This window comes from Hevea brasiliensis, chromosome 12 (assembly GCF_030052815.1).
Source record: "Hevea brasiliensis isolate MT/VB/25A 57/8 chromosome 12, ASM3005281v1, whole genome shotgun sequence".
NCBI lineage: Eukaryota > Viridiplantae > Streptophyta > Magnoliopsida > Malpighiales > Euphorbiaceae > Hevea > Hevea brasiliensis.
In genome coordinates, this window is record NC_079504.1 from 10,114,775 (window position 1) to 10,255,587 (window position 140,813).

Genomic DNA, 140,813 nt, shown 5'->3' on the forward strand with positions numbered 1-140,813 from the left:
TACCCAAGTATAATGACATAGACATTGCACCGAAATCAATCATACAGCTGCTTATTTGGTATCACTTCATAGCTGTCATACAAAAGACCAAATTTCCAACAAATGATTGATTAATTGATAGATCTTGACTCAATTTCCACAAAGTAATTCATATGACTGAAAAACGAAAAAAAAAAAAAAAAGCGATTTCTGGTTGCAACAGTACAAAAACGTTGTACCATTGTCATAGTTTACAAATCCGACCTAATTAACTAAAGAAAGATTTAAGATTAGAAAATGAGGACAAAAGATGAGAAAATTTGTATAAGTGATACCAGATCTCATTTTAAAAATGGACTTGTATATATAACATGAATAATTTGATTAAACTAAGTAAGTGTAGAACAAAAGACCAAAGAGGAAGTTCATAAAATGTCCTCTGTTGCGCACATGTTACAACATGACAGTTCATGTTGCTTCCAGTTGATGGTGCTGAAGGAATCTTCTACATAAAAGTTTCCTTCTGACCAGTCCTTTGAAGAAGTCAAAACTGTAGTCACATGAGAAACAAGACTGTGATTACTTCCAGTAAGACAACAATCAGTACAGGATATGTAGAACCAGAACTTCAAATGTAAAATCGTAGGGAAATAATTGCCGATTGATACAAGTGCATTACTATTATTATTAAGAAAACCTAAGAACGGAAGGATACAAACATGTAAAAGCACGTTTTCATAGTTGTTTAGTTGATGACCAGATAAATTCAGAAAGCTGTAAGGAAGTCGCTAATGACCTTCCTAAGCTTCATATGATAATAATGTTCACCAGGTGGCAGGACTTGAGACATCTAGGTTGAATGAAATTATTTTACTCATTGATGCACAAAGGCCCACTACACATTCTTAAAAAGAGAGAAAATAAGAGAGATCAATGCATGTTTTTCCACGTATGGCTGCACTGAGAGACAGCAGACTCTATGTTAATTACCCCAAATGATTCAGAAGATAGGAGAAAGCCAAATCTTATTAGAGGAGAAATTTTAGACTGAACACTGGATATAAGCACACATACAAACATCCATCTATATCTGTCTATATGCACACATTCACTTGGGTAATACTAATAAGTATTAGATATTGCAAAATCAAACTTGATAACCTGAGCTAGAAAGCAAACTTTGAAATATTAACCATGGACAAGTACACATTCTAAAAATGCAGCTTTGAAGAAATTGATAGTTTGATACAACCAGGGGCAGAAAGTTTAGAACCCCTACCTTCATATAATAATAATAATAATAATAATAATAACAACAACAACTTTCAGAGAAAAGAAGGGAAAAACTGAAAATGCAAATCCAGAAAACTTATTTGCAGTGTTTCTCAAGAAAAGGAATGATCAGAAACAATTTAAAAGTACAGCCTCCAAGCACATATCCTGTAATGTTGTCAACAAAGACCATAACATCATAACATTTAACAAAACCAGGTGAGCCTTTCAGCCAATATTATTGATCCCAACCATTCATGGAGAGACGAGGGCAAAAAAATACAACTCAAATGCTCATCAGCAATGAGAAAGCAAGCAATAAAATTTTCAAAGATAATAAGAGTTTGCAAAGATCTTAGATGGTATTCTTTAATGGCAATTGATAAAAATACAAGGTTTATGTTCAGAAATGTTAGCCTTAGTTTTTTCTCTTATACAATCAATGGACGATCAACTATAGTTGTAATTCCAACTAAAAATTCTTCCAAATTTTAACGGTCCATTTATTGAGCTACATTGATGAGATCAATGGTGGCTGCAACTGCAAGTTAATTGCAATTGCAAGGATAATAAAACTATACAAAGCAAAACAAATACCAGAAATTCCAACCTCAGTCATAGCAACCACTTCTTGTAGTGCTACTTGCTGAGCAATACAGACCTTTGAGAAGTTCCTAATGGTACAAGTAAAATTATTTTTTCCAAGAACCAAAAGTCATTTCAGTTCCTATGGCTTACTTACTAAGCACTAATAGATACAAAAGCCCCCGACTCTGATAGCGGGAAAAGGGAAAGTATTAAGTAATAGAATCTAGCCATAGCCCCATAGTGCATCTTGCATTGTGTACTTCAAGAATTGAATAGGTATTAGTTGTGCTCAAATAAAATTTTCCAGATTGTGTACCTATTACATATTCTGAGCCTCTACGGAAAGGGCTAGAATCACTTTTGTTTGGCAGCAATTAATTTTAGATAATGAGAGCATTTGCCACTAACTTGATGGTCCTAGTTGTTCCGGCACAATCCAAGAATGAGGAATCCATATGAACCTTTTTCTCACCAAGGGAAAAAAGGAATTGGCATGTCATCAAACCTGGACTTGTTTGTTCATCACATTGTCTCTCAAAATTTAGTGTTCATTGAAAAAACATCTAACCATGACCTATGTGCCAGACTTTTTATTTGGTAAATACTCTCCAGCATAGCTCAGCAGTGCAAAAACCTGAGTACCTTCATATGCAATTGGAAACTATTATAAGATATTAAATGCAATCTTCAAAGAGAAAATAAACTCTACATATTGCCATCAGGATGAAGCTTGCACATGCGATTGTTGTCACCAATAGCTAATAAATACCCTGGGGATGTCAAGCCCTGCAAACATAAGAGTGAACTAAATACAAAAGAATGCATTATTTCAAGTCTATGCACCAGTACCCCTTGTGAAATGTAATGCATCTGAATTAATGCTAAATATGAACCGACCATTTATATTATATTTTTTTCCCCAAATTAAAGACATGGTTCTTGATTATTCCCATTCCACTAAGGATTTCCATGCATAAAAAAGATGGTATATAGCCACTGTTCAAAATAAAAGGGAAAAAAGGTTATAGTAACATAATTGGAATCCTAAACAAATTTTTATTTTGGTACAATCGATTAGGACTCAAACTTGAGATCTCACATTCCTGAAGACAACTCCAATATTATTAGTTTTGACAAATCTTCTACAGTTTTATTAGTTTTGGCAGAAAACTACAAGTTATTCTGCATATAAACCTTTCTAAAAATAAAAACAAGAACAAGGCAGCTACAGATGGTCAAGCAAGAAGCTAATTGCAAGGCTAACTTGTTCTCCTCTATGCTTAAAAGCCTAAGAAACACAAAACCCTTCATCTCCAGTCTACATTGGAACAAAGTGCGTAGACAATTTAATACTGGAACAAGCATATAGACAATTTAGTATTTATGTACATGCATTTTTGGCCATAACCAAGTGAAACGAAGGAAAATGATTCATACAATTAGTTATGGATAAAGCTTAGTTGAGTTGTGTATGGCATGTGTATTCAAATTTGCACAATAGCCACAGATCTAGAAACTCTTTCAATCAACAATACCTGAACAGTGACCACATTCTCCACTGCTTGATCCCTGTTTTTTTCTTGTATGATAACTCTCTGCCCACGACATGCACATATCGAAGGAAAACACACACACACACACACACACACACACACAACTATGCTTGCAAAAGAGGAAATGTATTGGACTTGTTAAGCCTTTATCTTGACAACAACATTCAAGAGCTCAATTGGGTAATGTGGAGAACATGTTTATATCTTCAAGAAAGGAAAAATGGATGATCTTCTCACAACAAAGCTTGCATATTTGGCAACGTCCTAGCCAAGACAGATTGAAGAAGAAAGAAAGATCATGTGATTATTCTGGAGATGACCATTTTACAGTATGTTTGTCCATGATCTGCGCAACTTAAAGGCATTAGTCCGCAACACTTATGGCATAGAAAGTGAGCATTGATCTAGCCTAATGCAAACAATTTAAGTATTTTGATTCTATCATCCAAAAGGATAGAGTGGCAGATAAGGATGTAACTCATAAGACCAAAATAGGATGGATAAAATGGAAGAGTGCAATGAGTGTGCCATGTGACCTTAAGATTCTTGACAAAGTGAAAGATAAATTCTATAAAATGTTGGTCAGGCCAGCTTTGTTGTATGAGGGTGAATGTTAGCATCTAAGATACAATATACCCACAAAATGAGTGTGGTAGAAATGCGAATGTTAAGATGGATGTCTAGTACTACAATAATGGATAAAATTATGAATGACCACATTCGCCAGAAAGTACATATAGCACATATTGGGGAAAAAATGAATGAGGGTCGATTGAGATGGTTTGGTCACATCTAATGTAGAGCATTGAATGCCCTAGTATGAAAGTGTGATAAGTTAGTAGTTTAAGGAGTGAGAAGGGAATAGAGGGAGATCTAAAATAACGTGAAAGGAAGTAGCAGAAAAAAGATTTATAATTATCTGGAATTAATTTCTAATAAAGCTGAATGTTGAAAAAGGATCCATATAGTCAACCCCAACTAGTTTGAGATTAATGCCCAGTTGTTGTTAAGAGGTTACAAGTATAAAGACAAATAAACAACAATAAGGACTTTAAACATCTGTGAGAAGATTGAATTACCAGTAACTAAAGACATGGAAAAAATAATTGGTTCAATAGACAAAGAAAACCAACCACTTACAATTAATGATGAATAACATGCTTTTAGCTAAAGCCCATTTGAAGGACATAAGAAAGGCATACTAGAGAAAATAGAGATTCATGCTTATTAGAAATTAAATAATGACCTATGATTTGAACAAAACAAATGACTTTCACTACAAGCAAAGTGTGCAAAAGTTTTTTTTTTTCTTTTCTTTTTTTGAAGTTATTTTATTTTCAGTGGTTGTCCACAAGGTTTTCTAGGTTCAATCAAGCTGTTTATATTTTAGTTCAGCAACATGCTGTGTGAAGGGTTTAAAAACCAAAATGTAAAGTTTGAGAGGGGGGCTTCAATACATTTAATTGCTACAGAATTATCAGACACGATGGTCATCTACAAAACTAACTCCGCCTAAATAGTTTGTACTTAGCTAGTTCTAAGCTCGGATAAAGAAAGAGGGTTGCGGTAAGTGATAACCAGCGTAAAAATTTCGTTACATCTCATGATATAGATTCTTATGATATAAACGTTGGGGCGTCCTCTACTTATGACGCGCTACATCGGAGCCCGGGTGAAGTGAGAAATATGCAAGGGTGTAGGGCGTTCACCGAAAGCGGCGAGCCATGCTGGCGCCTGGGTGTTGTGTTAAATGAACAAGGGTTCATACATCATGGATGGGTGTGGGTAAAGAAGTTGGTCCATAGGATAGATAGTAGGTCAGATAGTGGAACAGAACACAAGATAGGTATAGAGAATAATAGAAAATATCATAGAAGGAGATCAATTAGGAAGGAACAAGATAGGAGGAGAATCAGGGTTCGTACTTGGAATGTTAGATCATTTATAGGAAAATTATTAGAGCTTGTGGATAACTTGGAAATGAGAAGGGTGAAAATTGCCTGCATTCAGGAGACTAAATGGGTAGGAGAGAAAAGCAAGGAAGTGGGTAATTCAAGATAAAAACTGTAGTTTACTGGAAATGAGAGGAACAAGAACGGAGTGGGCATAATTATAGACAGGACATTGAAAGATGTCGTAATAGCTGTGAAAAGAGTAGGAGATAGAATTATACTAGTAAAGCTAGCACTAGAAGGAGAAATAATAAATATAGTTAGTACTTATGCCCCACAAATAGGACTAGATAGTGAGAGTAAACAAAAGTTTTGGAAAGATATGGATAATCTAATATAAAACATACCGAATGAAGAGAATGTTTTCATCGGTGGAGATTTGAATGGACATGTAGGAAGTGATAGGCAAGGTTATGAGAATGTTTATGGAGGTTTTGATTTTGGTAGCTGAAATGAGAGGGGGAAAAGTATCCTGAATTTTGCTATGGCGTATGACTTAATACTAGCAAATACCTACTTTATAAAAAGGGAGTCACATTTAGTGAATTTCAAAAGTGGGCAACATAGAAGCCAAATTGACTTCCTCTTAACCAGGACGACAAATAGAGCTCTATACAAGGATTGCAAGGTTATTCTGGGAGAGGTTTTAACAAGTTAACATCAGTTAGTGGTATTGGATGTCAAGTTTAGGAACAATTCAAGTAAGACTAGAAGAAATATTATAGCTCGAACAAAGTGGTGGGAGTTCAAAGGAGTAAAACAAGTGAAGTTTAAAAATGAGCTTCTTGAGTCCGAGGCATGGAAGCTGGATGTGGAGGCCAATGGTATGTAGATACAGATGGCATCAAATATTAGAGAAGTAACTAAAAAAGTACTTGGAGAGTCTAGAGAACATAAACCACTCCTAAGAGAGAGATGATGGTAGAATGAGAAAGTACAAAAGGCAGTGAAGAGAAAGAGGGAATGGTATAAGAAATTACCTAAGTGTGATAATAATGAGGCGTATGAACAGTACAAGATAGCAAAGAAAGAGGTAAAAAAGGCAGTTAGTCAAGCAAGAGCGTAGGCCTTTGAAAAGTTATATGAGAAACTTGGAACTAAAGAAGAGGAGAAAGATATTTACAGATTAGCAAGGAGGAGAGAAAAGAAATGTCAAGATCTCAATCAAGTTAGGTGCATTAAGGATAAAGAAGGAAAAATGTTGGTGAAAGATGAAGATATTAAAGAAAGATGGAGAAATTATTTTGATAATCTCTTTAATAATAGTCAAAGTAGTAATAGCGTGAATATAGATTACAGAGCAATAGTAAAGAATGTGAATTATACTAGAAGGATTAGATCTTTAGAAGTAAAGGAAGCACTTAAGAGAATGAAAGTGAGTAAAGCCTGTGGACCCGATGGAATACCAATTGAAGTGTGAAAATGTTTGGGCGATATGAGAGTGGCATGGTTAACTAAATTGTTTAATAAGATTCTAAACTCAAAGAAAATGCCTGATGAATGGAGGATGAGTATTTTAGTACTTATTTTTAAAAGTAAGAGAGACATATAGAGTTACTCAAACTATAGGGGAATTAAACTCATAAGCAATACTATGAAGTTGTGGGAGAGAGTTGTGAAATATCGACTACGTCATGACACTTCTATCTCTCCCAATCAATTTGGCTTCATGCCCGGTCGTTCAACTATAGAAGCGATCTTTCTCATTAGAAGCTTAATGGAGAAATATAGAGATGTGAAGAAAGATCTACACATGATTTTTATCGATTTGAAGAAGGCTTATGATAGAGTTTCAAGAGATATCTTGTGGAGAGTATTAGAACAAAAGAGGGTATCTATTAGGTACATACAAGTGTTGAAAGATATGTATGAAGGAGCAACTATTATTGTGCGCACAGTGGAAGGGGACACAAGAGATTTTCCTATCTCAATTGGATTACACCAAGGTTCAGCTGTAAACCTTTACCTTTTTATATTAGTTCTAGATGAATTGACGAAACATATGCAAGAGAGTATCCCTTGGTGCATGATGTTTGCGGATGATATAGTTCTGATAGATGAGACGCGAGAAGGAGTCAATAGAAAGCTAGAGCTTTGGAGAAGTACTCTAGAGTCAAAGGGCTTTAAGTTAAGTAGAACAAAGACAGAATACATGCATTGCAAGTTCAATGAAGGCCGAACTGGTGATGGGGAATGAGTTAATTTGGATGAAGAGATATTGCCCCAAAGTAATCACTTTAAATATCTCAGCTCAATCCTTCAAGTAGATGGGGGATGTGAGGAGGATGTTAGTCATTGAATTAAAGCCGGATGATTGAAGTGGAAATGTGCCATGAGAGTTTTATGTGATTGCAAGATTCCCAATAAATTGAAAGGAAAATTTTATCATACAGCCATACGACTGACTATGTTATATGGTAGTGAGTGTTGAGCGATGAAGGAGTCATATCTGTCTAAGATAAGAGTTGCAGAGATGAGAATGTTAAGGTGGATGAGTGACCATACTAGACTAGATAAAATCCGTAATGAGAGTATTAGAGAAAAGGTAGGAGTGGTGTCAATTGAGAATAAGTTGAGAGAAGGGAGATTGAGATGGTTTAGTCATGTGAAGCGTAGACATACGGAGACTTCAGTTAGACAATTAGAGCACATTAGGTTAGAGGAAAGAAAGAAAAGAAGGGGTAGACCTAAACTTATTTGGAGGAGAGTAGTACAACATGACCTAAAAAAATTATACATTTCCAAGGATTTAATCCAAAATCGTTTGGAGTGGAGAAAGAGAATCCATATAGTCGACTCCAATAAATTTTTGGGATATAAGCTTAGTTGAATTGAATTGAGTTGAGTTGATAGTCATCCACAAAACTCCCTTCCTTCCAATTTCTCTGCTTCATGGCATGCAAGGACATGACATTTGAGGAGACAATGATGATATGAGAAACCCCCTAATGTCCTTTTGATGGACATAGAAGCACATCTCACATGTGTAGCCAAGTTCTATAGTACAGCTCCTGAAGAGATTGGAATCCTGAATTTTATGCAATAAATTTTGGCAATCAATAAAACTTGGCATTGGAATACTTCATACTATTCAGTGAAGCAATTTGCTGTTTTTAAAGCTTTTTCTCATTTTGCCAGGGGAAACACCTTTTGCTAGTTATTTTCAACTAACTTTTAGATATTCTCAAGCAGGGGCCGTGCATGAAGAGTAATTTGCTGTATCATGTTTGATAGGTTGAGTCATAATTAATATAGGATTAAAGAGGTTTTCAATTTGAGATTTTATTTTATGGGATATGAATACTTTTATAACAGAGGAAGAATTGTAATTTCTTTGAGGGCAAAAAAGGGTTATCATGAAAAGCAAGTATTCAAGCTTCTGCAGAGAAGTTCAATCCCTACAATAATTTGACTAAAGAAACAGATAAATTCAGGCTAGCTTTTCCTTAACATCTGACAATATATGTCAATGGAATTCCTACAAATTTTAAATTTTATTTGCCATTACCTTATTTCTCATCATTTCATGCGGTTCAGAAGATGGCAGAAAAATAATGTATTTGTTAGATTCCACGAATGGATCCGGAAATCCTAGGAACAAATCAGGATATTTTCTAGGAATCCATCTCTGATTTTTAGGTGTATATATTGTTTCCTATTATTGCATATATGTTTTTAATTTTTAAGTGTAAAGCTATTATGCCCTCCAAAATACAACAAACATGGTTTTAAATCGTGGATGCGGCTGCATTTGCAGTCGCGATCACGATCAGGAGATAAAAATAGGCCTGTAATGGCCATAACATAAAGTAATGTAACGGTAACACTGCAAAGTAGTCTACAAAGAATTACACTGCAAAGCATCAATGGTCCAAATAACCAAAAGCAAAAAATATAATGTTCCCATTGGCAGTAAGATAATCTGAAATAAGTTATGCCTTCAGCTTGGTCCCAACTGATGTCTTAAAAGTATATATTCAAAGAGAATCTGATTAGAGGCTAAGTTACTAAAGATTACGAAAAAAAAAATTTTCACATAGCTTTTAGTACGTTAATTATGGAATAAAATACTATGGAATAGTCCATTTTTGTAATACAACATCACTCTTTTAACTCTTTGCCTTTCATTCATACAATCACTCTAAAGAGTTCATTCATTTTCGTAACTTCAATCTCTAGGACCGCATACTCCAAGACAACGTGACCAAATCCATTTTCCCACTTACACAAGCATCACTAAAGAGACACTAAAATCACCATAAAAGGTCCCAACTCAGATAAATTCATTATTGGAAACAACCTACTTTTCTGTGACAAACATCTTTTATTGCCTCTGTAACAGCAAGAGACACCACGTCTTGCGACAAAGGCACAACTCGCCCATCCTCCATTTGAACAGTAAATGAAAACAACAGGCAACCTAATGGAGATTCCCACGCATTCTTTGACCGACCTATCAAACCATTACGAACTACAAAAGCATGTAAAAACCGCCAATTTACAAACACAGCAACACAAACCTCGCCCTTATATTGAACATCAGCAACACAAGCTGCGCGCCAATTGGAAACTCACAGAAATTTTTGCCAAAAACCAAAATATAACAAAAGCATTCAAATATGCACACAATACAAGTAAAGGGAAGATTTCTATTGGGTGATACTTGGTGCTCACTGCGAAACGACATCGTGAGTCGAAGTTAATCGCAGAGACCAAATGAGCAACCTACCGAATCGATTAGTGGAAAGAGAATTGAAGAACGGCTCCACATTGAAAGGCTCTTCTTTGTCCAGTTTAGGAATCTCCGATTCCAAGAGTATGGAAACTTCCGTATTACTAGGGAGTTTAATAGCACTATTTTTCTTCAGAGATTGAACGATTTCCTTCACTGCAGATGATTTTCCAGATAATACAAGACTTCAGGTCGTACTGCCGCCGCCGCTATCCATGGCGGCCACTGATCGGCAGAGTTTAGTTCTTCGGTTTTTTTTGAGAGGGAAGTTTTTCTCTTTACCGGGAGTGAGGAACCGATGCAAGTTATAGGCACAGCGATGCTTTATTTATTTATTTTTTTTTTCTCACAGGCGGTTTTATAGCCGTAGATTTTAAGTATGGGACCCATCATACGCATCGTTCGATTGAGATGGCTTAACTTGTACAATTTTTTGTTACTTTATAGCAGTGAGCATTTTGAACTTTCCGGAGGCAGGAGCAGAGAGCGCGCCGCTTGCTCGAGTGGCCATGGAGGAGTTGCAGAGCGCTCTTCAAGATTGGGGTTTAGCTGTTTCAAATGTTCCAGAGAAAGGACGGTGTCTTGTCACCATAAAGGATCTCTACCCAGGTGATTCTTGCTAATTTATGATTCAAATAACTCTTTTTGAAGTGAAATTACTTCAGTTGGGAGAGTTCATTTCCTTTTTTATATTGCAGGAGAAGTAATTATAAGCCAAGAACCTTACATCTGTGTACCAAACAACTCAGCAACTGAGTCGCGGTGCGATGGATGTTTCGCTTCAGGAAACCTCAAGAAGTGCTCAGCTTGTCAAGTTGTGTGGTACTGTGGGAGCACATGCCAGGTGTGTGTGTGTGCGCTTTTCCAGAATTTTCTTTTTCTTTGTTATTTTCCTCCTTTTTCCCTTGTGTTTGTGTGTGTATGTGTTAAACCTATTGCATTTCATTTCATTTCATGTTTGTCTTAAAGTTTAAGCTTTTCATTCCTAGATAATGATTGCTTTTGATGATGCTTGGATCCTTCGTTTTCGGGTTAATGATTTCATCTTTTCATTCCACCCCTTTCTTAAGAAGAAATAATGAGTTTGTGCATAATTTTCAGAAGTCTGAGTGGAAGTTGCATCGTCTTGAGTGTGATGCTCTCTCCAAGCTCGACAAGGACAGGCGGAAGTCTGTTACACCTTCTATACGTTTGATGGTGAAACTCTACCTTTGGAGAAAATTGCAAAGTGAGAAGGTAATTAGTTTATTATTCCTTAAGCTACCAATTGCCCTGTATTTTCCTTTGTGTCATTTATTTGTAATTTTTTGCATGTAATAAATATTTTTTTTATTCACTAGTATTTGATGCAATTTTCAGTATTCAAATTAATTCTTAATATTCTTGATTCAATTGAATGCAGACTATCTCGGCCACTGCTACAGACAATTATAATTTGGTGGAGGAGTTGGTGGCTCGTATCCTGTCTTACTTGCTTGTTTGGTTGATCTGCTTTATGTATTTCTTTTCAGTAGTAGAGCATTTCCGCAAATTGATTTGTTTCGTTTAACCTCCTATTTGGTAAAGACATGAAAGACATTGATGAGGAGCAACTGGTACTATATGCAAAGATGGCCAACCTTGTGAACTTGATTCTTCAGTGGCCTGATATCAACATAAAAGAGATTGCAGAGAACTTTTCCAAGGTCCCCAACTTATTTAAGTTTATATCTTAACCATTCATTGTAGTTAATCACTATATCCTAAAGCATCTTCAATGTTCCTGGCTTGCTCAAGTACCTATTTATGTTTTTGGTAGATATAAGATGCATATTGTAGCTAAAGTGTTTCACATGAGGCTGAACTATAGTAATTTGATGTTTCCTATTCCCTTCTGTTCAAGCTTCTCTTAAGCAAAAAAAGAGGGGTAGAGTGCATCTTTTATCTTGGAATCTTTATTAGTGCTTGAAGTATTTATTTAGAAATTAGAACTTAAAGGATGTCTAAGTTATGCTTATAACTTGTGGGGAACTTAATGCAATTTTATGGATTTGGGCAGGGGGGTGCATAGGTAGTAACACAGAATTATACTGTTGTGTAATTGCATATCCATTATCGATTAATTTTCAGTTCAAGGATAGTGATTCTGTGCGTTTCGCGAGGCAAGTCTCAATTAGTGAGACCTTTTCTAATGATTAGTTGCGACATCTGATTCTCAATAATCAAATGCAGCTTGCGTGCAATGCCCATACCATTTGTGATAGTGAACTGAGACCCCTGGGCACAGGACTGTATCCTGTCGTTTCCATTATTAACCACAGGTATCTTCCTTAATGGAATGCTGTATTCGGCTGTTTCCTCTTATTGTTTGCTTACTCTATGGTTGTGGTACTGCAGCTGCTTACCCAATGCTGTTTTGGTATTTGAGGGAAGGCTGGCTGTGGTACGTGCTGTACAACATATACCAAGAGGTGCTGAGGTGAGGCATACTTTTTCTTAGTCATTGTGTTCTGCAAATTAACTGAAGAAGTGTAGAGGTTGCAGTTCATTTGGCCTGGACCTGCTTATTTGACAATAATGGAAAGAGCTTGATCATCCTGAATATTTTGTCAGATTTGGTTGGTTGTCTTGTAAAAAGTTATTAGATGTATTCTTCACCATGGATCAATATCTCAAGAATTGGTTTTCTTTTTTTGCTCTTCTTTTTAGCATTTTCCAGGATTAAACCAACTTTGTTCTGAGTCTCTGTTATTTGAAAATATGATGTTGTTTGATAATATTGCTGTGTTCTAAAATTATATTGTAGTGTTCAATGCTATTTCAGTATTATCTTCTTCACATCAATTTTAGAATGAATTTTTTTGTTATGTTTTAGGTGATGATAAGTTACATAGAGACTGCTGGAAGTACAATGACACGGCAAAAATCTCTCAAACAACAGTATTTTTTTACTTGCACGTGTCCCTGCTGCATTAAAGTGGTAATTCGTAATTAAATTTAATAAGAGACTTTCTTTTGTTGATTTTTTGCATGTTTGTCTAACAGTGAAAATCCAGTGGACATGTTTTTATAGATTATACGTCTTGTAGTTTGGGTTTAAGCCCATTTTCACTCAACCATCTTGTGCTAAGGGACTCCTCTTGCTGGTTTTTCTTTCTGCTAAAGTTAACTAAAAGTGCAGATTTAAGCTCAAAAAATAACATTGTTTATTGTGTTCTGCAGAGGGACTGAATTAACTTGATTTTAACATACTTTATAGTAAGTCTACATGATTTCTTAAAGAAAATCCATTTATATACTTTGACTGTGAAAATTAGCCTAAGAAGAAGGTTCTCTATATATGCAATATATATGTAGCTACGTGCAAACATATATTAATTGTCAGTTAATAATGGTTATGTTATATTGAAGGGTCAGCAAGATGATATTCGAGAAAGTGCAATTCTGGAAGGTTACAGATGCAAATATGATAGATGCAATGGTTTCTTGCTTCGTGATTCTGGTATGTGATTAGGTTCTAGATTTTTGGTCTAGTCAAGAAGATGGTCTCTCCTGCCTTTTCAATTTCAGGTTTGAAAATGCAGATGACAAAGGCTTTGTGTGCCAACAGTGTGGCCTCCTTAGAAGCAAGGAAGAGGTGAAAAAGATAGCAGCTGAAATACGAGCAACTTCAGACAAGGCTTCCAAGTCTCTGTCCTCCGGCAGTATCCTTATCTATTGTTTTTGTTGAGAACAATTAATCTCTTTGGCCATTTGATCACACAAGTTTATTTCTTTCTTTTTTCCCCTTAATAATGTTCTTCTTATAAACCTAAATAATCTAGGAACAACTGCTATTTACATTTATAAAAATTAAACAAAAAGTTTGTTCCTTAGCTTAGCTCAGATCTGCAGGAAGCCATTTCTATGCATAAGATGATTGAGAAACTTCAACAGAAATTGTTCCATCCCTTTTCAATTAGCTTGATGCAAACTCGAGATAAGCTGCTAAAGGTAGCAGCACATTGAGTGCCTTTTTCTTTATTTATTGTCCTCCACTTGTCGTTAAATTTTAGAAATATAGAGCTCAATGTTCATAGTAATATACACATTTACATGTGATAACATGTAAATAATTGGCCTTTTCAGATGTTGATGGAACTGAAAGACTGGAGAGATGCTCTGTCGTATTGCAAATTGACCATTCCTGTGTATCAAAGTATGCCATACTTCAACTTTAATCTTGAATTGGATATAAATGAAACCCTGCTTTAATTATTATCACTCCTTCAATAACATAATGAGGTTATGGATAAATATTCATAAAGGCCTTCAAGAATCAAGCTTTACGAGAGAAAAATATCTATTTCATTCTTGAAATGCTAGTAAAAGCTCTCCTAGATAAGCATGCTAAGTGCATAAATTTATATAAACACTTGAATAGTTCTTCAAATCACTCTAAAGGTTGCATAAGTTCACAGGTGGGGTTCATCAAATTTATATCTTGCACTTTGCATTTATTTGAACTATTTAATGCGTTGCAAAGTTGAAATTCAAATTTCTGGTCACCTTCTGAATTCAGCTTTCTATTTTGTTGCAGGAGTATATCCAGAATTTCATCCTCTGCTTGGATTGCAATATTATACTAGTGGAAAACTCGAGTGGTTAGAGCTTTTCTTCCATTATAGATTTAGTTCTGTTGCCTGAACTCTTGGTGTTTTCCATTTTGTTCCCTTGGTTGTTACTCTTCAGTATGGATAGAGGCAATCCCTTCTTCTGAAGCAATTTGTTTAAGGCCTTGACCCTATTCTTTTTATTTTCTATTCTTCTTGCCATCTGACTTATTACCCATGTACAATGATCTATGAAATCTCTTGGCTTCTTTGATACAACACGTGAAAAACTCAGATTATATCTGCAACTATTATATTTTAGATATGGTGATGGTATCTTAATTTGTAATTACCCGGCCTGATGCTAATTAACCTGGACCAGATGCTTACAATACCCTAACCTTTTTTTTTTTGAGAACATCACCAACTCAACTCAACTTAACTCAACTAAGCTTTTATCCCAAAAATTTGCCTTTTTAATCCTATGACTAACATCTTCCTCACATCCCCGAACTTGCAAATATATATATTCTCTCTTCCTACTTTTTTAAAACCCTTTGACTCTAGAAGTACTTCTCAAAGTTCTAGTTTCCTATCAAAACATCATTCACCAAGGAATACTCTCTTGGTTCATATCATATCTCTCAATACTTGTATGTACCTAATAGATATTCTTTTTTTTTTTCTACATTCCATAAGACTCTCTCTGAACACTATCATAAAAGCCTCTCAAAAAAAAAAAAAAAAAATGATGTCTCTTTCTTTCTCTCTCTATTCTTCTCCATCAGCTTCTAATGAGAATCGCTTCCCATAGTTTGAACACCCGGCATGAAAAAAAAATTGATTGAAGAGAGATAGAAGTATCATGATGGTCGATGCTCCCACAACTCTCTCCCACAACTTCATAGTATGGCTCATGAGTTTAATTCCATTTTTAAAAATAGGTACTAAAATAGTTTGAGAACATCACCATTGTCACTATTTTGCAGTTAAACTAGCTATTATTATTGATGTTCAGGTTGCTTGGGAAAACGGAGGATGCAATCAAATCGCTGACTAAAGCAGTGCACATACTTCGAATAACTCATGGAACAAATACGCTCTTCGTGAAAGAGCTGATAATGAAGTTGGAGGAAGCGCGTGCTGAAGCTTCTTACAAACTTTCATCTAAAGATGATGAGTAGCGAGGTCTGTCATATTTGGTATTGTTAGTGCTAACATTAGTATCGCTGCAAGGCAATGGCCCTGAAAAAGGAGACCATTCTAGGGTTTGATATGCCTAGCTAGATGTCTCAGCAAACGTCAAGCTGGATTAAAAGGACATATTCTTAAGGCTGTTTCTGCTTAAGCCTTGGCAACCCATCCACATTTCTTTGATGACTATATATATATATATTGGCTGCAAAGTTGATGATTTGGTGTTTTGTTAAATCAGGATTTTATTGTACGCTAACAATTCATGAATGTCAGACTTTCAACACTAATGTGCTCCACATGATTTATCATTCAACCTCCTATCCCACAAATCTTGGATATTTCTACCTACGCATGAATAGATTCCATCGTATTACAATTAAATTAAATTTATTTTTTGTCAATTTTTAGGTGAACTTTAATTCTTTTTAATTTATAAAAATCATTTTACAAAAAATAAAAATCAAACAAGAAATAATATGATTATAATTATGGAAATTGAAATTTTTTTTTTTTCTTACAAATGATATTTTCCGAAAGAAACCAATATGTACAGCAGGAATAATTACCTGAACGTGTTTCCAACTGCTGTGAAAGTTCAAATTCATTGTCCAATAAGGAGATGCGTACATTTGGAGCAGGGGATAACTCCAATCCTATGCTTACGCAATAACTTACACAACAGGAATAAGTAACGTATTACAAACAAATGGAATAGGATTGAATACCATTTTTCATAGTTACCCTTAGGCAAAAACGCTCCTAAAATTGACACACCTGAACTCATTTGTACACCTGAATCTATTTATAGTCTCTCTCCAACTTTGACAGACATTCTTTCAGTTGAAAGCTAAGCTTAGATATTTCTGAGAGTAACTTACATTGTTGGTCTCGTGATGTTAATGACTGATATGTTACAGGAGTGACCGGATTCCTAAGCAGTTGTTGGAGATCATAACAAAGCTTAGAGGCTTCCTGATTACTAGCACAAGCTTCAGCAACAAGTTGAATCAGCATACAGCCTTGCTCTTCAGGTAAGGATTTTTGGGGAGGGACTGGGGGAACAAGAAAAGGATGTTGAAGTAGTTGAGGAATTCTCCATCTTTCATTCCGATCCCAGGCAAGACATTTTTTCATAAGATCAAGAAGCCAGGGATTAGAAACTGGACCATAAGCTATTTCATGTTTTGGGTCTGTTATAACTTTGAACTTAGACCAGAAAGTCTTGTACTCTGCAAAGGGGGTTCTCCCATATACCATTTGGTAGAGTATGCAGCCAAGAGACCAAATATCTGATGGCCGACCACACTTTATTGTGTTTCCATTTGCATCACTCTCGTTGCACATGAATGCCTCAGGAGACATGTAGCTTAGAGTACCCACCTGCAGTAGCAGAACATTGTATGAAGTCCCAGATTCCAGATCTAATGAACAACCTAAATTAGAATTCCAATTGTTTCTTTGACAAGTAAAAATAATGAAAATCAGGATAAGTATTTCATGATCATAAAAGCCAGACTTGGCCATTCAACAATCCAAAAAGATACATAAAATCCTCACACATTTATAAGCATAATCACTTTTTGCCAATATTCAATATCCAGTAACATCAATTAATAGAAATAACTGTACTAGGGAACCAACATCATGTCTACCATTTAATGGATCCAGATTCTCAATGAAATAATAATCCATGATGATGGAGCAAAATTCAAACCACCATTGAAAACAGCACATTTTACCTTAGAAATTTTCTGGATCAAAAAGTAAAACCAGAAAAACATGTACACACACATATGGAATACACACATATGGAATGCATTACTTTCTGCGGGCAGAAAGCATTAGGAATGTGCATTTGTATTCTGATATTGCACATTGGTAAACGGGAACAGCATAAAATATCAATGAAATACAAATATGCTTAGTAATCAGAGTATGTCTGCCTTTTGGCCATTCGAAAAAATGTGCAGTACTGGAGCTTCTTAATTATTATTGATCAACCGGGCTACCTCCAGAAAAATTTAATAATCGTAGAGACAGTATTCCCTAATAGCAAGATCTAGCAAGTCACCGGAGGGAACCATAAAGTGGAAGCAATATGCTTCATGGAGCAATCTACTTGTGATGTAACAATAATTTGAGAGAGAAGAATGACAAGAGTGAAAATTACCTGTGAATCCCTTTGGATGTTAGTCGTATCACTCATTATGGCTTTGGCAATTCCAAAATCAATCAACTTTAGAGCACCTTTGACAAGAAGAAAATTAGCTGGCTTCAAGTCAGAGTGCACTATGCGTTCCTCATGTATGGTGTTGACAGCTTGAAGTATTTGCTACAAAATGTTTTAACTAAATAATGTCAGTCTTTCATTTTTGTAAAATGAGAATGATCAGTATGCCTAAAGACTGAAAAGTTCATTGCGTTCCGAAGGTTATTCGGTGCACTTAAACTCTCAAGAAAAAAAATATTATGTCCCTTAACTTTTATTTTAATCTATTGAGCCCTTGAATTTTATTTTTGTATCTATTGGATCTGATTTGTTCACACATATGCATAGAAAGGTTAGCATGGCATTATCCAGCATGATGACTCATCAGTATATCAAAATTCAAAACTAAAATCTTCAAAATAAAACAAATTATATTTTGATACAACAAATTATATTTAAATACACATATTACTAGTCATTTTGGCCACATCTTGATATCTAATCTGATTCTACTGTTTCTCTTATGTCATCTTTATTCTTTTATGACCACATATTTAACACTAAAGAGTTTACTAGTGTCCCTAAAGAACAAAAAAAGTAACCACCTTTCAAGTTCAAAATAACTTCATTAAAATGGTAAGACCAACATAGATGTTTAACAATTAATAACTAAAATCACTGAATATTTGTACTGACTTGTCTTTAAACTATTTCCCTCCAAAATGCCTATAAAGCATTACTGTAAATATAATTAGCAACTATTACAGTGTAAAATGTAGTCAAGGACCTGCCAGTAAAATCTCAGCCAATTCTCATCTATGGACTGATTGGCGCTATCCAGTTCCTTCCATTTCTGTGAAAGCATGTGAGCCAAATCAATTTCCCCATATTCAAGGACCATGTATATATATCCATCATCCTTAACTCTGGCATCTTTATTACTCACAGATCCATTCATGACTTCACAGAGCAAATTTTTATCTGTTACCTAATACCAAAAGAAAATATTAGAGATAAACCCAATACAAAAATCTAGAATAAAATCTTTTAGATGCTAAGATTTTGAAATATGGGATGCTCATAAACAACACTATTTCCATATAACTAAGCAAGGAAGCAAGTCCCTAACACATGAGGTACTTCGCATCGCAAGTTAAAGAATATCTTGAAGCGCTAGTGTTACCACCATGACTGGAGTATGTGCATACATACATAAAGAAATAGACCAAGAGATATAAATGATTCATCCAGAGATATCACATCTTTAATTATTAATACCTATCTTAAGCTATCATTCTCTGGTAGAATAGCACAAAATGGCTTACTTTTGCAGCAGTTACCACATTCAATGACCTTTGCATTAAACAAGAGAAACTCTTTATATATATATATATATATATGCACATACGTGCACCTGTGTGATATACGCATAACAGTTCCAAATTTGGAAATACAAATATCATATGCAAGGAAATTTTACATCACTCCAAAGATGAATCAAATGTTATGTCATAAGCAAAATATTGGTATCTTGCCTAGCACTATATTAAAATATAAGGCATGTTCTTCCCAGAGCCCACCAAAGTTTCAGATCAACACATAATAGGAGATATGACATGAGAATATTCTATATGCAATCATGATTGGAATAAATTAAAATATGTATGCTAATTAATGCAGAAACTTTTAATTAGCAAGTGAATACCTCATAGTCTATTAACTGTATGATATTGTTCTTTCTCTTCAATTTCTTTAGATACTCAATTTCCTGACAAAAACCATATGCAGTTGCATAATCACGACCTTTGAGTTTGATTTTCTTGAGTGCATAGATTGTACAGTCTGAACAGATGACTTTATGGACCTCGCTACTTCCTCCGCTTCCTATCTTACCAAGCCTTTGATAGAGCTTCCCATTAACTTTAAAGAACAAGTCAGGGTCATAATTCCTTTTACGAGGCACTGAAACACCTTTACCACTTGTAACCTTTTCTTGCTTTTCTGATTTGGAAGGCTCCAACTTCACATCTGAGGATGGGTTTTTTGACGATGGATTCTGAGCTTGTACATCATGAACATCGTCCACTGATCCTCTCTCTTTAGTTGTGTTATCACCAACATAAGAAGGATTGTTTGAAATGTCAGTCTCCTTGGCCAGATTGCCCTGTTTCTCCCTGGGCAGATGGTGCTCATTTATTTGGGCATCAATAGTAGATGAAGAAGCTTGGGCTGCAATGGCTGTCTGGTTAATTAGCATACCATTTGTGTCCTTTAGTGAATTATAGGACAGGTGCTCCATATTTCTTTGACTCATATGCTGAGAACTCATATTAATATCTCCGAATGGTTCAACTGCCACATGAGTGCCATTCTCTGGATGTGAACAAGAGTAATAACTTGTTGAGTTTAGCTTAGGTGCTGAAGTAGAATGGACAGATGTAGTGGTGGCACAAGATGGACCAACAACTGAAGATTGATTAGCAGGTTGGCCTAAAAAGTTTCCAAATTGAAGTGCTTGGTCCTGGGCAAGTATCGTTCTTTTTGCCAACAATGATGCTGCACCATCAGTCCTCAAACTGATATCAGTTTCATTGTTCTGAAAATTCTGATGCTTTGATTCATCATTGATGACATTTGATGCCTCTATTTGATTGCTTGCATCCCATTCCATTTCTGTCAATGCAAGTGAATCCATATGAGAAGATAAGTTCTCCAATCCAGTGGCCATTTGATCATCGGCCCCTGCATGTTGGAAGAGAAGGGAAAAAATATATCCAGAACGTAGTGACAAATTCAAGAATGATTTCCCATCAACTAGAATTCAAAAACTTTTACCACACATCTTCAAGAATGTGAAACAGAAGAGCTCCAGCACAGCTAACTTTGGAACAAGAAACTCAAAATAATAGCATGAGGTATATTACCTGGGGAATTAGCATTTTTTTCCATTGAAAACTGGACCCTTCTCTTGCCATCAACAAGTAACGAGGACATTGGATTATTCTCTTTACAATCAATAATGGATGTGGATTGAACTTTCTGCAAAACAGACGGGTTGAAATTCTCATCAAAGGTCTTGGTGATGGTGCCTGAAATGGAAGGAGGAGTAATTGACTCTTCTTGAGTTTCCCTAATGACAGCAGCTGGATTTTTGGTTTGCATAATTGAATCTTTTACAGTTAGACTGACTGGAATAACATGCTCAGGCTTCTTCATGCCTGCCTTAGGATCTACATCAGAAACTGCAGTTTTAGATGCTTCACATTGTGGAACCAAAGTACGCCTAGGCTTTATACTATAGGTCGGCATGGTCTTTGTACCTAAAATAAACATACCAAGCATTCAGGAACTTGACAAGCCTTGTAATTAAATGGCAAGTGATATATGAAATGTTCCCTTTGTTAGATAAAGAAACTTCCTCGAACCATTAAATTTTATTTTCACAGAATCACTAATGCATATGGTCGTCCACATTCCCAAATGGAAAACAACAACTAAATCAAACATACAGAAGTTTTTATGGTACATAATTTAGCTAATCAAATTAATTCTGATTAACTAAAGGTACCGAACACTAGAGCATTTTTGCGGAACAAAGAAGCCCAAATCTGATTTGACAATTCTACAGATATTCCCTAAAAATGCACTAACTGAACACATTTACCAATATTTATTACTGCAAATGCCTACAAGAACATTCAGTTTCACCTTTATCAATTAACAATGCACACCAGTTACAAAAAATAAAACCCTAATTTTTCACAATTGTAAGGAACGACGAATCTATGGAAAGAAAACACGACACCAAAAACCATTTCATACACAGCTATACATAGCATACATGTATATACGTAGAGAAAAAGAAAGAGAATGAGGTACAGAGTGGGCGATGGCGCTTGAAGGCAGCTTGAACATGCTTGAGAAAGTCCGGCGGGGAAGAGGAAGAGAACGACGCTGACGAGGACGACGTCGTGTCAGGGTTGATGATCGGAAGGGCGAGATTCCTGGGGGGAGGAGCAGCCGAGACCGGAAGGTTAGCCTCCCCGTCCATGGCTGGATCTCAACGGCATCTCCGAATGGGATAGTGGCAATTTTGGAAAATAGAGAAGAAAATGAAGATGGAAAAACTGATTCAATTGGAAAATATTAGGGTTTAGGCCGTGTCCATGGAGAAGTGAGATTCCACATAGAGTTAACAGTGAAGGAACGAAACAGCACTCACTGGTTGGCGGTCAATAGGAAGGAGAAGAGACACCACACCAGTGATTTGAAATTGGCTTATTGGCGCAATAGCGCTCTCAAAATTTAGTGGGCCGCATTCGGGCTCATTTGGTGCCTTTTGCCTGTCCCGCTATTGGCTCCACGTGTTTCCGGAATTGGGCCTCTTCCATAAATGGGCTATTATAGAAAATTGAAGGCCCACCATATGCAACAACTTGGAATAGGGAAAATGAGTGACATTACAATACTTTGATTTGTGATTGAAGGAATAATTATTGGGATGAAGGTCCTACATGCATAGGCAAGGGCTTATCCTATTTGTGTTGTTCAAGTCTTGATTGGTTTTGTGCATGTTTAAGCTGATAATCGACTAATTGGGCTACACATACTAGGGGTGAACATTATTTGATTCAAATCGAATAAATCGAATCGAACCACCTTAATTCAGTAATTCGGTTCGATTTTAAATATAATTCAGTTTGATTCGATTTTATATTATAAAAATTTCGGTTATTTAGATTCGGTTCGATTTTAAAGAGAAAAAATCGATTAAATCGAATTAAACTAAATAAGTTTATTGATTTTTGAATTGATTTATTTTTATGATGAATTTATGAATTATATATAATTATATATATATAAATTGTTTAATTTTATTGATTAATGGTTATTAGGTTCAAACCAAGGTTAAAATCAAACAAAATAACTTAAAAATAAGTCTAAATTAAAAAATAATCAAAAATCAAAACCGATCAATTTGAATCGAACTTAACCAAAATAGAGCGATTCGGTTCGTTTTGGTTTTTCATCTATTTTGGTTCGGCTCGGTTTCTAAAATATGTAATTCAGTTTTCATTATTTGATTCGATTTGAATCGAATGCTCACCCCTGACATACTATTTTCAACTCTCTCCCAATATATTAATTGTCCGTTTGGATAAATATGAAATTCTAATGGATAGATCATCCTTTTCTCTTTTATTTGTCTTTTTCTTTTTGCCCAATGGTTTAACCTTGCTTTTGATACTCGTCAATCTTCTTCTATCCCTCTGGATAAGGGAAGGCCGCTTCTCTCCCTTATACCCAATGTGAATTCTTTACCCACCTTAAATTGGGATGTACATAATATTTTATCTTTTGGTAGAGTAGTCGGCTTATGTGATGGAGGACTCTTTCACATGCTGTTGTGTTACTTGAATTTTATGTTTTTCTCTATTTTAGTTTTGCACTATGTGTGTTTTTTGCAAGTGTTGTGCTGAATGGTGAAGGTCTTATTATTCCCTTGCATGTGCAATTGACTGTTTAAAGGCGCGAGACATATGAACTTTCACTTGTTGATTTAAGGATATAGTGCAAGTGAGATGCTTAACAATCTGAGTCATCGTCGCCCTCTATTATCTAATGGTGCCGACTTACTGCTTCTTTTGGTTCCCATGACCTCTATTTTCTTGGTTCCTTTAGCCTTTGATCTTTGAACTCAATGGTGTTCTTAATGTCCATAGATCCTTAACGGTTAGGACTTGTGCCTCTTTTGTCTGGCTGATGATGGTCGCTCTCTATCTTGTCTGGCCATGCTATGCAAACTTGTGGCCAGTGATGCTTGGTGGTTATTGCTACTTCAATTTTCTGGTTGAAGTTTTTTCAAATTGAAGATCTAATTTTTAGCTTACGGTTTTATTAGTTTGGGCTTTTGGGCCTTTCTGTTTATGGCCTAAATTTATAGGGTAAAGCCAAGAGCATTTCTTTTGTATATGGGTCATGGACCAAACTTTGTAGGGTTGATATTTCATAATAAATTTATAGCCTGGTTTGATCCAGTAACTAAAAGCATTCCATTCACCTAGCGGGTATCAAATTTGAGTCTACACTCCCTCAATCTCCTTATATAATAATAATAATAATAATAATAATAATAATAATAATAATAATAATAATAATAGGTGTTAAAATTTCCCCTATTGACGTAGGAAGGAGTTAGTTTGGATGGAGTGGTACTGCCCCAAAGTAATCACTTTAAATATCTCGGCTCAATTCTTCAAGTAGATGGGGGATGTGAGGAAGATATTAGTCATAGGATTAAAGCCGAATGGTTGAATTGGAGAAGTGCTACGAGAGTTTTATGTGATCACAAAATTTCCAATAAGTTAAAAGAAAAATTTTACCGCACAACCATAGATCGGCTATGTTATATGGTAGTGAGTGTTGGGCACTGAATGAGTCGTATGTGTCTAAGATAAGAGTTATGAAGATGAGAATGTTAAGATGGATGAGTGGTCATACTATATTAAATAAAGTATGTAATGAGAGTATTAGAGAAAAGGTAGGAGTGGTGCCAACTGAGGATAAGTTGAGAGAAGGGAGACTGAGGTGGTTTGGTCATATGAAGCGTAGACATACGGAGGCTCCAGTTAGACAAGTAGAACACATTAGGTTAGAAGATAGAAAGAAAAGAAGGGGTAGACCTAAACTGACTTGGAGGAGAGTAGTACAATATAACATAGAAGCATTGCACATTTCCAAGGATTTAACCCAAAATCGTTTAGAATAGAGAAAGAGAATCCATATAGCCAATCCTAAATTATTGGGATAAAAGCTTAGTTGAGTTAAGTTGACATGGGAAGTGAGTAAGTCCAAGTGGAAGCAGAATTAGTGTATAATATTAGTTAGGGCATATACATGTATTTCATTCTTGATATTTATTGAAAAAAGTTTGATAAGCATAAAAAAAAAAAAATTAAATTTGTGTCATTTTGAATTATAGTAAATTCACATCTCTTTCATTTTACTATTTTTTCCTCCAAGTTTCCTTTGAATTGCTATCATCTCGCCAATTCATCTCTGCTCATTGTGACCGTGAGCGTGAATCAAATCAAATATTGCATCATTATCACCAATTCAATCAAAAAAATCAGTAAGCAACCAAATCAATGACTTGAGGCAACACATCTCTAAGTTTGTTTGCTTTTAGGCATCACTTATCATTTACCTCTACCCCCCACAAAACAAGCTAATTTCAATCAAATATCCAACTACATCAATAGCTATAACCTCACCAGTCCACTCTACCCAAGATTCTGAACAACGTGTCTTCAATTTCATTGTCAATTTCACCACCTTCCTTGCCAAAATCCTCAACAAAGCCCAAGCGAAGCTCCGCAGCTAGCAAGCCCAATTTCGCCTCTTACTCGCCACAGCCGCCCTAGTGGATCTCTTGCTCCACTCTACAACTAGCAAGCCCAATCGCCATTTTTTCCCCTTTAATTTAAACTACTACCCATCAAAGTGTTTGTTCACACATTATAGTGATTTTTACATGTCGATGTTAGTAAATTGCACGTTATATTGCTTCTTTCAAATAAGTGACTAATTGTAATAAAACTATAAAACTTGAAGTATATACTGAAACGAAATAAAGATGAGAGTGTGATTAAACGTTTTTAAGAAAGATCAGAGTACATACAGCTTTAATTCAAAAACCTCGAAGAATGCTTCATAAATCTCTGTATTCTTCTTTTGTCAGCAACTAATGGTGAGTGTTCAGTCTCCACTGATTCTGCTTCCAAGTGGACCATATATATATATATAAAATTTGTGATTCTAATTCTAATTTTATTTTGAGCTTTTCAATGTCCTGGTTTTAATTTAATTGCATGGCATGATCATTCAAAATTCAAATAGGAGCTCTACTTGGTCCGTTTTTTTTTCCCTTCATCCACACAAGAAGGGTTACTAGAACCTTTTTTTTAACAGTTGAATGAGTATGGAATAATGGTTGGATTAAAGGGTAAAGGTGAAAAGCAAGAGTTGAGACAGAGACTGAAAGTGCATTAATTTTGATTAATTTGAGGTAATTATATCATTAAAGTAGAAAGCTTTATTCCAGAGCATATGGGGAGGTCTTATGATTTTGAGGCAAAAGGAATCATGCAGCTTTTTTCCCCATAAGATTTAAGAAGCACCATTATGGTGTAATTAGTGTGCTTCTTGTTGGTGATGGGTGTGGCTCTTTGACCAAAACAACCACCTTGGGATGTCAAGCACTTAAGCCTATGCCTATTACTTCATCAATGCATTTTCAACCCATTCCATCTCTGCTTTGAATAGTACGGATACTTGATTCAATTAAAGCTTATAATTACATTACTCAATATAAATAGTGCAAATACATGTCTGCAGTGAAGGCAATTTTAGAGCAATTTACAAACCAAGGAGGAGACAGTGGCAGTCCATATAATACAAGGGACCCACATTGATTTCTTCTGCAACTGATCCAAGTATCTCTCGTGTAATTGCGCGATCAGATTCTCATCATGAACAATATAATACAGTGCATGGCAATTAATCTACTATAAATCAAATTCGTCTATCAGTAGATCACCATAACTCCCTAATCCAGAGAAAAACTCCTACAAAACAAAGCTTCTCTGCCACCAGCTGTTTAGATCATGTGAGAAAAACCCCAGTTCTTTGTCACCGCAGAATGGCTAAACCTAAAACCCCAATAAAACCCATCAATAAAATCCACCAGAACCAAAACCAACAACCCCAAAGATCAGAAAAACCACCTTCATGGTTAGCTGTTAGAGGTCTTTTCACCTGCAAGGACCTACAAAGACAGCAGCAACAGGAACTAAAGCATCCAAAACAGGAAAAGCAAGAGCAGCAGCAGCAGCATAAGGAGGAAAAACATCATCAGCATCAAGAACAAGCTCTGGAGGAAACCAGCAAGAAATGCAAGAAAATTAAGTGTTCAAGCTCTCTATGCAACAACACAAAGGTCATGCACAGGCCTGAAACAGCTTCCCCTGAAGTCCGAAGAAAAAGGGCTTCAATGGGATTAACTAGTAACAATGGCTCCTCAGGCAGATCCATGAAGGATTCTTTGAATGAAATTAATGGGGTTCCTTCCTTTTATAAATCTTCATTGTCTGTGTCTTCTAATTCCTCCATTAACAATGCTGGTTCCTTTAAAGGACTGCCATTCAGGAGACTATATGGCTGCTATGAGTGTAGAATGGTGGTAGATCCTGTTCTTGGATTCACCAGAGACCCCTCTTTGAGAAGTAGCATTTGTTCATGCCCCGAATGTGGTGAGATCTTCGTGAAAGCTGAAAATCTGGAGCTTCATCGGTCTGTTAGACATGCAGGTAAGTTTCCATCAAAATTTCTCTCTTCTCCATCTTGTAAACGACCTTTTCTTCCCCTTCATCTCTTCTATTGTCTACTTCATTTTGCCAGATATTTTTACTGCATAAATTAGTTTTCTGAAGCAAATGTAGGATTCAATTTTTTGCTACTTTTAGCTACTTACTTCAAATCACCATTTATACCACTTTGGCTACACATGCTTCCATTAACTACTCAAACTGTTAACTCCTTCAATTTGGAGTCACTTTACAGTATCAGAGCTGGGTCTAGAAGACACAAGCAAAAACATAGTGGAAATTATATTCCAGTCAAGCTGGCTGAAGAAAGAAGTCCCCGTTTGCCAAATAGACAGGATTCTAAAAGTCCACAATACGCAAAGAACCATCTCCAAATTTGAAGAGTACAGAGACTCCATCAAAGCCAAAGCCACCAAGCTCCCAAAGAAGCACCCACGTTGCATAGCAGATGGAAATGAGCTCCTCAGGTTTTACTGCACCAGCTTTGCTTGCTCACTAGGCCTAAATGGGTCATCCAATCTGTGCAATTCAATTCCACACTGTAATGTATGCAGCATCATCAAAAATGGATTTAAAGAATCCACTATTGGAGGAGTCAACGGAAATCGAATTCTGACCACAGCAACAAGTGGTAAAGCACATGACAAAGCTGCAATATCGGAGGAGAGTAATGGCAATAGTGATAAGAGAGCAATGCTGGTCTGTAGGGTCATAGCAGGAAGAGTTAAGAAGAGTGTGGAGGGTAACATGGAGGAATATGACTCTGTAGCTGGAGCTGAGGGGGTTTACTCCAATTTGGAGGAGTTGTATGTGTTCAATGCAAGGGCAATTTTGCCTTGTTTTGTTGTTATCTACAGAGGGTTTTAGTAGGGTCTAAGTTATTACTTGTACTTTGTGACTCCAAGGGGGAAGGCTAATGCTGCCTATTTTGTCTGATTTCTTTGTAAGTTTGTCCAAGAAAATCTCAGATGTTTTGTTCATAATGAAATTTCTAAAGGATACTGCAATTTTGCAAGAACACACAGTTTCCTTTTGTGGTTTGTTCAAGAAAATCTCAGATTTTGTGTTTATAATGATTTTTGGATTTATGCGAGCATCTACCAACGAAAGGATGCTGCAATTTTGCAAGAACAGACAGTTGGGGATTGTGAAAACAAATTAACAAATTGGTGGGGTGCAGCTTGGCGCGGATCGCAAGCAAGGCATTATTGTCCATTGGGTGCATGTGCGGTGCGGTTCTGATTCAGAGTTTAAAGTAATTGGGATCGGACAGCAGGTTACTATCAGTTTTCGTCGTAATCCAATTTAATGTGATTCAGTTTTAATTAAATTCAATTATTGAAATTAAGTGTAGTCAATGTATTAAATCAAATTGGCATTGGTCTGAAATCGGCCATTTTGGTTCAAAGGAGCTGAAACCACAATGTCCTTTACGATTTTGGTTAAAATCCTATTTTGATTAAAATCAAACTGATTAGTTGTCATTTAATTCGAAGTCGATTTGATCTATTCAGTTTTGACCCATTTTGATTTTAAACTGACGTTTGATTGGATATAGTTGAAACTTATTTTTTCTTTTAAAGGAAAAAAAATTATTTTAATCCAATTTAAATTTTAGAACAAAAATGAACAATTAAATTTTATCAAAATTGAAAGATTCTACTGTCTAGTTCCGATTCTCTTTTTACATCTAAACTATGAATTTCTGACTCGAAATCGGCCCAGTCCGATCCTTCGGCCAGGTCTATCGACACCAACTTATTTCTAGATTTCTTTGTTTTGAAGCCTGTATTTGCGGTCGAGCATGGGTTCTTGATTTGAGTTGCGTATTTTTTTCCCATCCTAGATTTACCATATTTATTGATTATTGTTTTGTACTCATTGCCTCATCGTTTGGAATTTTCTTGATTTCCTAAGCCTCCAAGCATGGGCTTCATAAGCACTTACAATACTACTGGACTATAAGAAAATAGGCCTCTTCCTTCCAAAGTTTTTGAAAATGGAAATCAGCTTAAAAGAGATGGTCATAGAGGATTTTTTCCATGTCTCTTGGCAGTAGCTTTTCTTTTTTCTTTTGCAGTTCTTTTGGTTTTAGTCATTGAAAATATGAAAAGAGAGGATTCCAAAACTTTAAAGAAGAAAAAGAGGCACGATTCTCAATGTAGAAGCAGTAGAGATGCGGAGTCAGAGAGAGTGTAATCATTGAGGAAAGCAACGTAGCATGAGAAAACTGAGACAGCCAACCGCTACAGAAATGGAATGACGCCTTACAGAACAAGGGACCGAAGCTTTGCATCAACTATGACAAAATTGTGTAGTGGGGCTCCCTGGTCTGATCAGCTAGAATCAGAGATAATTATTACTCACAAAAATTATCATTTTCAAATTTAAATATTTGTAATAATTTAACCTGACCCAAATCTTACTAAAATCCATCCTAAACTACTTAAATTTATTATAAACTTGATTATATACTATCTGAATCAGATATCCAAACAAACCCGATTCGTTAACATTCCTAACCGGAACCCAGCAATGTTGCTGTTTGCTAAGGTATGTCAGGTCGTCGTCAAATGGCAGAACCAGGCTAAGGAGCAAGGACCATTCCATGCTTTCTCCTCTAGTAACTATTGCAAGTCCATGCTTGCTAAACCGAGAACTTTAGAAGGATTCTGATACAGGCAATGCTCCTTTACATCGGCTAACTGCCTAGCCAACGTGATATTAGGTCATACTAGGAATGAATAGACAAATGCCATCTGCTACCTACCATAATTGTTCATGCATGCACACAAGTGCGATTAATTATTGCCATTTTTCAAATGAGACTAGGGTCTTGTTTGATTTGCCAAATTTAGGTTTTCAGACCCTATAAGAATGCAAATCATAAAATGAGTACAGAAAAATCCCCTGTAAGTTTTCTTTTTCTCTTATGAAGAACAAAATTGTACCTAAAATCATGAAACTAAGTCAGAGAGACTAGGGAAAATCAATGGAGAGAACATTGATCCTAGCAAAAAAATAGTTGATTTTGATTGCAAAAGTTTGACTCAGATAGGTAGGGAGTAGCCTCCATTTTAAGACTGGCCACATTACCTCTCTTGAGGAGGTATTTGATGACTCAAGCCAATATTTGCTTGGGTCATTGTCACTCAGCCTAAGCTTGGATCAATTTCATTGGCTTGGGTTATCAAATTGCTCTGTTAAATTCGAGGGAATTCCTCTTCTTCCATCTATTTTGGCCAAACACTAAAAAAGAAAACTACATTTAAGAAAACTACAGTACTTGAAATGACTTGAAAGAACACTAGTTACAAGAAAAGAAGCAAGAAGAAAAAGCTTAAGGTATTAAGTTGTGGGATATATTTATACATGAAGCTCATAATGGTCATCATTCATAATTTCAATTCTTAGCCCTTTATCACACGTTTAATTGGTCAACAGAATAGTATAACAAAATTTTTATGCATCACATCAAATCAACCTACCATATGGTTGAAAAAAATAAAGAAGATCCAGAGATTGATATGAGACTGTCAAGAGTAGGTGGGTATCTGCAAATCCAAAGAACAGCAAGTGCGAGAACTTCTAGGGGGTTGATGCATATCCTAGTTTAACACATTTGTAAAATTTAAATTGACATACAGATAAATTTTACATATATGCTATGTATGTATATCACGCTTGCATCTCAGTTTGTTTGATTAAGCCTCTCTTTTTTCAAAACTGCAAATAGGAAAAATATGGAACAACAAAATAGTCATTATAATTTGAAACAGAGCTCAAATCTTTGGTGCATAAATGCTTCTAAGGTTTACTTGTTTCTTCACTTTAGTGCCTCTAATGTATTTTCCCTGTCTCCCACTCCTTCCCTGTAGAAAAAAATGCCATGGTTCTGAGACAAGTACTCGATAAGAGAGATCTGCAATTTGTAACTTGACCAAGATTCCTGCCCAACGCCCACTTAATGAAGACTTACCTTGCCAAATGCACTTCTCTAAAAATGGAACAAAAATGAAAATTTTGATATCATTTTTTTCCTTCTCCTGATCTTCCACATCACGGAAATCTTACAACTTGCTTCCATGCCATAATTGCTTCGGATATGTTGTTGCTCTTCCTTTTTTCTTTGTAAGAGTTGCTCTCACATAACTTGTCTTGAGAAATTTATCAGTATGCTGGAACAGCCAACCTGATGCACCTTTTATTTAGTAAAACATGTTAAAAGGAAGAACCATAGAAAACTTCGAAAAAACAAAAGAGAGAGATTATTATCTAACCAATATGAAAGATATGAGCCAAGAACATACAACTACTGTTGTTGTGCCATGCATCAAAGGATTCAAAGCATGCAACTCAGCATACCTGTAAACTGAATTTATAATGGTTCCAAGCTTTGCCGTCAAGGTTTTCCCTATGGAAACATTCTGATCGTCAATATACATGTTGTGTTTTTATGTCTCCACATCTCCAGGTTTAAGTTGCATGATCCAGTTGTTTACCCATAAGTAATTTACTCAAGTTTACGTCACAGGAAAGAGTGTCTAACCCTCAATTTGAACTTATAAAACTAGGTTGGACCAGGCGACACAATAAAGCATATATCTAACTAGAAATCTCAATCCAGCTCTTTCCAGCTTTCTTTATGCCCAATTTTTTAGCAGCTTTCCTCACTTTGCTAAGATTATCCCACATTCCCAACATTGCAAAAGCATTTGAAAGCATAACATATACTGAAGGATCATCGGGGGAGGTAGCAAGGAGGTTTTCTTCAATGGTACTAACCAGTTCAGTGTTCCCAAGAGTTCCACATGCCCCAAGCAAGGAGCTCCATATAGTTTTATCAGGCTTAAATGGCATCTCAGCAATTAATTTCATTGCCTCATTGAAACACCCAGCTTGGCCAAGAAGTTCAACCATGCAATAATAATGTTCTATATGAGGTTCAAGCCCATAATTAAATTTCATGGACTTAAATATGTTCCATGCCTCTTCAATCAAACCAGCATGTCTGCAGGCAGTAAGGACACCTAGAAAGGTGACTTCATTTGGCTTTAACCCTATTTGTACCATCTTTTTGTAAAATTCAACAGCTTCCTTAGATCTTCCATTCTGCCCACACCCCACAATGATTCCTGTCCAACATACAATATCCTTATCAAGAACAGAATCAAACAAAGTTATGCCATCCTCAATTTCACCACATTTTGAGTACATATCAATTAGAGCTGTAACAGTAACCCCTTCAGTTTCATATCCATTCTTAATACAAAAAGCATGAACCTGTTTACCACTTCCGAGAGATGCTAAACTTGAACAAATTTTCAGAACATAGGAAATAACATATTGATCAACTTCAAGGTCCAAATTAACCATATCTCTGAACAGTGAAAAACCCAACGAGTTTAATCCCATCTTGGCACACCCCACGATTAAAGCATACCAAGCCACAATATCTTTCTTTGGAAGCCTGTGAAACAGTCCAATAGCATCCTTAAGGTTTCCCAGTTTTGCATAGAGATATACGAGGACACTTCCAACAGCATAATCTAACTCGTACCCACTGATAATAACCAATCCATGCACTTGAATCCCTAGTCTTAAATTGAGCAAGTTGATGCAGACCTTCAAAGCACTACTGAAAGTATAAGAATCAATACAGGCACCAGAAAGATAGATTTTTGCAAGCATACTAAGAGCAACCATATTTTGTCCATTGACAACACATCCAGAAAGCATAGAATTCCAAAGTACCAAACTATCAGAAATTGAACCGTTGCCACCTGAGTACTGATCAAATAGCTTTATTGCTTCATTTAACTGAGAGCAATTTGAGTACATATCAACCAGTGCTGACATGCTGAAGCAGCTAGATGCAAAACCTGACTTTATAAGATGACAGTGAATCTGTCTCCCCATATCTAAGAAACAATCATAACTGCATGATTTAAGAGCGCAGGGAAACGTGAAATCATCAAGCTTAACCCCTTGGTGGTGCATCTTGCAGACAAACTCTAATGCAGCGAAACTCCTCTTATCCACAAATCCAGCAATAATGATATTCCAGGAAACAGCATTTGGCTCTGGCATTCGATTAAACAAATGCACCGCCTCCTTCATTAACCCTTCCTTACAGTACCCTGAAATGATCGTATTCCATGTAATCGAATTTGCACCCAGACAAATCCCATCAAAAACGTTCCTTGCTTCATCCAAACTGCCACATTTAACATACATATCCAAAAGGGCATTCATTAAGACAACGTCATTATCTAAATTCTCTCTAGAAATTCTCTTGTGAATCAGTTTACCCAGTTCAATATCGCCCACATGACCACAAGCTTTTAAAACAACTGAATACATGAATCCATTGGGCACCTCGGCTTTAGAATCTAACATCTGGATGTACAGTTTGATAGCTTCATGAGGTTTTCCGCTGATGGTATACGCAGAGACCATCGTGGTCCAAGTAACGATATTTTTATCAGGCATTTCATCGAACATTTTATGTGCGTCCTCCAGAAAGGAGCAATCAACATACATTGATATCAAATTGCTGGCCATATATACATTATGAGAATACCCAGTTTTAATCAGACGAGAGTGAAATGATTTTCCATGTTTCAGTATTTGAACTCGCCCACAATGGCGTATAGCTGCCGCGATATGCTTCAAGTCCATATGGGTACAGTTTCCATATATTGTCACTCCAATAATCTCTCGAAGAGGAGTTCTACCCTCAGAAGTCAAAAGTGTTGGAACACACAACTTTGAATCAAAGAAGTGCTTTCTCAGTTCTCACCATTCTAATGCCAAGTAGCATACCGAAAGAATGTTTGTTCATGTGCAGATGCGGCCATATTAATTTCCAGTTCTAATTGCGGTCGTTCCCTGTGGACTTTGTCGCTTTTTTTTTTTTTTTTTGAAAGAAGGGAAATGGACTGTATCGTTTAGGAGATTTGTTTTATCCTAACGACATGTAGTTTCACAAAACAAAATTACAATTTTTTTTTTTCTTGGAGATGAACTTTCACTCCACTGAATCAAGTGGGCGTAGAGCCTAGAACAAGCATATGTTGAAAAGCAAGGTTTAAACGAAAGAATACATCATGAAGAGCTTTTTGGTATAGAAAGTGTGCTGCTTTATTACAAGCACAATATATAAAAATAGAAGGAAATTACCTAAAAATTAGAAACCAATTCCCGTACGTCATGAACAATGTTGCAGATGATTGTGCGACATTAATGATTTAAAATAGCATTAATCAACACCTGAAAATCTCCTTCAAAGATGATTCTAGTGTTTCTTTTAGTAATTACTAGCTGAAGTGCATTCCTGCAAGCTAAACTCTTTAGGATAAGAGGAATGTCTATACTAGAGTAGTCCAATCCAAAGACCTTCCTGTGTGGTTCCTAATAATAACTGCACTGATTTCATTCTTTTAATTGATATCTACTGCAGCATCAAAGTTAGCTTTCAACAGATTAGATGGCGGAGGTATCCATTGTTAGGGATGCAAGTGCTGCTGCTCAATCCGAGTGCGCAAACCTGCTTTAGCTTGAAAGCCCAAAACAAAGTTGATGACCATGTGAATATCTAGGTGATGACCTTTTAAAAGCAGGGAATTTCTGCACTTCCAAATACTCCAACAAATAAGGGCCGGTAACGGCACAAGATCAATATCCGAAGGGAAGGGACACAAAAGCCGGGTAAGTGCTTCCCAACAATCCAGAACAAAGTGACCATCAAGCCAAGATGACCGTACTCTAAAGAGGTGAGTTGAACCAAGCAACCTCAGCCATAGGACAATTAAAAAAAAAGTGCTTAATTGTTTCCCTATTACCGCAAAAAAGACAATCAGGAGCAATATATGGCAACCTCTTATTGTCTAAATCACTAGATGGTAACCTTCCTTTGAGTAGACTCGTAGGAATATAAAGATTTTGCTTGGTAAAGGAATCTTCCAAATCTTTTTCCATATCATCTCATTCCATGCTGATTAAGGACCGACCCTGCTCTAAAACCAACAATCGCAACATGATGAATCATTCTAGCAATGATCGAATAGACCCCCATGCAACTTGCAGCTACTTTTAAGCCATTACCAACGTAAGAGACATTTAAATGGGTTAGGTTGAAAGAATTTTTGCTTCTTGAAGTTAGAACCCTTCTTCCTTTTGTCTTTTGCGGATAGAACTTATTTTTTATAAGAGAAATTGGCGATGTGTGTGTAGCTTTTTTTTTTCGGTTAAATTGCAACATCGGATTAACAAAGTCCAATGAGCAAACATACAAAAAGTCCAACAAAGATAATATAAACATGTCAAATACCCAAGCTCAACAAATACAAGAACCGAAACCCATAAACTAAAGCAAAAAACCACAAGTCAGAACCAAACTTGAAAAGCCAACCCGAGGGACCAGAGAAACTAGATCACCAGAGACCTAAACAAAGTAGCCAGTTCTTGTAATAGCAGGACTTAAAGCATTTTGAAGGGCCGACAAAAACAAAGCTTCGCAACACCATAGAAATCGCCTATTAATTAATAAGTCACCACCTTTGATATCAACCCAGTCAGACGCTAAACCTCAAAAATAACAAAATCATCATCATCGATTGTCATCAGGAGGGGAGGCGAGTAGAGCTCATAACCTCTCAGTCTGTTCGAGAAATTGGCAATGTATATGCAGATTCTGCACATCACGTCTCCATATGACATCATAGAAACAGGGCCAAGGGTTAATACATTTATGCATATATAATGCAAAAGCTTTCTACTGGAGACTAGGAAAAAAAAAAAAAACTTAAAATACGTCAATTCATTGCTCAACTCCTTTGGCTTCCAACAAACGAAAATAAATCTACACGCGCGGAAATCTTCTTGTAGAGTTGTAGTTCTGAATCTCTCTTTGCCATAGAAAGTTGGGAAATTATGAGTACACTGCAATGATGTAAATTTCAATCCCCATAATTCAAGAGAATTCTTTTTTTTTTTTTCTATGAATATCCGACACTATTTTTCAATTTTTAGTGCACCTAGTATGGTTTATAATTTATCTAGAAGGCACGTAACCCATTATGTAACCCATTATCGTCAAGTTTTTTTTTTTTTTCTCGTCAAGTAAAAATAGATGCACGGAGCCCTAAGCTGGAAAAATCATTAATTACGAAGCTGCAAAAATTTTTCACGAGGACGAAGCGAAGGTGCAGATCATCTTATTCCACAAACAGTGAAACTGGATAAATGCTTTAGAACAAGGGGAATGTGGCCTTTTTCATAATTATAAGAAAAAAAAAAATTTGATGATGCTTCATGTCAGCGTATAATTACATTAAGCATTAGAAAAGGGGGTCGCGTGTTGGGGGGTGGGGTGGTGGACAGAGAGAGAGAGAGAGAGAGAGAGAGAGAGAGAGAACGTAATCAGAGGTAGCAAGTCAAACTCCAACTCAACTCCTGAATGCTGAAAATGCATTGCAGCACACACCAAACAATTGCCCATTTGCAGCCAATTAACACTCTGAAAACATCTGACGAAGAATTCCTTAAATTATCAAAACTGGAATTCCTGAATTTCTCAACGGTAACTGCAGCAGCCATCTGCTTTTCTATGCAACATTTGATCAATGGGCCACAGGAAGAACAACAAATGAAGAGAATAATCCAAAAGCTACACAATGCTATAACTGCATGATTGATGTCTGTACAGGAGAAAAACTAATGGAGCAAGGAATCTGTTGGTTATCTAGTGGATTTGCGCATGCTTGTAGTGTGAGTTAGTTTAAGTGATGAGTTGTAAGATAGGAGACACCCACACTCTGGCAAAGGGTAAGTATAAATGGAAGTTTTTCTGTTAATTTTTCTAACTCTGGGTACCATCACTCCCTGGCGATCACTTTCTTTGAGCATCATTTCCATCTGATCCTTGAAAGCCTTCCAACTGCAAATCAAGAGTAGACATTGTGTCATCAATGACTTACACAATCTTGTTTCTATTGGCCCCTCACCAAAATCCTATAGTTCAACCCTGTACTTAGAAAAGGCGCTGACACAATTGCTACATATTTCTAAACTCAGCTTTTAACTTAACCTCAAGCACATCTTGCAAAACACACCATATTTAAAAATAAAAGAAAAGAAAACCTTCACTACACTAGAGTACAAATGTGATCTTCACCCACAAGCCATGTAACTAGAGAATTTCAACTAGCCCAATCCGCAGGACTTCTACTTTATGTAACAAACCGAAGGTTGTAAGTGCCACCCTACAAGTTACCAGCCATCATATACACACTATCTCCTATTGAATTAATGTCTGGCAAAAGTAATATCATATCAAGTGGTAGAAGATAGAATCAGTCTAAGTCCAAAATTTTGAAAGACTCTGACATGTATAAATTTCTTGAAACAGCAGTACTTTTTTAACAAGGAATAATGCATGAGAGGGTAAGATACCTTATTTCCATATCCTGCAGGAGAACAACAAGCTTGCGCTTATCAGGCCTAATGGTCTTTGCATGCCCATCAAAAAGGAATCTCCGTTGACCCATCAGGAAATGTGGGAAGTTTCCACCCTGAGTTGTCATGAAAACCTCACTAAACAAGCATACAGTGTAATCCAAAGCTGCCAACCTCGAAGAATAGCCCTAAGAAAAAGAAGGGAAAAAATATTAAGAAAATTAATAGAAAATGAAATGAATCAACAAATTAGAATAATTTAATTCTCTGTTCGCTCAGGTGAGTAATTCTGCGAGGAAAACAAATGCAACAGGCTAGCCAGTCCATGCATAGTCACTTGTTAAGTAGGTTAAATTAACCCCCAAAACTTGCAAAAAATCCAATTCAATTGATTGAAAACACAATACTTCTTATTTCAAAGAACCAATTCAAAATAAATAACACTGGGGACTACTTTCTAATGGTCAAATTGTCTAACAGATGCACTTTGATTTGATGCCGTGATCAGTTTTTATGGCACTAAGTTGAATGGATTGCTTACATGATACATTGCCTTCAAATAAATTTTAAAAGCACATCAACATGGCCAAAAACAGAATGGCTCTATAGGGGTAAAAGGCCATAATTGCACTTAGCCATCAAGCAACTTATGTTTCAGCCAAACACAGTATTCAGACATGGCATCTAGATGTTAACACAAGCCAATTTTCAAAACCAACAGCTTCAGAAGATCCCCTCAACTATATATTACAAGTAGTATTAGTAGTTACCTCAAAAGGAGCAAGCTCATCTGGGGTTGCAAGAGACTCCTTGGTGTAAAGAAGGGGAAACATCTGCAACAAAGGAGCTAAATGTCTCTCTGCCTTGTAAATTTTCCCTGAGGCTAAATAAATTGATGTGTTGTTATCAAATCCCATACCACGTAACACCATCCCAACCTATGCTGACAGTAAAAATATCAAGCCACAAAAAGAGTTATTTTTTGCCAAATTAGATCAGCATGAATTAAAATCAACAAGGTGTAATAAAAAAAGAATATAAAATAAACCAGATCACAACAGAATATCATTCATCCAAATGCAGCATAGCAGGCATGATATGTTGATAACATGGCATCAAAATCATTTCTCTTTCAATTTGTGCATCATAATATGATGTTAAAATATCTTCTTTCAGTTTTTATATGGTAAAGAATGATTTATCAAAAATCAAACAGTAGAATCCAAATGAAGTTGAGTTAATAAGCTATTAGCTTAGAAAGGCCCCCAAGTCACTATTTTTATGGCTACAATGATACTACACGTGTAAAGCATGGGTCAAAAAACCAAACTCTTAACATTTTGAAACAGTGAAACTGGAAAAGTATTCTAAGGAAAAAAGAAAAAGCCCACCCCAAGCAATAATCTGTAAAATCAAAACATAAAAGTAACTATTTGAGTTGGCCGCCAAGCCACAGGCCATTATATTCAGCATGTTGAAATAAATCACTAATGCTACAAGAAAAAGTTGAAGACCAGAGAAATTTCTGTTAAGGTTCTCAGCAAAGCACAATAACAACTGATTAAATGATAAGGGAAGTCCTAGACAAAGCTGTTACAAAATGAGCTCAAATCAAAATGCCAAAGGTCCAAAAAGCAGGAGAAGATGTGGATATATGGGTTACCTCCAAGGGGGTTAGAGGGCATTTTCCTTCAATACGATTGAGACCAGGTATAATGGCACGGTCCTTTCTTTTGAACTTTCTCTTCCACCCTATTTCTCTAATTGAATCCATTTTGTGCTTTTCAGCATCTCCTCCATCATACACACAACATGAGAAGGCCACCATGTCCTGAAGGTTAAGAGAGATACATACACATTATCTTAAGTTGATCCCAGATATTTAAGCATAAAATGCCAAAACAATAGAAACTTGTTAAAGAAAGATAACAAGATATAATATTAGTACCTCCTCAAAGCGGAGGTGGATAGAGACATATTTTCCACCAGTCCTTGAGCTCTTCTCAATCATTCGGTCTACTAGTTTGTGTGCGAGTGTTGATATTGGGGAAGAGAACCTGAGGGCTTTATAATTTGCCATACATCTCAGCAATTGGATATGAGGTGGGATGCTCATTGCCAATCTATTGGCAAAGGGAGCAATGCGGATAACCCTGCTTTCAGAAAGCCAAAATTAGAAACAACCAGGAAATTTATTTCTACAGTTTTTAGGTTAGATAATATGGTTACAGAAACTAATTAAGATATATGGAACAAAATAGCAAGTTGCATATTGGCAATCCTTTAAAGTATTTGGGTGCTTCTAGTTCAGTTTCCAGACAATTGATTTCTTTTATCATAAGACAAGCAAAATACTATTTCAAAAAAAAAAAAAATCCAACGTACCCTTTCTCCTGAAGGACAGGATAAACTTCTCCCAGGTAATAATTAGCAGGAGCCCAAGCTTGGACACGGATGTTTGGAATACTACTAATGTTGTAGTCATATCTTTCCATCACTTCATCAGGTAGCTGTTTAACCACTTTCACATGACCCTCAAGGGTGGCTATAAAATGATCCTCATCATATATGTCCTTAAACTCACTGCAAAACAGATGAATTTCAACTTTTCAAGTAAGCTGATTTGATGTGCAAATCCATAAGCTTTCACTTCAGAAAATGCACTTCTAGCAAGTTTTCAAATGCTTGGCTAGTTTGTTGGGTACCGAGAGTAGAACTGAGATTTTTTTCTGCCAGCAATATTGATAGTACACATAAATGCTAATGTATTTGGATCAGGCAATTAACAGTGTATGAATGGATTAAATTTGTAGCACTTAGCAATTTAGACAGCATTACATATTGATCGAATAACGGTATTCAGGCTGAAAGATTGTTATGGAATGTCTCTATCCTTTTATCCAAAATAATAATGTTAAGTTGTAACATGAGATTGATTATCTGCAATAAGGTAAGAGTATGCTTGGAAAGCAATTGTTAGTTTATCACTCTTTTAGATACAACCGTGAGAAAAACAGAAGCATTATCCCTAGCGAATTCATGGAATCCATAAACATGTCTCAATCCCAGCTACATTCAGGGAAGTCCCATGCACTTGCAATCTCCCTATATAAGAAGCAATCTGAATTGAGGGTTTAGGTATATGTGTGCTAGTGTGTGCACATGTACATGTGAGTGTTTCTTTTGATCAAATACATTTTATGGCATACAAAACCTTAAAATTCAAGTCACCAAGGTTTGTGATTGAAAAACATTAGAAACTTGGCCTCACCTTGGATCCCTCCAGACACTGTTGAATTCAAAGTGAGGGATGACTAGTATTGCATTCAAAAGTCCAGCTAATGCAACTGCATTGCAGATCTACAGCAAAACATAAAACATCAGGAACAAGAGAGTAGCAGATATTGAACATCCATGTGGGTATAACAGCATCATTATGCATATTTGTATTGACTTGAGACAGATAAGAACTGGCAGGTAATTGATATCAAAGCAATAACATACCGCAGAACGCTGCTGGTTGAGACCACCATTTGCCTCAATAATCAAGTAACCATTAGGACCAGATGACTCTGCAATTCAATTGATAATACAAGCTTTAATTTACATAGTACAGCTAATTTCCCCTAAGTATGGAGCAACAAGTCAAAAGTTATCCTCCCAGCTCACAAAGTTCATAGTAGGTTGAGGATAACAGATAAATTTAAGGCCCCCCGCTTATGATTTGCAGGACACAAAAGGAGATGCTTCTTTTTTTCTGTTTGTATTTATTTCATACAATCCATGGGTTTAGAACCCTGCTGCTTGCAACACCCAAAAGGATACGCATTAGCAAGTAGCTGTAACTCCCAGGTTAAAAGTTTTCCCACAAGAAAATTCAAACTCCACAACAGTAGTTGGATTTAGCTACCTTCATTTGCAGCAAAATGTTGCCTAGCAGTTGAATTTGGACAAGGTCTCTGCACCTTCAACCTCCTTTTGAATTTCCATAGAGATGACAACTGTAGCAAGAAATGGAAAGTTTGCCAATTATAATTTAATGGGAAAAGTAACAATACAAATAACATAATCAAATCCATCCCAAGTAAACCCTACCCTTGATAGAAATTGGTAATTCACCTTGCCCTCTCAAAGTAAAGCAGCACAACCTAATATCCTTTTAAAAAATATCAAGCGATCCAACCATTCATGATCAGAAATTACAAAGCCTAGTTAGCTCAACTTCAAGAAGCACAAGTGCAGCAAAAACAACAAGCATCTCCTCACAAATCACTATGAATAAAATAAAAGCAAAAAATAAAACAAATTAAAAGTTCAAATTAAATCATGATATTAAGGTGTCATTTTACAAAGTTCCATCAGAAATAATTATAGCTTTCAATTTTCTTTTTCTTTTTCTTTTTCTTTTTCCTACCGTCCCATGAAATAATTCAACAGCCAAAGGCTATATCCTTCTTCCTGTGCTTTCCTTTTTCCTCTTCTACGCCTCAACCAAACAGAAAACAAGACCCAAAAAAATAGTGAAAATTAACTAAAAATAAGAGATGAAAAAGGAAAACCTCGATTGCAGTAGAATTATCCGCTGCAATATCAGGCCAGAGCTTTGCAAACAACTCATGGCTCCGATACACCGAACCAGGAAGATTAGGTTGAAGCAAGCCAGAGAAGGGCCCCACACACATGATCAAACCAGAAATATACAGCAAAGGCAAGAGCAGCAAGTACCGGATGTTCCACCGGAGAAAGATCCCAGCAGTAAGGTTCTCCCGGCGAAAATGAGACTGAACTTTAGAGCGAAGCCGGCGGCGGCATTGGGATATTCCGGTCTGGAGGTGACGGCGGGGAGAAGGCGGCGGGCTGGGAGAGTTGCTGTCGCCGCTTCCCTCGCTAGCACAGCCAGTATTGCCGTTTCCGTTGTGTACCTTGGCTTTCATTGCAGTAGCAGTGTTTATGGCAATGCGAATAGAGAGACAGAGAGAGAGTAGTGTCTGTTTCTTGTGAGCAGAGAAAGCAAAAAAGATGGGTTTTGATTGCATACGATGCGGTGGCGTATGGCGTTTCCGCTTTTTGTAGTGCCGTTTTCAGGAGATTTTTTAGTGTGATCGCTGCTCACCGAACAGTGCAGAGAGGGAAGCTTTAATGATGGCGCGGGCGCGTGGCTGCAAGCCAATATTACGGAACGAAAGAACCGAACTCTGTTATTTTTTTTTAAATTCCCGCGGTAAATTTGTCCTGATTTCTTGCGATATTCTGCTTTTTTTTAAAAAAAAAAATTGGAAGAGATATTCTGCTTCTTGATTACGATATGAGCTTGGGATTTTGGATTTGCATGGCTCCATTAATTCCATAATAACCGTTTTAGTCAAATTATCATTTCGCATTTGTCAAAGCTTAAAAATTGAGATAAGTAATATTTTATTCTAAAACCTATTTATCTATATATATGAGGCTATCATTTTTTAATTAATGATTTAATTAATAAAAATTAATATACTAATGAATAATTTTTTTATTAAATAATAATTCTTTCTAAATAATTATTGTTGATTATTGCCTAGCAAAGCATTATTAATATCATTTTTATATTGATTTTTATTTTTTAATAATTTAATACATCCTACTATTACTATCATATATGAAAGTCTCATGAGAAATTCTTTTTAAAAAAAAATGCACGATAAAAGATCAAATCATGTTTAAATGTATTCTTATTTTTAATTCCTATTTTTATTTTTTAATAAAAATATTTTTTTTTATAATATTTTGAAATCTTGATTAAAAAGGTAATGAGATAAAAGTTTAGACTATATAAAAATTAATAAAAATAAAATATTGAATAATTAATAATAAATTTAAAATATTATTTTATTTCATATATTAATTTTTTAAATTATTTATATATTATAATTATTAATAATTACGTGTTTTAACAATTTCTTAATACATTTATATTTATCATTTATGTATAAAGCTGAAATGTATTCATATGATATTGTCACACGATACTTTATTTGAAAAATATATAAAACTTTTCAATACTATTAACACGTATCATTTTCTGAAAATAATGAGTGTTTGATTTTCTTTTATGCTAACTATATAATAATATTTTTATTTTTATCTTAAGCATTATTATTATCATTACAATATTAATTTTTATTATTTAAATTATTATTTTGTTAAATTGTTAAAATTAAAGGCCTTTTATGATTAAATTTGTTATTGAAAATTTTATTATACTTTTATTTATATAAAAATATAAGATATTGATCCTATTTTCAATTCGTGAAATATTTTTCTTTTTGATACAAATTTAATTATTGTAATTTATTTTATATTAATTAAATAATAAGTAAACACTTTATGTTATTATTATCATTTTAAACGTGACTTTGAGCCAATTTTACATCATTATTATAATTTATCTCATTAAATATTTTCTATATTATATTTATCCTTATATAATTAATGTACATAATATTATTTAAATGCACTCAAAAATATTATTTCATTGCTTATTGAATACTCAACATTTTTATAATCAACTTTAAATATTGCAAATATAAAATAATACAATATATTAATGGATAATATTATATTTAAAATACATTGATTTTAACTTTTTTAAATGAGAATAAGTTTTTTTTTTCCTTTTAATTATATTTTTTTATAATTATTTGGTGTAGTAATATAAATTTATGATAATAATTATTTCATTAACATTTTATATATTCTTAATTATTTTTACAGATATGTCTTTTAATAATTTATGTAATATTAATTTTATATTTATGTTATTATAATTTGTTAATATTAATTTAAATTTAAATATATTAATAATTTAAATATTAAAATTAAAAATTAATAAATTCTCCTACAAAACAAGCATTTAACTAGCATATAGTTGAAGATTCTAAATGGTTTTAATTATTATACTTTTTCAATAATTAATTAAAATCGCTGAATAAAATCATCTTAAGTAATAACTTTTCTTTTTGAATTGATTATCATTATTATTAAATCTAAATAAATAGAAAAAAAAAACAATTAAATTAATGGCTTTCCTTCTCGTCAAAGGCCACTTGTACCCATAACAAGCATATACTAGCTGTACAGCAAGTTTTTTAAGTAGATCGTTTAAGAACATTTTATTAATATAATTATTGCTCTAAGTAGGCCAACAATAATTAAAACAATAAAGACTTTTCTCTACTTTAAAAATGCATAAAATATGAAATTTTTAATTTACTAATTTTAAGATATATCACTTTATATATATATATATATATAAAGAAAATTATCCCTCATTATATAATCTACTAGTTATTATTTAATTTATAAATTTTTATTGAATAACTAAACTTCTCATTTATAGTATTTATTAATTTTTAATAATTAATTAATAAATATTAAAACATGAATAGTAGAATTTATGATATGATTAAATTATTTTTATAATTTTTTAATTTATAATAAATAATAATTAATATATTAAAATATTAATCTTTTTACAAATCCTATTTCGACAAATGCTTATATTGATAAAAATCCTAACCCATAAATAGTTTTATTAAAAGTAAATAATAATATGTAATATAAAGGTTTAATGGTGAAGAATTAATTTCCTTTTTCAATTTTTACAATAATAGTTATTTTTTTAAATAATTTTAGTATGTTATTAAAAGTTTTTTTAACCATTAGTCAAAATTATTTTTTTACATATCATAATTTTTATTATTAATTTATTTTAATTTTCATCACTCATTAAAAATAATAAATATTTAAAATTTTAATAAAATTTTCAAAAATTAAAGAATTTACTATAATTGCAAAAAATTAATAAAAATTTTAAAGTTTTCTATAAAAATTAATTTAAATTTCTAAAAATTATTAATAATTAAAAAAATTTGAGAACAAAAAATATTATGCATAAGGATTATATTTGTCCTTATAATCCTTAACAGCTGTCCAGCCTCCCTTAACAGCTGGAAGCATGGAAATCGAGCCAAGCCGATCACAATCACAGCTTTGACTAATACGAAATGATAATATAATTTGACTGGAAAACTGCGATCATGGAATTAATGAAGGTTTAAACGTCAGAAGCATTTACGGATTGCGAAATAACGGAATGGGCTGTCACCTGCCTACTTGCCAGAAACAGAAAAATTATAAAAAATTCTTTAAAATTATTAATTTTTTTTATTCATAATTTTTTAAATATAAAATATAAATACTTTATTTTAATTTATGAATAAAGGTATGATTATATAGAGTTCAAATTCATCACAGGATAAATTTAATTATATTAGTATTTTTTTAATTTTATATGAAAATAAAAGTAATAAAATTTCTCTAAATTACAGTCGGTCAGTAAATGTGTGGCCTCGGGCTCCGTTAATACCCCACCCCACCCCGTGGCCCGCGAGGCTTCCATTACTTTGTAATTCTCCGTTTGGACCGTTTTGCCCTCCACGAATTCCGGTTGACCACTGCTTTTTAGGGGCATCAAAATATTTTGGTACTCGCATCGCATCCCTACGTTTTTACACGTGATCCCTTTAAATTGGCAATCATCTTGATGTGATTTTATAATTTATTTATTTATTAAATCCAAAATAAATTTGATTTGATTTTAATATACCGATTGAAAAAGCAGTTGAATCGTTGGACCTGAATAAGCATCCGTTATCAAGCTATCAATTATGTAAGCTAATTCAAATAATTGTAACATTTTTTTTTCTGATAGAATTAGTTGTGACATTTAATAATATTTAAAATATTGACACTTTTTTTTTTAGTTTAATTACATTTTATTATAATATTTTTAAATATATAATATTATTATGAATAAATTATTATTATGAATAAATTATATATAAATTATTATTATTATATATATAATATATAATATTTTTAAATATAATACTCTCTCAAACATAAATTTTATATTTTTTATGTAAATAAGGAATGAGAATCATAACTTTATGTAAAAGAAATATATACTCTAAAAAAACATAATAATTTTTCGAATGAATTTAATATAATTTTATTTTGGTTGTCATTATTTTTCTGATTGATTAATTGAGAAAAAGAAAATCCATAATGAAAAAAAAATATATACTTCATTGTCTCTTGATTCATGATGAATGTGAAATTTGATATTCATTAATTATATTATAAAAGTGCACTAAAAAAGGGTAAGAATTTGCAAGTGCAAATATGATACCACAAGGATTAAAACAAGGCAATCAAATAGTCCAACCACAATAACCACATTTTAACACTTTAACTAAGACAATGATAAGGGGGTCCAATGGGATATATATATATATATATATATATATTTTTTTTTTTTTTTTTTTTTCCTTTTACCTTTTCCCACCTTCCATTTCACTTTCAACTTTCATTTCAAATAAATGTCGTTATTTTATATAGTACATTTCAAATAAATGTCGTTATTTTATATAGTACAATTTAAAATATAAAATTTAATTAAATTATAGTTCATATTTAATATAATTTCATAATTAAAATTTATATAATTTATTTTTTAAACAATTCTCAATAGTAAAATTAAAAAATATATCTATATAATTTTACTCTATAAAAAAACTTATACCTAATAATTTTCTAATTATTAATAAATATATAAATTAATTAATAATATGTTAATAAATATAAATAAATTTACATGTCTCATAGTATTAGAGAGGGTAACAGGTAGTATAACACTGCTTACCCGTCTACAGTGTAGCCGAGTAGTATATGCCACACAGTGTACTGAAACACCATATTTTATTTCAATTATTTTTATTCTTACTTAATTTATTTCTTCATGGTTATGAAGTGCAATTTGTTAAATTTACCTCATTTGAGTTATTTATTGAAATTATAAATTTATTTGAGATTTCAAAATTTTTATAGAAAATCCGGCAGAGTACCGACTAAAAATGGAGAAAACAGTTATTCGGAACCTGTGAAAAACAATTCCAATACGTTTTCATTGATTCCCAAACTCCATTATAGGTCTCTTAGGCAAATCCCACATCGGCAAAGTACGGAGATGGTCTTGTATTCAAAAAGTAATAATATATAAAATGAAGGAACTAATCATTAGAGGCGCATTTTGGTGGAATGGCCTGGAGAGTTTGAAGAACTTCATTGTCACACCTTATCCCTTCGTAATGCATAACATGATCCCGTAGAATACTTAATGAACTACCGAACTTCACCTACCGATAACCCATTAAGTACCCTACAAGGGATTTTAAAACGATTTTCTTACATTTTGGAAGTGGTGAGCATTTTAGTGAGAATTAAAAACTATTTATTCAAAGCTTAAATACTAGTAAAAATTTTTGTCCATTTTAATTTTGCCGCAAATTTTATAAAAATTTTGACAGAGTTCCCTCTGTATTTTGAGAAACCAGTTCTTCAAAGACCTGTAAAAAAAACACTTCCAAAAATATTTCACAACTCTCAACCTTCAATGACTCAATCATCTCAAAATATTTAATATTTCACAAAGCATAAAGCAGAAAATTCATATGAACAAATATTAAATTTACAGAAGAGAATCTAAAATAATATTGTTACAATTTATTTACAACTGCTCAACTTACATTGATATAAATAACATTTCTATATTTACATCAAGATTATCTACAAGGGTATAAAATAATACCCGTACAAAATGATCAGAGTAGTCCTCGATTTAATGACTCACTCTGCTTTCTCCTTGCTCTTATCTGCGACAGCAAAATAAGTTATCGCTGAGTATAAAAATACTCAGTGGTGCACAATAAAAATTTAAAATGCAATAAATATATCATTCATTGCCAAACACCATTTAAATGTTTCTCAATTACATTTCACAAATATTAAAATTCATAATAACATCATTTTGTCAAATAATCTATTAAACACAGTTTAGTCAAACAATTTCATAAACACAGTGTTGCCAAAGTTATACACAACTTAAGCAATGACACAAAATTTCCGATCAATGCCGCGTTGTACACCACGACAAAGCAATCTCAACCCCATTAATCGAAATCAATGAGGGAGGTGGCTAGCTAGCTAATGAGTACTCATCCGATCTACAACCTCAACTGGCAAGCCAGAGAGAGAGGAAAATAAACGATCTCAACCCCATAAATGAAGGAGGAAATGTGGTACTGTCATGCTAAGTGTGAATCGAAAATCCCTTTCAAACATTTCATTCAAATATTACATACAAAAATCAAATCAATTTCCAAAGTTACAATTTGATTACAAGGTGGCAACACAAAAGTTGATAAATTTATAATACGTACTAAATCAATTTTTCAAGGATAAAATGCTTAAATAGGATTTATTGTGCACAAACCTCAAGCGAGTCGTCCCTTAGCCTCGACTCGATTCCTCGGGTTCCTTCCCTATATTCTTTTCAACTGAAACACAAAATTTTACAATGTTTCAGTACTAGAACTTAACATAAATCCAAAAGTAAATTTCACTTCATTTTAACTAGCTCTATTGCGTTAAATTCGACGTTCTCGAAGTTTTTGTGTTTTGGGTTACTATTCACTGCACTATTCAAGTCAAATTGTTGACTTTTAAGGCTTAATAGGTATGGGAACTCCAACTTCACCCACATACCACATTTTGGTCACTAAACTTGTTGATTTTGGTCATTTACTCAAAGCTTAGGTCGTTTAGGCAAAATTGCCAATTTTCGGTTTTGGAGTTATAAGTTGCACTATTCCATTGGTCAATCTACTGTTGGAATTTGGCAAAACTTACTTCATAGAAAATGTTCCTTATTGTCTTAAGTGTATTCTCATTTTTAGAACACCCCAATTGGAGTTTTTTAGCTCAAGTTATGGCCAAAATAAGATTACTGTTCACGTGCACTGTTCATGCTGAGATTTTGGGTTCTGGTAGATTTTGATCCAAATTTGGTCAGTAATTTGATTAAGTTAAGTTCACAATTTAGTCTAACTTTCTTCATATGAAATGTTCTACTATGTCTTAGGTTTCCATCGGTTTAAGAATCGCCTAAATCGGAGTTTTGTAGAGAGAGTTATAACCCTTCAAACATTGCTGCTCAATGAAAATTCTGCAGAGTTGCAGGTTTGGTAACTTAACTTTGCTCAATAATTTGAATGGGTTAATGGCATAATTTGGGGTAGTGTTCCTCATGATAGTTTTAGATCTATGTCTTATCTAATTGCTGGTAAAATTTCAGGTCATTTTGACCATCCTAGCTCGAGTTATGACCAAATGAACAGTAACTGTTCATTTGGTCAGTTTGATGCAGTGGCAGCCTGCTCTCATTTCACTTTGGTCAATTGTTTCACCAAGTTTTAGTCAGTTTTTGGCCATGGTTCCTTAATGAAAATTGTGCTATTTTATGTCTATTTTCATCTCCAATTGGTGGCACATCAATTGGACTTGTAAAATTTGAGTTTTGGTCCTTTAAAAAGGGTTTGGTCATGCTGCCAGCAGCATGACCATTGGACCTACGAATTTGGTTTTCATTCCAACAATTCCCACACAACTTATTTGGTCATAATTGACCATTATTTCATTTCACAATAGGTCAAACATGTCATTTATGCATTTCTCCAAATTTTGGTTCATAAACCCTAGCATTGAAACCCTAATCTCATTAACTCTTGCATTTAACCATTTCAATGCCTTTAACTAACATCACTTAACTCATTAAGGTTCATATTCCTATCCAAGCCAATCAAGCCATGCAAATTACACTCTTCACAATGCTGGCCAAAAATTCAGTTTGTCCTTCCCCCATATTTTTATTTCATTTCCTTAATCTTAAGTTCATTTCAACCATTAATCATGCATTTAAGTGAAGAAATAAGAAGTTTAACATACTAACCTTAACTTAAATGCCAATTCTTCACTTTCTCTTTTCCTTTCCTCCTTCTTTCTTGTTCCTAGGTTGAGATTGCAAGGTCTAATGAAGTTTTTAGGGGAGTTATGTGGATTGGGTGAAGAAATTCAAGCTTAAAAGTAAGCTTAAATGGAAGAAGCTTTCATGGAGATGAGAGGAAGAAATGGAGCGGCAAAGAGAGAAGAAGAAGAAAGGAATTTTTTGTTTTGTTTTTTTGTTTTTTTTAATTTTCTTTCATCTTTATCCCTTTTAGAAGACCAAAAATTCCAATTTAATAATTCACTTAATTAATTTGTTTATGACATCATTCATGATGTCATCAACTTTGACTTTTCCATCTTTTTTTTTTCTATTTATTTTTTTATATTAGTTCTTTAATTTAATTCTCGATTCCAAAATTTTCTTTTCTCCGATTTTATTGGACAGTTAGGTCAGGAGTTAGCTCTTGGGGTCAATTGACCAAATTGCCCCTCACCGGTTCATCCCTGTTTGCAAATAATTCCATATTTCTTCCGGCTCCCTGACATAATTATTTGACTGGCTTAACAGTTTTTTTTTCGTGATTTTCTCTTTTCCACTGTGTTCATAAGGGTCCTAAGGACCGCAGCGTCACTTTTTACGGTTCGAAATTTGACTTTAAAATGATTTCGCAGTCGTTCCCGATGAAGTCACCCATCGCTGTGACTCTCGGCTCGTTTAACTTCTTATGTTCTGTTTTTCTTATTTATACTTAACTAATTGGAAATCACTAATTATTGGTGTTTATGGCTTCTCTAGTTGTCTTAAGTATAGTTCTAATCCCCTTAATTGTCCGGACCGACACCGATCACCGGAACAGTGAAATCTACCAGGCTATGCAACGGGGGTATTACATTCATGGTTAAGCGTACTCGCTTGAGATAAATTATAGGATGGGTGACCTCCTGGGAAGTTCTCCATTCTAGACAAAATCGTGAGGCTTATGGCCAAAGCGGACAATTCCTCTCAGGGTTGGAGTCCAATCATTACAGGTAGGATACCCATTTAATGCTTTTAAAATTTGAACCCATATCAAATTCGATTAAAATTTATCCTCAATTACCCAAACTTGTTTCAAACCTGATTATTATTACTCATAAAAATTCGAGCCCGCTTAATTTTATATATTTTAATTAATAATCTATATAAAAATTATTTTATTAATAATTTATATTTTAAATATTTAAAAATTTATAAAAATTTTCAATTCCATTTTATATAAAATAAAATATATAAAAAATTATAGATATTATATAAAATATATATTTTATATTTAATTAAATATAAATGGGTTTGGGGTAACAGATACTCAAACCGTAAAAACTCGAACTTGACTCAAACCCGTTACAGGTATTATTCTTCAAATCTGAACCTGTCCTAAACCCTATTATATTATATCAAAACCTATCCTACTAGGACTTTCTTGGATCATATACTTAAAAAAACCTGGTCAATTGTCATTCCTACATAACATAGGAGATTTATAGAACAATATAAATAGTATTATTATTAAGTGTATAGTAAACTTAGATATTAAAAAAACAATAGAAAAATATAAAATATCTTATATGTATATAATCTTTATTACTATATGTATTATACAATTTAACTTTTTTTTTTATTATTAAATAAGAGAAGAATTTAAGGAAGAAATGCCATGAATGGTTTCGTAATGACTAACTTAGGCAAATAATAATCTTTAAGGATGATTGAGAGAAAATATTTTAATATAGGAATTTTAGTAAAAAAAAAAAATTATTATGTTAGTTTTATGAATTTCATTTCAAAATTTAACAAATTTAATACGTTTTTATTTTTGTTATAATTAATTTTATGGGATGAATTATATTTTTTTTAAATTAAATAAATAAAATTAAAATTCATTTAAATTTAAAAAAATTTTGTAAAATTGAATTGAATCAATCATAGCCTTAAAAGAATTTCAAGTGTATGATTGTTTAATATTAGAAAAATGTATGTATTTTTATTGAAAGGGAAACTTATATTTTCAGTGCACAAAATAAACACAAGTTGGTAATTATTTTATGAAAGTTGATGATTGGATTTTGGAGTAAGCATATGGTGATGTAATCCTTAATTATTTATCCTTATTGTCTCATCTGTTGTCCCCAAATTAGCCAAATATAATAATAATAATAATAATAATATTATTGTGTTTCAATCTCCACCGAGGCATCGTGTCCTGGGAAGCAATACCAAATTTCCAAAGTCTAAGAATTTATTTAATATTAATATTTAATTTTAAAAAATAATATTTAAATTAAATGGAAAAAATACATTATTTTAATCATAAAAAGTTTAAAATTATTAAAAAAAAAATTAACCTCAACACTAAATAAGTTATAAAACAACAAATTGATGACATGCAAAAAAAATTATAAACAATAAAAAAAATTAGATAAAACCCTTACCAATTACTATATTTTAAAGTGGATAAAAATTATTTGAATTATATTTAATTAGTAAATTGAAGGACTTTTTTTTTGGCTTTTATTTTATCATTTGTTTTTGAGGGTTTTTAGGTAAGTTTGATTTTATTTTATTAATAATTATTTTTGTTTGAGAAAATTTTTATTTTATTAATTATGATAATTTGGAGACTGAAAGAGTATGAAAGGATAAAATAGTAAAAGTAAGCAAAGAAAGAAAGCAGGTGGTGACAAGATCACGTGAGTATAAAAAAAAAAAAAGCAAGAAAAATAAAGAAAGAAAGAAATACCGTTACACAAAAGACGCAAAGAATTGCCGAAATCTCTCCGAGATACACGCTAAATTCTTAAAGAGCATAACGAAACATTGACTTACGAAAATACCCTGGTATTATGGCATTTTTCTTTTACTTTAGGAGACTATTTATGTCAATTCGAGTTACATTTATTTGCCCTTTTTAGGTGCGAATAGCGTTGCTTTTCATATCTAATATTGTGTGTATCCATATCATCAGATCACTTATCAGGCCACTGTCATTGACTCCCCTCGTATCGTGCACTTCACCCTGCTCTAGTCTCCCAATATATCTCCAGGCCAGTGAGTTTGTTTTATTTATTTAATTAATAATAATAATTATAGTCCTTGATAAAATTATGACCTTTTCATTATATTTTAGTTTCTGAAACATAAAAAAGTCCCACAAGAAGGTCGCATTATTTCATTGAACGATTTTAACTTTCCCTCCTTAACAAGGGCAGGCAGGGGAAGGCGAAACGTGTCTCCGTATTAGGCACTAAAATGAAATGCCATGTATGTGGAAAAATCAGTAGGCCTCCATCCCTACTGTTGGCCTCATTAGGAAAGGACTGTTAGGGAGACATGAATACGACGCTGAAGGCGATGGTTCACTGCTTACACATTCAATATTCAATTTTGGACCCTAAATTAGATGTGATTCGTAAATGCTTTTGTCCTCATTCACCCTCTACCCACTTTAAATGAACCATAATTGCTATGACAATTGTCGTCATTGTTGCCGACTTGTTAGATTATGGCTTCTCTGGCTGCTTCCAGAGGGACATGTGAGCCAGAAGCATAACCTCGTCCGGGAAGAAAATTTGGAAAGAAATGTTCTCTATGCCAATTTCATTTGTTGGGTTGTGCCGACCTTACATAATGGGTTACGTGCCTTTGAGCCTAAAGAGATTATGCACTCCGGGATACCTATCATTTTCACCGCTCTTCGTCATTTCCCAGTGGAGGATTGGTGCAAATAAACTCAAGCTCCTTATGCACAATTTTGACACTTCAAGGAACGCACCAGGATTGGAATTATATATGATATATGACCAGGCACAGGGCTAAAGACTAGAAATGCTTTATAGACAGGGCATTCAATCAATGCCTGGATACTAGGTCCACGTGGTAGGCAAGCCATAAATGTTCTGAATGGGCCTTCAATTCAGTCTGGTGCTAATGGATTACGGCAACATCTCGCTATCGATGATCCACTTCAAATGATCTTAAAAGATCGTCAATAACAAGTCCTTGAATCTCTTGCTATCAGTTATCACACCAAGCACAGTTATCCAAAGACCATGAGGCCTCTCGCGTAGACATCATCACAGGCCAGTTGGGCCTAACCCGCAACTCTCAATTTGTTTCGTTTGACAAAAGTCTTATAAATCCAAACTAGCCCAACATCACATATACATCTCAAATAGAGTGAGTCATGAGAGTGAGATAGAGCAAGATGACAACAGGTGCTTCCATTATTAACTAAAACCCTAAAAGGCTACCAACTGTAGCTAGCTTCCATATGAATATCACAAATTTATGGTATCAGTTACAACAGTATAATGCCAAGAGGAACGAAACGAAACTCTCACCATCCACCCAGTTTTTACGAAAGTAAAGCAGAAAACAAATCTAGATCAACCAGAATAAAAGTCCTTCAGAATAAGTAAAGCAGAATACAAAAGTCATCCAGCCTGTTACTTTCTTTACTCAGTTGCTCCCACTCTATCACGGGGGATCAAGCGCAGTTCGGAACCATGTTTAAGGAAGACATTGCCTGAGCCAATCACAATCATGCCAAAATAAAAATCTATAAAATAGCATTTGATATAATGAACAGACAAATAATAAATTACAATAGATTTTTGTTAAATATTTTCCAATACTTTGGAGATACATATTAACATGGCTAAGGGACGCAGTGTCTTTAATTTTCTATCATATAGCATAGAGCCCAAAATTACAATAAACACATTGATGTACGAGTAAATGCATTTTGTACCACAATGATAATTTCCCTGAGAAATTAGATCTGGTCTAACCATGAGCAAACCCAAAATTCATAAGAGACATAAGCATTCCTAAGAACATGATATTGGTGTAGCAAAAGAGACAAAAATATCACAAGTAAAATGCTAATTTGACAATCTAAAGAGGCATCCATTTTCACATTGACGCCTGGCGCTATTTTCCCACTTCCAAAAATTTCCAATGAAACTACTACTATTAACTGTGATCCAGACTCAAGTTGCAGATTAATGAAACCGAAAAAATTGCAAAATTTGACTAGCTGCTCATATCATATAACTTATAGAGTCACCTCATTTCTGGGGTTGGATGATTAGATCTTACATACAGTAAACAAAACAGAGTGCTTCAACAAAACCCATTTAAGAATCAGAAAAAGCAAATCAAATGAAATGGCAAATTTTATTGCATAAAGAATGCATTAGCATACCTGCACTTTGTTGAGGATTGATTCCTACCCCATCTGGATGTAAACAAAACAGTTTGAAATAAGAAACAACAAATCAAAATAGGATAAATTAAAAATTTTGACAAGCCATGTTGTAGAATTTGACTAAAACTAGTCAATAGGCTAGTTAAAAAAGAGGAGATACGGGATATTTAAGCAAATAAAGCTAAAATCAAGAATGTATTGTGAGCGAAATTAGTAATAATTAATTCATTTGTGACACCAAAAAAGGAAATCAACCGACAAAAATGAGGATGAAGAATTTCGGGGGAAAAAAACACAAAATCAACAATAATCAATGTGAAACCCTAGACTAGCAAATACCATTGGTAATGATGGCGCTGGTTTGAGGAGGGACTTTAAATTCCTCGGCTGCAAATTTCAAAACAGCGGTGAACGGGGCAGCTTCTGGTACGCTAAACCTAAAATCAAAACAATAGAAACTACAATTAGCCATAAACGAAAAACAACTCTAATCGGAGAGGAGAAAACAAAGAACACGAAGACAAAGAAATAAAATAAAAAAAAGCTAAATTGAAATGATTATACGTACACCTTGAAAGGGAGCTTGGGATCGGAGGTAAGTGTCACCTTGAAGGAGACCTTCCCTCCTCCACCGGTACCAGCACCAGCGCTCGCCATGTCTTCCGCTACTCGCAGATTATCGTTTAGCTGTTGAAGTGTCTATATATACTATCGTGTACTTGAGGCGTACTTGCGACGCAACCCAGAGGCCGCGTAGGCGTACTTTTTTTTTTTTTTGGGCTACATACATTTTTAAGGTTTTGGGCAATTTTTTCTCTAGGGTCAGAAGCCCAATGGACTGGCCCAGTACCTCAATTTAGATATAATAAAAAATAAAATAAAATAATATAATATCATGTAATTAATGAAATTTATATTTATTATTTAATTAAAAAATGCATTAAATATCTTACTAATCTACTAATTAATCATATAAATTTAGAATAGAATATAGTTTAACATAAAATAAAATAAAGAGATTTTTTTATTATATTTAATTATATTTATTAAATTAGTCCTGAATTCTTTTAGTTATAATAAGTGCTAATTACCCTCGCGTTGCCGTAGGTTTACATATTATTTTTATCTTTTTAATTATTTTTTTTATGTTTTTTAATGATTAGTAATGAAATTATTATTATTTTTTTTATAATAAAAAATATAATTATATGTGTTGTGTTATTTATATAAAAATATTTTAATAAAATTATCGAAATTTAAGAAAATTATTTTGAATACCTCAAACAAACGCTTAAAAAACTAAATGATTCTTGGCGTTTAACAGAAGAAAAACAGTAGCAATTGATTCATGCTCTTGATTAGAATAAAAACAATCGAAATAGCAAATTTATATTTACAATTTCCCACTTAGAACATTTCTCACCAAAGAAAAGAACAAATTAATCTTTCCCCATATTGTAAAGGGCAAGCTTAATTATCAAAGAATAAAACCACTGGGGCTCTAGTTAATAATAATAATAATAATAATAATAAAAACAAAAGATTACTCATCTTAATTAATTAATTATTATACAATCCACCAACTAACCATTGATGGCAAAGCAAGCATGAGAGGCCACCATCTTTCAATCAATGATTTTAATCCTTGAGATCCACCACAGACAAGCTTGTTATTATGGTATGTACAAACCTGTTGCTTCCTGAAAATTTATCAACAATAATAATCAGATCCTGTCAAAATCAAATACCCATAATAATTAATTAAGATCCAAAAACATTAAAATATTTTCCCTTATTATTCATTACCTTAGGTTCGCTTACCTAGATGCACAAAAAGTAATGACATAATCTGTTCCAGAGCAAGTAAAAATGCTGGTGGGATCATCATATGCATAACTATAAGCAGTAGGGCAAGCTTCCTTGAACTTCTTGGAATAATATGTAGGTTGGCAAATTACAGGATTCCCATAAACTCCTCTGCAGCAATACTCATCAGAATTGAACACATCACAAGCACTTCGGCAGCCAATAACTTTCCCTTTCGATTTCAAGGCGAGCTCCGTCGGACAATTAGACCTTAAATCCATGTCACAACCGGCAATGCTGCAATTTCCTTGACCATTAATTGGTGTAACAACTAATGGCAAGTTAAATCCGTCCACTAGGCTAACATCATAGTAATCTGTTGCTGATAAGGTGAATTCAGCTAGTGAAGCAGGTGTTTGACCTGAAGCCTTACATGTCAGGGATGTGCCACAAGCACCGGTTTGGCATGATCCATTACCGTTTTTGTCGAAATTGCAACCTGTTCGACCCCATATTCGGCCAATCCACCCTACCGGAGCATTGAAAACAATGGATTGCCCTGGCTTCAATACAAATCCACCTCCGTTGAAGTTTTCACCTGGAGTGATGGCAGGCCATATTGTCTCTTCACAATGGTTGATTATAGTAAAAATCCTTGCACACTCCGTCATTTTTATCTCTTAGATTTAAACAGAAAAAGAAAATTACTTTTCATTAAAACAGAAAGAAGAAAAGAACACCAAAACATGTATGTGATGTTGGAAAAGAATACCAAAGTACCTGGGGAAATAATGAGCAGAAGAAACACAAGTGTTAAGGGCACATTAAGATTTGCCATTTCTTTCTTGGGTTTGTCTCTTCTTTCGAGTAGAAGATTGAAAATGGACGTAAAATATAAAGCAAAGGGGTGAAGAATACGTGTGGAGGGAGGGATGATAAAATCAGAATCTACCATTAATTAGTCCATTTTATAAGGAAGGCATTAGGGCAAAGGCAGATAATTCTTTCCCTAAACCTTTCATGCATGTTTATTCAGATTCCATTCTTCCCTTTTTTTGTTTCAACTTTCTGATTCCAAATATCACTGGTTCAGTGGATCAGCAGAATCTGGCCATGCAGCCCACATTCAATTGTATTAAGGGAAAAATTAATTAGCTTACAATTTTCAATTATATAATTTTGCCTACATATAAAAGGAATGCAAAATTTTTCAATTTACAAAAATATCTTATATTTGACCTTGAGATACAATTATGTGAATCCAAATGTATTTTTGTTTTTTATTTTAATAACATATTATTTGAGGAACCTAATACAACATTAATCAATGCTATTTAATATAGGGAAATTTATTATTTAGATTCTGGGTTTTGATTAATATTATAATTTGATTTTTGTATTTTGAAAATTAAATGATTTAGCTATTCAATTATGTTTCTGTTAAAATTAAATGTCTCTTTATTCAATATTATCGTTAGTTTAAGTATATAGATAAATATATTATTTGATCTCAGAGTTTAATAGATATTATGATTTAATCCTAATATTTAGAAATTGAACGATTTAATCCATCACTTATATTTTTTTTGAATTAAATTTAATTATTATAAAATAAATTAATTTTTTTATTAAATAAAAAAATTCAAAAAAATAATAAAAATAAAGTTAATAGAAAAAAAATTCTAATAAGTTTAGTAATTACAGGAACTAATTTAAAGCCTTATATCAAGCCCCCTTATCATCTCCCAAAAATACTTCTTGAATTTCATTGTCAGAGAAGAACTTTGGTGGTGGCCAAAATTTGATAACCTTTGAAAGGAAGCACCAAAATTAATTAATTCCTTGAAATTAATTTCATTGTCAGAAAAGAAAATTGAATTATGGGTGTCAATGATACATCATAATCATATGGGTCTCTCTATACTCATAGAAGCACTAATTTATAGATTTTCTTTTTGACCTGTAATGATGGGAAAAGTTTCCACAATATACAAATTATACTCTTTATCATCAATAACATTTCTATGATGTCATTTATGAACTCGGCATGACACATTTAAACCTTTCAACTCCTATACTAAATATTCAATTTATTTTCTTTTACATTTAAAGTTTATAAAATCGAAAGATTTCAAGTTCAATTTTCTCTATTGTACAGAATTTGTAATGTTGCTTCTCATAAAGAAGTTCATATCCTTGTCAAAGGAAACAAATCCAGATAATTTAAATATGGAATGGGAGCTTGAGAACTGAATTGATGTGTAAGTAGCAACAGTGGGGCATTTCATAACCTTTTTCATTTTGCATTCTGCTCCCATTCTTTTAATTTACACAGAAAACTCTATCCTACTCATATTTGCACATGTAAGGTGGGTCAGGAAATACCAAATTGGACATGTAACAATCTCTGTAATGGCCTACAAAAAATTATTGTAACCATATGATCATTCTCAATATGCTTGGCATTGTCTTGTAGCTATCAAGAATCCTAAGGATTAATTGCTATTCCAAAAGTTAAACAAGCTCAATCATGGCGTTAATTAGAATACACTATGTGTTGTGTTTTCATTGTACATAAAATAAGTAATCAATCCATGTTGATTGTGATTCAATTTTTGAATCTTTTTTGGTTAAAGGTAATCAGTTTTAGGAAACACCCATCATTTGCTAACTGTTTGATTACCTATTGCCAGAACAAACACTAAAGACTTCTCCATTGTTTAAATGAAAACTTGTGGAACTAGTATGAGTTTTACCGCCTATTTACAAAGAATTTCTCCAAATATCTTCATAGTTTATATTAAAAAAATTATATTTATTGCTAATCAACGGTAGATTAGTTGATCTTTTTGCAAAGAGTGGAGAGGTATCAAATTTGAATTTCTTCATCTACAGACAATTTACCTTCATGGTGAAGAAGAGACATGACTATTCCTGTGTGATAAGAAAGGGAGATGACTATCTCTCATTGTATAGCTAATTAGCTATTTCTCATTTCATTGGACCTCTATTGAATAAAAAAAAAATCATATTCATTATTGCTATAGTAAGCATGCAAATTTAAAATACACACGTAATCACGTAATTTTATAATCAAATAATATAGAAAAGAGAAGAAAAATAATACAAGATTTACATGATTCGATCGTAAGATCTACAACTACATAAGTAATACGAAAGAAAAAGTTTCAATGAAAAAGAACAAAATACAATAACTCAAAACTTTTAAATCCTAACCTACCCAATGTGTTTCTCGAATATCTCATAAATTTTACTAGGACAAAATATATAATATTTATACTAATTTATACCTCACTTTTTTATTTCAATTAACCCTCCATTACCACCACAGATCTTATTATTTATTTCAATTTGACATACTTTATTTTTTATTCTAATCAGATTATAAAACCAAAATCTCATATCAAGTCACAATTCAATTCCATAAAACAAAAAAAAAAAAAAATTAAAGTAAAAATTATAAATTTCTTTTGTATATTTTTGGCAAACTTACTTCTCAATGCTTTTTGGTTTCCACTTTCATTGTTTTAAAATTTCAAAAATATAGATATATAAAAATTTGTATAAATGAAGGTGGACAGATCAAATATCACAACTGACATGTCACCCAACTCAAAATTTGGGTACCCTCATGAGGCATTCATTCATTATCATGATTAGAATACCTAATCACTGGGCCAAAAGAGAGAAGACACTTGCATAACATAATGAAGTGCCTAATCAAATTTCCATTCCTCTTTTCTGTTTCTAGTCTCAAAAGCCAAAGAAAAGGAGAAAAAAAAAGGTGTGAAATCTTTTGGAAAACCAGTTGGCACACGTGTGGTGCTAATCATGTTTAGCACTAAACCCACCTCTAAGTAATCATTCACTCCATCTTATCTTAGACTAAACCATCTTAAATTCGAAATTAAGGGTGACATGAATATGTAGCCAGGTCCCCACTAAGCTGAAGATTCAATAATTTCTCCCAAAAATTTTTTTTATAAAGATGGGAGGAGGAGAAGCATAAGCTGTAGAAGGAGAAGGAAAGCAAAGCTTTCTTTATCTATTTATAGACTCTAAATTGGTCAATTGCTTCTCCCAGCATTTGCAAGCTAGCAATTCAACATGGCTTCTGAGAGGGTTGAGACTGTTATAGCTGGAAATTACAAAGAAATGGAGAGAGAAGAAGGAAATTCCAGGTCCACTAGGAGCAAAATATCAAATTTGTTTTGGCATGGTGGTTCAGTCTATGATGCTTGGTTTAGCTGTGCTTCTAACCAGGCAATATTATATACATATGTTCATGCTAATTAATTAGCCATAATTTGTCTATATTTATCATGAAAGATAATTATTTCCCCTTTTTTATGTAAATTTTGTAGGTTGCACAAGTGCTTCTCACATTGCCTTACTCATTTTCACAACTTGGAATGTTATCTGGAATTCTTTTTCAACTCTTCTATGGTTTGATGGGAAGCTGGACTGCTTACCTTATAAGTGTTTTATATGTTGAGTACAGAACTAGAAAGGAGAGGGAAAAGGTTGATTTTAGGAATCATGTAATTCAGGTAATTTATTAATATTTTTATATCCATTCATTTCTAAGATGTGTATATATATATGTATAACTTTTCAAATTTTCTTACTTGGATTGTCAATAATTTTCAGTGGTTTGAAGTCCTTGATGGGCTGCTGGGGAAACACTGGAGAAATGCAGGCTTAGTTTTCAACTGCACGTTTCTTCTGTTTGGATCTGTGATCCAGTTGATTGCTTGTGCAAGGTATGCTTACATTTCATAAGGCGCTGAATCTTAATAAATATAACATTGGTCTCACTTTGTTCCTAATTTCTTGATAAAATAATTAATTGCAGTAACATCTACTACATAAATGATAATCTGGACAAGAGAACATGGACCTACATCTTTGGAGCATGTTGTGCAACTACTGTCTTCATTCCTTCCTTCCATAATTACAGAATTTGGTCATTCTTAGGCCTTATGATGACTACTTATACTGCATGGTATCTCACAATTGCTTCCCTTATTCATGGACAGGTTAATATTGCTATATATTTAACTTTGAAGCCCAATTTTGGCATGATTTATTATTCCTTTGTGTATTCTTTAATTGATTAATTAATTCCTTTCCCTATTTTTTTCATTTTGTTTGATTTGCAGGTTGAAGGAGTGAAGCACTCTGGTCCAACCACAATGGTTCTCTACTTTACTGGGGCTACCAACATTCTTTATACATTTGGTGGGCATGCTGTTACAGTGTAAGGACTCTGTCATAGCAATATACTAGAATAAAAAATATGTAATTATTTATTGTATTTATGCACCTAATTACTGGAAAGAGTTTCCAACTAAGGGAACATCTTTTCCTGAGAAACTGGTAATCAACTTTCTGGAAACTTTATTCTCCCCTTGGATGCCAAGATGGCGAATAAGAAATGGAAAAGTTAAAATTGGCATCTCATAATCATATTTAGAATTGCAAGTTGAACAGCACATAACCAAAGCTATAATACATATATAAACATGCTAACATATTTGAGATTAAATTTTAAGGATTTTTATTGCAGGGAAATTATGCATGCAATGTGGAAGCCGCAGAAGTTCAAACTAATATATTTGGTGGCAACTTTATATGTGTTAACTCTAACTCTACCCTCAGCTTCTGCTGTTTATTGGGCATTTGGGGACCTGCTACTTACCCATTCTAATGCTCTCTCTTTACTCCCAAGGACTAGATATAGAGACACTGCAGTTATACTAATGCTAATCCATCAGGTTAACTACCATTCATTAACTATATACAAATTACTTCAAAATTGGATTGTTTTCCAAAATGGGTGACAAAATTTTCTTTCTTTTTGGTTGCAGTTCATAACATTTGGATTTGCTTGCACCCCTTTATACTTCGTGTGGGAAAAATTGATTAGAGTACATGAAACAAAGAGTGTGTTGAAGAGGGCTTCGGCTAGACTTCCTGTGGTGATACCAATATGGTTCCTGGCCATTATCTTCCCTTTCTTTGGTCCTATCAACTCTACTGTTGGATCTCTTCTTGTCAGCTTCACAGTCTACATAATTCCTGCATTAGCACACATGATTACTTTCTCATCTGCATCTGCCCGGGAGGTTAGCTAGCCATCTTATAGTTAATTCCTCATCAGTTATGATTGTAAGCTTAATTTTATGCAACTTAGCTTCAGAAATGGTTGGAGTCTAGTGTTGGATGCATACACTAATTGCTGATTGATTTGTTTTTGGTTGACAGAATGCAGTAGAGAGACCACCATCATTTCTAGGAGGTTGGATTGGGCAATTCTGCATGAATATATTTGTGGTAGTATGGGTTTTCATTGTGGGATTTGGGTTTGGAGGATGGGCAAGTATGCTTAACTTCATACATCAAATTGATACATTTGGCCTTTTCACCAAGTGCTACCAGTGCCCCCCTCACAAGGCTTGAGTAGAATTCCTACCTTCACAAGTCAGAACTTCAACAAATTAAGATACTTAAGGAGGTGTGTAAAGAGATTGGCATTTGTAACTCTTTTTCTTTTTCTTTTCCTCTTAATTTCCTTGTAAGAGCTATTATTGATGGTTCTTCAAAAAAGTGTGATGGCAACCATGGCCATCCACACCCGCCCCCCCCCCCCCCCCCCTCTCCCATACGGACCTATAGTTGTTACTTGAATGTGAGTAATCTTTCAAGAATTAATGCTACTCCCTTTGTTTTTGTGGTATTTTAAGTTCTCTCTGAACTCATGATATTATTTTCTCTTAATATATATCGGGATGAGATGTTTAAAGGTTTGGAGAGTTAAGAAAAGTCCACAAGGACCTAAGTGAAAGTGGGAAGGAAAGCAAGGAGTAAGGAGTGAGAACCTGACTTTGGGCTAACTTTTAACACGTATTGGTCAGGTTCATATCCTTTCACAAGTCCCTTTATTTTGATTGCCAAAAAGCTTCACATGCCATTGGAAGACAGTTGAATTGTCCATACTTCCCAATAGCTAACTCTGAATGAAAGAAAGTTGCTGCAGAAATTGACATCCAAAACATTGGCAGCAAACAGCTGCGGATGTGGTTATGGAATTTGATTGGTTTGCTTAATCTATCACTTAGGGTATTTGATGAGGTTCTTTTCACTTGGTTAGTGGTCTTAAGGTTGATAATGATAAAAATAAGAAGAAAAAGATCTGCATGGGTATAACAAAAATAAGAAGTAGCCGTGTGAGAGTGACAAAAGTGTATGGGGCCATAGGCCTAGATGGGCAGTGCTTATAATGACTATCTGTTGAGATGCAATGTTGCATAGCTAAAGTCACTTGAATCAGTCTGAAAGTATGAAAATGGTCACAACATGGAGAAAAAGCTTAGAAAAGCAATCAATATTCAGTACTGCTGCCACTCCACTACAAACCCAACTCAAAAGCACATTATGCCGCTTTCTAGACCTAAGCTCAAACCAACCCACAGAATACATCAAATTTCCAAACAATTGATGGAATAGAAAGTGTAGGACACAACAGTGAAAGTCTGTGTGCACAGAAGCTGGGACCTGAAAAAGCATCCAAAAAAATAAAGAAATATATATAAAAGTTTTGGGTGAGTCATTTGACCAAGGATATGGGGACGCCATCACACATTATCAGTTCCTACATGTGGGGACCTTCACATTTTGTTAAGAACTTTCTAGGGTTTGTCTGGTCATTCTCATGGAATATATTTCAGTTATAATTTTTTCCCCTTCCTGCAAGATCAATTGAAATCTAGCAATATGTTAAAAAAAAATTGCTCTTGAAGAACTGCAATTGGCATTCAAGTTTCAAAATCTGAGGGCCCCAATTTTCATATTTAGTTTTTAAATGGTGCCCAATATATATATATAAAAGAAAGTTTAAGAAGGGTTGGGGAGCAAGTCTTCCCTAGTCTCGCTCCCTCCGCCCATGGAAATGCCTGTTTCAGGGTTTCTCTCTCTCTCTCTCTCTCTCTCTCTCTCTCTCTCTCTCTCACAGATATATGGCAATGATTTCCAATTCCAGGGTGAATGATTAAAAATGGAAATGCATGCGATGATATTCTGTAAGACTAAAGATGGATACAAGTAGCTAGATTTTTCATGCATGTTTGTTTTTGGGAATTATTTTTACAGTAACTAATTATTGTTGGACTGTTGGAGGACGCTGAATTATTGAGGATTATGTACTTGGTGCATGCCAAGTCGCTGAATCATTGTAGGATTGTAGCTGACCATTGTGTCAAGTGTAAACCCTGAGAAAAAGCATATGTAGGGACTAGGGATTAGGGAACCCATGGCATGGAGATGGAAGGGGGTGTTGCTCAAACCTTCTGGGGTCCATGGAAGCTACCTTCTGTGAAGATTTTAAAGCTGACACTTGTAAAATGTGCTAAATTGGCATGTTATGGCTCTTCAGGAGTTGTCTCTGTCAAAAATGAGTTTTCGTCATGGCAATAGAATGCAATGATATCTATTTTATGCAATCAAATCCTCTATGCTAGAATACTCCTGGAATGCATATATCATGCAGCTACACAAGGACCCCCCCACAAGTAAATTAAGATCTCAAATTGAGCTCTATTCTGCAGACACTGCTTATGCTTTTGCTATTCAATCATTCCTGAATGGCATGCACTCCATTATAACAATGTTAGTAGATTAAATCGTTAAATCAATTTAATTCAATCAATTAGAATAATGAATCATTCATCAATCCTGATCCCAACTTGAACCGTGGCTAGACCTACCTCTAGTTACTGTTTGTTCTTTTGTCTGTCTTTCTTTTTTTATTTCTCTTTTATGGAAAGTTGGAAACACACAGGAGAGAGAGGAAAAAACAAAAAATGGATAGATAATAACACTGGAAATATTTCGGCTCTGGACGTTAATGGGCCTCAGATCTTTTGGACTGATCTCTGTAAGAGGTCCTTGGCCCACCACTTAAACCTTCTTCTATCCCTTGCAAAAACTTTAGAACACAACTATTAATAATTTTTACTATAATTATTAGTTATAATTAATTATCTATAAATCCCATTATAATTAATATGACAATGTATTTGTAACAACCCTTTAAAAAAAAAAAAAAAAAAAAATTTGAAAAATGGGATTGGCGTGTGACAGTGGGTTTCCCACTGTCACAGCAGCCTTTTATTAAAAAAAAAAAAAAAAAAGTTTCAAAAATCAGGAGGAGGAAAACCCCCCCCCATTTCTCTTCTTTCCCTCTCCTTCCCTTTCTTCTTCTTCTTCCTTTCTCCGGTGACCGGCCGGCGACGTCCCAAGCAGCTCCCCACCGGCCGGCGACCCTCCGGCGACGTCCAGGACCACCAGAAACGGCGGCAAGAGAGGAAGAGGAGAGAGAAAACGCGCGCACAGTGGGCAGCGGCTTTCCGGCGCGATTCCGGCTTCGTCCGACGTCCGATCGAGGCGATTCCGGTGGCGTTGGAAAGCTTGTTCCGAGAGCTTTCTTTTGATACCAATTTTGAAGCAAATGGAGGTCGGATGAGTGAGATATGGAGGAGAGAAGTTTCGGGTTTTTCAAGCTTTTTCGTCAGATCTACGACGATCCGACCGTTGGATCGACGATCCGAGACCACATATGGACTGAGGAAGAGGAGAGGAACATGGTGGTATGATCAGATTCGGCAAATGTCGCCGGCGACCGGCGGCCGGCCACCGTGCGCGGTGGTGCCGGCGGTGGCTCCGGTGAGCTATGGAGATGGTTCAACTTCCAGAGGCTTCCTCATAAATTTTTGGAATTTTTGAGACACAGATAAACTTCGGGTAAGACAATTTTTATTATTTCTCTGTCTGTGGAGCATAAATACAGTGTTTCTTAAACAGGAAAAATTGGAGAAAAATTCTAAGAAAAATATATGATGAAAGTAAAATTATTTGGAGATATTCTATGGTGTTAGTTGAATTTTTGGGTGATCGTAGAATATTTTTGAGAAATATGGATGGATTTTAGTTATATTTTTAGCATGTGGGCATATAAGATTAATTGAAATTAAGATAATTAAATTTTATATAATTGGTTGAAGCTTGAGGATGGAGGTTTAAATATGTGAATATTTAATTGGGTTGAATTAGGAATATGTTAGCTGTTGGAAACTTATGGAATCGAGTAAAATTCTTGAATAAAATATTCATGGGTGATTAGAAAATTACAATTCATTTTGCAATAGCCTTATAATATTATTAAGGACCGCGGGGCAAAATTTTAGAATTTTTAGAGCTTGTTTGAGTGGATTTTTGAAAAATGTCAATTATAGGGACTAAAACGTAATTTTTAAGATTTTGAGTATTATCTGATTTGGAGGGCCCACGAGGGGTCATGTGACATTGATGAGATGTGATTGTGAAAATTGAGAATCTAGAAGTGTTATTTGAGTCTTTTTGCAGGTTGGGTAGGTCCCAGGTATAGGGGAAACTCTGCCGAATTTCCGGCATGAATTAGGCTGTCTATTGCCTCTTTAGAGTTTTATCTTAACTTAGTACTAATAAATTTATAATTTAATTATTAGGTGATCGAGGTCAGCTATTTTTCTGCATCCAGCAGCCACAATAGTCATCGGTGTACTGTGAGTAAAATATTAATTTTAATTATAATTTCGATATTATTATATGTTCAAGCATGCCCATGCATCACTTATATGCATATATTTATGTAGTTAAACTCTAGGCACGATTTATGTTGCATTCATAACTGTTGATGTGCCATGGATGTTGTTGTGGTAATTTGGAGCAGTGTGCGTGCGTTGGCGTGCGTGTGATGTGGTGTGGACTATGGATAGGACGGGGTAGTCACGGCTTGAGTAATTCACTGGGACCCGATCCTTCGAGGGGTAGTCACGGCTTGAGTAATTATTGGGACCCTCGATTTGGTTATTAAGTGGAAGTCCGAGCTTGAGTAATTCGCTGGCACCAGGTTGGATTTAAGAGAGCTGTATAGGGGATCAGCTCCCATATGTTATGATTGATACTACAGGGTGTGTGAGTGCTCCAAATTACCTTTTTGATGTTATGATGTGAAAATGATGTTGATGTTGCATTTCACTCTACAGGGTGCATTAGTTTTAGATAGTTATAGAGATTATGGTTAAAATTGATATTTTACTCTCTGAGTCGAACGCTCACTCCTGTTCACCACATTTTTTCCAGGCTACAGGAGGAGACATTTTTCAGAATAACCTGTCCCTTTCCTCTCAGGTTATGAAAAGATTACTTAATTGTATTATTATTCTCTAAATTTGTAATTTAGGAATCCGCATGTGCTAGTAGTAGCATTAAGCCTGTCAGGGACTGTATGAATTCAAGTTTGCGTATTAATAAATGAAAAGAAAAAATTTTACGAGTTTTAAATGGTTATAAATGAGGTAACAGGGTTGAGCTGGGCTCCCCTAATTTTTGTTTCTGATAATTTCTGGGCTAAGTTGGCCCGAAATATAATTATAACAGTTTAATTTAAATTATTTTATGTGCATATTGGGCCTAAATTGTGGGCCTGGTTATGGATTTGAGGAATAGTTAGGCTTACTACGGGCCTCGGGGGCTTTAAGCTGGCCCAGGTCCTAGTGCCGGTCCGGCTCATAGGTTGGGTCGTGACAGTATTGAACAATTGTTTTCAATGAATTCTCTTATTAGCAAATCATCTCTTATTTTTATCCAACTCAGCTTTATTTTACTTCACATAGAATGTAAGTTTATATTTAATATAAAACACTTTCATAGTTTTTTATTTAATTAATTTAATTACAAAACTACACTTGGCATGTTTACAATTCTACCCTATGGGGTGTGATAACTTTTATCATATTTGATTTAAATTTTACCAAAAATGGTAAAATTTCCTAATAAATTATAAACTATAATTTTGGTATTTTCTAATTTATTAGCAAATTTTTTTTATCTTTCTTGACACTTCCTCTCACATTCTACAAGCATATTTTGCCACTCAAGTTCGTTCCAATAAATTAAAGTTAACTTACCATGTTATGCATTAAAGAAACCATTTACCTTTGCACGAAGCCAATACTTAATGAACCATGAACCGAAGAGAAGAACATGTTAATGTTCTTGATTTTTATTTTAGCAATGGACCGCTTAGAATAACTTAATATAAATCGTTAGATTGTAACAATAAATTAACTAGTTATTTTAATATATAAAACAGTTTAATCGTATTAAATAAATTAAACTGTAATGTACCCAACACTCTCTAAATTTCTAAATTTAAGACCAAATTCTGCCGTGCTGGAGCTAAACTGGACCACCTATTCTGGAAACTCTGATGATATTATCAAATATTAATGATCTCCACCAGGCTCATCATTTATTCATAAAACAAATTTGAAATTTCTTTTCCCTTTTACCCCTTTATTTGACAAAGATAGGAAAGATAAAAATCAAATCTTGGATTTGCCAATAACTTCAGCAGCAACTGGCCAACTGTCCATACAAAGAATTGTTGCAGCAAAATCTTTAAATACAAGAGTAGAAATCCAATAAGTTCCACGGAATAAGCAAGAGGGTATGCACACTAGAATTATAATAAAAACTCCATAGAATAGAAGCAAGAACATAGTTCACAATTAGAATTAGTTTGATGAAGATAAACGTAAATACCAAACATAAAGCTCAGTAATCTTCAATACCTTCCCCTTGTTATTCCATATATATGAGCAAAAAGAAGAACAAGATCATCTTAAGATAACTTGTTCACATATGTTAGATTACTACCTGTCGATTAAATTAAAACAACAATTCCCATACATCATCAAATATAAATTTTCATACTGCGTAAAGCACATCCTTTATTTCTCATTAGAGCTCCCAAGGCTTGATAAATTGACAGAAATTAATGTTTGTAGATCATTAACAGAAGAAACGTTAAAAAGAAAAACAAAAACAGGCAAAAAAGTGCAAATGCACATAGAATCTTGTTTAACTGTGGGACATGAGACCTTACAAACTTGACTGAGCAACAGCATAATAATTCAAAGAAACGCCTTTGAACGCCTAATCAGGCAATGAAGAGAGAGCCAATTGACTGTAAGCGATAGCTTGTCCTCATGGTCTCTTAATGAGAGATTACCTTGAGAATGCATGAAAACTATACTCAATCTAGAGACAGGTAATCCTTGTCCTCATGGTCTCTTGGTCAGAGATTACCTTGAGAATGCATGAAAACTAAAAGGAGGATTCTGACCAAATCACAAGGGAATTTAAATAAAAAAAAAAAAAGCTTCTACAGTCAATTCCAAACTATCAAGTACACATTTGATAATAGAATAACAAACATGGTTTCCAGATGCATATGATAGCACAAGCTTCTAAATGGTTGCCCCTAATGGCAGATAATTTGGTTTTTTGTATTCGCAAAAATTCCAAAAAGTTGCATATTCCTGTAAACTGGCAGCCTTAGTAAATCTTAAGGAATTTGCAAAATATAAGCTTTCAGAAGCTACATCCAACATTAAAATTGTAAAACATCACTCTTTGCTTGGGTCATTATGGTTTCAAAACTGAAGAAAAATCTGAAGAAGCCAACCTCCTACAAACATCCCCATGAGCATAAATGATCTTAGGCCCTTCTTTTTCGTGTAATGACATTCATTTGCTATATTCTTTCATTCTCTTTCAGTAATTGGTGATATAATTTTCCTTTGTTAGAAAATAAGGAAATCAATGACATGAACCATGAAATGCAGATCTATCGTGGAACTCAAAAGGACCAGATAAGATCACACACTAAAAAGCCACCAAGGAGTGGATGATCAAGACTCAAGAGGGATTTCAATCTTAACCCATCCAATATTGGCCTTTCATGGGATTCCAAACTTTGGATAGGATTATGAAAACACTAGCCATACAATTGAAAGAAATAATAGAGATGCCGCTAGACACTCGCCACTCGCCACTCGCCAACCCATATGTATGACTTGGTTCATATCCTTCCATAGAAAAACAGATACTTCAGTTATTTGCATGTTTGTTACCTTTAAAAGGACATCCACACTTTATTAACGTAATAAGATAGACATTACAAAGGACAAGATATTCTATCCACAAAAAAAAAAAAAAGAAGAAAAAATAAAAAAGGTGAACAAAACCAAGAAATGCAACTCAACTTGCTATCGTTTTCAATAGAGAAGAGTATCTATATTGTCAACTATGTTTTCAGCTTTCAAACAAAATCTTATCAATTCAATCCTAATAATTAAGGAGACGATCAATGGCAGTTTGCAATTGAGTTTAGCAACAGAAAAGAAAAACCAAGCAGCATACCGTCTAGAATGTAATAAAAATTTCGCATGATCGCAAAGGGGAAAAAAAGTGACAAAATAACTAATGTCATATAGAAGATGTAAAGGGATCACTTTCATCATGTTAAACAAATAACTGAGGGGACAAAAAAAAGGAAGGGATAAAACTATAACTTAAGTAAACAATTACCATCATTACCAAATTCCCCACTCTCCCCAAAAAAAAAAAAAAAAAAAAAAAAACCAATGAAGAAGAAACAGAGCGGCAATGGCTGCAGAAGCGGCTCTGCTCCATTTCCTCTTCTACTTCAATCCCCTGAAAAACAATCATCAAACCTCGAAAATGCAACAATCCACAAAGAATTAATTAACGGAGCATCATCATTAAGAGAAACACCCACATTGTTTCAGTTTTGATCAGTATTAGGGCAATCTCTAGCAAAATGACCTTCCTCACCGCAATTGTAACATGCCCCTCCTCCTCCTCCACCGGAGTATCCGCCGCCGTCGTATCTCCTACTTCCTATACCGCCGCCACCGGTTTGATAACAATCTCTCGCTAAATGACCATATCTCCCACAATTATAACACGCTCCACTGCCGCCGCCGCCGCCGCCGCCGCCATATCCACCACCAGTATTGTATCCAGAATCACCGCCTGACCCGCCACCCCAGCCACCTCTCCCATAACCAGCATCGCCTCGACCACTACCACCTCCTCTCCTCCTCCCGCCATAGAATCCTCTCCCACTACCCTGGTAGCGAGCGCCGCGCGGGGCACGGCGAGATCTAAAGATACTGACGACATCGACAGCCTTGGTACGGCCGTCCTCTCCAAAATCGATGGCGAACTCGACGGGCTGGCCCTCGGACAGTGTCCTAAAGCCATCAGATTGGATGGAGGTCTGGTGAACAAATAGATCCTCGCCGCCGTCGTCCGGAGCAATGAAGCCGAAACCTTTCTGTGCACTGAACCAACTGACAGAGCCAGTGGATCTCTTACCCTCCGCCATGAAATCTTCTAGAAAAATCTAGAAGTTTCTGAAAACTCGTAAGTGGCTGTTTGAGGTTGGATTGTGTTGAGAAGTAGCGTTTATGTGATAGGGTTTTGTGGTTTTTATAGTCTGTTTGAGTTGGTTAGGGCGGGACCAGATGTGTTAGGATCGGACGGTATCCACTGTTTTCGATTTCTATCCTACAGTTAATAAGCGTTTGCTAGTTTATCCGTACGTGTTTTGACTTTGACCGATCCGCTAAAATTTGTTTTTATTTTATTCGAATGCCAAATATCCTTTTAGTCCTTATTTAATATCTATCCGTACATATTTTGCCGATGGATAGTAGTTAAATTTTTTTTTTTATTATTTTTAAATATGCAGTAGGCCCAATTAGCCGAATTTCAATCGATAGATTACGTAACAAAATGCAATCATCTCTTTTTAACAAACTCTACTATGTAAGGTTTGATTTAATTGATAAAATTTATTCAATTTTCTCATTGAATTAAAATTTTAAATTTTATTAATTATTTCTTTTTATGTATAATTTGTAAATTCTAAAAATTTGTGATAAGTTTAAACATGATAATTACTTGAGTATTTTTAAGTATTTAACTCCATCAAATCCTATTAAAATAAATTGAGATAATATATAATTAAACTTAAAATAAATTTAAATTTAAAAAATGATGTCTCTATTGAGTTTTATTTGAGTTTGGATTTATGTGTTAAGTATCGGTTATCTGAAAATTATTTATATAATTAAATATAATATATATTTTTATAATAGTATTTATGCATATTTTTTATATTATATTATATTTTAGATGAATAATATTTAAATATCTTTATAGAATTATTAAATTTTAAAATATAAATTATTAATAAAATGTATAATTTCATGTAGATTTTAATTAAAATATATATGAATTAAATAAAAAATTAAATATTATAAATATATTAATAATTAAGTTTAATAATAAAAATAGATAAATTCAAATAGAATAATATTAACAGTATCCTAACTATTACTATTCCTAAACAAGCCTTGTAAACCTTTTATGATAATTCGCGATTAATAAATTGATAGAGCTAAATTCAATGGATTTCCATGCATTACATGAAGGAACAATCCAATTAAGACGAACTAAATTAACAAGCTAACTAATGCATCAATCACATAGCCCCCATGGGAGGTAATTCATAATTGACATTGCCAAAGCTGTGGCCAACGTTGCATTCTTGACATTATTATAATTATTAAAAAAAATCAACAAAATATTCTTAACGTTAATATACAAGAAGGTTAATAAACTTTTAAAGTTAACTTCTAAATTAAGTCGACTCTCTTTAATTTATTAAGAAAAAATAAAAACAGGTAGAAACCCATTGGGCCTTTTATCAACTTGGGCAGTGCTGCTGCTAATGCCGATCAACAGCAATTGGATACTGCTATTTTAAATACTAGCCCAATTATTTAATTTATTGCTCTGATGCTATTTTGACTTTGTGGCAAAGTAAACATTCCATCAATATAATAAAATACTAAGTTTATTTATTTAATATTATTAATTAGAGTTTAAATTTCAAAACTAGACCATAATAATTTTTTTGGTAAATCCCCAATGTATTGGCAACTGATTACAATATCAGAGTAGGAAGCAAAACATGTTGTGTTAGTAATCAAGTCAATTGTCCAAAAAAGTAGAATATTTATCTGGAGCAGGTGATTGAAAGAGTCCACATCTTTTTGACGGGACATGCATGGAGCAGATGATCATGCAGTGCCTTGCCCTCCAAGTTGCTTAAACTCTGCTTTATTTTCTGGCCATGCATGTAGTTTTCCACTGCTCTTTTAACCTCCTCCATTCAAGTCACTTTCTTTTTTTTTTTTTAAAATACATCATCATTCATCTAAATTATTTGAGCTTTTGTATATTAGACACTTAAATTAATTTTATGACCTATTTAACACTTAAATTTAAAAATATTATTATAATTAAACACAAAATTATCATATCAACAGTTTAAACTAGTAAAAAATGGACTCACTTTTTATGGACTATACTCTGATTCTCAAAGGGGAAAAAAAAAAAAGTAAATGAAGAGATAAAAGGAAGTGTGGAATGTGAAAATGGGGGAGAGAACATTTGAGTTGGAATATCAATTTCACATTCACTCATCATCCCTCCAAAAGATGCTTGAATCTCACACCATTAACTTTCTTAAAGCCATCCATCTTGTGAAACTTATATTTTGGCAATCCATCAATCTCTTTCTTTGTTGCTCCATCCAAATTTTCAGTACTCGATTTGAATCTGCATTAGGAAATTGCGAGTTTGGTAATGGAGTTTTTATTGCATATGTGTGGAGAGAGGATAGGAAGAAGAGCTATAATTTAGTCCTTTTTTGAGAGAATTAATAGTCAGTAAAAAGTAGATTTTTTTTTTTAAATTATTTTATAGATCATTGCTGATATGATAATTTTGTGTTCAATTGTAATAATTTTTGTAAGGTCAAGTGTTTAATAGGTTACAAATTAATTTGAGTATGCAGTAGGCAAAACACTTATTTATTTATAATAATTAAAATTAAAATTTTCGTAATAAAAGGAACAATTATTTATTTTATATGAAAATAAACTTATTAATTATTTTAAATAATAGAATTCAAATGAATTTTATTATTTTAAAAGGTATTTTAAATACAGAATTTTTCTACAAAATCATTCGGATTAAATTTTTTAAATAAAATTAAATTAAATTTTACCATAAGAATATTTTAAACAGAACTCACTAAAGAAACAAACTAGTAGTAACCATCCTAGGCCAGGAAAGGAAACCCTAACCATGCATATCATATCACCTCTAAAATAGCCCAACAGTTAAGTAAGGGTCTGAAGAGCTTTTTCGTTGTACGCCTCTCCCGTCAAGACATGAAGGACAACATTTGATAGCCACTCGAATGGAGGGGAGATGCTATCCTTATATTCCTTAAATAATATATTCCTACAATGTATTGAAGGAGATGGACATTATAAATTACGAATATATATAAGGCAACCTCTGTTACACAATTAAGGCCACAATCAATTTATCTAATAATTTTTGAAGAGAATCTTCACTATGGTTTGTTAATTTCTGTTATTTATTCACTACGGTTTTATATTTGTTTTTTTTATTTTTTTATTTATTTTTTATTACACAATAAAACTTTTTTCTAACTCTTAATAATCGATTCTAAGTAATATACTAATGTGGACAATCCAAAATGACGATAATGTAAATGATTACTATTAATTTTTGAAAACAGAGTTTCTTTAATCAGCTATTATATATTTAATACTTTATTATGTCATATGATTGAGATTCTTTCATGATTAATTTATATAAAAAAATTACAACTAATTTTATTACTATCACATAAAAAAGAGAGAATTATTTAATTCGCTATTATTTTGAATTACAATCAACTATTAACGATTAAAAGATTTTATTATAAAAAATCTTAAAATTCACTGATAATTTTATTATAACCCCTAGAGTTCAGAGATAATTCTTAAAATTTATACTACAAATATATGTTTTTGCTTTAGGGCGCAATTGAAATAATAGTGAAAATTATCTTTAAAGATTAATAAAGGTGAGCTCTTCTAACGTGATTTTTTTCGATCACAAAAATTCAAACTTGAGACATTCCTTAAGAGAATCGAGTCTCAGTTGGCACTAAGTTTTCAATTATTAAGATTTTTTTTTTATATATTTTAATTTTATTATATTAAATAAGCTATAAAAGAAGTTATAAGTAATAAACGTGTTAACTAAATTAAAATATGAATAGTGATTATGGGAGGAAGAAATTAGGGGAGGGGGGGAGAGACATGTGGTGGGTTTGTGTTTGAAAGTCCGACTAGGGTGTTTGAAAGTCAGACTAGGAGAACCATTGGATCACGACTCTCCGTTTTCTTTCCTTATTTTATATTCTATTCAGCGATCTCAAAGCTGTTGCAACCTTCCGCCATAAACGCCATTCTCGAGCTCACAGTCTGTTTTCTTATCACTCCTTCTCCACTACAAGATTTTACAACATATCTCTCTTCTTTCTATCCTCTCTGAATTAATTTTATTGTATTTTAACTCTTCTGTGCGTGAATTGGAATAGGAATCCTACACCATTTCCGCTGCTTTGAGTTTGAATTGAAAAACGAGGAATGCTAGAAGCTTGGATATGAGAACTATACTATCGAAAAGCCCAAAGGACAGTTTTTGCCTTCATCCCTTCATACCTGAGTCTCTCCCTGTTTTCTTTGCCAGAATTGCTTCTCAAGGTAAGTCAATTTTTTTTTTTTCATTTTCATTACTATTGATTTTTTCAAATACCCTTTTTGGTATTCAAGCTGTTTTGTTTAGTTGTCCGGTATTTTTTTTATGATTAATTACTTTAATGTGAAAAGGCTCACTTTTTCAATGATTTCTCCATAAAGTTTATTTAACACGTATTAGAGATGAAGCTTACATCTGAATCCAATCAAATTGGACAAGTGGGGTTTCTTTCTTTTCTTTTCTTCTCCTTTTCTATGCTAGTGGGGAACACATCTTGGAACTGTGGATAAGTAAACTTCTTGTGCTTTATTGGCAGTTGGGGCTTGAAGAAATGTGATTGAATTGCCTAATTTTACTGTTTAAAGTTGTTTTTGAAGTCCTTTTCTAGTTATGTTGGTTCATGGGATCCACTTTAATCTGTTTTTCACGCATTCAAAACTACAGGACAATAGTAGCTGTGTTATCAATAATTTAGCGCGGATCGAATTTTGATTCTAATATAAGCCATTAAATTATTCAGCTTCAAGTTTTATGCACCTTTTTCTTTTTTTGGGGGGTCGGTAATTGAAACAAAAAGTTGTAGTATTTAATTTAGTGGTATCATATCTTGATGCTGTTATAGCCCATTAAATTATTGAAGCCCATGTGGTCCTAACCTCACTTAGTTATCTAGGGGAACTAAATTGAATTTTTTCTTTAACAAATTGATGATTGATTAATTTAATTATTCGTGATAGCATTTAAATGGTCTGTAAAGGCTGATTCATTTTTGTTTTCTTGTCAAAATGTTAACTCGGTTGTGTAGAACTCAATATAGTAATATCTTTAATTGAACAGCAGGTATCAAACTGGGCCCAAATGTGGGCAAAATTTTAAAAAATTCACAGGGGACAGGCTCTGCTTAGATTCAAGGAACAATTTGTTAAGTTAATTCTGGTGTAATTTTACTGTTTTGTCTTGATCCTACATGTATTACGACAATTCTTTTCTATGTTGTTTATACTTTATTGTTATAATTTAATATTTGGCTCGGTTTTATTGTTATTCATGCAATTGGAGTGAATATAGAAAGCTCTAGTCTGAAACAGTTACTTGGATAGATAATATTTCTTATTTGTTCTGGAAAATCTCCAAAGCTGCAGTGTCAACTTTGATTGTGCTGATTGAGTAATTTGATTGTGCCAAGTGATTAAAAGTTATTTTCTTTTATTTAATGTCACATGCCTCTTATCATCATATTTGCCTTATTTATTTATTTAGTTGGTGTCATTCCAGTTGTTTTTGTTATCGTTGAATTAGCTGTGAGTCATGTTATTAATTTATACAAGCATAACCGGTTAGAAAATCTCCTCTGCCAATAGTTGTTGCTTGCTTTATATAATTAAGAATTAACAGCAGGACGAATTGGTTGTTTTACTTAAAAATAATTTTGTTTTCTCTCTCTCTCATTTTATTTATAGGCGTGCATTAAAGGGACCAAATCTCTGCTTCTGTCAATTAATCCTCATGTTTGACTTTGTTTCTATAAGAATTCTTGTAGATTGCAACATATGTTGTTATATCTACCCATGGTAGTTTCTTAAAAGTTATATTTGTTGACTTCTGGTTACTAAAATTGCAAGAATAGCATTATCATCTTCATCAGCAGCTGCATCATATTCTTGTCATATCTCATTTGTTTTAGAATCAATGTCATGATGTTACTTCAACTTTTGAAGTTATTCCATGAAGAATGATTTCTGCAATCTGCACTCAGGGTTATGGAGGATGGGACTAATGATTCTTTACCCAACCTTGCTGCATCATTTAGTCGGACAAGCAGTGTCGGATCTTCGCTGAGAAGGCGTTCCTTAAGCTTATTACAAACTGTGCCCTTTCAAATAGATGATGATATTGAAAGTGAAAATGTTTCAGAGGCAGGTGATATTGGGGATAGGGCTCTTCATAGTAAGAGGTACAGTGAGAGTAGCAGCATCCGGTTTTCCCTTGATAACACTTTAGAGAATGGAGTTGTGTTTCCCATCAGGGAGGACAATTTATTGCAATCATATGGGATAGTGTCTCATGATTCCACAACTTTGAATACAGCAATCCCTGTGCCACAGGTGCCAGAAGAAAACATATCTCCTCTTTCCACGGATGCAATGGTGTGCTCGAAGGACGAAAAACAAGTAAGGTTTCAACTAATCACTTACCTTGATTTCTTTATTGGTGATTAGAATCATTTAGTTGTGTTGTTTATGGTACATACCATATTAATCATATAAGTGCTGTATGTTCAAATTATATGAGTAGTTAAATTTTTGTCTTACTTCTGTATGCAGGAAAAAGAGACGGCACTAGTTTTGTCCTCAGAATTGGAATATATATCATGTCTTCTTCATCTATCTGTTTTTGGGATTCTTGGGGTAACATGCTTAACATTTTACCCTTTACTTTCTGAAATTTTTATATCGGCATTAGTGAATTAAAATTTAATTAAAAAAATTTTTTATTTTTTATTTTTTATTTTTTATTTTTATTTATGAAGTATCTGCCTATATGCCATTGGTAATTATGGAGGTGGAGCCCATAAAAATGTGCAAAGGGATTGTGGCATAAGATGTAATGTTCAGTTTTTGATGGATGATGCAGCTCTAATTACAACTGCAGCAGTTAAATTCTTCACCACAACCTCTAAAGGAAAATTGTCCTTAGGAAAATAAGCTTTTGTTTTAAATTTTTTCTTCCTTTCCAACTTTGTTTTTATTTTTTATTTTAGTTGAGGGAGTGCCCTCAATTTAGCTATGCATTGATCAATGCAATACTAATGTATAACATAATTTGCAGGTTTTGACAAGGTACTTATTACAGAAACTTTTTGGTCCTAGTGTGGCTGGTGTGACGGGTGACCACTACCCTTTATACCTTGACCTTCCTTCCAACATGGTTGGTCTTACTCTCCTCTCTTTCATGCCCACATGTGCGCACGTGCACACACACACACACACACACACAGAGCTCATGGGTGAACCTACATAAACACATTCCCTTATTCGCCTTTTTTATTTATGATTGGCATATGTTCTCTTGAGGTGCTATCCAACATGTTATAGGCAGATGAGCCATATCTTTTGTTTGAAGAATTGTCTAGGATGACTTTATGATTATTGAAGATGCTAACTTTGGTCCTAACTGCATATGCTTTCCTACATGTTTATATTTTTTTCTGATATTATGAGGTTTTGATTGGTTGAAGCATCAATAGTCTAGAAATAAGATAATGATTAATTTATCAGAATGTGCATTTGGGCATTCCATTACTCAGACTTCAACTGAGATATTTGACATACTTATTAAGAAAAAGAAATGACCTTTGTACTTGTTGTGATGAAGAATTTCTAATCAAATTAAATATAAATGATTACGGATAAGAAAAGTAGAGTTGTTATGAAGTTAATTGTCTGTAATTACTAAAGATTGTCATATCTCCAATTCTGATTTGTGTTGCTGATAAACTATTAAAGAAAGTTGGTCAAGAATTGGTCTTTAAGGATTCAACAGACTTTTAGGGAAGTAACTATGTGTAGGATTGACTTGTGAATTTGGTGCTCAACCATGGGAATGGAATTTGTCTTCCCAAAGTGCCCTCTCCCTCCCTCCCTCTAGGAAAAAAAGGAGAGCTTTAAATGTATGTGTTATTGATGCATCCCACGTCGGTTCTGCAGGGAAGTCTTGGATGTTATATATATAGGTTTGCAAACCTCCTCTTGTGAGCTAGCTTTTGAGGTGGAGTTAGACGAGTTCATATCATTTGGTATCAGAGTCTCACTCTGCATGAGTCGGTAGGTCAGGAGTCTCACTCTGCATGAGTCGGTAGGTCAGGAATCCTGACCTACCGACTCATGCAGAGTGAGACTCTGATACCAAATGATATGAACTCGTCTAACTCCACCTCAAAAGCTAGCTCATAAGGGGAGGTTTGTAAACCCATGTATATAACACCCAAGACCACCCTGCAGAATCGATGTGGGATGCATCAGTTATGGTACTCTTGTATTTTGATGGCAGAGTATGAGAACTTGTAGTAAAATGTGCTTGGTTCCCTGCCTTCTAATTGAATGAAAGTATATTCAAGTATGAGCATATAGCAACGTGTCATTATTAAATCCATAGTGTCTGGACACTTAGGGCATGGTTGAGAAATTGGAATGCCACATTGATGCTTTTGGGGCTTTTTCTCCAAAATGAAAAACCTTTTACATTACTTGCCTGCCATCACCTCCACTCTGGGATTTTTTTCAGTATGATTAGTTAAAAAACGTTGAGTTGGATTCAAATGATATAAACGTTGGGCGTCCTCTAACACATTTCCGATGATTTAATCCAAAATCGTTTAGAGTGGATAAAGAGAATCCATATAGCCGACCCCAAATTTTTGGGATAAAGGCTTAGTTGAGTTGATTAGTAAAAAAACATCTCTCACGTAAACTCTGTATTCATTCTTTAGGTTGGTTCTTTCCTGATGGGATGGTGGGGTGTTGTTTTCAAAGGAGATATAGCCAGTGTGTCTGATCATCTGGCCATTGGATTAACAACTGGATACTTGGGAAGTCTCACAACTTTCAGTGGCTGGAATCAGAAAATGCTTGATCTCATTGTTGATGGCCACTGGGTGTTTGCGCTGGTTGGCTTTCTTCTAGGTAATGTGGCACTTCACAAGATTTGCATAACATTTAGGATTATTAGTAATTGGCACATGAAAACATATCTTGTACTCCTGTACATGTGCCTAATCAAATTTTAACAGATTGCTGAATGGTAAAATGAGCTCTTTCCTTTTGTGTACATTTTCAGGCTTGTTCCTTGCAGCCTATTCCATCAAATTTGGCATTGGGACAGCCAAGTGTTTCAAGTCACTTCTCAAAAGACTAAATAGACGTGAAAGTAAAATTAGCAGCAATTGGAGGGTGGACAACCGCAAGCGTCATCTGGCAGTTATGGCAATTTTGGTGCTTATGCTAGGTTTTTTATGGATTGTGAGTGGGACACTGCTAAAGAAGGAGTTCAACAGTGGCAGCAGTAGAGCCCAATTATGGCTGGCTTGCTTACTTGCAGCCCCAGGGGTATGGATCAGGTGGTTCTTGGCTCGGCTCAATGGACGTGGATTAGGGAAAACAGGGCATCTGAGATGGGTTCCATTTGGAACTCTAATTGCCAATGTTTCTGCAGCTTGCATCATGGCAGCACTCGCTACTTTGAAGAAAGAGGTAAGTTCTATATCTCAAACTCGATTTTTAAAATGTAGAACTAAATTTGAGAGATAAGCACAACCATTGACAAGGTTAGTATTGAGAGTTCACCAAATTTGGCATTTGCCTTAATGTCTTGGCACTACCAAGACCTTAATTTGAAAACACACTAACCTCTGTTGTTTGTTGGGCAATTGTTCCTTTTCCATTTACATTCATTATTTTAACCTCTGCAATGTTATTATATTAGTTTTTAAAGATATTTAAAAAATTTGAAGCTGATCAATCCTGCAATTGCATCATGCACACAACTGCAATTTGTAATTTTGATTAGTTGGGATCTGGGTGATGATGCAGGTTCATACCAAGAACTGCAATACCATTTCAACTGGCATACAGTTTGGATTTTTGGGTTGTCTGAGTACTGTTTCAACTTTCATAGCTGAATACAATGCCATGGAAGAAAGTAATAAAACTTGGAGAGCTTATGCTTATGCTCTAATAACAATACTCATGTCATTTGGCTTGGGGATCCTGATATACTCCGTACCTGTTTGGACTAAGGGATATGACTGACATATGCTACGGCCAGCTTATTGTTACATCTCTTATTGGTTATGTAAAGTTGACATGATGCAGATTTTGATGAGAGATTTGGAAAATAGAAATATATAGAACAATTTCCTAAAACTCATTTTGTTGATCAATAGATGAGAAATCAAAGGTCCTAATTTTAAACTTGGATTATGACATAATTAGACATATTTTAATGATAATTTTGAAAATTGAACTCAGTTAAACTTGGATATGATTTTTTTACAAGACTAATAATATGTATGATGAAATTTACTTATTAAATATATGAGTTAGTTTAGAGTTTGAATGAGACCGTTAATATTTAGTAGGTGTAACAATAACATCTACCAAGCCTCGTGAGTCCCACCCCTTTGGCATTAATAGTATCACTTGGCCAGCCAATTAGACGCCCAGTGGCAACTCAATCTATTGCTTGCATGGTGGAGAGATTGTTTAGACATCCCAAATATAGCAACATCATATTTTTCTCAGCAAAGTAATGAGATGTATAATTACTAATTTTGAGCTTTATCAGTATCTACTACTGTGGACTCTTGTTAAGTTTGCAATAACAATAATCATCGAACTTTTTGGACTTGTACTTTGCTGGATTCTCTCCATTAACGAGCTTAGGGTGAGGACCTATAGTGAACTCCGATGGAGGCTCTAGGAACACTGGCCATGACATTCTTGCCTTTTCTTTGTTCACTGTGGTTCTGTGAAGCACACTCTTGTACTTTCCATTGCTTAAAATCTGTCAAACCCAGTGGCAGGTGAGAGAGCCAATAATCAAAATTAGTTGGGAAAATTAATGTCTGATTAAGTGAGAGGAAGACAAAGAGAGAGATACCTCAAGCTGGTCACCAATATGGATGACTAGGGCATTTGGGATATACTTAACACCATACCATTTTCCATCTCTAGAGGCCTGGAGGCCCTGCACATCGTTGGGTACAAGAATGGTGAGAGAGGACATGTCAGTATGAGCCACCACCCCAAGAGCCAAATCTGGTCGTGGACAAGGTGGATAGTAGTTTATTTTCAGAAGGTATTGCAAGTTCTCTCCGCCCATAGCCTCCTTTAGTTCATGCTCTTTAAGCCCTAACCCTAACGACAAGGTCTTCAATAGTTTATCTGCCACTCTATTCAGGTGTTTTGCATAGTCCTTGTTGGCCTCCCTGCAGCGAACGTTTGTTCAGGTAATAACTCAGACAAAAAAAAAAGAATAAATAAAGAAAACCCTCTTTAACTTCAAATAATACTAGTTCTATATTTTTCATTCCTTGTTCATAAATATTAAAGGCTAATTTATTAAATATTATTTAAAGAGATTGAATTATAAAAGTGGTTCATGCTTATTGTGAAGGAAATCAAGTTGGTAGTTAGTTAGCCAATATTGTTTTGCACCATAATTAAACAGGGGATTCAGGAGATAAGCTTAAGAAATTACAAGAGATGACAAACTAAAGAAATTACAAGAGATGACTTGTTAGAATAACTTTCCGTCCTTAACCTAATAGATTAGATAAAAAAAGAAGATATTTATCAATTGAGAATGCTTGGAACCTGTAAGAAGGTGGATTTTTAGGCCAAAACTGGTAGTTGATTGAAGAAGGAGGCCATATCTTATGGAACAAATGATCAACCCAGCCTTTCTTGCCCTCCATTTCTTTTTGAAGAAATGTTCCATAGCCTTCCTTAGACCCAGGTGGTTTAGCATAAACTTCTCTCTCTTCTTGCGGAAGCTCAAAAAACTCCTTACCCACATTCTGTAATTTCATTATAACTTCACTAGGTATGCCATGGTTGATAATCTGAAACATTCCCCACTCCTGGCTGGCATTGATGATCAAACCATGTACCTTTTCTTGATCTGGGTCGCTCATATCGATCACCTGTACGCCAGGGTCGAGCCCATGTACGGTGGTGAGTGCAGGCTGCTCCTGTTCCGATCTAATATATGCTTCAGGGATGTTGTCTCTGAAGGTAGAGGCAATGCCTTGTACTCTTTCCACCTGCATTGAGATTCCAATATAATCTTCTTTTTTATTATTTTTTTTTTCTCTGTTTCTTGGTTAATTTGTTCTTATATAATGGATGGAAAGAGTAAAATGTGTGATCATTAACTACTGTTTTAATTAATTTTTCAGTTGAAAGATGGAGAACTTAATTGAATCTGACAAAATATTATTCAACTTAAATTAAGCTAAATTAGTCATAAGTTCTGTTTTAATGTCCTTAAATTGCGGTTTTCTTAAAGATAACATTTAACCAAATCCATTAATAAAAGTCTAAATTTTAACTGCTGTTTAACAAGTTATTAAAGAACATAAATTTCTTCAAAAGTTAAATTAAAAAAAGAATATAATGAGCTGATCATACCAGTTCTTCAGGTTCATTCATTTCAAACTTATTCATTTAGCACGATAAGCGATCTTTTTACGAAGCTTAGGAGTTAATCTAACGCACCAATTCACTTGTGCTACTAAATCTCATCATTTATTATGACTATACAAACAAAGCATGCAAATTAAAGGTTGAGTCTCTTAACAAATTTGTGCTTTTTATCATCTTCTCAACTGAAACGACATATGAATATAGAGAGGCAGTGACTTTTGGATATAGAAGCAATGCCTTGCACGAAGATTAGTATATTCCAAAGAAGCATATCACTGCATACTCTGTCACATTTCCTCTAGCTGTTTATCATTCAAGAAAATAAGCCTTACGAAAATGCAAAAACATTCTTGATTCATTGATAAGTATGTGTTATGCATATTAACTAGAAAGATCTATTAATACAACCATTTTACTACATCACATTTCCAACGAAAAGCATTAGTGAAATGCACCAGAGATCCCTCACAATTAACCACAGCAGGAGCCACACGCAGGCAAGGAACCTAACATTTCAGAACAATTTGTTAAGAAAGCTGAATAAACAAATAGTTGACCATCCATAAAAATAAAATAGAATGAAAAAGCGAAACAAGCTTACTATGGTCAATTCCTCGAACATTGTCTAAGCCTCGAGGTGTACCACGTGGGCCACCGCCATATGGCCCACTTCCAGGCCCACCTGGGCCACCATCCCATTTCTTTCCAGAACCAGATCCTTTCCGGTAAGCATTTGACTTTTCCATCTACAACATGAAGTCGATAAAATATTTAGTCTAAAGTAGACCACTACCAACATACAAATAAATTAAGCAAGGCAACAATGGAGAATGACGCTATTACCGAGAACATTGTAGCAAAGAACACGCCTATAAAATTTACAATAGCCCAGAAGAAATCCGTTACAGTTTTCAGTCGCCATATCGATCTTTTCGATTTCACAACACCTGAACAACAAAATGTGAACAATATGCTAATGGTTGCTCATTTATTCTCATAGGAAAATATTGTGGAAAGCTGCCATGACATTTTGTTCCTGTTCAAGTCATTTCTTTCCCTTGAATTCCCACGAAAACAAAATCAAACATGTCGATGTTGCTAGCACGGCAATGCAGTTAGCCTTAGTTTAAGTTGATAAAACTCATTTATTCAATGCACCACACAATAGTACAATATGTAGAGCTTCTCATGGATTTCAGCCTTTCATTTTTACAAATAATCACAATAGATTTAAGCCAACAATTACGTACAGAATATAATGTGCAACAAAAAAAAGAAGAGTGCTAGCATACAGTTAGGCTGAAAAATGAACTATAAACTTTCCAGCATCAGGTATCACTAAGACAATCACCAGAAGAATTAAGAATTTAGATATGTTGTGACAAAGGACATGTACACATTGATAATTACCAATAAATTTCCCTTCATCAAGTTTAATATGCTACCACTTTCAGGGAACATGTTATCTTCTAACTTAAATTGGATTATACTCAAACCAATCTGATAAAGATCAGAAATCTTCTAGCTAGAGGTGCTGATCTAAAACTAAAATTATACAAACAGCAATGAAAATAGGGGATCTAAACATGACCTTATCAGGAAATAATAAGAAGCTAAGCATGTTATCTTCTAACTTAAAATGGTCTATACTCAAACTGATCTTACAAAGATCAAAACTCTTTTAGCTAGAGGTGCTGATCTAAAACTAAAATTATACATACACCAATGAAATGTAGAAGATCTAAAAATGAACTTCTCAGGAAATAATGAGTCGCTGTGCAACAATTAAGTTAACAAAGATCACCTCAACAACCCAGTATGCAAGTCACTACTGGTTTATTGCTGATAATTTCATGAAAAGGGCACGGAAAAAACTACATATGCACAGGCATATGCATGCAAGCAAAAAAATTCCAACAACAATCTCTATGGGTGAAGCTGTTGAACAAGACAATTAGCACTGAATTTTGAATAGCATTGTCCTTGTGTCAGCATTTGCATGTGTGTGGGAGACAGAGAAAGGAGAAGGGATGTGGAGGAACGGATAGGCAGATGAATTATGCTTCAAAAACAATTTTGAAAATGCAATGAATTCTTCTTATTTTATCATGCTTGTACAAAGGCCCAACATTCCTTCGTAGAACACTTGAGAGGCAAATAAGCAGCGCATATAGTAGAAAGAATAATGGAATATGCTGTACCAACAAAAAGCTCAACTTAATGCAGCTACTCAGCTACATTTCCAATATAGTCAGATTCAGTTATATGAATGCCTTTCCTCCACTTTGATTGGGTTTTAGCTAGATTTTTTTAAGGAGATAACTTTTCATAATAACAGCTTATATGGCTTCCAAAATTTGAAAATGAATGTAGATTACACAACCAAAGATCTCAAAACCATATGAAACCATTTTCAAAACCCAGGAAAAAAATAGAATAAAAAAGAAGACAATGAATTCAATCATAAGGAGGAAAAGCAAAACAAATTAATCCAACCAAAAAATTATTGAAGTTAAAAAAGCAAAAGGTGAGGAATGCAAAATACAAAATCACATCCAGGTTAAGCCATCCAAATTGCGACAATCACATTAGATATTCAAAATTAAGCTGGCGATTAGCACACAAAATTAAACCCATTGCTTCGATTCTTATACTTCTAATGAACCGTTCAATTTGCACTGAGTCAACCTCAACGTTGACTTCCAAAAGATGAACCCTAATTTCCCAGAAGTAATCAACACAAACAAAATTCCCGTAAACCAAAGTGCACAATTCAATCAGTTCATTTTAGGAAAAGATTGAAAATCTGGACTAGATTAAATCAAAAAGCAAAGAGGGGAAATTAAAAAAAAAAAAAAAAAAGCAATGAGGGGAAAAAAAAGTCCTAACCTCGCTCGACGTAAGCCATGAGCGCTAATGTCCAAGGCCTGCTCTGTTTCTTTTGCAAGAAAAAGACGAAAAGAAGTCTCTCCCCTTCGAGAAATTTTGATTTATAACGATGATTAGGAGTTCGGTTGATTTTGATTGGCTACCGCCACATTCCTTTGCGTAACGATGTCCATGCGTCAACTGATCACTGGATAACATTTATATATCTAGTATCCGTAAGCACCGTATGCTGCAATTTTTTTTTTTTTCTTTTTTTACGCCTAATCGAATTTTGGATATGTTTAAAATTCCGGTGTGAAATTGAAAAACCCTTCTCAAGGCTTAATGCTCAATTTCAATTTGAGAAAGTCTAATTTAAGCATATTTTTAATTTTTTCATCTAAATTAATTTACAATTTTAAATTTAATTTAATCTTAAAGTAAGAAAATTATTTTTTTAATTTTTAGTTTAAATAAAAAAAATTAAAAAATTTAATTAAAATTAAACTTCTTAATTTTTATTTAAATAAAAAAAAAATTAGCCTCATAAATTTTAATTTTTATGCTAAATTGATTGTAGATTGAAACTTTTTTTAAATAAAAAGTTAAAAATAGATTAAATTGAATAAGAGTGAAATAGAATATTTGTTAGCTTTTTAAATATATTAATTTAAAAGTATTAAAAAATACTTTTTAAATACGTTAATTAAAGAATATTAGAATAATTTAAAATTAAATTTAATAAATTATAGCCATGAAACTCAAAAATAATAAAATAATTTTTTTAAATTATTTTTTAATAACATTTAAAATAATATCTATTTTTTTTTTAAAAATAAAATCAAAACAATTTTAGGCCTCCAATTGAATGCCAAAGCACTTCACGTGCCATTTCGAGCCCGGCCTTAACCTAGGAGAAATTATACAAGAAATCTTACATGAAATCACGCATTTGATATATAATTTCTCCCAAAGCAGAGTTAAACGTTTGCTTAGTGATAGCATCAATAGCAGAAAATGTTAAGATATAAAAACTGTTTAATTTAATTGTTATATACAACTAATACCTATTAATTAATCGTCGTTACAGTTAACTGATAATCGATAATTAATAGCTGATAATAGTTGATAATTGATAATTGATGATAACTGATTTATGTTAAGTGTTTAATAAAATTATATTTAGCTGATGCTGTTGGTATATAAAATTACTAATAAGGGTATATATCATATAATAAATATAAGATTATAAATTTATTATATTATATTATTTATTTTATTATTAAGATAAATATATATGAAAATAAATATATAATTATTGATTTAATATATTATATAATTTATTATATTATTAATATTAAAATATAATTATTGATTTATTACATTTTATTATTTATTTTATTATTGAAATAAGAAAATAATTAAATTTTTTAAGAAAATAATTAAATAATTTTTAAAATTTCGTTATAAGATAATAAAGTAATTTTAACGCTGATAATGAAAAAAATCATATAATTTTAAGTTTGTAGATAAAAAAAAACGTATTTTTCATAATAAACAAATATTTTATATTTTATATTATTAATAAAAAATATTTTAACAAAATTACAATACTCTAAGAAAAAAAATAAAGTTAAATAACATTAATAATATTAATTTTCAAGTTAAAAAAAATAATATGGTTTAAATAAAAAATAAAATTAATCAGTTATAAACTAAAAATAAAATTGATATAAATTAACTATAACTGATGGATGACATGTAAATTATGTATTAACTATCACTTATCAGCTCTATTTTTTTAAGGTTGTCAAAAACTTCAATTCAGTATTTATTTAATCAAAGAACATCGGTGATTCATGAGTTGCATTTCCTTTACATGTTTCTGTACTCTTGTCTTCATTAAACATTGTAATACCAGTTGTTCAATTATTCAATCTGGGAACCAATGAAGAAAGAGAGGGTGCAAATTCTATCCCACAGGGGGCTTAAGGAGCTTCCACCCCAATTTGTCCGCCCCGTCCATGAACAGCCTGAAAACACCAAAGCCATTGAAGGGGTCGCAGTTCCTGTGATTTCTTTGTCTCAGCCACATGAGGTGGTTGTTGATGAGATCTTTGGAGCAAGTAGTGAGTGGGGTTTTTTTCTCATCACAGATCATGGTGTACCATCATCCTTGATCCAACGGTTACAAGAGGTGGGTCAAGAGTTCTTCGCTCTGCCACAGGAGGATAAGGAGGCCTATGCCAATGATCCTCCTAATGGTAAATTTGAAGGTTATGGCACAAAGATGACCAAAACCCATGATGAAAAGCTTGAGTGGATTGATTATTTTTTTCATGTATTGTCTCCTTCTCCTAGAGTCAACTACGAAATCTGGCCCAGAAATCCTCCTTCTTATAGGTAACTAAGTGCCGTTTCTCTGTAACTGATTTTTTTTTCCTCCCTTTACGATATCTTGTGAGATTTAAAGAAAACAAAAATGTATAATACCTGTTTCAATATTGTGTTCTACACAGGGAAGTCACTGAAAAATACAAGGAAGAAATCCTGAGACTCACAGACAAGCTACTAAAGTTGCTCTCAGAAGCGTTGGGCTTGGAAGAAAAAGTACTAAAATCCCATCTGGGAGGTGAGGAAATAGAGCTGGAAATGAAAATCAATATGTACCCACCATGCCCACAACCTCAACTAGCCTTGGGAGTTGAACCTCACACAGACATGTCTGCCCTCACCATTCTTGTTCCAAACGATGTACCAGGTCTTGAGGTGTGGAAAGATGGCAACTGGGTTTCGGTTCAATACCTTCCTAATGCGCTATTTGTTCACGTGGGAGACCAACTTCAGGTTTAACACAACATATAAATTATGTTCTAAAATCAATCTGTTTGTGATTTTAATTGCCAATAGTTTTCATGGTTTGAATGTGAAATAATTTAACTTATATTCAGGTGCTTAGCAATGGAAAATATAGGAGTGTTCTTCACAGAAGTCTGGTGAACAAGGATAGGATGCGCTTGTCATGGGCAGTGTTCATTGCACCTCCACATCAGGCACTGATTGGACCACTTGCAGAGCTTGTGGATGATGAGAAGAATCCTGCCAAATTTTCAACCAAAACGTTTGCCGAGTACCGTTACAGGAAATTCAATAAGCTTCCACAGTAATTGCAATATTATTATTACATGCATGGTGTATTTTTAAGGCGGTTTTAGGGTTCTTGGATCTTCCGACCACATGTTATGGCCATCAGGCTATGTGCTGGTTTCTGTACTTCTTTTTATTAATTTGTTTCCTTGGTGGAATTTATGCTTTGATTTTTCGTTTGAAATTTAATTATTTTATTAAAAAATTCAGCAAAAACTTATCAAATTGGCAACAAACTAACTTCAAATCCAATGAAAAAAAACTTTAGAAAAAGGTTGTCAAACTCACTTTTCAAATTTAGAATCAGTTCGTAAAACTAATTGTAAAATCTTAAGATTTTATAATTTATTAAAAATATCTTTAAAAAAAATATAATCATATTTATATAATACATAAATAAAGTTTTATATATATTTAAGTAGAAGAAGTTATAAAAAAGTTTTCTAATATATTTTTAAGTTTTATATTTAAATTATTTTAATTTTAAATGAAATATATTCATCACTCAATTATTGATATGAGAATAATTAAAGTCATACACATACACACACACATATATATATATATATATATATATACATATATAAATTTCATATTTGAAAGCATAATTTCAAGTTTTCAACTTTGGAAATATGTAAATTAAAATAATAGAAATATTTGATTAATAATATATAGAAATTATATCACATTTATGATAATTGAAATATGACAAAAGTTATTCAAAAATAATATAAAAATTACAAAGTATATAAAATAATTGCAGTAGCAAAAATAATAGTTATTACTATATTTAAAATTTTAATTAAAAATTAAAAAAAACTAGAAATAATATTAAAATAAATAAATGATAATAATTTTGATAAATTAAAAGGAAATATTTTAAATTGTAAAATTTTTAAATATGTAAAATCGTAAAATCATAGAACCATAGACTCATAAATCCATGTTATTTTTAATTTGAATTTACTATTTAAAATCGTGATTTTATTTCGATTTTACTTAATTTTGATTTTATATATGTTACTTACTTTGGTATTATGATCCGGATAAACATAAAAAAGAAGTTTGGAGATTCTCTTGCTTAAATAAATTAACAATCAATATATATATTAAAGTTAAAACACAAAAATGACTTCATAAAATTAAATCATTTGGTTTATCAATGCATTTAAAAATTTATTATGTGTCACATTTTATAATTAACATAACTTAACTATTCATCAAATAATATGCACTTAGCATTAATTACTTAAAATTCAATTTATCTTTTTTAATTTTCAAATTTAAATCTTCATTTTCATTTTTTTTATCCATTTTATTTCTTTTAAAGTTATAATATTTTTATTTTTGCCTTTTTTTATCATTTGATTGGTATACATGAATAGGGGTGTGCAAACGGTCGGTTCGGTTCCGAACCGAACTGAACCCATAAAATCGAAAATAAAAAATTTTAAAAACCGAACCGAACTGATTGATAAAAGAAAATCGAACCGAATCGAACCGATAAAATATCGGTTTGATTCTGTTTTAAACCGATCAAACTGAAATTTATAAAATTTCATATTTTTAACATTAAATTTAAATAATAAAAACATAAAAACAAAAAAAATTAGAAATCAAAACTCAAAAATCTTAAGGTTCGGTTCGGTTCGGTTTTCTTTGATTTCGATTCGGTTCGATTCAATTTGATTCGATTTTTTTTTTATTTCCTATATATATTAATAATTTCGGTTCGGTTCGGTTTTTTTGATTTTTTTTATGAAAATAACCGAACCGAACCGATTAACCGAAATTATCAAAATTATAAACCGAACCGAACCGATTAAATTTTAAAACCAAACCAATTGAACCGAATTAATCGGTTCGGTTCGGTTTTTCGGTTTAAACCGAAAACTGCTCTCCCCTATACATGAACTAATTTAAAATATTATACAAATCATTTATCAAAATTTAAAATTCAAAATGAAATGATATTTATATCAATTACTATTAAATAATTTATTTATTGATATTACAAAATAAATTCATTTCTCATCTTTCTTGGATATTAAGTATATGACTTATTAAAATCTTTCACTTTTTTACTTGCTTATATTGATAATTTAATTGTTTTATATTTTTTAAATTTGCATAATTATTTTTTAATTATTTATTATGTTTTATTTTTCAAATCCATTGTGTTTATAATAATAAATTGTTTTTCAAATATTTTTTGTTGTGTGTATAATTATAGGCTATACTTTAAAAAATAAATATTTGTATAAAAGATATAAAATTTGAAAATCAAATGACTAGAATAAAGAGATATATTATTAACCGCATAACTTTCAATGATTTACGTAAAAAAAAATATAAATGTTGTTTTAAAAAAATACAAAATATTGTATAAGAAAAAATTAAACAATGAAGATTTGTTATTACTGATAAATATAAAAAAATTCAATTTTAGAAGAACATACTCAAGACCTACAAAAAAAAAAAAGAGAGAAGAATAAAATACAAATCATAAATTAAGAAATTATTTGACTTATTATTATTATTATTATTATTATTATTATTATTATTTCTTGAATATTATCTTAATATTTAAAACTTTATTTTTTTATCATATTTATTATTATAATTATTATAAACAAACTATTTCTAATAACATATGGTCTTTTTTAAACACAATTATTGTAACACCTTATGTTCATTAGTTTTCTATATTCTACTGTTTCGATGACTAGTGTCAGTTCGGATAGTCAAGGGGCTTAGAACTATAATTAAGTCATTTAGAAAAGCCATAAATAAAAATTAATAGCAATTATATGAAGGTGAAATAGAAATAAAGAAAACAAAGCATAATGGGTTAAATGAGCCGAGGCCACAGCAATGGGTAACCGAACCGAGAAGTGACTGCGAGCTCAGTCTCTACCTTGATTTCGTGTGAGAACTTATGGCACCCCAAGCCTAAGGATTATTACGAAACTAATGGTAATGTGAAAACCACAGAAAAGAATAGATAACCAGTTCGAATAATTGAAACAGACTTCAAAAAGTAAGTCAGGGCTGTTGGAAAAACGAATCAGACCAATAAATAGCAAAATGGTCAATTCACCCTTAGAGGTGACTTTTGACCTAATGATCCATTAAAATATATGAAATTAAAATTTCATAAAAGAATTACAAACATAAAGATGTGTATGGAATAGAATAAAAAGGAAAAGAAAAAAATTTCAAAAGTTAAATGATTATAACATCATCATTATGCAAGGATGACATCATAATAATTTATAATTTTAAATTAAGAAATTTGGGGATAAATGTTAACATTAAATGACAAAAGAAAAGGAAAAAAAATTAATTCCTATCTTCTTCTTCTTCTTGCCGTCCTCCCTCTCTCTCTTCTCTCTCACTCTCTCATTTCACCATTGTTAAGGTGGGAAAAACTTGAAATCTCTTAGCTTCCTTCCTTAAATTCCCTAAGTACTAATACTAAAATTCACCTTTAGAGCTTGCTTATCATTTTGGGAGTAAAATGAAGAGGAGTAGTGAAGGTTTTGGAAAGCCAACCAAGAGGTTAGTGATAATTCTTTCATTTCTCTTCCTCTTTTCATGATTTGGCACTTAATTGAGTTGAGAATTATTGAAATTGAAGAAAAAAATGCATGATTAGGAAGGGAAGAAATTTCGGCAGCCAAGGGAACTAAGGGAAAATGATGTGTTTTAATTTAATTAACTATGTATACAAATTTAAATGACTAAAGATATATGATTAGTACACTTTAATTTTATGAATTGTGGCAATTAGAAAAATTAGGGAATGGTGATTAGGGTTTTGGTGTAAACTTCAGGGATTTTGATGAATTGATGCCCAATTGACATTATTGATGCTTAAATTGGTCAATTGGTATGCTTATAAGTGTGATTGAATGCATGGAATTGAATTGAGTGTGAATGTGGTAATGTCCAAATCTGGACAGCTTGACCCTTGCTAATTCACATAGTAATACTTAAATTCTATTGCTTTAATTGGTGTGAGGCCAATTGGAGATGAAAGTTAAGACCCAAAGCAACAATTTTCATGCAGAAACCTTGCTCTAAAATTGACCACAAGCTAGTGTAAAATTAGGTTGAATCCGAATTAAGTACCCTACCACTAGACAAAACTGACTATATGAATATTATTTGTTCAAATAGTCATAACTTGGTGTAGAAAGGTCCAAATGACCTGATTTTTATACCAATGGAAAGATTAGACATAGTAGAACAACTTTTATGAATAACATAAACCTAAATTCTGACCATAACCTAGTCAAATTACCAACCAAAGTTGACTCACCAAAACTGCCAGAACCCTAATTTGCCCAGAATTTATGGGTTTTGATCAATCTGGCTAGCCTTAGTAAAAATGGCATAACTTGAGCTACAAAACTCCAAATGGAGTGATTCAAAAATGAAATTAAAGCTAAGACATTAAGAAAGTTTAATCAAATTTCCACTGTAGATAAGTTCAATAGAATAGTAAACTTTGGAGACAAAAACTAAAAATTAGAAATTTCTCTTATGGAGCTTTGAATTTCAATTGGCAATCAATGTCAACACAATTATAATCCAAAATATGGTATGTGAGTGTAATTAGAACTAGTATACCTATTAAATATGAAAAAGTCAACATTTTACCTAATTGGTCAAATGAATAATAACCTCATAATCTTAAATATAAATAATTCAATTTAGAAGACCTTATAAGTAAATTTTAAATGCAAAATTTAATTGTTAGAATTATTATAAGAAATAATTGGGAATGAGAATTGAAACACTTTAAATTATGTGTTTCAATTGAAAATAAGCCCTCTAAGGAAGGGAGAAGTGTAGACTAAGACAAGGCTAATATAAGAGGTTTGTGCACAATAATTTTTTATTTCTTGTTTGCTACTTGAAAATTTTATTTGAATATGTATGGTGAACAATTTGTGCTTATTATAGCTTTGAGAAATGTTGTGTTGCCTATTTTACAAATAAAAATTTGTAATGAAAAATGCTTTGTGTTTTGCATGAAATGTTTGAACAATATGATTTGAATTTGATTTTGGATTCATACTTGGCATGGCAATATCATTGTGTTCCTCCTTCATTTATGGGGTTGAGATTAACTATGTTCCTCCCTCTCTGGCTTGCTAGTTTGAGATTGAGATTGGATGAGTACTCATATAGCTAGCTAGCCACCTCCCTCATTGACTTCGATTAGTGGGATTGAGTTTACTTTGTTGTGGTGTACAACACGGTATTGATTAGAAATTTTGTATCATGACCTAAGTTGTGTTATTGATTGGTAACACTATGATTTATAAATTATTTTGATAACATGTTATTTTATATATTGACATCAATTTCATGAAATGTGATTGTGAAAGGGTTTGAATATTTGTTTATCGATGTATGCTTTTATGTTCAACAACTTTAAATTTTTTTTATGCACCATTGAGTAAAATTACTCAGTGATAGCCTTTTATTACTGTCGCAGATAGGGGAAAGGATAAAGCAGCAGAGTGAGCTGCTATAGCAACGAAGAAGCATCTTTTGAGGACTTTTACGGGTATAATATTCTATACTCTTGTAATTTCTTTTGATGTAAATATTTTTGTTCATATGTATCTATTGAATTAGTCGAGCAGTTATACCTTAAAGTTTGCATTAATAATATTTTTTGTTTTCCTTTCTGTCGATTGAGACTTTTGTATGTAAATTACATCAAATTAAATGATAATGAGGTTTATTGAAAACGTGTTGCATTGTGTTAATTAAGGTGAATTGTGTTAGAAATTATTGGAGTTGTGGTTGAAATACATATTGGAAGTGTTTTGAATAAGTTTTGAAGAACTGTTTTCTCATATTATAGTCGGTACTCTGCCGAAATTTTTGTAAAGTTTTCAAAATATCGAATTAATCAAAATTCTAACTTGTGACCTAAACTCTAATTAAAGACTTTTAATAATGATTCAACTTCACTTTACATCTTAAAATGAAATAAATTTGATTTAAAATCTCTTGCAGTATATTTAATGAGTTATTGGTAGGTGAAGTTTGTTAATTCATTATATATACTAAGGAATCATGTTATGCCTCACAGAGAAGTAAGGTGTGACAATTATACTATAAAAAAATATATATTGTTTCATTTTTATGAAGGAATATTTAAAAGAAAATAATTGATAATCATTTTACATTTAAAAATTAAATTTAATTTTAATGAGAATATAATTATTTAGAATTACAATTTTAATCGTATTTAATATAATTAATTAAGAATTTTATCATTAACAAAATTTTATAATACGATTTTGAAATATACAATTTTATAAAATAAATACTAAATTATATATTAAAATAAAAAAATAAATAAATTATACAATGCGCAACCAAAATACTCATTTCAATATGATTCTTATTGGTCCACAGTTGATTTGTGATAATATGTGGATGAAACCAATTTTAGCATTTTTTGAACTTCATGGGTCATCAACCACGCAACAAATGTCAAATAGAAAGTGAGAAAAGAGAATAAAAATAAATAAATAAATAAATAAAAATTTTACTTTTATTAAATAAAATATTATACTTTTATATAAATTTAACTATTTTAATGAGTTAGATAAAATTACAAACAATTTCAGAAATTTAATTTAAATTGTTAAATTAATATTTGAATTAAAAGGTAGATTTATAAAAATATTAAATTTTAACTTAATTAAATTTTTATATAAATAAAAATAATTATGAATTATAACTAATTTGATATACGTGCAACGTGCGTGCTTCAAAAACTAATTCCGCTAAATTGCTTAATAGAAAAAAAAAAGTGAGAGAAGAATGAAGAGTTTTAATTTCATCTCCCAAATCGCAATCTCGACTCTCCTTTATGTGTTATAATCCCAGCAATTCCACCTAAAAATTGCAAATATACAAATTCCAATGACATAAAGAGTAGTAGAAATTATTTGTAATTACACAATTCCATCAACTTAAAAATTCATAACCCTTTATATTCAACTATGATCATAGAGTAGTAGAAATTATACATTATTAATCATTTCAGCATATTATGTAAATTTGATTTGCTTTTTTTTTCTTTCAAAATCAAATCAAATTGAATTAACTAATCAATTATTTAAATCAACTAATCAATAAATAAAAATCTAATTATAACTATTCAAATACAATTCCAGTCCAAATCATGTATCCATCACATCTAGCTGAAGCCACCTTTCAATAATGCAAGTAGTGGACCGCAATAAAAAAAAAAATCGAATTATAACTGTTAAAATACTTTTCCAATCCAAATCATGAATCCATCACAGCTAGCTGCAGCCACCTTTCGATAATGCAGATAGTAGAATTGCAGTCTCACAAAAAGGTTCCTCCACATTATATTATTACCAACTCATCAATTTCCTTCCCAACTGTACATGTTTGATACGATGTTAATAACGATTATTATTTTATAATTTTTAATTTTTATTAATATTATTTGACATTAATATTTATGTCTTTTTTAAATGTTATCCTAAATTAATAATTACCGTCGTTAAAAATTAAAATTTACAAGAATAATATTTTCTTAGTAGCATGCTCTAGAGCATATCATTTAGTATGTATCTTGTACATATTTTATTAATAAAAAGTAATTTCACTTTTCTATTTATATAATATATTTATGTGTAATAAAAAAAGTCTATTGATATTTTATTATAAATTCTATTCTTAAGTTTTTAAGAATATGAGTGACAGTATTTCTAGCACAAAGTATCATAAATTGATTCACAATCGAGGATACTTCACACAGGATATGACTTATCCAGAAAGATTGTATTCATGTTTGTTCCCAAGGTATTTATATGAGATATAAATAAGATGGAATGATGAGTCTCATGCCATATAATAAACATGATAGGTACTTATACATGATTAGTAAGCCAAACCAGTGATGCATATGACAAGCACATGGAATTTACTCTTATCAGTGCATTGTCATATATCATATCAGTGCATATAATCTTTAGATCTGAGATAACACAGTTATCTTGTATATATGTGGTTTGAGTTTGATACTGCTTTCATACTTGTACTGTGTATGGGTATATGGACATGTGTTGGCTCCTACTAGTTATATATGGAGATAGGTGTTGATCAAGATGGAATCTGTTACTCTAAGTAAATAGGGATAAAATCCTATGTTCATTTAATTGTTCTTGATGTTTCAAGTTTCTGGCCAAGACAGACAGATTTAGTCAGAAAAGAGTTTCTGACAATAAAATCTAATTAATCAAGAACTGGAATTAAAAGAGAATATAATGTTCATAGCAAATGGGGTTTGACATTAACCATGACTCCAGCTCGAATTAGGATTTTGTAACAAAGAGATTCTAGTGCATGGTAACATATGATTAAAGGTTCATTTAAGGTATTCCTTATTACTGATTAGCTGGCCATGGCATGCTATGCTAGGTATCAACCATAGTCTATGAGATGCCTAAAATGATTTAGAGAAATCATTCATAGTAAGAAAGAGTTCTGATGATATTAAGAGTTGATATCATATCTCATTACCAATTAGTGATGAGCCTAGTGAGTCACACACATACACAAGTTAATCACCAAGTTGAATGTAATTTAATTAATTAATTAAAGAGTTTAATTAATTAATTAAATAGGCTTAGCTTGCAATGAGCTTGCAAAGTCCCTAGTATGGCTTGAAACCAAATCTAAGTTATTGGATGTATAGTATAAGTTAAATTTATATTTAAAGTGTTTAAATATGAATTTAATTGTGAGAAATTAATTAATAGAGATTAATTAATTTATATTTGATATAAATTGATTAGAAGAGGAGAAATAATGATTTTGGGTTGAGAACTCAAAATTTTAACATAAGGGTAATTTGGTCATTTCACATGGTGACATGTGGCACCATGAGATGGTGACACATGCCATCATATAAGTTTGCTATTTGTCTTCCTATCATGCAAGGTGATCAAAGTCAAGATTAAGTCTAGCTTTGACACTTGGCTTAATGTGATTAAGTCAATTAAAAATAAGATGCAATGTGGTGGTGACATGTGGCAAAGGGTTTAAGTAATTACTTGACCTAATTATAAAAGGAAAAAGAAAAGAAGAAACAAATGACACTCTCTCTTGTCTCAAGTGTGGTGGCACCTTTTCTCTCCCTCTCCTCTTCTTGCTTTCTCATCAATTCAAAGAGAATAACCCAAATTTCTTTGAATTAAAATTGCTAGAAATTATTTCTAGTATCCTATAAATACATACAACCTCTCTAAAGGCAAAAACCCAAATTATAATTGGTTGGCAAGACTTGAGAAGCTGATTTGGGGGCTGCCCATTGGTGATCTTGGTGTGGACAAGCTAGAGAGACAACACTTGGGGTCCTAGATACTTCCTAAAGGTGCCAATTGCATTCATAGTACATCAAAGAGGTTAGTGCCCAAATTCCTCTTTTAAACTAGGGTTTAATTGAATTAATTTGTTAATTCAAAATCTTGAATAGCAAACATAGATCCTAATATATATTAAAAGTGTTTTAATAAGCAATTGAGCATTGAAATTAATTAGGCACATAAGAGATGTGGCATGATGCATGAAACCCTAGTAGAAAATTTTTTGAAATTCAATGCTCCAATGAACTAATTACTATACTTTCGCTCCTTCAATTGGTATCAGAGCCACTATATTTGCCATTGGGATTGTTTATTGAGATTTAATTGTGTGATTGGATCAAATGTTGATTAATTCAAAGCTGTTTGGTGCTCCTATGGTAGCGGTATGTTTGATAACTCCATTGGAGCGCATGGTTTGGGCCATGTTTGATAACTCCATGGGTGTGCATGGTTTGGGCCTCATTATACAATTGTTGTATACTTTAAGGCCTATAATTAGGCCTATGCTTAATTAAATTGTTTAATTAGGAATTTTAATCATATAATTAATTTTTGAAAATTGTTTTCAAGGTATTAAATTTGGAAAGAGTTTCTAAATTTAAATTTGTTTGAATAAGATTTAAATCTGAATTTTTTTCATTGAATATGTGATATTCAATTTAATTTGTAGTATGTATATTTTACTTAATTGTTAAATTTTAATATGCATGATGGATGATCATGGACAATAAAGACCAATGTGATTGAATTTATTTCTTTTATTTTTCTTTGGGTTGTAAAATAATTAATTTTATTTTAGTGGCATGTATTATAAATGTTGTAATAATTTGGGTTGTAATTTCATTTATTTGAGGACTTTAAAGTCCATATTCTTGTAAATTCGACTTGTTATGCTAAGGATTACAATGTAATTGGATTGCAAGAAGATCAAGGAGGTCAAGAGCATTGGTGAGACTAGTAGGAGGAAATTAAGATCAAGTGTTGATTATGTACTGCTTCAGCAACTCTTGTAAAATGAATGAATGAAATATACTTAGAAATGCCCTGATTCAAAGAATTGAATCCCTTAAAAAGTCCATGATCATACCATATTATTTGTTTATCCATGTATGCATGAGATGTATGAGAACGTATGCAAATATATGATATATGCATGCCAATTGGATAATGTATAAAGTGAGACCATAATAGTAATTAAGCCGACCACTAAATCTTCCAAACACATGATTAAGTTGGAAATGATATAATTAAAGTAATTATATCATGAGCCCTCTATTGAGGCAATTATTTTAAGAAATTTTAAATACTTGCATGTGATGCATTTAATTTAAGAGATTTTCTTAAGAATAATTGTTAAGCATGAGATGTTGTAAATATGTAAATAGTTGATGGCCAATAATGGATGTGCCTGAGGACATTACAATTATTTGCATGTTTACTAGCTTAATGGGATCAACTTAACTAATGCAAGATGAATCAATAATGGATGTGCCTGAGATTTTGAGCATTAGGGGCTAGATAAATGATTGAACCTCACATGAGATGTGATGGGCAAGGAGTTGCTCACTTATAGTTTATTGTAATTCCAATAATGGATGTGCTTGAGGATGATCAATAAGACTATAAAAATTCCCACTAGAAATCCATCCAACTAGGATTTCCGTTTCCTACTTTGGAAGTGTAGGATTCGCCAAGTTAGTGGGAGGACCAATTTGATCAAAAGACCATAATCATTTTAGTTAATTGCTTGATACATTTACTAATTAATCTAGTTATTTTCTGCAGTTAATTTTTTGATAATAATGAGCACACAACAACCACCACCATATCACAATAGGTTGACGGGACCTAATCTTTCTGATTGGCTAAGAAATTTAAAACTTATCTTGAACCTAGAACGTATTGGATATGTTCTAGACTCAAAGGTTCTTCGTCCCTTACCTCCATAGGCCTTTCAAGAGGAACATGATACTTTGGACAAGTGGAAGGAGCATGATATGAGAGCCAAATATTACATGCTTGCTTCTATGAGTAATGAGTTATAAAAGCAGCATGAAAATATGCAAAGTGCAAGTGAAATCCTCCTTCACCTACAAAAGTTATATGGTGAGCATAACAAGAATGCTAGGTATGAGATATCTAGGCAGCTATTTCAAATGAGGATGTCTGAAGGACAGAATGTTGGGGATCATGTCCACAAGATGATTCGGCTTATAGTGCAGCTAGAACATCTTGACTTTAACATGGATTTCCAACTGCAGAAGGATTTGATTCTTCAGTCCCTACCTGAGTCATTTGGAAATTTTGTGATAAATTTTCATATGACTAAGCAGGAATACACCTTGGCTGGTTTACTTAACATGCTTGTTATTGCCCAAAAGAATATGCCGGGCAATAAAGGAAAAGAGGTAGCTTTGATTGCATCTTCTTCTGCAGGAAAGTACAACAAGAAGAAGGACAATAAGAAAAATAAACCTCAAGTTCCAAGAACTTCCAAGAAGATAGCCAAACAGAAAGGGAAAACCAAAGCTGATGGAGGCAAAGGAAAGTGTTTCCACTGCCAGAAGGATGGGCACTGGAAAAGGAACTACCCAGAGTATCTTGATTCTCTAAAGGACAAGAAGGATACACCTTCAGAAGATATGTCTATATCTTGTTATTTAGATGCTGATGATGCTCATAGTTCATCTACAGCTTGGGTTTTAGATACTGGTACTAGTTTCACATTTCTTATGATATGCAGGAGCTAGCAAACAGTAGCAGCTTGCATACTAGAGATGTTAGACTCAGAATTAGCAATGGCTCAACTGTTGAAGCTTTAGCCATATGATCTAAATCTTTTTACATGTATAGACATGTTTTGTGTTCAAATAATATTTTGTATGTACCTAATGCTCTTAAGAATATCATTTCTATATCTAGTTTGACTAGAAATGGTTATGAATTTCAGTTCACAAATAATGTTTGCAATATTTATTTTGGAAATAAATATGTTGGTTTGGGTTATATGCCTGATGGTCTTTATTATTTGGATAATAATGATAAACACAAATTGAATGCAAGCAATCTAAATGAATGTAATGCCATGATGAAAATCAACTCAAGTTCAAAATATATTTGGCACTTAAGATTAGGTCATGTTGCAGAAGATAGGATTGCAAAACTGGAGAAAATAGGAATTTTATCCTCATTCGGTTCTGAACCTACTCCAACTTGTGAATCTTGCCTTCAAGGCAAAATGACTAGATCACCCTTTATTGGACAAGGACTAAGAGCTAAAAATATTTTGGAGCTAATACATAGTGATGTATGTGGTCCATTTAAGGAAATTGCTAGAGGCGGTTTTCATTACTTTATTACCTTTACTGATGATAAATCAAGATTTGGGTATTTGTATTTGATGAAATACAAACATGAATCCTTTGAAAAGCTTAAAGAATTTAAATCTGAAGTAGAAAATCAAACAGAAAAAAGTATTAAAACTCTTCGATCAGATCATAGAGGTGAATACTTAAGTACTGAATTTGATGAATACTTGAAAGAGTATGGCATTGTTTCCTAGTTGACTCCTCCAGGAACGCCACAGCTGAATGGTGTATCTGAAAGGAGAAATCGTACCCTATTAGATATAGTACGTAGTATAATGAGCTATACGAATATGCCAATCTCCTTTTGGGGATTTACATTAGAATCAGCTTTGCATATTCTGAATAGGATTTCATCAAAATCAATATCTTTCACACCTTATGAGATATGGCATGGAAGAAAATCAAGTCTTAAGCATATTAAGATTTAGGGTTATCCAGCTTATATCAAAAAGCTGAACACTGATAAATTGGAAACCAGATCAGAAAAAGGTCGATTTGTTAGATATCCAAAAGAAAGTTTTGGATATTATTTTTATTTGCCTACATTACAAAAGGTTGTGGTAAGTAGAGATGTCATATTTCTTGAATAATAATTTAGTCAAGAAGGTAGCAAAGGAAGGCAAATAGAGTTAGAATTGAAGAATTCTGATCAACCAACAAATCAAATGGATATAGATCCATCTAGTCAACCTACACCTATTGATGAAATATCTACAGTAATTCCTCACAGATCAACCAAGATATCTCACCCATCAGTGAGATATGATTTTTTTCATGAAGATGAACAAGAGTTGTTTACTCATGAAGAAGTGGATTATGAAGATGATCCATTTACCTATGAAGAAGCGATATCAGATATAGACTCTTCAAAATGGATTAAAGCTATGAAATCCGAAATTGATTCCATGTATAAGAGTTAAGTTTGGGACCTTGTTGATCCACCTGAAGGTATTGTACCTATAGGGAATAAATGGGTTTTTAAGAAGAAAATTGGTTCTGATGGAAAGGTAGAGACCTATAAAGTAAGGCTAGTAGCGAAAGGGTTTCGCCAAAGGCAAGGAATCGACTATGAGGACACTTTCTCACCTGTTACCATGCTTAAATCAATTAGGATTCTATTAGCAATAGCTGCATACTATGATTATGAGATTTGGCAAATGGATATCAAAACAGATTTTCTCAATGGATACATTGAAGAAAACATTTTCATGGAACAACCTAGGGGTTTTGAATCCCAAAATGGTTCCAAGGTATGTAAGCTAAAGCGATCCATTTATGGGTTGAAACAAGCTTTGAGGAGTTGAAACATCCGTTTTGATAAAGCCATTAAGTCATTTGGTTTTATAAAAAATGTGGATGAACCATGTGTATATAAGAATATTAGTGATAGTGCTATCACTTTCCTTGTCTTATATGTGGATAACATTTTGTTAATAGGTAATGACATAGGTATATTGACAACTGTCAAGGTATGGTTGTCAAATACATTCTCCATGAAAGACTTAGGGGAGGCAACTTTTATTCTTGGAATTCGCATCTATAGAGATAGAGCGAAAAGAATAATTGATTTATCCCAAAGTCTATACTTGGAAAATGTGTTAAAGAGGTTTAACATGCTTGATTCCAAGAGATGATTGTTACCAGTGAGACATGGTATCCACCTTTCTAAAGACATGTCTCTAAAGACACCTGAAGAAAGAGATAAAATGGCCAGGATTCCATATGCTTTGGCTATTGGAAATTTGATGTATGCAATGATGTGTACTAGGCCGGATATCGCACATGTTGTTAGTTTGACTAGCAAGTTTGAATCCAATCCAGGTTTGAAACACTGGATAGCTGTCAAGAATATTCTTAAGTACTTGAGAAAAAATAAGGATTTATTCTTGATTTATGGAGGTGGTGACTTGCAATTGGATGATTATACTGATTTTGATTTCTAATCAGATATCGATGATAGAAAGTCTACCTCTTGGTTTGTGTTCATTTGTAATAGAGATGCAGTCAGTTGGAAGAGCTCCAAACAGAGTACGACTGCTGATTCCACTACAGAGACTGAGTATATTGCTACATCAGATGCTGCAAAAGAGGCTGTTTGGATAAAAAAGTTTGTGTCAGAACTTGCAGTAGTTCCTTCCATTGAGTCAGCAGTTCCTCTCTACTGTAACAACAATGGAGCAGTCATACAGGCTAAGGAACCCGGTCTCATCAGAAATCCAAACACATAGAAAAGCGCTACCACATTATCAGAGAGATAGTTGGGCGAGGAGATGTAGCCATGCAAAAAATAGCATCAGCTGAAAATCCAGCTGATCCATTCATGAAGCCTATGTCACAAGCTTAGTTAGATCAGCATCTTGAGAAGATGGGTTTAAGATATTGTAATGAATGGCTCTAGTGCCAGTGAAAGATTGTTAGTAATATGCCATAAAGCATATCATTTAGTATGTATCTTGTACATATTTTATTAATAAAAGGTAATTTCATTTTTCTGTTTACATAATATATTTATGCGTAATAGAAAAGGTTCATTTATATTTTGTTAGAAATTCTATTCTTAAGTTGTTAAGAATATGAGTGACAGTATGTCTAGCACAAAGTATCATAAATTGGTTCACAATCGATGATACTTCACACAGGACATGACTTATCCAGAAAGATTGTATTCATGTTTGTTTCCAAGGTATTTATGTGAGATATAAATCAGATGGAATGGTGAGTCTCATGCCATATAATAAACATGATAGGCACTTATAAATGATAAGTAGGTTGAACCAGTGACGCATATGATAAGCACATGGAGTTTACTCTTGTCAATGTATTGTCATATATTATATCAGTGCATATAATCTTTAGACCTGAGATAACACAGTTATCTTGTATATAGGTGGTTTGAGTTTGATACTACTTTCATACTTGTACTGTGTATGGGTATATGGGCATGTGTTGGCTTCTACTAGTTATATATGGAGATATGTATTGATCAAGATGGAATCTATTACCCTAAGTAAATAGGAATAAAATCCTATGTTCATTTAATTGTTCTTGATGTTTCAAGTTCCTAGCCAGGGCAGACAGATTTAGTCAGAAAAGAGTTTCTGACAAGAAAATCTAATTAATCAAGAACTGGAATTAAAAGGGAATATAATGTTCATAGCAAATGGAGTTTGACATTAACCATGACTCTAGCTCGAATTGAGATTTTGTAACAGAGAGATTCTAGTGCATGGTAACATATGATTAAAAGTTCATTTAAGGTATTCCTTATTACTAATTAGGTGGCCATGGCATGCTATGCTAGATGTTAACCATGGTCTATGAGATGACTAAAATGATTTAAAGAAATCATTCATGGTAAGAAAGAGTTCTAATGATATTAAGAGTTGATATCATATCTCATTACCAATTAGTGATGAGTCTAGTGAGTCACACACATACACAAGTTAATCACCAAGTTGAATGTTATTTAATGGATTAATTAAATAGGTTTGGTTTGCAATGAGATTGCAAAGTCCCTAGCATGGCTTGAAACCAAATCTAGGTTATTGGATGTATAATATAAGTTAAATTTATATTTAAAGTGTTTAAATATGAATTTAATTATGAGAAATTAATTAATAGAGATTAATTAATTTATATTTGATATAAATTGATCAGAATAGGAGAAATAATGATTTTGGGTTGAGAACTCAAAATTACAACATAAGGGTAATTTGGTCATTTCACATGGTAACATGTGGCACCATGAGATGGTGACACATGGCAACATATAAGTTTGCCATTTGTCTTCCTATCATGCAAGGTGATCAAAGTCAAGATTAAGTCTAGCTTTGACACTTGGCTTAATGTGATTAAGTCAATTAAAAATAAGATGCAATGTGGTGGTGACATGTGGCAAAGGGTTTAAGTGATTACTTGACCTAATTATAAAAGGGAAAAGAAAAGAAGAAACAAATAACACTCTCTCTTGTCTCAAGTGTGGCGGCACCTTTTCTCTCCCTCTCCTCTTATTGCTTTCTCATCAATTCAAAGAGAATAACCCAAATTCCTTTAAATTAAAATTGCTAGAAATTGTTTCTTGTGTCATATACACACATACAACATCTCTAAAAGTAAAAACCCAAATTATAATTGGTTGGCAAGACTTGAGAAGTTGATTAGTGGGCTATCCATTGATGATCTTGGTGTGGACAAGCTAGAGGGACAACACTTGGGGTCCTAGGTACTTCTTAAAGGTGCCAATTGCATCCATAGTGCATCAAAAAAGTTAGTGCGCAAATTCCTCTTTTAAACTAGGGTTTAATTGAATTAATTTATTAATTCAAAATCTTGAATGGTAAACATAGATCTTAATACATATTGAAAGTGTTTTAATATGCAATTGAGTATTGAAATTAATTAGACATAAGAGATGTAGCATGATGCATAAAACCTTGTAGAAAATTTTTTGAAATTCAATGCTCCAATGAACCAATTACCATGTTTCCGCTTCTTCATATTTAACCTTAATTTTTAACCTTTTACCAAACACATCAGAAAAGAACTAAGGTAAGGTATAATCTATAAATTGGGGGTTGTCCTTTATTTATGCAAACTTCAAAGAGTACTTAATAGGGGAATAGATCGAAACATAAAGGATAAATACTTATCTCATACAATAACAATAATAGCTAAGCATTATAAAGTGTTTGATATGAGGTTAAAAAATTAAGAGTTAAATTAATTTTACGAGAGAGTAATTATTAACTTAAATCCTCAAAGTTAATCAATGAAGTGAAAATTTAACATAATCTTTTTAAATATCTAAATGATATTAATGAGAGGTTAAAAGTTATAAGGATAATAATTATTTCTTGTTAACTTTGTATTAACACCCCCTTAGTATCAAATTAGTTGGAGTTGATTATACAAATTCTTCTTTATCGTTTTTTATCGTTTAGTTCTATTTGACGTTAAGTCCGTTTAAATATTTAAAACTTGTTTTTAAAATATAAGAAAAGGATTTTTTTTTTCTTTCTTTCATTCAAATTACTGGATAAGAGAGGAAATTAACTATTTTTATTGAGTTGAAATGGAAGATTATCTGATTTCAGTTATAATTTTAATTTTAATTTCAATTTAATTTAATTTTAATTAATTTAACTATTAAACTTATTTTTCCCAAAAAAAATTTAATAAAAATTTTAATAATAATTTTACTAATTATTTTACGTAATCACAATAATATGATTGTGAAAATTTTGGCCATTAATGTTAATTAATCTTTGCTCACTGTTATTAGTTGAATTCCAACTTAATAGCATTTTGAAATTAGGATATATTATGTATCTGTTTTATGATTATCATAAGATTAATTCTTTCGAGTTTATGAATGTCCTCTCAACAACGCTTTTTTTTTTTTTTAAATCGAACATGAGTTTTTTCTTTGAGAATATAATAAAGCTTACCACTACACTCAATATTTGTTAATAAAATCTAATTATTATTACTTGAATAAGAATCGAATTCAATTAACTTTATATATTTTATTTAATAATTTAAATAAAAAAATTTTATTAATAATTTATATTTTAATATTTTAATAATTTTATAAAATATTTAAATTATATTTATTTAAAATATAATATTTGAAAAATTTATTGATACTATTATAAAAATATACCTTCTCTCCACAGTATCAAAAAAAGAAAAAAGAAAAATCTGTAACATTCCTTCACAATCAAGTCGGCAGTAATTCTGATTAAAAAAAAAAGTCAGCAGTAAACAGTCCTGGCTCTTGTCATATGCTAGACGAGTGCAAGAAGCAACCATATTTTAGTGAAAACCACAGTTTATTTATTTCTTCCCTGCCAGTGAAAAGGTTTGCAAAGAAAGATAAGAAGCATAGACAAGGACTTTTGCAATTTCACAGAAAAGGTTGAATATTTTACAGGTTCATCCCCTGCTTTTCAAAGAAGCTGTTTCTACAACTACAATTCAGAACTCATAGTCAAACCTTACTGTTGCATCAAGAAAGAAAGAAAAAGAAAGAGAGAATTCTGTGAGCGGATGAAAGCTTGATCAAGAAAACGAAGTTTGATATGGAATAAGAAAAATAACTTACAGTCTCGACGTGATTAAAATGAAGAGTAATTCAGGAAACTTGATCATGAATTGTCTTTGCCAAGAAAGTGGACCTAACTGCTTTTTTCTTGCTGAATGATATCAGTGAATTATGAGATTTTTAACCACTTCAAAGGAAAAAGGTTGACTATTTTACAGGGTCATCCCCTGCTTTTCATAGAAGCTGTTTCTACAACTACAATTCAGAACTCATAGTCAAACCTTACTGTTGCATCAAGAAAGAAAGACAAAGAAAGAGAGAATTCTGTGAGCGGATGAAAGCTTGACCAAGAAAACGAAGTTTGGTATGGAATTAGAAACATAACTTAGAGTCTCGACGTGATAAAAATGAAGAGTAATTCAGGAAACTTGATCATGAATTGTCTTGGCCAAGAAAATGGACCTAATTGCTTTTTTCTTGCTGAATAATACTAGTGAATTATGAGATTTTTAAGCACTTCAAAGAAGAGTTTTGCGTCTCCAAATAGGGAGTTCAATTAGCCACTCAACGAACTATCCATTGAGGAGGCATTGATTTGAATATTATCTATTATAACAAAAACTCTTTTTAGCCTCTCATTTCACGTCGTCTGTTTATAAACTCTCTAATTTTACATTTGATTTTTAATGTTGGGCTTGAATTTTTAACATAATATTAGAGTCTAATACCTATAATTTGAACTGCGAATAAAAGAGAAACAAAAAAAAAAAAAGAAACAGACAAAGATGAAAAGAACCCTTTTATGCTATTCTTGTCAAGCAACAAATTTGTACCTCTAAACATTAAGCCATTAGCTATGAGTTTGGTCATTGGTTAACTTAATGTTGTACTATCAGTATGTAAAATATTACATAATATTGTTATGATTTATTGCAAGAAAAACTTATCATTCACATTGAAAGTATGATACTATTAGTGTGAACTTAGAAGAACTACACTTCAAAAGCTAGCTTTTAAGATGAGAGAGCCCAAGTGTATATATAACCCATATTGAAATCTCATAGTGGAACGCAAGTTTTTCTTAGAATGGATTGTAACAAATATTTTCCAGGTGAAGGTTGGGTGACAATTTATAGCCCAAAAGTAGATTTCATGGTGATTAGGACACATTACACAATCTTTATTGAGAGTAATGAACCTACAAATAGTGAATTCTGCAAATATGTTAAAGGAAAGGGTAAGTAACACGACTGGACTGACTACCAGTTAGCTAAAATGTCTTAAGTGATAATGGTAGGTGCCCAAGATTCATAAGTTGAAAAGATTGAATTGAATCGTATAGAGACAAGTTTTTTCAACGGCTCATTGAATAAAAAAAGAAATGGGTGGTACATGTGCTGCTGAATTATTGAAGATATATAGTATATATAGCATCTTATATCAAAATCTCTGTAGGAAAGGGAAAATTGTCCACAAATCTTGAACCTCTTGGACCCATTAATCCTTCCCTGCCCTTGTTAGGAATCGACTTTACACCTAACTAAATTTTCTTGTACTATACATTGTTTTTGTTTTTCCATGACATGTCAAATTTTACTGTGAAACAATGAGAAAATTTCCTTTAACTGGTTGTAAAGTTTATGTGTGGACTGCTGCTATCAGTTGCTACCTAACTGGGTAGACTTCAGTTGGTGAAGAATGCTATGGAAGTAAATGGAATGTGCCTAAAAGGAGAATGATAGAGAAGTATCATGAAATAGCAAGGAAAGGAAAGGAATTGAAGTTAATAGTTCTGAGTCCTTGAGCTGGGTTGGATTCAGGAAATGAAGTAAAATGTACCAAAACCTAAATATCGCTGCTGTTGCTATAAAGTGCAAAAAAGAAAGTGAGGAGCAAAGTCTGATAGACATAGACTAGGTGTTAGCTTCTAATGGGACCTTAGAATGCAAGTAAATTTCTGCTTATTCAGCTTCTGCTGCTGATGCTACTGCTGGGAATGCTGATAGATGAGGTAAGTGCAGTGGCTTTATAAGAAAATGTTAGAGCATTGTGTGTGCTTGCTAAAGCAAAGGCATTCACACACCCATACTCATAAGACTCTTCCTTAAAACATCTGTGCTGATTCCCCGTTTTTGTCCTCCCATATTCACTGGTTTCTTCTTTTGGAAGATTATTCCTTTGACCCTTTCTCAATTTTGTAGAGATTTTCTTGCTTTCCTTTTTGTAAAAATTATCACACAAAACTCTTTAAAAAATTAAAACTAATTTCCATAGAGACCAACCAGATGGCATAAAAAAAGAAGCCTGAGCCTATTTCATTTGGGCATACATAGTCCACCCATCTTGTTCTCGCCTTTAGAGTGGGCTGGGCCTGGACCAGTAGATATATTATCTTGGGCTGGATCAAACCCAGTTCTTTTTTGGAGGAACAGGCTTTCCCCAACTCAAGATATGAATATTAATTTTTGGCAAAATGTTTAAATTTGTTTGTACCGTTCGATTAAGTTTAATTTAAATTTTATAATATTTTCAAAATTTTTAACTATAAATAGTGCTGTTAGGATTTAAAAATACTAAATAAGATTAAAACTTTATTTGTTTCACATAAAATAATTTGTATATAAAAAATATTTTTCATATTTTTTAAAAGAATATTTTCCATGAAAATATTTTTTATTATTTGATTGCAAAGTTAAATTAATGGTATATATTTATTTCATGCATATATAAATATTTTTTATATTTTAATAAAATTATTTCTTTTCTAAAAAGAGAATGTTATTTTCCTCAAAAATGACTTAAATTTTCTTTTGATTAAAAAAATATTTTTCATTGATTCATTTTCCAGAATATGATAGAAAATGTGAAAAATATTTTTTATAAAACAATAATTACTAATATATAAATGGTTTATTGAATTAATAATTTAATACTCAAATGTATATTTCATAAGAAGTGAAGTTGTAATTTTAAGAAATTTTTATAAAAGCTATATTGGATTGTCAAAATAATTTGCAAAAGGCAAACGTTTTATTTAGATTATATATGATATTTAAGGATATTATATATCAAATTTCAATACTAAATTAACTGTAGCTATGCGTCTCCACTTAACTCATAATTAAGAAAACATTTGAATAAGGTTTTTTTTTTTTTCTTTTTTTTTTTTCCATTGGGGTGGAGAGAAACTGTTTTCTGCATTTTGCAGTTAACTGTAAATTGGCAAGTCTGTTTGAAACTGAATCATGACATCAGCTTTGTGGTTTGTGTTCACCCAGGCACAATTTCAAGAAACTATGCTGCTAGACAGTTAATTATAGAGGAACAAATGTAATGAACAATGACCTGTTCTTTAACAGATGAAAAAAAATGGAATTTTTAAGTTGCATAAAAAAATGAGAAGAACATTAAGCCTCTTTGGATAATGAAAATCTCAAAATGATCCATCAAAACAGTGAAGAACTGTGCTATGAAAAAGAAATAAGTTCCTGAACATCACAAAAATTTTCCACTGTAGCACATGAACTGTGAGCAAGAGATTACAGAAAATGAAAAATTATTCAAAAGAATCACAAAAAAAGCCTGCACATAATCATATCATAAAAATGAAAGCTTTAAAGTAAGTATCATGAAGGTAGCTCACATATACAGAGCATCAACCTCTTGCTAGAAGACGTAGCAACAATAGCACATGTGCAATTTAGAAGAATAATACAAAATCCGTAACATCTAATATGGTGCACACACCAAGTCTAACCATTTACTTGTTGATCAGCTCATCTTGGAACTTCTCATCAAATGTGCAAAAGTTGATTCCAATCTACAAATAGTGCCATGAATAATTGATATTCAAAATCGCAAATATTTGCGGTTTGCATATCATTCAAAATACTAAAAATAACATTCAAACATATCACTCTATCGTGGTCCCGAGATCTGCTGCGAGGAGATATAGGACAAACAAATACGGGAGTCGCTTGTAGTGCTTGTTGTAGAATCATTTGCTTGCGGAAACAAAGTGAAGTCACTTTGCCCATTCTCCTGCTCTATCATGGATGCCTCAGCAAATCTACGCCCATAAAACCGCAAGAAATTTAGAGATCCCACTTTTGGCTGACCTAAAGGGATACAGCCTTCCAACATTCCTACAATACTAACCATATTAGGCCTCAATGATGGTTCCTCATGAACACAACATAGAGCTATACGCACTAATTTTTCCACCTCTTCGCTTGAGACCCTACCCTCTAGTCTTGGGTCAGCAAGCTCCATGTACCTCCCTTGCTCATGCATCTCCAATGCCAATAATGGGAAATACACAACTCCTGACCTTGATGATGACGTTGAGTGGCCACCACCACTGTTGCGGTTGTCCACGCTATGGCATTGTGATCGGGTCGAGCAATTTTTCCTTCCACTCACAATTTCAAGTAGCACCATTCCAAAACTATAAATATCTGTTTTTTCTGAGATTGCTGAGTTAGTAAGCCATTCAGGTGCAAGATAGCCACGAGTGCCCCTCATTGTTGTGAATAAACAGGACTGCTCAGGGCTTAGAAGCTTTGAGAGGCCAAAATCGGATATCTTGGCCTGAAACTGATCATGCAAAAGAATGTTCTCAGGTTTGACGTCACAATGGATAATTTTTTGCTCACACCCAGTGTGCAAGTATGCTAGCCCACGAGCAGTTCCAAGTGCTATCTCAAACCTCTCTTGCCATTCCAAGACAAGTCCACTATCAAAAAGGGCCTTGTCCAGTGAGCCACGATTCATATACTCATAAACTAAAAGGCGATGTCTACCTTGGGCACAAAATCCTCTTAATTTCACCAGATTGACATGGTGTATGCTTCCAATGACTGCTATTTCAGTGCAAAAATCTTTTTTCCCTTGTACTCCTAAATTGGTTATCTTCTTTACTGCCACAACTGATTTATCAGGCATTGTGCCCTTGTATACAGCACCAAACCCGCCTGAGCCAATCTGTGTTTTAAAATTATCAGTAGCCACCTCAATCCCTTCATAGTCAAACCGTTGGGGTAAGCCTGGGATGTGGAAGGCATCCAGATCACCAGAAGAAAGTGAGCTTGCATGACCTAGTTTTATCTCTCTATTTGAAGCTTTCCATCTTCTCCACCAGAGGAAACCAAGAGCAACCATTAGGAGGAGTCCAGTGAAAGGTAACAATACCAGAGCAATTACAGGGAATTGTTGAGTTTGATCACTATAGGTGTTATTGATATCTGAAGCTGCTCCAACTATAACTTTAATGTAGCCCCACAGATCATCATCATCATCTGCAGCGCTTGATATGATGGAACCCAAGTCATTTTCAAGTGCATAGCAAGATCCTGATGAATTTGCATAAAAAATTCCCAAGCAAGAACAGTCTGATGTGCAAAACTCTTGACAAACTGACAAATTTACCCCATATCTTACAGGCTCAGAGAAATCAATAGAAAAGTAATCCATATCATAACCAAGCCTTGAATATGAAAGAGCAGAGGGATTCAACTGACTGGTTGAATCACAAGCACGCGGCAAAGAACGACCATTTGGCATGCAACCACTAGAATTTTGTGAAACTCGATGGAAACCTTGTGGACACGAACAAGTTGTTCTGTTGGACTTATTATCCATACACAATCCAATTTTTCCACAGATGAGTGGAATTTGACAATCATTAATTGGCCCCAGAAATTCCTGTTCCCTATCACTACCAGAAAAGCGTCTGATCATAAAGCGACCAGAAGCACCCAACTGGGCAGTTCGGAAATCAGATGGTGACAAACTTATCTGAATTACAACAGCAGATCCACTATGACCAAACAGAAAGAGACCAGTTCTATTTATTGCCATATATTCCACAATATAATTAGAGTTTTTATAAGCTCTGATATCCATTGACAATTTCCAGTATGCCTGCCCTTGCCACTGTAATATTGCGTCTGAATCAGTGATAGCAAGCTGGTAATCACCAGTTGATAAGTCATCATCAGATACCGCACTGGACAGGATTGCTCCCTCAGGCAAGTGTTGTCCAATGACTATTGTATCTGTTGGATAGTGGAAGCTCTCCCAAAGAGAACCATTAAATCGGTCAAGTAAAACAAGATTACCCATCTCAGTTAGTAGTAATGCATGAACTGAAGATCTCAATGGTGGAGTTGCCCATTTGAGATTGGCATCTTGTCCAGCAATGCTAATTCCTTGGACTGTAAGTTCCATTTTACATGAACTTGAGATAGGAGCATCCCGATTAGCAGACCATATGATAGTACCTGATGCCACATGGATAACACACAAGTAAAAGTTGGTCTTTCCTCCAGGATTGAAGACAGCAACTTTAAATGTTCCATTACGAGAGAAGAGGAAAGCCCCTTTGTTATCAATGAACCGATGGTATGAAGCAGTGAAATTTGGAGAGATGAATTCAGAGAACAAAGAACCAGAGACAAGAGCATAGAATATGAAACTGGTGGAAAATAAAAAAGAAGTTCTCATGTGGAGGATCAATTGAATGATGAGCAGAGAAGAGAAAAGTAGCAAGTTTTAATGTGGGGTTGGAATTGATCTGTCTGGGCTTTCTCCATTTCTTTTCTCCATTTCTGATCTTGGTTTTGCGTTGACTCTTCTCTCTCTCTCTCTCTCTCTCCACTGAATAAATCCTGATTTGTGACGAAGGCAGAGTTAAACGTTTACTTGGTGATAGCATCAGCATCAGCATCAGCAACAAAAGACGTTAAGATCAAAAAAAAAATTAATAGCCGGTCAAACCTGAGGGAGCATTTATATTTAATCAAAGAACATTGGTGATTCATGAGTTGCACTTTACATATTTCTGTACTCTTGTCTTCTTTAAACATTATAATACCAGTCATTCATCCTCCTTTAACGGCCTAATCCTTCCACTAAAGACAAACTGCCAGTTCTCTAAGTTACAAATATTTATCACGGCACGGTACTGATAGGTGCTTCATGAACCAGCAAACCACGAAATGTCCATCACATGTATATTATATTCACTCAGTCATCAACATTATATGTAAGTAAAATAAAATAATCAATTTTAAAGAAAATAAAACTAAGATTCACTAATCCAAAGATAAAAGTAAAAAAGATAAAATAATCAATAAAATAAATAAAAAAAAACCTAAGACCCACTAATCCAAAGATGACATCAACACTTACTTGAGAAAAATAATCAAACAGAAAGTGTGAATAAACAGGCAAACCAACAAACACTTACCTGTCAAGTAATGGAACAACGACACCACTTCACGTTGACGAATCCTAATAGGATCGATCATGTCTGATCTCATAGATAACAATCTTCTGCCATAAATGCTTAGGATACGCCCAGATCTTGGCTTCATATTTATGAGATTGCGCCAACACAGAGGGTAAAAAAAAAGGAGATTGGTGGACGTGGATTGTAATGGTGTTTATAGAGGGGCTCAGAGAGAGGCGTGAGTTTGAGAGAATTGGGGATAATTGGAAGAGAAGAAAAGGATTGGCAAAGTAGAATTTTGAGTTTTGCGAGACAGAAAGTGCCATTGAGATTATTTTTGCTCAGTGAGTGAGTGAGTGAGTGAGAGCGCATTTCTCTTCCTTCAATTCGGTAAGACCGTTAAAGCAACAATTTCCTTTCGCGCGCTTAGTAACAGTGAAAAGCATTGGGGAGGAAAGGGAGGTAGCTATTTTGATGAAATAAAGGGTTACTGGGGTAAATTTTAATAACTATTTCTGAATTTATATAATTATAATATTATAATTCTTAAACTTTAAAACGTAATATAAAATCTCTTAAATTTTTAAATTTTACACAGTAAAATTTCTCTAACTTTTAATTACTGATTTGTCAACTAAAAATCGATGTGAACAGCTTCTGCATGACTCTTAGTTAATATTTCTCTCTCATCTCTTATTTAAATTGTAAAATTATTCTCTCTGTACTTGAAAAATTATTCTATTTACAATGAGAAAAATGATTCAATTTATACATAACTTGAGAGAGAAAAGAGAAATATTGACTAATCTCCACGCTATAACTGTTCAGGTCAGCGTCTAACTGAAAAACCGACAATTAGAAGTTAGAGGGATTTTACTGTATAAAATTTGAAAGTTTAAGGGATTTTATATTATATTTTTAAGTTGAGGGACTATAATGTTATACTAGATAAGTTCAAGGACGGTTGTCAAAATTTATCCGGACTTACTTTGCCAAAATTACAATATCTTTCATTTATTCAAATAATTATCAAAGCATTACTTTAAAATATTGTGTCTATTCTATAAAAAATAATAATATAATTTAAATTATTTAAATAAATTTAATTTTAAAAGCATTTTATATATATATATATATGTGTGTGTGTGTGTTAGAATTATGATTCCAAATCCTAGTGAGATTTAGAGAGATATTTTTCCTAATTTAAGTGAGAGAATATTCTTTAATATAATCAAGAAATATTTTCTCTATAGAATAAAACTCTTATTTTAGTGTTATTCTTAAATTGGGTAGGACTCTTAATCAAATTAGGATTAGGGGAATTAACATTATAAATAAGAAAATTGCGGAAAAGGTTATTTAGCTTTCAGCTCATGAAGTGAGGTTGTAGCCTATTGTAGAGAGTGACTTTGCTAGTTACTGAGGATTTGACTCTGCCCATTGATGAGGGACACTTACCCATTGCAGTAGAGAGAGGCTTCGGCCTAAGGTGGAGTAAGGACATAAAATTCAAGAGAAAGGGATTCTTATCCGTTAGTAAGAGGACTCTTGCCTATATAGTTGAAGGCATCCTTTATGGTGTAGTATTGTAATAGTAGATATATTGAATTATGTCTATAAAAGATTAATAATGACTAACTAATATATTTGCTATAAGCAATTATGTAGTATGAGTTCTTTTTGGTGTAGTTAGGTTTATGAGTAATACAGCTTTGAGCTTATAATGATGATTTATTATTGTTAATAGTGAAAGATAGCATACCCATGGATGTAGCTGTAAGAGGGGAGGCGTGATGTAAAATATCATCCATTAGAATTATATAAAATGCACCAGGTAATGCCCAGGAAAGATGGTGGAGTCACAATGGTCTCACTTAAGTACCACCTCCTTAGAAAGCATTTCCTAGACATGCACTTCATACAATCCTAATAGAATCAAACCACTGGTAAGTACCGTATTCTCATAACACTACCACGGTACTAAGGATTTATGTCACGAAGACATAGATAGACAAGAGTCGCCACCCGGGTAATAACCGTGACATATTCAGTGTTTCTTCCGAGGGTTATGGATGGCAACTTACTCCTTGCAGAGTTTCCACAACTGTCATTACCATAGCCCAATATCTAGGTTCGGGATAGTGCGTACGTAAGGGGAAGGTGTTAGGCACCCCTTACGCCTAGTCTAATGTCACGACCCAACCTATGGGCCGGACCGGCACTAGGACCTGGGCCAGCCTAAAGCCCCCGAGGCCCGTAGTAAGCCTAACTGTTCATTTACCCAATGCTGAGGCCCATTTGGGCCCAATTTCAAGAAAACAAACGGACAGAGTCCGGCCATAAAATGGACTTACCAACGGGGAGTTTTTGACTCACCCGACCTGTAAACACAATAAACAATCCATTGGGGAGCTCAGCTCACCCTCCACATACTCATCAACATAATAATAAATGGGAGCTCAGCTCCCTCATCCAATCCATCATACAGACTTAAAATATTAAGTTTACAGGTCCAACATGATAATAATATTACAGACCAAATTCAAATAATTACTGCTAACACATGCGGAAATTCTAGGAGTAAATAAAATTACACAAATATCGATAAACAACCTGCGAAGTATAAAAGCAGGTTAACCCAGAATAAAATATCCTCCTGCGGCCTGTAAAAGTTTTTGAACAGGAGTGAGCGTTCGACTCAGAGAGTAAAATATCAATTTTAACCATAATCTCTATAACTATCTAAAACTAATGCACCCTGTAGAGTGAAATGCAACATCCACATCATTTTCACATCATAACATCAAAAAGGAAATTTGGAGCACTCACACACCCTGTAGTATCAATCATAACATATGGGAGCTGATCCTATCTGACTCTCTTAAATCCAACTTGGTGCCGGAATTACTCAAGCTCGGACTTCCACTTAATAACCAAATCGAGGGTCAATGAATTACTCAAGCCGTGACTACCCCTCGAAGGATCGGGTCCCAATGAATTACTCAAGCGTGTCGCCCGTCCTATCCATAGTCCACACCACATCACAGGCACGGCAACGCAATGACGCTGCTCCAAATTACCACAACAACATTCATGGCACATTATGATTATGAATGCAACATAATTCGTGCCTAGAGTTTAACTACATAAATATATGCATATAAGTGATGCATGGGCATGCTGAACATATAATAATATCGAAATTACAATTAAAATTAATATTTTACTCACAAACTTGACGACAAATTACTGTGGCGGCTGGGCGGAGGAAGAAGGCTGTCCCGGCTCACCTGACAATTACATTACATCTATTTAATAAATTTGACTCAATACAAACAAAGAAAAAGATCAAGTACGTCCTAAGTCGTAGAAAATCGTGAGTCTCCCCTATACCTAGGACCTACCCAACCTGCAAAAGGGCTAAAAACGCACTTCTATATTCACAATCCATATATCAACAGTTCAATCATATCACACAGCCCCTCCTGGGCCCATCAAATCAATCACCCATCACAATACGCAAAATTTCAATTTAGTCCTTATTATTGATCATTTTTGCAAAAACTGCTCAAATAAGCTCTAAAAATTATAAAACTACTTGCATGGTCCTTAGAAATATTACTAAGCTATTGCAAAAAGAATCGTAATTTTCTAAGCTACCACGAATATTTTATGGATTTTCAATCCTATTTAAGCACTAGAAAATTACGAAAAAGAAAGGTTCGGGTTTACCTTTGCCGATTCCGACTTCGGGAACGCGCTCGGGATGCCTGACAATGGTGGGGTAGCCAAAACCTCGATCCAATTCGGAGACTTTTCCGGTAGCTGGTCTGTCTGGCCAGAAATTCACAGATCCGGACAACTGTCGAATTTCCGCGAATTGAGGATACCTACACGAAGCCCAATAATAATATATAAAAAATCAGGGGTGTTACATCTAACCTCGTTGATTCGAGTGCCAGTCCTCTACTAATGTTTCTAGAAGTCTTGTTTATTATTTTTTTATTAAACTTTATCCTAAAAAATGTAATTCTAATCCTACACATGCAAGTAATTCACAAAAGGGTTGTTGTTTACACATAATTTTTATGCACAAGTAATTTTTATCTATGAGGTTGCTAATTATTTAAATGATATTTACCAGATGACTAAAATTAATTTATTATTGAGAATTTAATTTACAAACAAATTCAATTTCAAATAATCATACGTTTCTATTTAACCTAAATTTAATTAATTTTCACCAAGTTACCATAAGGATAATTGAACTAATTTAATTATGTATATGTGTAATTTATTCTAATATCACATAAGGCCCAAACAATCACAACCTAATAAAGATTTCTAACATGCAAATTTATTTTACAATTACCAAGTATTAAATTAAATTTATTTTACATGCCAATGTTAGTTTAATTTACAAACAAGATTAATTTTAATTTATAAAGTATTTATTTAAATTAATTATATGCAAAAGTCAGTTAAATTAAAAACAAAGTTAATTTTAATTTACCAAATAAAATTCTATTATTACTATAATTTTAATTTTAATTTTATGCCAATGGTTATTCAAGGAGTTTAGAGCTACTTACCTGTTAGTAAATGTAGTTGCCATTGGAGCAAGCTACCCTTAAAAAAGGGTCTTCTCTTCTAATATGGCAATGATATCCTTGGCTTACTCCCATTTAGCTCCACATAAGCTCCACGCAAATACCCTCTTTGGTACTTACCTTAGGGCTACTTACCAATTTTGTTTGTAATAAAAAATAAAGAAACTAAAGAAAATAAAAGAAATAAAGAAAATATTAATAACAATTTACATTGGATTCTAACTCTAATCTTCTGAAGGGTTAAGATTACTAATTAGTTATAACTACTTAATGGTCTAAGTCTTCTAACATAATCCAAACACTTCATAACACTTCTTAAATTAAAAAAATACAGAAAAATAGATCAAATATCAATTAAAAACTCAAGAAAATACAAGAACATACATAAAGATACAATTTTCAAATTCTGAGAGATTAACGGTAGCAAAAAATTCGATTTTTTTAAAATAGTTAGACATGCCTAAAAATCATAAACAAAATTACAGAAGACAGCTTACATATCATGCAAGATTATAAAATTTATAAATCAAATAAAACTCTAGTCGAATGGTCTACATAAATCGTAACTTTTCTAAGTGATAGAATCGTACTACTTTTTTGTAAAATTCATAACTCATTAACCACAACAGATATGAATGCAAAACCAAATGGAAAAGATACATAAGATTCTGAAATTAATTTTAGACACTAGATTTACACAAAAATATTAAGAAACAAGGGAGATATAGGCTCCACAAGTCGGATATCCTGCAAATCGGATTTTACAAGAACCCTAACTTCAAATAGTCATAACTTATAAAATATTAAAGCTTTTTTAGTGATTCTTGAGCCTAAAATTAATAGAATTTCATGTCGAATATGAATATAATTTTTACAAATTTTTTACAGATTTAGAAAATAATGAAAAATAATAAAAATACGAGAGATAGAAAACTGAACATGTGCAGAGTTGTGTATCCCCTCAAATTAAACATGATTGCATGATCTATATGAACATATAAAATAAATTAAAAATAAGGAACATATAATTAAACATTACATGGCATAGATCTTGAAAAGAAAATAAAAAAACTAACATTTAAGAAATATCGCTAGAAAAAATAAAAGAACTGAAAGAATTTTGGCTATTTCTCTCTTTAATTTTTTTTTCTTCTCCTCCACCTTTTTTTTTTTCCTTTTTTTCCCTCCTCCTTTTTTATTTTTTATCAGTGGGGTATTATAGGGTTTTGGGAGAGAGGTGTGATAGGGTTTGGAGTCCTAGAGTGATAAAGTTCAGATAACTTAAACAACTAGGATTGCAGAATTTGGGTGAGACTGTGATATGGATGAGGTGTTTCAACCAATGGGAAGAGAAGAAAAGGGAAAGGCACCAATAGGGAGTGAGGAAGAGGTGTGGTAGGGTTTGAAGTCCTAGTGTGATAAGGTTCAGATAACTTAAACAACTGAGATCGAGAAATTTGGGTGAGACTGGGATATGGGTGAGGTGTTCCAACCAATAGGAAGAGAGGGATAGAGAAAAAGATATTTTTCTTATTTTAATTTTCAAAAAATAAATTAAATTGATTTTATTTAAAATTCCTAACTAGGCTTTCTTAGACCCATGGAGCCCAATTAAACTCAATTAGGTCCATTTAAGAACTACCTGTATTAAATTCAAACAAAACAAAATTTTATTTAAATTAAATTAATTTTCCAAAAAGCATATTATTATTATTATTATTATTATTATTATTATTATTATTATTATTATTATTATTTTCAAGATCATACCACGGAATTAATAATTCAGTTTCATGCTTTCAATTATATCTTACAGTCATACAATTTTTCATCATTGGGTTTTCCACGGCCTCAATGCACATACTCATCACAAAATAAGGGTCTACAGTAGCTCTATGTTGAGAGGGTGAACCATGTAAATATTAGTATTTTTGTGTATCTGCTTTGTTTTTTTACAGTTTACACGTTTCTGCGGTGTACAACAAATTGGTATCAGAGCCTGTACATGTCAAAATCACTCACAAATCATTTGTACTTGAAGAAGGAGTTATATCAACTCAAAATGGATGAAGGTACTAATATGAGGGATCATCTTAATATTTTTAATAAATTAATTACTCAATTAGCTAGTGTTGGTGTGAAGATTGATGAAAAAGATAAAATCCCTCTTGCTTTTAACCTTTCTCTCACCTAGAAAAACTTGGTGACAGCCCTAACAGTTGTAAATGAGATTTTGAAGGTGAAGGAGGTGACTGCAGTTATTTTGGATGATGAGAAGTTTAAGAAGATATGTGGTAGTAATGAAGGTGGAGCTTTTATTGCTGATTCCAGTCATGGTAAAAGCAATCTACGTGGAAACAATTGGAGAAGGAATAGTAAATCAAGCTTGAGACCATGATTAGATCATGAAGATAGAAAATGCTACTACTGTAATGAGAAGGGTCACATTCAATACCATTGTATGAAGATGAAGGAAGATCTTATGAGAATGGTCAAATTCAATACCATTATATGAAGATGAAGGAAGATCTTTCAAAGTTTAAATAATTTAAGAAGAGTTACGGAAAAGAAAAAGAAGAAATTGCTGCAATTGCAATGAATGATGGTGTTAATAATGAATGTTTGAATGTGAATGATAATAAGGAAAAGACAAAAGATACATTATAAGATGAGTGGTTAATGAATTCTGCTTACCCATTCCATATTTACTCAAAGAATGAGTGGTTTGATGTGATTGAATAAAAGAAAGAAGAAAAAGTGAAGCTAGCCAATGGGAACAAAATGGAAGTTGAAGGTGTTAGAAGAGTGAAGATCAAACTACATGGTTATCGAGTAAAAGTGTTTGATGAAGTGAGGTATGTTCTAAAATTTGAAAGGAACTTAATCTCCTTGGATAAGTTGGATTCTATGGATTATGGGTGTTTAATTAATGGTGGAGTCATGAGAGTTAGCCGAGGAAGTGGAGAGATATATTGAATTTCGTGGGTTTTGTTTGAGTGATTTTGAGAGTAAAAAAATAATTAGTATGTGTAATTATTTTTCCTTAATAATATATTTGTTAGTGAAGTAGGCTTATACTAAACCACATTAAATTTTGTATTATTTATTTTGTGTAGGTGTGATTTTACAACAATGTATATAAGGGTGGCCACGATTCAGGAACCACCGATTATGGTTCCTGAACCGCCGGTTTAGGTTCAATGAAATCATGAACCTGAACCAAACCGCCAGGGGACGGTTTGGAAGACGGTTCCTGAATCACCGGTTCCGATTTGAGCCCTAGTTTAAAACGGTTTGAAGAGCGGTTCGAAAAAGAACGGTTCAAAACAGTTTAGAGGACGGTTTGGAAGTGGTTTAGAGATGGTTTAAGGGTAGCTTAGACAAAAAAATTAGATAAAAATTTTATTGATTCAAAATTTAAGTTATATTTCTAAAAATATTTTAATTTTTCTTAGAAATCTTTCAATCAAAATAAAATAACAACAAAAAAAAGAAAGAAAATAATTTATCTTTAAGAAAAATTTAATAAATAAAGACTTGAACATGATTAAAAAACTAGAGATGAAATTAATTTTTTTTAAAGAAATTAGCAAAAAGTGTATGAACTTAATTTTGCCTAAATATCCCTTTAAGATTTAGAGGAATAAAAATTTCTAATTCGATTACTTGCCTTTTTTTTAAATTATATAATAATTGATAATTAAAAAGTATAAAAGAGAAAAAAAATTAAAATAGAGGGTATTGGAAATTTTATTGAGGATTTAAAGTAATAACAAAGTAATTGAGATAGTATTGAAAATTTCAGTAAGTATATAAAATAATAAAGTAGGAAAATTGAGAGAATATTGAAAATTAAAATGAGTGTACAAAATAATTATTTAGAGAATTTGAGAAAAATTGAAAAAATATTAAGAATTGAAGAAAATGCAGAGAATAATTGTGTAGAGAATTAATGATATATATAAATGAATTAGGAGTGAGGTAACATATTTATTGAATTTTTTTATATTTAAATTGCCGGTTTAAACCGGTTTGAAATCGTCGGTTCAATCCGGTTCGGAACCGCCGGTTCACAATTCTTAAAAAATATGAACCTGAACCAAACCGCAGAAGGATAGTTTCGATCTGGTTCGAAGCCGATTCCTGTTTTGGTTTGGTTTTGACCGAACCGGTTCCGGTTCAAAACCGGACCGTGGCTACCCCTAAATATATATATGATATCCACTGATAGATAAATTTTAGCATAATTTATTTCATTTTTATGTTTTCTCTATCCCATTTTAATAGATAATTTAAATAGAATTTTTTTATCTTACTTTATTTATTATTTTAAAAAATAAAAAAGTATTAATTATATTTATATATATATATTTTTTTAATTTTACACTTATATATTATTACTATCAATGCATTAATCTCTTCTTAACCTTTTTTATACGTTTCCATGATATTATAAAAATATTTTACTTAATTATTTGCATTTTTTTATAAAAATCTAAAAGTTATTGAAATAGAACAGAAAGAATAATATTCTTATAATCAATAAATGTTTGATTGAATAAATTATAGGTTCATTAATTAGAGATGCACAGACACAATAAAAATATTGAGGTATTATTAGGAATAAGTGTACATCAATTATATCCCACAATCACATGAGACTCATTTTCCAACAGAGCACTATTCTATAATCTTTCAAAAATATTTACTTTTCTGAAGACAGTTCAATGTGAACAATCCAATTTTAATTCAGGAGGCGCTTGATGCATTGATCCAGATTAACCAGCCCATCGCATTCACATGACAATAGGTCTACCACACATTTATACTCTTCTAAAATCACATTTCCAAAGCCTTTGTTCAAACTTTTGACAATCCCATGTAAGCTCCCCAAAATTCAGTCATCATATGATTGAATAAGCTCTAGGGTTCATAGGAAAAACTCCCTGCCACACCCTTACTGAAGATCTAATGGTGCCCCTCCCAAGCCAGGTCAGAGCATCTCCGGAAAGAACCATTGGAGTTAACCTTGATGGGTCTAGCTGGTGGGGATTTCCAACTCATCTCAAGATTCACCTACTTGCTTACCTTGTCAAGGCTTGCGAATAGCCAACTCAAAACCTCTAGCGTGAAAAATTTCTTGAGCTTACAAAATAATGGGAGAGACAGAATTAGGATGTTGTTTGAAATCTTCATCGAAGATTCCTTTGTTGTGCTTAAAGCAGAAACTCCAACAACCAACCCCAAATATGAGAGCCCAAGGAAGATTATTCTGGGTACAACCTTGATTAGAGATATTGCTAATTATCATTGATCAAAAGGCATAGAGAAGTGATATTACTCGCCCAAAATAACTAATGTGACAATTAAAGTGTCAACACTTTAAATAAAATATTCAACAAGCTTGTTAAAGTATTAACACCTATTGAGTGAGTCAAAAAACGAGTGAGAGGCTGCTCAACTATCTAAATCAAATTGGATAGAGCCGAACAAAACATATTCAGTCTAGGCTGGGACCTGACAAGCAAATAAAGAACAATGCTATCGCTCGCTCAACAACTAGAGTAAAATCTATACCGAGCAATAGTATCATCAATTACAAATCAAGTTGAATTTTTTGGAGATAATTTCGGATGTCAATATAATTTCTGAGATTAAGATAATTTTTATTTTCCTTAAAAAAGCTTATAAATACTATAAACAAAATAGAATCAAGTACATATGCATATTGTCCAAATTAATACTAGATTATTCTCTTATTCTTTCATTCTAATATTGCTCTTTTTTGACTCGAGTGTCAAAGTGACTGATTAAAAGGCTACTGACCTTATTTTTTTTTATTTTACAAGTTTATGTGGCTATAGAACTGACTTAAAACTCACGGTAGCATCAAAACCAAATTATATTTGGTCAAACGAAGCTAGCAAAAGCTTCAACTGCAATATATATGCATCCTCTTCATAAACAAAACAGAGAGGGCACCAAGCCACCAACTATCCGTAGTTAGATGCCTTCTAACTCTTTCCACATTCATTGGTAGTCGTTAATGGAGAGCTGGCTAGAGGAAGGTTCTGATCCGTTGAAGGCTAGCCCAATCCCAAGCACACTTTAATTTCTTACAAACATTATTATAATCAGACTGATTCATAAGCAAAATGAACTGTGAATTTACCAGTGGTGGATAAGCCTCGATACACTCGATCAATATCATCTTCAGCAGAGGGATGAGATGTTGAAACTGAGACAACATCCTAGCCAGAGTAATCCACAAATTGATAAACTTAACGCAAAGCTTCCTCTTGAAAACGAAAATTTTTGTCCACATGACCAGATTGCATTCTGTTACGATAAGAATGATAAAAAAATCTGAGAGGAGGATTATGCTCGGATTGCATTCTGGGAAGATGCATCACCGAGGCCACAGAAAATTTTGAAAGCCGCTGCTCGTTACTAACAGCCCAATCAATTGTTTCATGCACATAGAACCCACAAATCCCTAAGTCTATCATAGCTCACATTATGATAATTAGGCGGGTTTGGATTTTTTTTTTTTAAATTTTTATTACAATAACATGATGGGAGAACTTCATATTAAATAATTAAAATATAACAAATATTTCTTAATAAAAATATAACTTTTTAATTATTTTTAGACAAGCCGGGCTGGATTTGATTTCAACATGGCTGTTTTGGTCCGACCCAAAACCACCCTACATTGCAATTAAAATATGTCCACCCATGCGTGTCAAATTTTAAATGTTGACAGTTTTCATTCCTGTTAAAAATTTAGAAAGTTTTTTGAAAAATATGCAGCAAAAATATTCAACATATTTGCAAATTAAGACAATTGAGTGTATTTTTTAAAAACATTATTTTAATATTAAAAAAATAATAATCAACAAAATTTAAATTTGGACTTGGACGTCTTCTTCTCGTTTCAGTTTGTATAAATCCTTTCAACAATTCATTGGAGGCCAACCCATTGCAAATTTAGCGCATGTTGAGCAATACTAATTTTTTTTTTTTATCTGTTAGTTATTTTAATAATTATTATTTATTTTATTAATTATTAAGTATTAAATATTTATATAGTTATTTAAAGTAAAAATATTTGATAAAAATATATATTATATTAATTATTAAATATATAAATAGTGATATATATATTTTTTATTATAATTAAAACACTTAACATTACCTTAAAAATTAATAGGTATAATATTTTATGATATACTCTTTTAATCTCTAAATAGTAATGTAAATATTTATGTTATCAAATAACATATATAAATAAAAGAGATATGCACACGAATAAGAGGAACACGCAAAAATATCAAAAATTATAATGTGTTTTATATGTTGATTTATTAATTTTTACCGATTTGTGAATTTATATTAATTTTTTTATTTATTTTAATTGATTTTTTAATACAATTATTAAATTCTTAAATATACTTAGTTTCCATTAATTTTAAAGTTATAATTTAATTTTTCTAATTAAATTAAGTATCTTGTTGTTGGTCTAATTATCTTTAATAAATATAAACAAAAAATGTTTTCTAATATTAATAGACTTCTTTTAATTTAATATTCCCAAATTGAGGAGTTTCCATCTTATTGAATAAAGTTTTGGTTATCTAGCAAAATTTTGTTAAGAAAATTATTCTGTGAACCTCTAAACTATAAAGGGATTAATGAAAAATATAATTTTTTTTTTTTTCATACTTCTCTTTCCCTGGGAATGGCATAACACAAACACATACATATATATATATATATATATATATATATATATATATATATATATATGTACACACTTGAAATCAATAATTAAAAATAAAAGATTAACTCTCAACTGTTGCATTAAACTCGAATATAAATTAATGCAAATATTGTTATATAAATAATAATAATAATTAAATACATATCTTATATGCAAGAGAGATCATGAAATTAAATTTTCACTAACAAAATTTTTTTTTCTTCTTTAGAAATTATAATTTTGTGGTAATTAAATTTAATTATTTTTTTTATCAATTTTCATATTTTAAAATGAAATAATTTATTTTTTAATTAAAAATTTATTTAAAAAAATAAAAATCCATAATAATTATATAAGAATTTAATTGAATTTTTTTATTATAAATAATTTATTCACAGCGAAGTTTTATGAATTTTTAAATTAAAAAAAAAACTTAATAAAAGCACTCATTAGTGGGCAATAGGCTTGGAGTTCCACCTACTCGGAAATTAGACACACAATTATGAAAAATAAGTATTTAGTTATCTTATTTTAATAAAATTAATTATTTAATCTTTATATTTCGAAAAATATATTATTTAATTTTTATATTTTATTTCTGTTAAATTATTTAGTCACTCTAATAAATTTTTTGTTATTCATGCGATTCAAAATATTATTTAGTGCTTTATTTTAAGGAAACAAATTAATTAATCTATATATTTTTTAAAAAATTACTATTTAATTCCTTTATTTTAGTAAAATTAATATATTTTGGAAAATATATTCTTATATACAAATAGAACTTTTGTTATATGAAAATTTAAATTTAAATTTATATTTTTTTTAATTTTCAATTTCTTGGACATTATTTTTATATTTTTTCAATTAAAAAATAAATTTTCTCTATTATTTAAAAATTTAAGGCAATTAATTAAGTTTGTTTTGTAGATAGCTTATATCATTTTTATTAACAAATGAAAGTAAACAAAGAATAAAGGGGAGAAGAGTGTGGGTATAGAAGAGAAAAAATATGGAGAGAGAGAGAGAGAGAGAGAGAGAGAGAGAGAGAGAGATAAATGATAAATAAGGAGGAGATGATTATGGTAGTTTATATATAAAAAAATAATTAGAGGACTAAATAATTATGATTATGGTAGTTTATATATAAAAAAATAATTAGAGGACTAAATAATTAATAGAGTTAAATTATAGGAACTAACTAAATAGTTTTACTAAAATAGATTAAATAGTAATTTGATTAGTATTGATTAATTGATAGAGGGACTAAATAGTTTAATATAAGTAAAATATATAGATTAAATTACATATTTTTTAAAAAATATAAAAATTAAATAATTAATTTTATTAAAATAAATAAACAAAATAGTAATTTAACCTAAAAGTAATATACATTGTTTTAGACATACAAGTAATTAACCATTAAAATAAAATCTATAAATCTTGAGAATTTATTATGTACATAATTCTTTAAAAAATTATTTTATGAATCTTAAATAATACAAATTGTATGTTTTAATTAAAACTCTATTAAAAAAAATAAAGAATTAATTAAATCACGACTAACACTACATATAGATTAAAAAAAATAATTATAATAATTGTAAATCCATGCATGTGATTGCCAACCTTTGTCTATATTTTTGACATTCTATATATTAAAGCAAACCCACATGAATCACAAGGTTATCTGACATTTCTATCAAGGCCTAGCCGCATTCCAAAGCAAGGGATCTGGCTCATCACAAGGTGAAGAGAAATAAAATCGATGAGCTGGCTCTACCATACAAGTTTGACAAAATCTTTGTGAAACAATGAAAATTAAATAAATGCTTTTTATAAGCAAAAGGGGGGTTTTTTTTTTAAGTAATGTTTTTTCATTATTTTAATTTTTTTTTAAATATTTAAAAAATTTAAAGGAAAAACTTTCTTAATGTACTTTTTTTACTGTCTTTTATTAAAATTTTTATCTGTATTTTTTATTATTAAAAAATGAGAAAAATAAAATTGAAATTGCCATCAAACTTAAAAAAAAAATTAATTTTAAAAATGCCACATATCTCTCTTTGTCTCTTGTGTAATTGCATAAGCATTTATTACCTTGTTAATCATATATATATATATATATATATATATATATATAAAAGGTAAATCGAATTAAATTGAATAGAATCATCAAAATTAAATTAATCGAATTATCAAAATTAAAATAATTAAAATTTTTAAAATGTAAAATCAAACTTAATCGAATTATCTTAAAAATTAAAATAAATTATTAACTTAAGGTAATTAAATTTAATTTATTTAATACAAATCAAATAGTACTCACTCTTTTACATACAGTGAAAAAAAAGAATTAATTACTAAACAAATTATGCAATATAATTTATATATATCTTTAAAGCCTCCGAGGCCCGTAGTAAGCCTAACTATTCCTCAAATCCATAACCAGGCCCACAATTTAGACCCAATATGCATATAAGATAATTTAAATCAAACTGTTATAATTTCATTTCGGGTCAACTTAGCCCAGAAATTTTCAGAAAACTAAAATCAGGGGAGCCTAGCTCAACCCTGTTACCTCATTTACAAACTATTTAAATACCATACAAATCTTCATTTATAAATCTCAAAATTTTAAATTAACACAATTTCTAACAAGGTCCACACTATTACTAACACATGCGGAGTTCTAGATTTTAAATTTAGAAAAAGATAGTAAAACAATTAAATAATCGACGTTAAACCTGCGAGGAATAAAAAATAACTCATGAAAAATATTGAGCGTTCAACTCAGAGAGTAAAATATCAATTTTAACCATAATTTCTCTAACTATCTAAAGTTAATGCACCATGTAGAGTGAAATGCAACATCAACAATAATTTCACATCATAATAGTAAAAAGATAATTTGGAGCACTCACAAACCCAGTAATATCAATCAATATATATATGGGAGCTGATCCCTCTCTTAATCCAACGAACTGACTTCCACTTAATAACCCAGTCCCAAAGAAAGAAGAACCGTGAGCCTACTTCAAAGGACTGTCCCCCCTAAGATCTCTCTCGTATCTCTACCGGCCCTATCCATAGTCTACACCACATCACACGACGCCAACGTCCAAATTACCACAACAACATCTATGGCACTTTAACAGTTGTGAATGCAACATAAAACGTGCCTTGAGTTTAACTACGTAAATATATACATATAAGTGATGCATGGGCATACTTGAACATATAATAATATCGAAATTACAATTAAAATTAATATTTTAAAAAATGATCTCGATCACCTAATAATTAAATTATAAATTTATTAGTACTAAGTTAGAATAAAATTCTAAAGAGGCAATGGATAGCCTAATATATGCCTGAAATCCGGCAGAGTTTTCCCTATACCTGGGACCTATCCAACCTGCAAAAAGGTTCAAATAACACTTCTAAATTCAAGTCATATCTCATCATCATTATATGACACCTTCTGGGCCCTCTAAACCAAGCAATACTCAAAACCTTAAAAATTACGTTTTAGTCTCTATAATTAACATTTTGTAAAAATTCATTCAAACATGTTCTAAAAATTCTAAAATTTTGTCCTGCAGTCCTTAACATTATTATAAAGTTATTACAAAATGAATTGTAATTTTCTAATCACCCATAAATATTTTATTCAAGAATTTTACTCGATTCCATAAGTTTCCAATATCTAATATATTCTTAATTCAACCCAATTCAATATTCACATATTTAAATCTCCATCCTCAAACTTCAACCAATTATATAAAATTTAATTATCTTAATTTCAAATAATCTTATATGCCCATATGCTAAAAATCTAACTAAAATCCATCTATATTTTTCAAAAATATTCTACAATCACTCAAAAATTCAACAAACACCATAGAATATCTCCAAATAATTTTACTTTCATCATATATTTTTCTTAGAATTTTTCTTTAATTTTTCCTGTTTAAGAAATACTGTATTTATGCTCAATAATGAAAATAGTCTTACTAGAAGTTTATCTGTGTCTCAAAAATTCCAAAAATTTATGAGGAAGCCTCTGGAAGTTGAATCATCTCTATACGACATTCGGATCGTCGATCAGCAGCCGGATCGAAAAACCCAAACTTCTCTCCTCCATATCTCCATTTCTCTCTTTTCAATCAAATCCAAAAAAAAAAAAAAAAAAAAAAAAAGAAAAAGCAGCCAAACAATCGCCGACGTCGAATCGATCGGAAATGACGAATCGGACGAAGTCGAATGCGCGCGGCTTTGTCGCGCTCTCTCTCTCTCTCTCTCTCTCTCTTTTTTTTTTTTTTGCTGGCTTGCCGGGAGGGAGGGTCCGGGGGGGGGGAAGAAGCGGCTAGTCACCGGAGAAAGAAAGAAAAAGAAGAGAGGGGAGGAGAGGAAAGAAGAGAAAATGGGGGGTTCCTCCTCCCGTTTTTTTTTTTTGAACTTTTTTTAATGAAACTCAAATCAATTTTACTTTTTTTTTTTTTTTTTTTTTCTGAGTTGTTACATATCCAATTATATTTCTCTTACTTTTTATATAATTTTAAAATATCTATTTTTAAGTACACAAAATATTTTATAAAATAATCATATATATTATTAATTTTAATTTAATATACATAATTCATTAAATAATTACAACACTGAAAGAATATTTTGATTTCAAAGATATTGTCATTAGTAAATTAAGGGCAAATTTATTATTCTGTAAAAACTGAGGAAAGATTTTTATAAATTTCCTATATATATATATATATACATTAAAATAAAAATATATTTTATAAATATAAATAAAAAAAAGAGATGTATAATGTTTTTCTAATTCTTTACACCACCACGATCTATACGATTTCTAATCGTATATACAGATGATAAAAGTCTTATTTGATAATATTAATTATTTTAATAAATATTAATTATTAATAATTAATTATTTATATAATAATTTAAAATAAAAAATATTCAATAAAAATAATTATTAAATTAATTATTAAATATAAAAAATAATATAATTTTATTAATTCTTATAAAATTATAAAATTAATTTTTAAAAATTAAGAGAATTATTTTTTTAATTTTTAAATATAAATATAAATATTATATTATTAAATAATATAAATAAAAAATAATATTTTAATTATAATTAAAATAATTAACGTTACTTTAAAAGCTATTAAACAGGGACTTAAATTTCACCGCTTTTTTCTTTCTCTTCCTCCCTCCAATTATCAAAAAAAAAAATAGCCGCATCCTACGCTCTCACGGCAACGTAGCGTCATCCAGTCCCAGCAGGTACGCGTGTTGCGAGATCCAAAGCCCCGTCTACTCGTTAAAAAAAAATTATATTACTATTTAAAAGTTAATTATTTAATTTCTTTCTTTGTATTTATATTCTACTGTCAAAGATGAAAAATCTACTCCTTATAATATGTTTAGATGAGGGTAAAAAATAATAAATAAAGATAAAGAAAATAAATTCGTTATATTTTCTATTTAAAAATAAATAAATTAATTAATAAAATATAAAAATAAATAAAAATGCATTTTATTTTCTTTTTTTTCTTAAATTTTAATTTTTTTATAATTTAAATTAAGATATGAAAAAGAGTAAAGTAATATATATTATTTTTCTCTATCTTTTCTTTTACTTACCATTTTCTCACCTTTCCTAAGCAGGCGCTTAAGGAAAATAAAATTACTACCTAAGTCTTCCATTAACTTGTGATATTAACAACGCGCGAGTGTATGAATGTTTTGCAAGACCGGATGAGATAATTAAAGATTTAAAGGTGACGTTTTTAAAATAAAAGCAGTAATAATTAATTTTAAATAATTAAATAATATTTTTTTTTTCAAAAGAAAAAGGGAAAACACCACGTCCGAAAAGGGGAGGGAAAGCGAAAGAAAGTGAAAGAAAAGGAAAAGAAGAAAAATCAGGGTGCTGGGTTGAGAGGAAGAGAAGAGATTAGTATACAAAAGAATCCATAGTCGGCGCCTCCTTGTCTTCGCTGACCAATCATCACGTTCCTTTCCTCCTTTTCACTTCTCACCACCCACTTTCTTTCTCTATAATCCCTTTTAATTATTATTATTATTATTATTATTATTATTCTTTCTCTCTTCTATAAAACCCTATCACATCCTTTCCTTCCTCTTCTTGTTGTTCCTATTTGATTCTTTTTCTTCTTTTTTTTTTTGTTTTTGCTTTTTTGCTTTTTTTTTTTGCCCTAGTGATCGGTTCTTCCGGATGGATTTTTTTGCAAATCGGAAGATGCCTCTGTTTTGATTTCCGTTTTTTTTGGCTCTCTGATCTAGGGTTTTATCCCTTCAATTTTTTTAGATTGATTTGTTTTTGGGTTTTTGTTTTCTGCTAAATTATTATTATTTTTACTTAATTATCGAGTAATATCGTGGAATCATGAAGGGAGCCACTGAGCAATCGTCGTCTGTGGTGGTTGAGAAGGTTGAGGATGGTGGAGAGAAGGATAAGGAGAAGAAGAAGAATAGGCGCCGATCTAATCGTCGATCTAAGCAGAATTCTCCTAATCCAGGTTTTTTTTTATTATTATTTTAGTGTATTTTATAGCTTGTGGCAATAATCCTTGCTATACTCTTGCTCTATTAGTTACAGTTATTTGTGAAGTGGCTGAATTTTGGTTAATTGTTATGAAAAAATCTCGTGGGTGCCGATGTGATTTTTTTGCTTGTCCTTTTATGTTTTTATTTTTGTCGTTACTTGATTGGTTTTCCTGTCGAATGACTCATATTGCCTTCCAATTCTTTTTGGTAATTTTGGTGGCAGGCTATTGGATTTTGTTTCTTTGAATATAATTATGAATTTTAGAAGTTAGAATGATTTTGCCCACCAATATGTTACTTGAATTTTATAACTATATGGGCTATGATGGTGCATTTGACTTCTCTTGTTGTCTTTATTGTTTGCTGGCTTCTAAATTAACGTCTTTGAGTCCCTTTTTGAGTGCATTTGTAACATTCAGCTCAATGATTTTGGTTTTCATTTTCTTCAACTCGATTATCATGAGAGCAGCTTCTAGTTCAGTAAATGAAACATGCGGGGGATTGTCATATTCATCTGGAAATGCTGTCAAAACGAAAACTTATGTATCCTCTATGAGCTGTTCTTCATCGAGGCAGCCAGAATTAGATTCTCATGTTTTGAGTGAGCCTGGGCTGACCTCTGCATCAAATGTTACTTTCAATTCAATGCCCACTATGCATATAAATGAGGAAGTGGAACATGCACTGCCATCTGATCTTGGTTGGCAAGCATTTTCGAGCTCATGTCCTGAACCAATAGCTGATGGAGTTTCCCTTGGAAGATGTATGAACAGGGATTTGTTTCCTTTCGACCGGTTAGATGGTAATGCTCGAGGTAAAATTTTTGCTCCATATTGGTCCATGGAGGCTATTAATGAGGCATTAGAGGTTAGTTTGATGCCTAATTCGATGACAATGTTGTTGTTGTTGTTGTGTTTATACTGTTGGTTATGATTGTTGAACCATTTTTTCATGCTTTTCTTTTTTCTCAAATATTTGGCAGAAAGGTGATGCATTCAAAGCATTATTTCATGTAAATGCTCACAATAGATCTGAGGTATGTATAATTTGCGTGATCACAATTATAATGTTCTCAAGTTTATTCAATGCTCTTCTTTGTCGGTTATTACTTGACAATTTGCATGTGCTGTTTATATTGACAGGCATACTGCAAAATTGAAGGAGTTTTGACAGATGTTCTCATTAGTGGAATTGCTGCACAGAACAGAGCTGTAAGTCTTGAATTCAGTTGTTCTCAGTGTTTTTCTAATTCGTGATGTTTATATATCATTTCCTTTACCCTATTAAGAAGTTAGATAATGACTGGGAATTGCATTTGGAATTAGATGCCAGATTGATTTGTCTACTTTAGCGAGGAATGTTATGTTTTGCTTCTGTTGTAGCTGGGAGTGTCAATGTTAATACACAAACACACACACACACTTCAGTTCACTTTTGAATGGATAGGATTTCTGGTAGTTTCAGTTTGAAATTACTTTTTTCCACCTACAGGTAGAAGGGGACATAGTGGTCATCAAGGTTGATCCATTGCCATTCTGGACTAAGATGAAAGTTTCAAATGGGCAATCTGTCAATGTTCTTTTGGCAGAAGATTGCAATTTGGCTGTAGAAGCCAGTGAGACAGCTGGTGGTAGCTGCAAGGGTAAAAGTAAAGTGGCTGTGGATTATGAGCATGCTAGGCCTGGAAGTTCCTCCCTTCCTCAGAAGGGAATTTATTATGAGGATTGTTCTTCTTCCGGTGAAGGTTTTCACCAGGAAGTTAATTATCCTGTGGGTTATAATTTTGTTAATGGGTATAACCCCCCTGCTTCAGATTCTTCACATATTGGTTGTTTTACTGGAGAGAATGAAATTATGAATGGTGTGGGAAGGCTTTGCACTATGATTAGTTCATACCCGTCAAAACGCCCAACTGGTAGAGTTGTTGCCATCATTGAGAGATCCCTTCGGCGTGATGCTGTTGTTGGTTTTCTAAATGTCAAGCAGTGGTTTTACTATAGGGAAGGTTTTATAAAAGATGCAAAAAAGAAGAGAAATTCATCATCTATCTCTGCCTGTGAGTACATTCAACTTACACCGACTGATCCAAAATTTCCTAAAATGATGGTACTTGTGAGAAGCTTGCCTGACTCCATCAAGGAAAGATTAGAGGAAGGAGATGCTTCAATTGAGATGGAGCTGGTAGCTGCACAAATTTATAATTGGGATGAAGAAAGTCATTTTCCATATGCCCATGTCTCACATATTTTTGGACGGGGTAGTGAAATGGAGCCACAAATCAATGCAATTTTATATGAAAATGCTATTTGTTTTCCAGATTTTTCTCCTGAAAATCTTTCTTGCTTACCATGCAATGCTTGGGAGGTGCCAGCAGAGGAGCTTAAAATTAGAAGAGACCTTAGAAATTTGTGCATATTTACCATCGACCCTTTCACTGCCACTGACTTAGACGATGCTCTCTCTGTTGAAAGTTTGCCCAATGGCACTGTCAGAGTTGGTGTTCACATTGCTGATGTCTCATATTTTGTTTTACCTGATACAGCCTTAGACAAAGAAGCTCAAAGTCGATCAACAAGTGTCTATATGTTGAGATGCAAATTACCAATGTTGCCTCCTCTTCTTTCTGAGAATCTAGGCTCACTTAACCCTGGAGTAGATAGACTTGCATTTTCTATTTTCTGGGATTTGAACAGTGCTGGAGATATCTTGGATCATTGGATTGGTCGCACTGTGATACGATCTTGTTGCAAGCTTTCATATGAAGATGCTCAGGAAATGGTTGATGGGATGATTAGTGAGGAGATCTTTGACACATTTGGAAATCGCCTGCCTCTGTTGCATGGCCCTTTCAAATGGCCAGATGTCATTAGATCTGTCAAGACTCTTAACATAATTTCAAAAGCTTTAAGAGAGAAGAGGTTTAACAATGGGGGTCTGCAGCTTGAAAGTTCTAAAGTTGTTTTTCTATTTGATGAATATGGAATTCCATATGATAGCATGCTTTATGAGCAAAAGGACTCTTATTTTCTTGTTGAGGAGTTTATGCTTTTGGCAAATAGGACAGCTGCTGAAGTTATATCTAGAGCTTTCCCAGATAATGCACTATTGCGAAGGCATCCTGAACCTAATATGCGGAAGCTAAGAGAGTTTGAAGCTTTTTGTTGCAAGCATGGTCTAGAATTGGATACTTCCTCTTCTGGTAACTTTCATCGGTCGTTGCAACACATCAGGGAAAAGCTGAAGGATGATAGTGTGCTGTTTGATATTTTGATGTCTTATGCTTCAAGACCAATGCAGCTGGCTACCTACTTTTGCAGTGGTGCTATGAAAGATAAGATGAATGATTGGGGTCATTATGCACTGGCTGTTCCTCTGTACACACATTTTACTTCACCCTTGCGTCGATATCCTGATATAGTTGTACATCGGACATTGGCTGCAGCTATAGAAGCAGAGGATTTGTATATGAGAAGTAGAAGAATATCAGATAAAATGAGATCAGGAGAGGAACTGACAAGGTGTTTCACTGGTATTTACTTTGATAAAGATGCAGCAGAATCCTTGGAAGGCAAGGAAGCATTATCAGCTGCAGCAATCAAGTATAAAGTTCCCTGCACGGAGTTACTTGCAGCTGTTGCTTCTTACTGCAATGATAGAAAGCTTGCTAGTAGGCATGTAAAGGATGCCTGTGATAAGCTATACATGTGGGTTTTGCTGAGGAAGAAAGAGGTATTTATTCTTGTCCTCCATTAGCACATCTGAAAATTCTGTACTTGTCTCCATTTGATTATCACAATTTTGTTTGCAGATGTGGCCAGGGCTTCATGATTAACATTTCTTTTTTTTTTTTCATACAGGTTTTATTGTCAGAAGCAAGAGTTTTGGGTCTTGGACCAAGGTTTATGTCCATTTATATCCAAAAACTAGCTGTAAGTTGCCTTGTGTACTGCATATTGTTTGGCCATATTAGATTGTAATGTTGTTCCAATGCTCATGAATGTATGCTTTCAGATTGAACGGAGGATATATTATGAGGAAGTTGAAGGCTTGACAGTGGAATGGCTTGAGGCTACATCAACATTGGTGCTA

The 140,813-nt window shown here is 32.8% G+C and overlaps 15 protein-coding genes and 1 long non-coding RNA gene across 37 annotated transcripts in view; 6 read left to right on the forward strand and 10 right to left on the reverse strand.

The window, feature by feature from the left end:
• The first annotated feature begins 9,838 nt into the window (after positions 1-9,838).
• Positions 9,839-16,131, forward strand: LOC110646936 (histone-lysine N-methyltransferase ASHR1). 7 transcript variants are annotated; one of them, XM_021800577.2, is made up of 15 exons: positions 9,852-10,160; positions 10,239-10,685; positions 10,775-10,920; positions 11,178-11,312; positions 11,479-11,533; positions 11,643-11,761; positions 12,288-12,376; positions 12,489-12,534; positions 12,931-13,035; positions 13,467-13,557; positions 13,640-13,759; positions 13,942-14,048; positions 14,184-14,253; positions 14,635-14,698; positions 15,666-16,131. In XM_021800577.2, the coding sequence occupies exons 2-15, from the start codon at positions 10,586-10,588 to the stop codon at positions 15,829-15,831; spliced, it is 1,413 nt and encodes a 470-aa protein (XP_021656269.2). In that variant the 5' UTR covers positions 9,852-10,160; positions 10,239-10,585; the 3' UTR covers positions 15,832-16,131. The 7 variants fall into 7 exon arrangements, with proteins under 7 accessions (XP_057987023.1, XP_021656285.2, XP_021656269.2 ...); XM_021800572.2 differs by having other exon boundaries at positions 9,853-10,160; positions 12,453-12,534; positions 13,473-13,557; XM_021800564.2 differs by having other exon boundaries at positions 9,858-10,160; positions 12,453-12,534.
• Positions 16,132-16,427: 296 nt separating this feature from the next.
• On the reverse strand, positions 16,428-22,346 carry LOC110646922 (serine/threonine-protein kinase MPS1). 2 transcript variants are annotated; one of them, XM_058131039.1, is made up of 6 exons: positions 21,929-22,346; positions 20,978-21,369; positions 19,759-20,726; positions 18,841-19,041; positions 18,015-18,176; positions 16,428-17,224 (listed from the first exon to the last, which is right to left on the reverse strand). In XM_058131039.1, the coding sequence occupies exons 1-6, from the start codon at positions 22,102-22,104 to the stop codon at positions 16,643-16,645; spliced, it is 2,481 nt and encodes an 826-aa protein (XP_057987022.1). In that variant the 5' UTR covers positions 22,105-22,346; the 3' UTR covers positions 16,428-16,642. The 2 variants fall into 2 exon arrangements, with proteins under 2 accessions (XP_057987022.1, XP_057987021.1); XM_058131038.1 differs by having other exon boundaries at positions 19,759-20,795.
• Positions 22,347-26,391: 4,045 nt separating this feature from the next.
• LOC110646918 (uncharacterized) lies at positions 26,392-28,457 on the forward strand. Its single transcript, XM_021800537.2, has 2 exons — positions 26,392-27,421; positions 27,675-28,457. Exons 1-2 carry the CDS (start codon positions 26,755-26,757, stop codon positions 28,304-28,306), a joined length of 1,299 nt encoding a protein of 432 aa, XP_021656229.2. The 5' UTR covers positions 26,392-26,754; the 3' UTR covers positions 28,307-28,457.
• Positions 28,458-30,837: 2,380 nt separating this feature from the next.
• Positions 30,838-36,541, reverse strand: LOC110646871 (pentatricopeptide repeat-containing protein At4g08210). 8 transcript variants are annotated; one of them, XM_021800505.2, is made up of 5 exons: positions 31,805-36,541; positions 31,419-31,640; positions 31,258-31,311; positions 31,098-31,165; positions 30,838-30,993 (listed from the first exon to the last, which is right to left on the reverse strand). In XM_021800505.2, exon 1 carries the CDS (start codon positions 34,118-34,120, stop codon positions 32,045-32,047), a length of 2,076 nt encoding a protein of 691 aa, XP_021656197.2. In that variant the 5' UTR covers positions 34,121-36,541; the 3' UTR covers positions 30,838-30,993; positions 31,098-31,165; positions 31,258-31,311; positions 31,419-31,640; positions 31,805-32,044. The 8 variants fall into 8 exon arrangements, with proteins under 8 accessions (XP_021656197.2, XP_021656190.2, XP_021656180.2 ...); XM_021800498.2 differs by having other exon boundaries at positions 31,085-31,165; XM_021800488.2 differs by having other exon boundaries at positions 30,838-31,165.
• Positions 36,542-36,682: 141 nt separating this feature from the next.
• LOC110646906 (O-fucosyltransferase 10) lies at positions 36,683-43,018 on the reverse strand. The gene is made up of 10 exons (XM_021800528.2): positions 42,457-43,018; positions 41,808-41,898; positions 41,402-41,469; positions 41,169-41,257; positions 40,283-40,480; positions 39,846-40,050; positions 39,561-39,728; positions 38,668-38,835; positions 37,895-38,085; positions 36,683-37,379 (listed from the first exon to the last, which is right to left on the reverse strand). Exons 1-10 carry the CDS (start codon positions 42,931-42,933, stop codon positions 37,181-37,183), a joined length of 1,854 nt encoding a protein of 617 aa, XP_021656220.1. The 5' UTR covers positions 42,934-43,018; the 3' UTR covers positions 36,683-37,180.
• Positions 43,019-55,011: 11,993 nt separating this feature from the next.
• On the reverse strand, positions 55,012-56,746 carry LOC110655040 (ubiquitin-fold modifier 1). The gene is made up of 4 exons (XM_021811220.2): positions 56,594-56,746; positions 56,365-56,462; positions 56,023-56,055; positions 55,012-55,341 (listed from the first exon to the last, which is right to left on the reverse strand). Exons 1-4 carry the CDS (start codon positions 56,680-56,682, stop codon positions 55,271-55,273), a joined length of 291 nt encoding a protein of 96 aa, XP_021666912.2. The 5' UTR covers positions 56,683-56,746; the 3' UTR covers positions 55,012-55,270.
• A 643-nt stretch (positions 56,747-57,389) lies between these two features.
• On the reverse strand, positions 57,390-58,693 carry LOC110655038 (pathogenesis-related thaumatin-like protein 3.5). 2 transcript variants are annotated; one of them, XM_021811217.2, is made up of 3 exons: positions 58,612-58,693; positions 57,847-58,510; positions 57,390-57,725 (listed from the first exon to the last, which is right to left on the reverse strand). In XM_021811217.2, exons 1-3 carry the CDS (start codon positions 58,667-58,669, stop codon positions 57,593-57,595), a joined length of 855 nt encoding a protein of 284 aa, XP_021666909.2. In that variant the 5' UTR covers positions 58,670-58,693; the 3' UTR covers positions 57,390-57,592. The 2 variants fall into 2 exon arrangements, with proteins under 2 accessions (XP_021666909.2, XP_021666911.2); XM_021811219.2 differs by having other exon boundaries at positions 57,558-57,725; positions 57,832-58,510.
• Positions 58,694-61,824: 3,131 nt separating this feature from the next.
• LOC110655042 (auxin transporter-like protein 3) lies at positions 61,825-64,480 on the forward strand. 2 transcript variants are annotated; one of them, XM_058131044.1, is made up of 8 exons: positions 61,825-62,115; positions 62,217-62,402; positions 62,503-62,615; positions 62,708-62,891; positions 63,015-63,112; positions 63,422-63,629; positions 63,723-64,023; positions 64,120-64,259. In XM_058131044.1, exons 1-7 carry the CDS (start codon positions 61,960-61,962, stop codon positions 63,987-63,989), a joined length of 1,212 nt encoding a protein of 403 aa, XP_057987027.1. In that variant the 5' UTR covers positions 61,825-61,959; the 3' UTR covers positions 63,990-64,023; positions 64,120-64,259. The 2 variants fall into 2 exon arrangements, with proteins under 2 accessions (XP_057987027.1, XP_021666917.2); XM_021811225.2 differs by having other exon boundaries at positions 61,828-62,115; positions 63,723-63,980; positions 64,120-64,480.
• Positions 64,481-70,391: 5,911 nt separating this feature from the next.
• LOC110655045 (glycine-rich protein 2) lies at positions 70,392-73,245 on the reverse strand. The gene has a single exon (XM_058131046.1). It carries the CDS (start codon positions 73,148-73,150, stop codon positions 72,545-72,547), a length of 606 nt encoding a protein of 201 aa, XP_057987029.1. The 5' UTR covers positions 73,151-73,245; the 3' UTR covers positions 70,392-72,544.
• A 3,762-nt stretch (positions 73,246-77,007) lies between these two features.
• LOC110655041 (fluoride export protein 1) lies at positions 77,008-83,428 on the forward strand. 4 transcript variants are annotated; one of them, XM_058131043.1, is made up of 9 exons: positions 77,008-77,178; positions 77,297-77,462; positions 79,214-79,411; positions 79,546-79,628; positions 79,782-79,865; positions 80,287-80,385; positions 81,947-82,139; positions 82,294-82,706; positions 83,046-83,428. In XM_058131043.1, the coding sequence occupies exons 3-9, from the start codon at positions 79,342-79,344 to the stop codon at positions 83,262-83,264; spliced, it is 1,161 nt and encodes a 386-aa protein (XP_057987026.1). In that variant the 5' UTR covers positions 77,008-77,178; positions 77,297-77,462; positions 79,214-79,341; the 3' UTR covers positions 83,265-83,428. The 4 variants fall into 4 exon arrangements, with proteins under 4 accessions (XP_057987026.1, XP_057987025.1, XP_021666916.2 ...); XM_058131042.1 differs by having other exon boundaries at positions 79,214-79,628; XM_021811224.2 differs by lacking the exons at positions 77,008-77,178; positions 77,297-77,462 and adding an exon at positions 78,331-78,652.
• A 238-nt stretch (positions 83,429-83,666) lies between these two features.
• On the reverse strand, positions 83,667-85,852 carry LOC110655043 (flavonol synthase/flavanone 3-hydroxylase). The gene is made up of 3 exons (XM_021811226.2): positions 84,831-85,852; positions 84,115-84,442; positions 83,667-84,018 (listed from the first exon to the last, which is right to left on the reverse strand). Exons 1-3 carry the CDS (start codon positions 85,283-85,285, stop codon positions 83,806-83,808), a joined length of 996 nt encoding a protein of 331 aa, XP_021666918.2. The 5' UTR covers positions 85,286-85,852; the 3' UTR covers positions 83,667-83,805.
• Positions 85,853-85,998: 146 nt separating this feature from the next.
• Positions 85,999-88,714, reverse strand: LOC110655047 (uncharacterized). Its single transcript, XM_021811228.2, has 4 exons — positions 88,551-88,714; positions 86,505-86,608; positions 86,263-86,407; positions 85,999-86,167 (listed from the first exon to the last, which is right to left on the reverse strand). The coding sequence occupies exons 1-4, from the start codon at positions 88,567-88,569 to the stop codon at positions 86,133-86,135; spliced, it is 303 nt and encodes a 100-aa protein (XP_021666920.2). The 5' UTR covers positions 88,570-88,714; the 3' UTR covers positions 85,999-86,132.
• A 1,654-nt stretch (positions 88,715-90,368) lies between these two features.
• Positions 90,369-91,844, forward strand: LOC110654972 (flavonol synthase/flavanone 3-hydroxylase). The gene is made up of 3 exons (XM_021811116.2): positions 90,369-90,932; positions 91,049-91,376; positions 91,481-91,844. The coding sequence occupies exons 1-3, from the start codon at positions 90,478-90,480 to the stop codon at positions 91,694-91,696; spliced, it is 999 nt and encodes a 332-aa protein (XP_021666808.2). The 5' UTR covers positions 90,369-90,477; the 3' UTR covers positions 91,697-91,844.
• An 18,540-nt stretch (positions 91,845-110,384) lies between these two features.
• On the reverse strand, positions 110,385-111,091 carry LOC131171065 (uncharacterized). Its single transcript, XR_009141813.1, has 2 exons — positions 110,585-111,091; positions 110,385-110,480 (listed from the first exon to the last, which is right to left on the reverse strand). It is a non-coding gene; the product is annotated as an uncharacterized LOC131171065 (long non-coding RNA).
• Positions 111,092-114,019: 2,928 nt separating this feature from the next.
• On the reverse strand, positions 114,020-118,195 carry LOC110657204 (G-type lectin S-receptor-like serine/threonine-protein kinase At5g35370). The gene is made up of 2 exons (XM_021814319.2): positions 117,774-118,195; positions 114,020-117,192 (listed from the first exon to the last, which is right to left on the reverse strand). The coding sequence occupies exon 2, from the start codon at positions 117,026-117,028 to the stop codon at positions 114,443-114,445; it is 2,586 nt and encodes an 861-aa protein (XP_021670011.2). The 5' UTR covers positions 117,029-117,192; positions 117,774-118,195; the 3' UTR covers positions 114,020-114,442.
• A 17,840-nt stretch (positions 118,196-136,035) lies between these two features.
• LOC110657205 (DIS3-like exonuclease 2) overlaps positions 136,036-140,813 on the forward strand; it is a 5,686-nt gene continuing 908 nt past the window's right edge. The window contains exons 1-7 of one of the 3 annotated variants that reach the window (XM_021814322.2): positions 136,036-136,696; positions 137,194-137,591; positions 137,707-137,760; positions 137,867-137,935; positions 138,216-140,453; positions 140,582-140,653; positions 140,736-140,813. The exon at positions 140,736-140,813 is cut by the window's right edge and continues 908 nt beyond it. In XM_021814322.2, coding sequence (XP_021670014.2) covers positions 136,564-136,696; positions 137,194-137,591; positions 137,707-137,760; positions 137,867-137,935; positions 138,216-140,453; positions 140,582-140,653; positions 140,736-140,813 — 3,042 coding nt within the window. In that variant the 5' untranslated portion in view covers positions 136,036-136,563. Of the gene's footprint in view, positions 137,592-137,706; positions 137,761-137,866; positions 137,936-138,215; positions 140,454-140,581; positions 140,654-140,735 lie in introns of all 3 variants that reach the window. The other 2 variants (XM_021814323.2, XM_058131047.1) reach the window with 2 other exon arrangements.

What these genes read in the sequence shown, in the direction of transcription:
- LOC110646936 (XM_021800564.2), top strand. Translation starts at nt 10,586, where the DNA reads ATGGAGGAGTTGCAGAGCGCTCTTCAAGATTGGGGTTTAGCTGTTTCA. An exon ending in CATAAAGGATCTCTACCCAG is followed by an intron (nt 10,686 to 10,774) that starts GTGATTCTTGCT and finishes TTTATATTGCAG; the next exon opens with GAGAAGTAATTATAAGCCAA. An exon ending in GTTTCCATTATTAACCACAG is followed by an intron (nt 12,377 to 12,452) that starts GTATCTTCCTTA and finishes GTGGTACTGCAG; the next exon opens with CTGCTTACCCAATGCTGTTT.
- LOC110646922 (XM_058131038.1), bottom strand. Translation starts at nt 22,104, where the DNA reads ATGGACGGGGAGGCTAACCTTCCGGTCTCGGCTGCTCCTCCCCCCAGG. An exon ending in AAAAAATGCTAATTCCCCAG is followed by an intron (nt 20,796 to 20,977) that starts GTAATATACCTC and finishes TCCAACATGCAG; the next exon opens with GGGCCGATGATCAAATGGCC. An exon ending in GGCTGAGATTTTACTGGCAG is followed by an intron (nt 18,177 to 18,840) that starts GTCCTTGACTAC and finishes AACATTTTGTAG; the next exon opens with CAAATACTTCAAGCTGTCAA.
- LOC110646918 (XM_021800537.2), top strand. Translation starts at nt 26,755, where the DNA reads ATGGCTAAACCTAAAACCCCAATAAAACCCATCAATAAAATCCACCAG. An exon ending in TCGGTCTGTTAGACATGCAG is followed by an intron (nt 27,422 to 27,674) that starts GTAAGTTTCCAT and finishes GTCACTTTACAG; the next exon opens with TATCAGAGCTGGGTCTAGAA.
- LOC110646871 (XM_021800480.2), bottom strand. Translation starts at nt 34,120, where the DNA reads ATGGACTTGAAGCATATCGCGGCAGCTATACGCCATTGTGGGCGAGTT.
- LOC110646906 (XM_021800528.2), bottom strand. Translation starts at nt 42,933, where the DNA reads ATGCAATCAAAACCCATCTTTTTTGCTTTCTCTGCTCACAAGAAACAG. An exon ending in CCTGTCCTTCAGGAGAAAGG is followed by an intron (nt 40,051 to 40,282) that starts GTACGTTGGATT and finishes TTCTGAAAGCAG; the next exon opens with GGTTATCCGCATTGCTCCCT. An exon ending in TCCACCTCCGCTTTGAGGAG is followed by an intron (nt 39,729 to 39,845) that starts GTACTAATATTA and finishes CTTAACCTTCAG; the next exon opens with GACATGGTGGCCTTCTCATG.
- LOC110655040 (XM_021811220.2), bottom strand. Translation starts at nt 56,682, where the DNA reads ATGGCGAGCGCTGGTGCTGGTACCGGTGGAGGAGGGAAGGTCTCCTTC. An exon ending in CAGCGCCATCATTACCAATG is followed by an intron (nt 56,056 to 56,364) that starts GTATTTGCTAGT and finishes GTTTACATCCAG; the next exon opens with ATGGGGTAGGAATCAATCCT. An exon ending in CAATCCTCAACAAAGTGCAG is followed by an intron (nt 55,342 to 56,022) that starts GTATGCTAATGC and finishes TGATTGGCTCAG; the next exon opens with GCAATGTCTTCCTTAAACAT.
- LOC110655038 (XM_021811217.2), bottom strand. Translation starts at nt 58,669, where the DNA reads ATGGCAAATCTTAATGTGCCCTTAACACTTGTGTTTCTTCTGCTCATT. An exon ending in TCTGCTCATTATTTCCCCAG is followed by an intron (nt 58,511 to 58,611) that starts GTACTTTGGTAT and finishes TTTAAATCTAAG; the next exon opens with AGATAAAAATGACGGAGTGT. An exon ending in ATTACTTTTTGTGCATCTAG is followed by an intron (nt 57,726 to 57,846) that starts GTAAGCGAACCT and finishes ATAAATTTTCAG; the next exon opens with GAAGCAACAGGTTTGTACAT.
- LOC110655042 (XM_021811225.2), top strand. Translation starts at nt 61,960, where the DNA reads ATGGCTTCTGAGAGGGTTGAGACTGTTATAGCTGGAAATTACAAAGAA. An exon ending in CTTCCCTTATTCATGGACAG is followed by an intron (nt 62,892 to 63,014) that starts GTTAATATTGCT and finishes TTTGATTTGCAG; the next exon opens with GTTGAAGGAGTGAAGCACTC. An exon ending in TACTAATGCTAATCCATCAG is followed by an intron (nt 63,630 to 63,722) that starts GTTAACTACCAT and finishes TTTTGGTTGCAG; the next exon opens with TTCATAACATTTGGATTTGC.
- LOC110655045 (XM_058131046.1), bottom strand. Translation starts at nt 73,150, where the DNA reads ATGGCGGAGGGTAAGAGATCCACTGGCTCTGTCAGTTGGTTCAGTGCA.
- LOC110655041 (XM_058131042.1), top strand. Translation starts at nt 79,218, where the DNA reads ATGGAGGATGGGACTAATGATTCTTTACCCAACCTTGCTGCATCATTT. An exon ending in TTGACCTTCCTTCCAACATG is followed by an intron (nt 80,386 to 81,946) that starts GTTGGTCTTACT and finishes TTCATTCTTTAG; the next exon opens with GTTGGTTCTTTCCTGATGGG. An exon ending in TCGCTACTTTGAAGAAAGAG is followed by an intron (nt 82,707 to 83,045) that starts GTAAGTTCTATA and finishes GTGATGATGCAG; the next exon opens with GTTCATACCAAGAACTGCAA.
- LOC110655043 (XM_021811226.2), bottom strand. Translation starts at nt 85,285, where the DNA reads ATGCAGGTGGAAAGAGTACAAGGCATTGCCTCTACCTTCAGAGACAAC. An exon ending in AAAAATCCACCTTCTTACAG is followed by an intron (nt 84,443 to 84,830) that starts GTTCCAAGCATT and finishes CGTTCGCTGCAG; the next exon opens with GGAGGCCAACAAGGACTATG. An exon ending in ATATTGGTGACCAGCTTGAG is followed by an intron (nt 84,019 to 84,114) that starts GTATCTCTCTCT and finishes TGGGTTTGACAG; the next exon opens with ATTTTAAGCAATGGAAAGTA.
- LOC110655047 (XM_021811228.2), bottom strand. An exon ending in TCTTTGCTACAATGTTCTCG is followed by an intron (nt 86,408 to 86,504) that starts GTAATAGCGTCA and finishes TTCATGTTGTAG; the next exon opens with ATGGAAAAGTCAAATGCTTA. An exon ending in TGTTCGAGGAATTGACCATA is followed by an intron (nt 86,168 to 86,262) that starts GTAAGCTTGTTT and finishes CTGAAATGTTAG; the next exon opens with GTTCCTTGCCTGCGTGTGGC.
- LOC110654972 (XM_021811116.2), top strand. Translation starts at nt 90,478, where the DNA reads ATGAAGAAAGAGAGGGTGCAAATTCTATCCCACAGGGGGCTTAAGGAG. An exon ending in AGAAATCCTCCTTCTTATAG is followed by an intron (nt 90,933 to 91,048) that starts GTAACTAAGTGC and finishes TGTTCTACACAG; the next exon opens with GGAAGTCACTGAAAAATACA. An exon ending in ACGTGGGAGACCAACTTCAG is followed by an intron (nt 91,377 to 91,480) that starts GTTTAACACAAC and finishes ACTTATATTCAG; the next exon opens with GTGCTTAGCAATGGAAAATA.
- LOC110657204 (XM_021814319.2), bottom strand. Translation starts at nt 117,028, where the DNA reads ATGAGAACTTCTTTTTTATTTTCCACCAGTTTCATATTCTATGCTCTT.